The sequence below is a fragment of the Gopherus evgoodei genome, unplaced genomic scaffold (assembly GCF_007399415.2).
Source record: "Gopherus evgoodei ecotype Sinaloan lineage unplaced genomic scaffold, rGopEvg1_v1.p scaffold_58_arrow_ctg1, whole genome shotgun sequence".
NCBI lineage: Eukaryota > Metazoa > Chordata > Testudines > Testudinidae > Gopherus > Gopherus evgoodei.
This window is the reverse complement of record NW_022060079.1, coordinates 893150-1009050: the sequence shown is the minus strand read 5'-3', so window position 1 is coordinate 1009050 and position 115901 is coordinate 893150. Positions and strand designations below refer to the sequence as shown.

The following is a 115901-nucleotide window of genomic DNA, read 5'->3' as shown; positions in this document are numbered from 1 at the left end:
CTGTGTTAATGACTCCTGAACTGGTGGGGGCTATGCCTAATTGCTGCCACTATCTCTTCCTTTGCTGGGCAATTCGATGACAATTAACTTGGAATAGCCCAGAGGGGTCAGAGCAGAGCAGGAGGGAGGAGAGACCTTTAGGTTTCAGTTCTGTGCAAAGCCAGTTAACTTTTCTTTTCAGCTGCCTATAAACAAACCTAATAGAGAAAAGAGTTTCTTCCCCACATCCCCTCCCCCAAAAAATCGGTTATGATTTTAATGGATCCAGAAGCAAAATAATTCTGTAATCAGACAGACAAGTTTCCTGCTTTCCCTTCCGCAAAGATCTATTTCCAACCCAGTAACGTATTATCGATTATCTGCAGTAACTATCTTCTCACGCTGGAATGATACACTGTAGTGGGGTCGGAGTTCTTTGGAAATCCCTCAGCTCTTTTGCGGTGTTGGGAGTCAATGCTAGACCCTCGGTTAATGACTTTTACCTTCCTTCACGTGCGCATCTTTTGGTCATTCATTTTTGAAGTTAAATTAGATTTTCAAAACCCAGCTTTAAAATGATGCTCATGCCGACAATTGCAATTTAATTGTCCAAACGGGGAAATCGATGCCTTGAAATTATGGGATCTAATTTTAAAATTGTATTTAAAATGTGGCATTATAAAGGGGAAATATTTTAAAAGGTTTATCCAGCATCCCCATTACTGTTACCCAGGATTCTGCTTCAAGCAGTAACACAGGAGGGAGGGGGCAATGGACAGATTAGTGTCCCGTGGTACTTCAAACAAAAAGACATTTACTCTTAAATTATCTCCTTGATGCCTAATTGAGGATCTAATAGCATGCATCAAGTACATCAAAACTTCGCTGAATGAGCTCGTTAGCATTTCTAAGGGGGACCCTGACCATTCCAAACAGTGATAAGGTTTCTTATCAGCCATACTTCAACCCTCCCCTCACCCCCCACTATGCCCTGATTGGGCAGGTAGCTCCACGGGAGCTGCCTGCCGCCCCTTCCGAACACCCTGGGCTGCCGGCTGCCGCGGAGGCGCTCTGACCTGGGGTTCCCCTGGGCTGCCGGCTGCCGCGGAGGTGCCCTGACCTGGGGTTCCCCTGGGCTGCCGGCTGCAGTGGAGGCGCCCTGACCTGGGGTTCCCCTGGGCTGCCGGCAGCCGCGGAGGTGCCCTGACCTGGGGTTCCCCTGGGCTGCCGGCTGCCGTGGAGGCGCCCTGACCTGGGGTTCCCCTGGGCTGCCGGCTGCCGTGGAGGCGCCCTGACCTGGGGTTCCCCTGGGCTGCTGGCAGCCGTGGAGGTGCCCTGACCTGGGGTTCCCCTGGGCTGCCGGCTGCCGTGGAGGCGCCCTGACCTGGGGTTCCCCTGGGCTGCCGGCTGCCGTGGAGGTGCCCTGACCTGGGGTTCCCCTGGGCTGCCGGCAGCCGCGGAGGTGCCCTGACCTGGGGTTCCCCTGGGCTGCCGGCTGCCGTGGAGGCGCCCTGACCTGGGGTTCCCCTGGGCTGCCGGCTGCCGTGGAGGCGCCCTGACCTGGGGTTCCCCTGGGCTGCCGGCTGCCGTGGAGGTGCCCTGACCTGGGGTTCCCCTGGGCTGCTGGCTGCCGTGGAGGTGCCCTGACCCAGGGGACCCCCTGGGCTGCTGGCAGCCGCCGGCAGCTCAGACTCCCTCTCTGTCCCAGCAGCAGCGGCTGCTCAACCATTTAAAAAAAATTGGGGGGCGCTTTTTGGCACCCTCAAATCTCGGCGCCCTAGGCAACCGCCTAGTGCACCTAAATGGTTGCACCGGCCCTGCGAGTGGGGGCTGATGTTCCCCTGGCCCAGAGACACACGCTCTCCCTGGTGCTGGAAGGGGGCTCCCAAGTCTGGACAAGACCAGGGGAAAGGCCCAGCGGGGAGAGCGAAAGCGCCTGCAGTCTGGCTGAGGAAGGGTCAGCTCGGCCGGTGCTGGGATCAGGCAGCCATGGCCAGACGCAGCAGCAAGAGGGGACGGCTCAGGGCCGTGAGTATCAGGGTGAGACCCTGAAACTGCAGCTTCCTTCCAGCTTCCTCCCCTGGGCTGGACCACCAGACAGGTCAGTGCATGCGGGTCCCTGGGTGAGACCCGACATCCCCAGCCCCCTGCATGGATATTACAGATCCCACAAGGCGCTTTTCATAGGTGCAGGGCTTTGGCCCACTGTCCTCGGCCAGTGTTTCCACCGAGTGTCTGGCTGATGCGCTCTTCCCCAGAGGTGGCTGCATTTCCGTGGGGCTGCGTGTGCTTTGTGAGGCCTCGTAGGACACAAGAAGCATTAGCAATGGCAGGGGGGCTGCAACCCTGAGTTACTTCTGCTGCTCTAAAGGAGTCGGATTTTCCATTGCAGTGACACCAAAAGGCCAGAGCCCAGCCCAGCCCAGGCCCTGTTGTGCTGGGTGCTGGACAAACACATCGGCCTGACAGCCCCTGCCCTGATGAGCTGACCTAACGAGGATGGGCTGAGCGGCTGCAGCAGTGGGTCGCAGTGTTGCCAAGACTCACAATTTTGTCACAAAGCTTGTGATATTTGGGGGTTTGGCATAAAGTTCCAGCTCCTGGAGTCCTGGGAGTAGGGGAGCATTTCAGTGTGATTATTTGTTTTAAAGCAAGTGTTACCCTGGTGTTTGCAAATAAAAGCTTAAACCCACAAACCTGAAAGATTCAGAAACCAACTCCCCCCCATTTTTGTAAATCTCATGATTTTTTAGTCAATCTCATGATTTTTAGGGGGTGTAATTCATGGTGTTTTAACATTTGGGGCTGGTTATTGTGCGTGTGCCTTATGGAAGTGACTTCTGAAGGGGAAACTGAGAAGGTTGGCAGACTTGCTTGGGAAGTGCTAATAAAATGCAATATTCCCCCCCCACACGCGGTGTAATTAGCTTGTGGAACTCCCTGCCACAGGACATCACTGAGCCCAAGAACTAAGTAAAACTCACACAGGGACAGGCCATTTCTGTGGCTCACAGACTGCCCAGGGCTAGACTGGTTCATGCTGATAATGGGCAGGGACAACAGGCGGGAATCCAGTTCTGTATTGCAGTTGAAATGAATTACTCAAAGGTCTGTACTGATATGCCTAGTAAGGAATCTAGGTGTCAAAAAACCATTTCCTGAACCTTTGTTGTCTGTACTGTTACAGACATACTTGTGACAGGTACTTAGAAATAAATTACAAAAAATCATTGAAACCGGAATTATTATATTGCGTTATTTTGAGAAATAAAACGTGCAGAATTGTAAAATACTGTGTGCCGACTTTTTGATTTTGGGGCACAGCATTCCCCCTGCAGTGATTGCCTTGCCCGGCTGCCAGGGGATTTGCTGGCTACAGACCCAGCAAACAACCCACCCTGATTAGCCACTAGAAGGAGCCCGCAGCTGCTTTATCACCCGCCTGTGAGCCAGGCCCTTTCCGAGAAATCACCCGGGAGAGGAGAAACCTTCCCTGGCTGGGCTCCGGGGTGCTGCCGCCTCGCCATAACCCAGCCTGGGCATCCATCCGGCCGGGCGGGGAGCTGGTGTCTGATGCAGCTGGGACAGAGAAATCCCGTGTGCGTTAAACACTGCCTGTGTGCCCCAGCCTGGGCCTCCTCTCCCGCCTGCCCTGGGGCAGCGCTGGGATGGGAGACCCAGAACGGCCCTAGCTGGGCATGGGGCATCCAGGGGCAAAGACGCAGGCTGAGCTGGAGGGGGTCAGGTCATGCTGGTGCCCGGGATAAAAACTCAGAAACCAAACAAAATGCCCCCATTTTTGTAAATCTCATGGTTTTTTAGCCAATCTCATGATTGTTGGGGGGGCGTAATTCATGTTTTAGCATGTGGGGCTGGTTATTGTACGTGCGCCTTACGGAAGAGGTGACTTCTCAAGAGGGGCCCGACGGAGAAGGTTGGCAGACTTGCTTGGGAAGTGCTGTGACAAAGTGGGGGTGGGGGGTTCTTGGGGTTTTCTGTGTTTTCCCATCATTTGCATGCAGAGGGGGTGGGACTCAGTGTCCCCGGGTGTTACTGGTTTAGCGAGGGGAGGGGAGAGGGAGTTTGTTGGGACACAGGACCGGAGAGGGGACGTGGGACCCTGGCCGATGGCCTGGAGGACGGAGATCCCAGCGACTGGTGACCTGGTGACCCGGAGACCCAGCTCAGGAGTCACAGCCGGTTCTGGCCAGTGGGAGGACAATGGGCTGTGGGGAGAGGACCCCGGTGACCTGACCAGCCGGCTCCAGCCAGAGGGGGGCTGAGAGGGGAGGAGACCCAGGTCACCCTGTTTATGACCGTTTCCCTGGAGAGAAGCCAATGGACAGAGGGGCTTGGAGCCGGGGATATGGGAGGCCCAGCTGGGAAGCAGGGGGTCTGGACTGGAGGGGGAGCAGGCAGAGCCCCCCTGGCTGCAGGGGGGGACTGGGATGTGCTGGGCTGAGGGGGGCCAGGCCTGAGGCCCTGAGAGGTTCCCGTGCTGGATTCAACCATCAATAAACCCTCGTTTTATGCTTGCTGGAAGTCGCTCCGGGCTAGAGAACAGGGCGCTGGGGAGAAGGGGGGGTTAGGAGGCCCAGGGGGCCCAGAGTGAGGGGACTCCCTGAGGGGCCCACGGCAGAGACAGATGTGCTAAGGCTCAGAGAGGTGCGGCTCTAGGAGGTGGAGGGGCCTGACCCCGGGAGAGAGTGGACCCCCGAGAAGGGCTGTCGCACTGAAGGGGGCACCCCCACGGACCGCAAGGGGCCATGAGTGGGCACAATCTGTGAGTCTGTGACAAGTGTTGATGAAATGCAATATTTCCCCCCACACCCTGTGTAATTACCTTGCGGAACTCCCTGCCACAGGATGTCACTGAACCCAAGAACTAAAACTCACAAAGGGACAGGCCATTTCTGTTGCTCACAGACTATCCAGGGCCAGACTGGTTCATGCTGACAATGGACAGGGATCTCAAACCTTGCGGTGCAGGGCCCAAGCCAATCTCTGAGATCACAGACCAGGAGGAGCCCAGAGGTGGGGCAGATGGTCCCCCAGCTGATCCTGCAGGCCCTGGCCCCTGGCTCTGACTCGGCCGGCACTGGTCACTGGCGCGGATGGGAGCCGGGCCCGGAGGCCCCTGGCTCTGCCCTGGCTGGCGCCGGTCACTGGTGCGGACGGGAGCCCGGCCTGGGGGCCCCTGGCTCTGTCCTGGCCGGCGCCGGTCACTGGTGCAGACGGGAGCCTGGGCTAAGTGGACCTGGGGTCTGATCCAGTGCAGCAATCCCTGTGTTCCTCAATAATAATCCCCTTTGCTGCTGTCCCTGCCCCGTGTGTGTCCCTGGGGGGATGCTCTGACCACCCCCCTCCACTCCTCACCCGCTCCAGGAAACAGATTTGTTCCATTCTCCTCCCAGTTAGAAACAAGAGGGATCCCGGAGCCGCGGCTTTGGGGTGCACAGTGACCCCGAACTGGTGTAGGACCTGCACAAACACAACGCCGGGCACGCCCCGAGCCTGGCTGGGACTAGAGACTGTTCTACCAACACTGCGCCCCTCCACACCCCAAATCCGTCTCTCCCGTGCCCCCCTTGGTCAGCACTCGCCGCCACCAGCAAGCTCAGCCTGGGCTGCCTCTCACCGTCTGGGTCTGAGGTGTCTTTAGGTGTCTCAGTAGAAAAGGGGGCTACCCCTCCCCCCCAGAAACCCCCACTGCATGGAGAACTGGGGTGAGGGACCTGCTCCCAGCCCCCTGCCCAGGCCAGAGCAGCCCCAGATATGGGGCGCACAAAAGCGACCCAGGGCTGGGGAACAGAGCTGGGTCCCGTCTATCCCGGTCTGGGGATTGGCAGGTGTTGGGAGGGAGGGGTGATAAGAGGCTGGGGGAGGGATAGGTCAGTGGTTAGAGCATCAGCCTGTTAACTCCAGGGATGTGAGTTCAATCTTTGAGGGGGCCACTCAGGGATCCGGGGTAAAAAACATAGTTGGGGACTGGTCCTGCTTTGAACAGGGGTTGGACTAGATCCCTCCTAGGGTCCCTTCCAACCCAGATTCTATGAAGGCTCCCTGGGAGGGCAGGAGTGGGGAAGCTGGGGTACAAAACTCTAATGCAGGTGTAAATCAGGATAACTCGCCATGGCTCTGAGCTGATCTACGCCCTCCAGGCTCCGGCCCCGTGTATCCGTCCAATGAGTCCCACACGCGGCCTGCACTCGGAGAGGTTTATTGGGTATAAAAGAGGGGCCGGGCCGGAACTCATTCATCGTAGAACTTGGGGATCTCGTCCCCCAGGAACACCTGCTCCATGGCGCCCGACTTGGTGATGGTGACGAGATAAATAACCCCCCCGCTGGAGCCGTCCCGGCTCATTGCCAGGGCAATAGCTGGGGAGAGAGAGACGAGGGGTTAGTGAATCGGTACCACCAGAGGGGACAGGCCCCATTCCCTGCCCCCTGAGCCAGCTGGTCCCCCTGCCCTGGGGCTGGATCACAGACAGCACCCCCCAGAGGGGACAGGCCCCATATCCTGTTCCCTGAGCCAGCCAGTCCCTGCCTGGGGGCCGGATTGGGGCCACCGCGCCCTGGACCTGCCTAACCCCGCCTGGGAGCAGTTACCGTTCTTGGTGAACTGGCGACACTCCTCTGGAGTCATCCTGGGCTTATAGGCTGCATCCACGTAGCCATAAATGTAGCTGCTGCCGGAGCCGCCGATGGCGAAGGGGTGGCGGGTGAGCATCCCCCCCAGCGTCCCATACACCTGTGGGGCGAACACAGGCCAGGTGAGAGCCCCAGGGCGGGCGGGTGGGGGGCAGGGGGGCTGTAGCACCGTGGCCAGGGGGTGACTAACACCGACATGCAAAGCACTAACTGCGGTGATGACCAGCTGTTCCCTCGGCCCCCTGCCAGGTCTCAGGGTGGGTGTCTCTCCTCGCTGCCCTGCATGGCACGGACACGCAGCCAGGCCTTGGGAGCCTACCCAGCCTGTGGCCACCTGAGCACCGATGGGGCAGGAGGTTCTGGGTTCAGACCCCCCGCAGCGGTGCTGGCCTGGCTCCTAGCGGCTGGTGACTCACCCAGCGATGGCCAAGGGAGGGAACGAGGACACCTTAACGGGGCGTTTTTACCAAGCCTGGCCGGGCCGAGGAGCCATGGGGCCCTGCAGGAAAGTGACCGGGACATACCGCAGGGCAGGTCTCCTTGCCTGGTTGGCGGGCGAGATGCGGCGCTCAGCCCTGCCGGGGGCAGTTAATGCTTCGCCCCCTTTCTGTCTGCCCGAGGGGGCCAGGTGCCCTTTGCACCCTGGGCGTAGCTTGTTCTGGAGCATTAACCGGTTTGAATGGGATGCTGCAGGGAGATGGGGATGGGCCGAGGGGAGGGGGTCACAGCACAGACACTGCAGCCAGGCCCTGTGGGCGGCCAGGCCGGTGGATACCGTAGGGGGCAGACGGACCCCCCCCGGCTGCCAGCCGCCCCCAGCCTCACCTGCCCCCCCTTCTTCCGGTCCCATCCCGCCACCATGAGATGCGCCGACAGCTCCTCCTTGTACTTGTAGCTGACGCCTTTCACCAGGCTGGCGGCCGCCAGGACCAGCGGGGCCTCGTCCATGTCCAGGCTGGGGAGAGGCAGAGGGTGTGTGTGTCAGTGAGAACAGGAGGAGCCGCCCCTCACAAGGGGCCCTGTGAGCTCCAGCCCCCCCTGCACCACCAGGGGACCCCCGCCCGGCCTCCCCACCCTACCTGTGCAGCTCCAGCTGGTAATGCACCATGTCCGCGATGGCCTGGGCGTCGGCGGCGGAGCCGGAGAGAGCGCAGTAAATCCACTCGTGCAGCGGGGCCAGCTTATCAAAGACCCGGTTCACCACGGCCTCCCTGGGGAGGAGAATCCGGATCCCAGCGTGAAAACCAGAGCGGAGAGCGCAGAGCCGGAGTCAGACCCGGCGCCCAGGCTCAGAATCCAGGACCTGCCCCGTTCCCAGACCCGTGGTGGGGTGGGGCACGTGCCAACCCCCCTGCTCTAGTGTAAAGCAGGGAAAGGGTTAATGACCTGCAGACCCCAATCCTGCTCCCCCTGCCCAGCAGAGAGAGGCTGCCCCTGGGCTCTGGGCAGGGCCGGGCCTGGCTGTGGGTCACTTTGCAGGAGAACCGGGGCTGGAACCCGGGGTGTGTGTGGACGCTCTGGGAGGCTGCTCCTGGCGGCTGCAGAGAGGTTGGGAGTGGGGTCTGTGCAGGGAGATGGTTGTCAGGAAGGGGGGGGGCTCTAGTGCGGCTGGAGAGCTCGGCTGGGCCCCGGGGGAAGCAGAGAGACTGAGAACAGGACTCAGGTGGATGGGGGTGGGGCTGGCACATGCACCCAGCTAAGGCAGAGTCTCCATCACAAACTCTGGGTGGGAACCAGGCCCCCCAGAGAGCAGCGGCCGGGCAGCCAGGAGACGGGGAGAAGCTCCGACAGCCCCTCACAACGAGGCACAGCCCATCCAGTGTCCCGACCCGGGGGAGTGAGAGAGATTCCTGTATTCACCAGCGACCGGAACAGACATCTCACCGAAAAGCGATGAGGACGATCCGTGCCTGATCCGGGGCGAGCCGGCCCCACTGCAGAGCCCGTCCCAGCGCAGGTCAAACCCCAAACACCGGGCGTGACCCCGGCCCGGAGGAGGTGACAGACACCTGAGGAACAGCCCTGCGCCCTCCCCTGCACCAGGGACACAGGGCGGGGTGAGCAGTGATAATTCCCCCCGTCGCACGGGGGCCTGTCCCCTGGCCGAGTCCCGGCACTTACCCTGCAGACACCCGGGAGTCAGAGCCCACCACGACCCCGCCATCAAACTCCACCGCCATGATGGTCGTCTGGGGAAAGGGAGGAGACGGGTTCAGTGCAGGGACCCTCGGAGCCGGGGGAGACTGAGGGTCACCCCATGCCCTGCAGGGAGCCGGCACAGGGCTCCTGGGGGGTCCAGGGCTCCCCCCCAAACCTTCTCACAAGGGAAATGAGCAGAGCAGACCAGCCATGTTTGCGTCCTGCGGATTCCACACTGACCCCTCCGGGTCAATGGGGCAAGAGGCAGGAATCTCTGCCTGTGAACCCACAGCACAATCCCCAGTGGGGCTGCAGGCAGACAGTGTAACTGGCCCGCACACTGTGACTCTACTGGGGGTGGCTGGGAGCCAGGACTCCTGGGTTCTCTCCTGGCTCTAGGAGGGGAGTGGGGGCTGGTGGGTTAGAGCAGGGGGCTGGGAGCCAGGACTCCTGGGTTCTCTCCCCAGCTCTGGGAGGGCAGTGGGGGCTGGTGGTGAGAGCAGGGGAGCTGGGAGCCAGGACTCCTGGGTTCTCTCCCCAGCTCTGGGAGGGCAGTGGGGGCTGGTGGTGAGAGCAGGGGGACTGGGAGCCAGGACTCCTGGGTTCTCTCCCCAGCTCTGGGTGGGGAACAGGGGCTGGTGGGTTAGAACAGGGGGGCTGGGAGCCAGGACTCCTGGGGTCTCTCCCCAGCTCTGGGCGGGGAACAGGGGCTGGTGGGTTAGAACAGGGGGGCTGGGAGCCAGGACTCCTGGGTTCTCTCCCAGCTCTGCAGGAGTGACAGCCCCCTTTTCACATTCTCTGGCCCAGGTGTCCTGTCCAGCCTGTGGCTCCGTGGGATCAGAGGGAGGTGGCTCTGGGATTTGATTACACATGGCAAAGGGCCTGTTGCGGCCTGTGACAAATTCCTGGCAGCTGGGTACAGAGTCCTGGGGCTTGCAGCGGGGGGTGGATCCTGCACCTGCACCTGCTGCCTGGAATTGGCAGGTGCTAAGGGCGGTGGGTGCATTGCCGGTACAGTGTGTTTACACCAGGCAGTGCCCAGCCAGGGCACCAGGTTTGGGGTGATGGGGGGGCACATGGCACCTCCCAGCCAGAGTCCCCCATTCCCAGACTGCTGGTCTGACCCAGGCCACCTGTTCCACTGGGGAGCAATACAGAAATAGTTATTGGGGGTGGGGTGAAGAGACTATGCCTGTGTGGCCCAGTGATTAGGGCCCCCCCACATGGGAGGGGGTGATCCTGGGTCCTGTCCCCCATTCACTATTTATTCAGAGGGCAACAGCTGCAAAGGAGAGAGGGAGGGAGCCCCCCCACTCCAGAACAGCCTGTAGCCCAGGGGTCAGGCCAGGGGTTCTCAAACCAGGGGTTGGGCGGTTATTACATGGGGGGGGGTGTCATGAGCTGTGAACCTCCACCCCAAACCTTGCTTTGCCTCCAGCATTTACAATAGTGTTAAATATATAAAAAAAATGTGTTTTTAATGTATAAGGGGGTGTGCATATGTTTGCTGTGTGAAAGGGGTCACCCGTACAGAGGTGGGTTAGCGTCACTGGGTTAGAGCCCTCCATGGGGGAGACCCCTGTTCAAAGCCCTCCCCCCCAAACAGAAGGGGGAATGGAACTGGTTTCCCCCACATCCCCGCCTGTGCACGAACTGCCAGGCTGGAAGCTATGGGGGGGGACCCCATGCCCCTGCTCTGGCTGGATTTGGAAAGGGACCTGATCCAATAAGCAGCCTCGGCGCAGGCCCACTGGCTCGGGCCCCACACATCACTTAAGCAGCTGAACGCTGCCCTGCCCGGGTTTGCAGGCAGGCGGGAGCCAGGTGTCCGAGGGGCGCGTGCAGAGTGCAGGCCCAGAGGCAGGACCTCCCGCGCCGAGGGGAAGTTACCCTGAGGAACGTGGGCGCCCAGTGAGTTTAGCGCCGACAGAGTGAGGCGGGAGATCGGTGGATCGCAGAGCAGCTGGGCCGGAGGTGCCCAAGTCGGGGGCTTAGGCAGCCAAGTACTTTGGTGGACCCCCTGGGGAGTCTCTCTCTCCCTCCCCAGCAGATTTTCTAGCCCTTTAATCCCCAGCCTGCAGGCCCCAGACCTGGACTCAGGATCCCAGCCATGGTCACACCAGGGCCAAGTCCTGCAGGAAAATCCCCTCCCTGCCCAGCTCAAGATTCCCCTCGATCTGTTCCACTGGCCACTCTGTCCATAGCGCGGCCCTGGGAGCTGCTGGTCAACTCGGTATCCACCACCACATCTGCTCAAACACCTTCTGTGTTAATCCCCAACTGACCTGCCTCATGGGGAACTGAAACACAGCCAGGGAGAGAACCCAGGAGTCCTGGCGCCCAGCCCCTTGCTCTAACCCACCAGCCTCCACTCCCCTCCCAGAGCTGGGGAGAGAACCCAGGAGTCCTGGCTCCCAGCCCCTTGCTCTAACCCACCAGCCTCCACTCCCCTCCCCTCCCAGAGCTGGGGAGAGAACCCAGGCATCCTGGTTCCCAGCCCCTCCTCTATTCTGACCACTAGCCCCCACTCCCCTCCCAGAGCCGGGGAGAGAACCCAGGTGTCCTGGCTCCCAGCCCCCCCTGTTCTAACCCATCAGCCCCCACTCCCCTCCCAGAGCTGGGGAGAGAACCCAGGAGTCCTGGCTCCCAGCCCCTTGCTCTAACCCACCAGCCTCCACTCCCCTCCCAGAGCTGGGGAGAGAACCCAGGAGTCCTGGCTCCCAGCCCCTTGCTCTAACCCACCAGCCTCCACTCCCCTCCCCTCCCAGAGCTGGGGAGAGAACCCAGGCATCCTGGTTCCCAGCCCCTCCGCTATTCTGACCACTAGCCCCCACTCCCCTCCCAGAGCTGGGGAGAGAACCCAGGTGTCCTGGCTCCCAGCCCCCCCTGTTCTAACCCATCAGCCCCCACTCCCCTCCCAGAGCTGAGAATAGAACCCAGGAGTCCTGGCTTCCAGCCCCCACTGCCCTCCCAGAGCTGGGAATAGAACCCAGGAGTTCTGGCTCTCAGCCCCCTGTGCTCTAACCCACCAGCCTCCACTCCCCTCCCAGAGCCAGGGAGAGAACCCAGAAGTCCTGGCTCCCAGCCCCCACTCTCCTCCCAGAACTGAGAGAGAATTCAGGAGTCCTGGCTCCCAGCCCCCCCCGTTCTAACCCATCAGCCCCCACTCCCCTCCCAGAGCTGAGAATAGAACCCAGGAGTCCTGGCTCCCAGCCCCCCCGCTCTAACTCCCCCCCAGAGCTGGCACCACCAGACTGCATGCGGCTCTTGGCTTCCATTGAAAGAACAAGTAAGTTCCTCGCTCTGGTGGCTTGGGAACATGTGGCCCGGGGGAGCCGGGGGCCCAGAAGACAAACACAATCTCTGTCCATTAGTGTTCAGCAGAACTCAGGGTCTGTGAACGTTCCGGGCTGGCAGTGCTGGACATTGGGGGGGGGCATTTGGGGGTTTCAAGGAGGCACGTATGGGGGTGCAGCAGGGAGACATGGGGAGCTGCAGGGGCACATGGGGAGCTGCAGGGGCACATGGGAGCCAGGACTCCTGGGTTCTATTCCTGATCTCTGGGGCGGGAGAAGGGTCTGCAGTAGAGGCATATGGGGTGCGAGGAAGGGAAGTGGGACAGTGGAGGGAGGGTCCTGTAGGGGGAACAGCAGGGGGGTATGGGGCCAGCAGAGACGGGACGGGGGGATGGAAGGGGCGGCAGGGGGGCACATGGGGAGCACATGGGGGAGACGAGGTTAGCTGGCAGAGATGGAATGGGAGGTGGAGGGGGCACATGGGGGGCAGCAAGGGAAGATGGGGCCGGCAGACACGGGACGGGGAGCTGGAGGAGGGCAGATGGGGGGCAGCGGGGGACATGGGGGTAGCAGTAGAGATGGGACAGCGCAGCGGAGGGATGGAGGGGGGCACATGGGGGCAGCGGGGGGACATAAGGTTAGCAGCAGAGACGAAATAGCGCAGCGGGGGGATGGAGGGGGCACATGGGGGACAGTGGGGGGACATGGGGTTAGCAGTAGATATGGGACAGCAGGGTGGGAGGATGGAGCGGGCGGCAGGTGAGGGCACATGGGGGGCAGTGTGGGGAGATGGAGTTTTCTGGCAGAGACGGGACAGTGGGGGTGGGGGGTGGAAGAGGCACATGGGGGGCAGCGGGGGGATATGGGGTTAGCACCAGAGACGGGACAGCGTAGCGGGGGGATGGAGGGGGCACATGAGGGCAGCAGGGGGAGATGGGGTTAGCAGCAGACATGGGACAGCGGGGTGGGGGGGATGGAGCGGGCGGCAGGTGGGGGTACATGGGGGCAGCAGGCGGGTCCCAGCCGACACCCCCGCCCCGAGCCCCTTTCAGGGTGTAAACGGGCAGGGTTCGCGCCGCCCCGGCACACGGAAAGTGAAAGCGGCTCGGAGCCTGGCCGGTGGGCTGGGAGGAGGCTGAAGCCGCCCGGATCCCGCAGCCCCCGGGGACCCGAGCCGGGCAGTGCCCGGGGGGGCCGATCCAAGCGGGGCAGCCCCTAGGGCAATTCATGGGGCGCCCCCACTTTACCCCTCCCGGGATTCCCCCGCAGCGGATCCCCCCCGGCCCCACTTACCCCCGTGTGGACCTCCCCGTCCGCCCAGCCGGGCCCCCCGCAGCCCGCCATGGTGCAGCGACCCCGGGAGCGATGCACCAGCGCCCGGGACAGCTCCGGGACCAGCCGCTCCCGCGCCGCCCTCCCTGCAGCGCCGCCCAGCGCCGCCAGGGGGCGCCCAGCAGACATCGCCGCTCGGAACCTGTCCCGCCCCGCTCTGCCGGGCAACAGGTGATGCCCGGGCCTGGAGGGCGGGGCTAGGAGTCCCTCCGTCCCTCCCCCGGCGTCCCAGACCGCTTCTCCCATCCATCATCTGCTGGGCTCTGACACCGGGTGAGGGGCGGGTGAGGCCGTGCCTGCCTATCCCGGGCCATACAGGAACCGCCTGGGCGGCTGCACTGGGCAGGGGGGCTGGGCCACGGGCCTGGCAGCTGTGGGGACTCCTATAGCCCTGCGCACCCCCAGCATCTCACTGGCTACAGCAGAGGGTCCTGCACCCCGGGGCTGGGAGGCCCTGGGCGGGGTGCAGAGTGAGCAGTGGGGCTGGCTTGGCTCAGCTCTGGGCTGGCCCCACCTGTACCATGGGGCTTGCTGGGCTGGGCTCTGGGCCCCAAGACCTGGCCCCTGGCCCACGGGGTCTCAGTGCCACTCAGGGTCCATCCACACGGGAATAAAAGCCCCTGGCGCAGGCAGCCGGGTCAGCTGAGTCGGGCTCGGGTTGCTGGCTACACGCCGCAGTGTGGACAATCCGGCTTCCCTGGAGGCCACGGCCTGACATCTCAGGGAGGGCCCCAGAGCCGGGCTCCAGCCCCGGCCCCGACATCCACATGGGATTTCTTGTCCCACCATCCTGAGTCAGCCGGACCGGCCCTGAGACCTGGGGGGGGGGGCATGGGCCTTTAATGCAGTGTGGAGGTCCCCTCAGTCACCGAGACCTGGCCAGGCTGCCCCCCAGCTGCTGGCAGACAGGCCCAGACAGGCGTGTTACACCCACCAGTGTCCAACCAGCCTCCTGAAAGGTCCCAGGGGCCAGGTTGCACGGCCCGGAGCGGGGAGCCGAGCCCAGCCTCTCCCACGGGGCAGGAGCCACTTCAGCCTGGCTGGGGGTGGGGATGGGGGTCAAAGCGGGACAGTCCAGCGAATCCCAGGACCGCTGGGGGCTCTGCACTAGCCGGGGGCTGGAGAGACCTGGGTCCAGCTCCTGGTGCTGCAGGGCTCCCAGCTGTAACCTGGCCGGTAGCCCTGCAGGGGGGGGCAGCAGGGGTGTGACAATAATTCCACAACTGCCTGTGAGGTGCCCAGAGGCCACGGTGACGGGCGCAATGTGAGTCCCACAGCTACAGAGACCTGCCTGGACCCCAGGGCCTGGGCTCAGTCTGAGCCCTCGCTGCGCCGGGCTGGCTGGGAGCAGAAATCCCCCCCGGACACACGTGAGCTTCAATACCCCCCTCCCTCGAGCTGCAGGTGCAGAGAGGGGGATCTGCGCCATGGGGGGGGGGATTTATTGTTTCATGCAACAGTAATTCACACCCAGCCTCTGCCCCAGGGTCCCTGCCCCCGCCGTCAGCGCACAGCCCCCAGCCCGGCTGTAATTGTGCGGAGCCAGGGGGCGTCGCTTGCTATGGGGCGGGGGGGGGCAGCTCCCCCCCGTTATTCATAGGTCAACAGGCTCCATTATCCCCCCCCCCCCAGCCAGGTCCGAGCTCATCCCATGTAACGCGCTATGGCCCCCCCGGGCGGGCTCTGCGCTAATCCGGTTTCACTTTCACTTTCGGGAAGCCGCCTCCTTTCCCAGAAGCGGATCCGGGCAGCCGGGGGCTTCCCAGGGCGGGCGGCGAACCGGGGTCCAGACCAGCCTCTCTCCGCCTCCCCGCCCCCCAGTTCGCGGCCCCTCGCCCAGGCCGGGAGTTGCGGGCGGCGCGTTTCCACGGGGCAGCTGCGGAGCCGGACCAGGACTTGCCCCCGGCGCCTGGGATCCGCTAGTCCCGGAGCAGCCGCATCCAGACCCCGGCCCGCACCGGGAAAGGGGGAGACCCCAAGCGGAGTGGAACTGGATCGGCAGGACAGGTTCTGCGGTCACTCCGGCGCGGCTCTGAGCGCAGTGACCCGAACGGCCGCCAGAGGGCGCCCCCGGCGGGGACCGGCCGCACCGGGACTAGGAGATTTAGACACTCGCTGCTGAGCGCTGGAGGGAACCGGCTGCAGTCGGGACTAGGAGATTTAGACACTTTCTGCTGAGCGTTGCAGGACCGGCCCCTGGCATGAAGCTGGCCATGGCCTGGGTCTCCCTGCCCCTGGCAGTGCTGCTGGATTTCCTCACCCTGCGCCTGGCCCTGCTGCTTTGCCCCCCGCTGCAGGCCTGGGACCCCCTGGCGCTGGCCTGGGGGGTGGCGCTGGCGCGATGGGCGTTGCTGAGCCTGAGCGCCCAGGCTGCCTGCGGCAGGGGACAGGGCCTGCCCGGGGGGCTACGGGACGCGCTGCTGCCGCTGGCTGCCCTGCTCAGCCTGCTGCTGCCCAGCTACGTGACCCTGCAGGCGCTGGCCCAGCCCCGGGCACCCCCCTCGGAGCTGCTGCACGGCTGGGGGCGAGGGGATGTCTTCGGCCTGACCTACGGCGTGGCGGGGCTGGTGGCCGTGCTCTGGCACCAGCTGTTCCCTGCCGGCAAGGGGGATCCGAGGCCCTCGGCCTCGCTGGGCCGTCTGCTGGCCTGCATGAGGCCCGACCTGCTGCGCTTCGTGGCCATCGCGGGGTTCCTGGTGCTGTCCTCACTTGGTGAGTCAGGGGGACCGTGGCTGCGGGCGTGAAGGGGAAAGGCCCCGTGTCCTGTTCCCTGCCCCCCTGAGCCAGCCAGTCCCTGCCCAGGGGCCAGATCGGACAGAAACCAGCTGTGTGTTTATACGCCTCTGTCCTGTTTCTGGGCAGAGACTGTCTCTTCCTCTTTGTTCAGCGCTCGGCGCGACGGGGCCCTGACCCTGACTGAGTCCTGTGTGCATTACTGGGCCCTCTGACGAGGTGTGGGTGGGTGGGTGGGACGGTCACAGGGTCCTGGGCTAGTGTGATTTGTGTCTGCTGGGCTCACTCACAGAACGGAGGCTGCACAAATATAGGAAATGACCCTGAATGGGTGAGAGGTGGCCTCTCTGGACTCTCCCACTGGACCCCACTCCCCTCCCAGAGCTGGGAGAGAACCCAGGAGTCCTGGCTCCCAGCCCCCCTGCTCTAACCCACCAGCCCCCACTGCCCTCCCAGAGCTAGGGAGAGAACTCAGGAGTCCTGGCTCCCAGGCCCCCCTGCTCTAACCACCAGCCCCCACTCCCCTCCCAGAGCTGGGAGAGAACCCAGGAGTCCTGGCTCCTGGCCCCCCCCTGCTCTAACCACCAGCCCCCACTGCCCTCCCAGAGCTAGGGAGAGAACTCAGGAGTCCTGGCTCCCAGGCCCCCCTGCTCTAACCACCAGCCCCCACTCCCCTCCCAGAGCTGGGATAGGACCCAGGAGTCCTGGCTCCTTACTCCCCGTGCTCTAACCCACCAGCCCCCACTTCCCTCCCAGAGCTGGGATAGGACCCAGGAGTCCTGGCTCCCTACCCCCCGTGCTCTAACCCACCAGCCCCCACTCCCCTCCTGGAGAAGCCAGGAGTCCTGACCCCATGTGCTGTTGGGTTGCAGGGGAGATGGCGATCCCCTACTACACGGGGCACATGACCGACTGGATTGTGAGCGAGAACGACCCCTCGGCCTTCGTCCGGGCCATCTGGGCCATGTCCCTCATCACCGTGGGCAGGTAGGGCTGGGGGAGCTGGGCTCACGGGGTGGGGTCAATGTGTATGGAGCGTGGGGAGAAGAGGGGGGTCATGGGGGGTGGAGGGGAGCTGGGGTCATGGGGTGGGGGATGTGTATAACAAGATGCCTACAGGAATTCAGGGGCATGTCTAGGGGGATCGTGGCTATGTTGGGGGGACAGTGAATTGGGAGGTAAGTCTGGGGCGATTCTGGCTGGGTTTGGGGGGATGGGGTTGGGGGGCAGGTCTGGGGGATGGTTGCTGAGTTTGGGGGGATGGATGTTTGGGGACAGGTCTGGGGGATGGTTGCTGAGTTTGGGGGGATGGATGTTTGGGGACAGGTCTGGGGGGACTGTGTTTGGGGAGCAGGGAGTCGGGGGCTGGTCTGGGGGGATGGTGGCTGGGTTTGGGGGAACAGGGAGTTGAGGGGCAGGCAGTAGCCCCAGCACTAACCACTGCCCCCCACCCCCACAGCGCAGTGACAGAGTTCGTGTCCGACTGTCTCTATAACGGCACCATGAACCGGATCCACATGCGAATCCAGAGCCGGGTCTTCAGCTCCGTACTGCGCCAGGAGATCGGCTTCTTCCATGCCAACCGCACTGGTATGGGACCCACCCCTGCCCCACAGACCCCCCTGCCTCTGCCCCACACCAACCCCACAGACACCCCCCCGACTCATCCCCCCCATCCTACGCCAGGAGATCACCTTCTTCCATGCCAACCGCACTGGTATGGGACCCCTCCCCTGCCCCACAGACCCCCCTGCCTCTGCCCCACACCGACCTCACAAACCCCCCTGCCTCTGTCCCACACCGACCCCACAAACCCCCCCTGCCTCTGCCCCACACCGACCCCACAGACACCCCCCCGACACATCCCCCCAATCCTGCGCCAGGAGATCGGCTTCTTCCATGCCAACCGCACTGGTATGGGACCCACCCCTGCCCCACAGACCCCCCTGCCTCTGCCCCACACCAACCCCACAAACCCCCTGCCTCTGCCCCACACCGACCCCACAGACACCCCCCCGACTCATCCCCCCCATCCTGCGCCAGGAGATCACCTTCTTCCATGCCAACCGCACCGGTATGGGACCCACCCCTGCCCCACAGACCCCCCTGCCTCTGCTCCACACCGACCCCACAAACCCCCCTGCCTCTGCCCCACACCGACCCCACAGACACCCCCCCGACACATCCCCCCCATCCTGCGCCAGGAGATCACCTTCTTCCATGCCAACCGCACCGGTATGGGACCCACCCGTGCCCCACAGACCCCCCTGCCTCTGCCCCACACCGACCCCACAGACACCCCCCCGGACTCATCCCCCCCCCATCCTGTGCCGGGAGATCACCTTCTTCCATGCCAACCGCACCGGTATGGGACCCACCCCTGCCCCACAGACCCCCTGCCTCTGCCCCACACCGACCCCACAGACACCCCCCCGGACTCATCCCCCCCATCCTGCACCAGGAGATCGGCTTCTTCCATGCCAACCGCACTGGTATGGGACCCCTCCCCTGCCCCACAGACCCCCCTGCCTCTGCCCCACACCAACCCCACAGACACCCCCCCGGACTCACCCCCCCATCCTGTGCCGGGAGATCAGCTTCTTCCATGCCAACCGCACTGGTCTGGGACCCCTCCCCTGCCCCACAGACCCCCTGCCTCTGCCCCACACTGACCCCACGGACACCCCCCTGCCTCTGCCCCACACCGACCCCACAGACCCCCCTGCCTCTGCCCCACACCCACCCCACAGACCCCCCTGCCTCTGCCCCACACCAACCCCACAGACACCCCCCCGGACTCATCCCCCCATCCTGCACCAGGAGATCACCTTCTTCCATGCCAACCGCACTGGCATGGGACCCACCCCTGCCCTACAGACCCCCCTGCCTCTGCCCCACACCGACCCCACAGACACTCCCCCCGGACTCCCCCCCCCATCCTGCACCAGGAGATCGGCTTCCATGCCAACCGCGATGGTATGGGACCCCCCCCAACCCCACAGACCCCCCACCCCAGGGTTCCCCCCCACCCTGAGCCCCCTGCCCCACACTGACCCCACAGACACCCCCTGGGCTCCTCCCCCTGCCCCAACCCACAGCCAGGCCCTGCCCCATTGTCACAAACTCCCTACTTCCCTGCTAGGGCTCCCCACCCCCACCCCCCAGCTAGCCCCTAAATACATGAGCAGGGCTGGCTGGAGACGTTGTGAATGAGGGAGGGAGGGACAGGAGCAAGGGTGATGTGTGGCTGGACGGCCCAGGCTGGACGGGTCCCTGTGGAATCGCTCCAGGATCCGTCCCCCTCTCCCCCCACTGACGCTCCCCCGCTGCCCTCGCCCAGGGGACATCACGTCGCGGGTGACGGCCGACACGGACGCCGTGAGCGAGGCGCTGAGCGAGAAGCTGAACCTGCTGATGTGGTGCGGGATGCGGGGAGTCTTCCTCTTCGGCCTCATGGTGCAGGGGTCGCTGCGGCTGGCGCTCTTCACCGCCGTGGGGCTGCCCCTCGTCCTGCTGGTGCCCAAGCTCTCCGGGAAATTCCACCAGGTACCGGGCCTCCGCCCCACAGCCTGTCCCCAGCCCCCCGCTGTGCTCAGCCCCCTGCCCCCCAACCTGCCCCCCACTTCCTTCCACGCTGCTCAGCCCCCTGCCCCCCAACCTGCCCCCAGTCCCCCACCCCACAACCTGCCTCCAGCTCCCTGCTCCGCTCAGCCCCCTGCCCACACCCCCCGCTGCCCCTCGTCCTGCTGGTGCCCAAGCTCTCCGGGAAATTCCACCAGGTACCGGGCCTCCGCCCCACAGCCTGTCCCCAGCCCCCCGCCGTGCTCAGCCCCCTGCCCCCCAACCTGCCCCCCACTTCCTTCCACGCTGCTCAGCCCCCTGCCCACACCCCCCGCTGCCCCTTGTCCTGCTGGTGCCCAAGCTCTCCGGGAAATTCCACCAGGTACCGGGCCTCCGCCCCACAGCCTGTCCCCAGCCCCCCGCCGTGCTCAGCCCCCTGCCCCCCAACCTGCCCCCCACTTCCTTCCACGCTGCTCAGCCCCCTGCCCACACCCCCCGCTGCCCCTCGTCCTGCTGGTGCCCAAGCTCTCCGGGAAATTCCACCAGGTACCGCCCCTCCGCCGTGCTCAGCTCCCTGCCCCCAACCTGCCCCCCACTTCCCTCCACGCTGCTCAGCCCCCTGCCCCGCAACCTGCTCCCCACTTCCCTCCATGCTGGTCAGCTCCCCACCCACACACCCCCGCTGCCCCTCGTCCTGCTGGTGCCCGAGCTCTCCGGGAAATTCCACCAGGTACTGCCCCTCCCCACTCCCTAGTATCTCCCCCCTTCCCTCACCCCTACCATCTGCCCCCTCTGCACTGCTCCCCACTGCCCCTCCTTCCCACCCCCCACGGCAGCCTGTGGGTGCCCAGGATCCACACAAAATGGGTTAAAAACTGGCTAACTGATTGGTCTTCAAATGTAACTGTAAATGGGGAATTGTCATTTGGGGTGGGGGTTCTAGTGGGGCCCCCAGGGATCGGTGCTTGGCCCTGTGCTATTAAACGTCTTATCCATGATCTGAAAGAAAACCTACAACCCTCACTGAAAAAAGAACAGGAGACCTTGTGGTACCTCAGAGACTAACACATTTATTTGGGCATAAGCTTTTGTGGGCTAAAACCCCCTTCATCGGATGCATGCAGTGGGAAATACAGTAGAAAGATATACACAGAGAACATGAAATAATGGGTGTTGCCATACTAACTATAACGAGAGTAATCAAGTAAGGTGGGCTATTGTCAGCAGGAGAAAAAAACTTTTGTAGTGATAATCAGGATGGCCCAGTTGATAAGAAGGTGTGAGTAACAGTAGAGGGGGAAATTAGCGTGGGGAAATAGTTTTTACTTGGGTAATGAGCCATCCACTCCCAGTCTTTATTCAAGCCTAATTGAATGGTGTCCAGTTTGCAAATTAATTCCAATTCTGCAGTTTCTCGTTGGAGTCTGTTTTTGAAGTTTTGTTGTTGAATAATTGTGACTTTGAGGTCTGTTACTGAGTGACCAGGGAGGTCGAAGTGTCTCCGACTGGTTTTTGAATGTTATGATTCTTCATGTCAGATTTGTGTCCATTTATCCTTTTGCGTAGAGACTGTCCGGTCTGGCCAATGCACATGGCAGAGGGGCATTGCTGGCACATGATGGCATATATCACGTTGGCAGATGTGCAGGTGAATGAGCCCCTGATGGCTTGGCTGATGTGATTAGGTCCTATGATGGTATCCCCCGAATAGATATGTGGACAGAGTTGGCATCAGGCTTTGTTGCAAGGATAGGTTCCTGGGTTAACGTTTCTGTGGTGTGGTGTGTGGTTGCTGGTGAGTATTTGCTTCAGGTTGGGGCACGGTCTGTAAGTGAGGACTGGCCTGTCTCCCAAGGTCTGGGAGAGTGAGGGATCGTCCTTCAGGATAGGTTGTAGATCCTTGAGCACGCGCTGGAGAGGGTTTAGTTGGGAGCTGAAGGTGATGGCTAGTGGGGTTCTGTTACTTTGCTCAAATAAATGTGTTAGTCTCTGAGGTGCCACAAGGACTCCTGTTCTTTTTGTGGATACAGACTAACGGCTGCTACTCTGACACCAGCCCACACTGAGAGAGTCTGCAAATGACACACAAACTGGGGAGGGGTAGAAAAGAAAGTGTCGGGTCAGTGACACGGGGCAGGTCGCTGGGTAAGCCGGGTGCAGGCGAACGATCTGCGTTTTAATTCGGCTACGTGTACATGTACGGCTAGGAGCGAGGAGTGCTGGCCGGACTCACAGGCTGGGGCTCTACCCTGGGGGCAGCGACTCGGAAACAGATCTGGGGCTGGGCAGGGGGATGGAGGCGGAGGGGTGCCCGAACCCCCTGTTCTGACCCCCCCGCTCCCCCCCAGAGCCTGGCGCAGCGGGTGCAGGAGTCCCTGGCCAAGGCCAACGAGGTGGCAGTGGAGACCTTCCAGGCCATGGCCACGGTGCGCAGCTTCGCCAACGAGGAGGGGGCCGCCCGGCGCTACGGGCAGCGGCTGCAGGAGACCTACTGGCTCAACAAGCAGGAGGCAGCCGCCTACGCCGCCTCCATGTGGACCAACAGCGTAAGGGGGTGTCGTGGGGGCGCCACGGCAACGGGGGGAGGCGCCACGGCAAAGGGGGTTGTAGGGCTGCCATGGCAATGGGGTACAGAGGCAGGGTGCAGCCGGGGAAGGCGCTGGCAGACTGTACCAAGGGGCCAGGGGAGAGTGGTAACCCTGGGGGCAGGGGGCAGAAGACCTATCCCTGGGGCGGGCGGGAGGGGCCTGGTATCCCATGGCCGTGGCAGGAGCACGGGGGGCGTATGCTCAGGGTCAGACAGGAGGGGAATCTCTGGGGGATGGGGAGGTGGCAGAGGGGGCCAGGAAAGGGCAAAGGGGCCCCCCTGGGGGAGTCATGCTGGGCCCCTTCTCCCCATCAGGGTGGGGTCCCCCAGCCTTGACCAAAGCTCCAAGCCTCCATCACTCCCCCATAAGATGGGGACCCCCCAGAGCTCCCTGGGGTGGATGGCAGACCCCCATTAACACTCTGTCCCCCCCAGCTGTCGGGGCTGGCGCTGAAGGTGGGGATCCTGTACTATGGGGGGCGGCTGGTCACCGCTGGGGCCGTCAGCACCGGGGATCTGGTCACCTTCGTCCTTTACGAGATGCAGTTCACCATGGCCGTGGAGGTGAGTGTGGGGGTCCCCTGTTCCCAGGGGCTGCTGGCCACCTGCCTGGGGATGGGGGCTATGGGGGGGTACACCCAGCCCTGACCTTCTGGGCCCCCCAGTGATGGGGGTGAGTGGGGGGCTGTGGAGTGAGCTCACCCAGCCTGTACCCCCCTGTCCCCCAGGTGCTGCTCCCTGTCTGCCCCAGTGATAGGGGGTGAGTGGGGGGCTGTGGGGTGAGCTCACCCAGCCTGTACCCCCGTCCCCCAGGTGCTGCTCTCCGTCTACCCCAGCGTGCAGAAGGCCATGGGCTCCTCGGAGAAGATATTTGAGTACATGGAGCGGACGCCCCAGATCAGCCCCCCCGGGACGCTGGCCCCCCCCAGCCTGCGTGGGCACCTCCAGGTGCAGGACGTCTGGTTCTCCTACCCCGGCCGGGATGATGCCCCTGTGCTCAAGGTACCCGGTGGGGGGACCCAGCACAGAGTTTGGGTCAGGAGTGGGAATTCAGGTGGGATCCAGAGCAGAACCAAGGATTTGGGGGTCAGTAGCTGGAGGGGTTACGGAGGGCAGCAGGGGAGGAGGATCAGGGGGTCAGACGGGGTTGTGGGGGCAGAGCCACCAGGGGAGGAAGGGGGGAATAGGGGAGGGGTGCCGGAGGGCCCAGGGCTGGGGGAAGGTTCCCCATGTCTAACCCCCTCCCCCGCAGGGGGTGTCTCTGGAGCTGCGCCCCGGGGAGGTGACGGCGCTGGTGGGCCCGTCGGGCGCGGGGAAGACGTCGCTGGTGGCCCTGCTGGAACGTTTCTACGAGCCTCAGCGCGGGCGCCTGCTGCTGGACGGGCGGGACCTGCGGGAGTACGAGCATCACTACCTGCACAGCAAGGTACCCACCGTGCCAGCCCCCCACAGCACCCCCCATTGCTACCTGCACAGCAAGGTACCCCCCTGCTGCCCCCCATTGCTCCCCCGGCATCCCCTTCCCCCATTGCTACCTGCACAGCAAGGTACCTCCCCTGCCAGCCCCCCACAGCACCCCCCATTGCTACCTGCACAGCAAAGTACCCCCTGCCACCCCCCCACTGTTCCCCCATTGCTACCTGCACAGCAAGGTACCCCCCTGCCAGCCCCCCACAGCACCCCCCATTGCTACCTGCACAGCAAGGTACCCCCCCTGCCAGCCCCCCACAGCACCCCCCATTGCTACCTGCACAGCAAGGTACCCCCTGCCACCCCCCACTGCTCCCCCCATTGCTACCTGCACAGCAAAGTACCCCCTGCCACCCCCCCCACTGTTCCCCCATTGCTACCTGCACAGCAAGGTACCCCCCTGCCAGCCCCCCACAGCACCCCCCATTGCTACCTGCACAGCAAGGTACCCCCCTGCTGCCCCCCATTGCTTCCCCGGCATCCCCTTCCCCCATTGCTACCTGCACAGCAAGGTACCCCCCCTGCCAGCCCCCCACAGCACCCCCCATTGCTACCTGCACAGCAAGGTACCCCCTGCCACCCCCCACTGCTCCCCCCATTGCTACCTGCACAGCAAAGTACCCCCTGCCACCCCCCCCCCTGTTCCCCCATTGCTACCTGCACAGCAAGGTACCCCCCCTGCCAGCCCCCCACAGCACCCCCCATTGCTACCTGCACAGCAAGGTACCCCCCTGCTGCCCCCCATTGCTCCCCCGGCATCCCCTTCCCCCATTGCTACCTGCACAGCAAGGTACCCCCCTGCTGCCCCCCATTGCTACCTGCACAACAAGGTACCCCCCTGCCGCCCCCCCCACCTCCCCTGGCATCCCCTTCCCCATCGCTACCTACACAGCAAGGAACCCCCCGGTCACCTCTCAGCTGCTCCCCCCATCGCTACCTGCACAGCAAGGAACCCCCCCCGTCACCCCTCAACTGCTCCCCCCATCGCTACCTGCACAGCAAGGTAACCCCCCCGCCGCCCACCCACCTCCCCCGGCATCCCCTCCGCTATCATTACCTGTACAGCATGGTACCCCCCTGCTGCCCCCTCACCTCCCTCCCCAGCATCCACTCCCCCATCACTACCTGCTTCGCAGGGTACCTACCTGCCCTCCCCTTCCCCCAGCATCCCCTCCCCCCATCGCTACCTGCACCGCAAGGTACCCCCCTGCTGCCCCCTATCGCTACCTGCACAACAAGGTACCTCCCTGACGCCCCCCCAGCTCCCCTGGCATCCCCTTCCCCATCGCTACTTGCACAGCAAGGAACCCCCCCGTCAGCCCTCAACTGCTCCCCCCATCGCTACCTGCACAGCAAGGTACCCCCCGCGCCGCCCACCCACCTCCCATGGCATCCCCTCCCCTATCGTTACCTGCACCGCAAGGTACCCCCTGTACCCTCCCACCCCGCTCAGGTGTCTCCACACCCCCTGGCGTGTCAATGTCTGGAGCATCGCCCCACCTCCCTCCGTCACCCCACGTGGGGCAGGGATCCCAGATGTTGGGGAGAGGAACTCCGCAGGAGCAGGATCCTCTCAGGGGGGCCTGATCCAGCCAGCCCCACACTGGGTCCCTGGGGCCCCTCAGCCTGTCAGCCCCCCATTAGGTGGGGTGAGTCTGTGCGTTCTCAGCCCCTCGATCTCCCGGTCCCTCTCCATCTCCCCTCGCCTGCAGGTGGCGCTGGTGAGCCAGAAGCCGGTGCTGTTCGCCCGCTCGCTGCACGAGAACATCGCCTACGGGCTGGGGGGGCGCAGCCGCCAGGAGGTGACGGGGGCTGCCCGGCGCGCCAACGCCCACGGCTTCATCGCCCGGCTGAGCCACGGCTACGACACAGGTACTGAGCCCTATACACCCCCTTGGGACCCTATACCCCTCCCCAGCACCCCGTGACCCCAACGCCTGTGGGACCCCTATACCCCTCCCCAGCACCCCAGTACCCCTGGGACCTCCCACTCCCCTGGGACCCCTATACCCCTCCCCAGCACCCCAGTGCCCCTGGGACCTCCCACTTCCCTGGGACTCCTATACCCCTCCCCAGCACCCCAGTGCCCCTGGGACCTCCCACTCCCCTGGGACTCCTATACCCCTCCCCAGCACCCCAGTGCCCCCCGGCAACCCCCACTCACCTGGGAACCCTATACCCCTCCCCAGCACCCCAGTACCCCCGGGACCTCCCACTATCCTGGGACTCCTGTACCCCTCCCCAGCACCCCAGTGCCCCCCGGCAACCCCCACTCACCTGGGAACCCTATACCCCTCCCCAGCACCCCAGGGACCTTTCACTACCCTGGGACTCCTATACCCCTCCCCAGCACTCCCTGTGACCCCAACCCCCGTGGGACCCCTATACCCCTCCCCAGCACCCCAGTACCCCTGGGACCTCCCACTCCCCTGGGACCCCTATACCCCTCCCCAGCACCCCAGTACCCCCGGGACCTCCCACTATCCTGGGACTCCTATACCCCTCCCCAGCACCCCCTGTGACCCCAACCCCCGTGGGACCCCTATACCCCTCCCCAGCACCCCTGTGACCCCAACCCCCATGGGACCCCTATACCCCTCCCCAGCACCCCAGTACCCCTGGGACCTCCCACTACCCTGGGACCCCTATATCCCTCCCCAGCACCCCAGTACCCCTGGGACCTCCCACTACCCTGGGACTCCTATACCCCTCCCCAGCACCCCAGTACCCCTGGGACCTCCCACTCCCCTGAGACTCCTATACCCCTCCCCCAGTACCCCCCTGTGACCCCAACCCCCGTGGGACCCCAATACCCCTCCCCAGCACCCCAGTACCCCTGGGACCTCCCACTACCCTGGGACTCCTGTACCACTCCCCAGCACCCCAGTGCCCCCCGGCAACCGCCACTCACCTGGGAACCCTATACTCCTCCCCAGCATCCCAGTACCCCTGGGACCTCCCACTCCCCTGGGACCCCTATACCCCTCCCCAGCACCGCAGTACCCCTGGGACCTCCCACTCCCCTGGGACCCCTATACCCCTCCCCAGCACCCCAGTGCCCCTGGGACCTCCCACTACCCTGGGACCCCTATACCCCTCCCCAGCACCCCAGTACTCCTGGGACCTCCCACTCCCCTGGGACCCCTATACCCCTCCCCAGCACCCCAGTACCCCTGGGACCTCCCACTCCCCTGGGAACCCTATACCCCTCCCCAGCACCCCAGTGCCCCCCAGCAACTCCCACTCACCTGGGAACCTTATACCTCTCCCCCAGTACCCCCATGACCCCCAAGACCTCTGGGACCCCATACCCCTCCCCCCAGCACCCCAGTACCTCCTGGTACCCCCCACTCCCCTGGGAACCCTATACCCCTCCCCTAGTACCTCCCTGTGACCCCCAACCCCCCTGGGACCCCAACTGCCCCCTCCTCTTCCCCACTGGCCATAGCACAGGCACCAGCCCATATCCCAACCTGTGACCCCCCAGTAAACTCTCTAGCAACCCCAGAACCCTTCCCCACAGGCCACGACACAGCACCCAGCCCTGTCCCAAGGTGTGTATTAGGGGGGATGGAGTGGGGGGGCGCTACCCACATGCCTCACAGGGCACTGACCTCAGCTCCCCCCCCACAGATGTTGGGGAGATGGGGGGGCAGATCTCGGGGGGGCAGAGGCAGGGGGTGGCCATTGCCCGAGCCCTGCTCCGAGACCCCCGAGTGCTGATCCTGGACGACGCCACCAGCGCCCTGGACACGGAGAGTCAGCTGTGGGTGAGTGATATGGGGGGGGCCGCAGGTTGGGAGTGAGGGGCAGTGGGAGGGTTGGGGGAGAGCCCAGGGATAGCAGGGGGTTGTGGGTCAGGAGTGAGGAGTATTGACAAAGACTCCATTGGCTGGGGCAGGGGTTGGGGTGGGGGGTGGCAGCTGGTGAAGGGGGGTTCCCTACGCAGCCCCCCATGAGGCTGTTTGTAACCCGGGCGTCTGCCATTGCAGGTGGAGAAGGAGATTTACGAGGGGGCCCAGGCCGGGTGCACGGTGCTGCTCATCGCCCATCGCCTGAGCGCCGTGGAGCGAGCCGACCGCATCCTGGTGCTGGAGGAGGGGGAGATCCGGGAGCAGGGCACCCACCAGGAGCTGCTGGCGCGCCGGGGCGGCTACTGGCGCCTGGCGCAGAAACAGCTCAACGGGGACACGGGGGGCGGCTCCGATGGTGGGCTGGGGGCTGGGGGGCCGTGAGGCTGGGGCCGCGGGGATCCTCCGGGGTGGGGGGTTTCAGCTCCTCTTGCATGTGTGGTTCCTCCCCAGGATGGGGGTGTTCTCAGAGCTCCCCCCCCATATGTGGCTCCTTCGCCCTGGGGACCCGGCACAGGACACAGGACCAGAGGGTGCGCAGGGGGCTCCGTCTCTGGACAAACCCCAGCTCTGAGACCCATCGTGCTGCAGAGAGACCGGGGCCCCTCCCCAGCAGGGGGGCTCTGCTGGGGGAGTCGAGGCAGGTGAGTGAGGGGTGGGGCGGCTGGTGTTTGTCTGGCTTGTGTGTAATAAAAAGTGTCTGTTTTCTCACGTGTTTCCTGCCTGATCCTTGGGGTCTGCCGCCCCCCCCCCCCCCGCCCCGCAGCACCAGGTCACTCCAGGGCCCAGCCTCACATCCAGGCGCCTGGAACCCTCTGGGGGCAGGAGCCCCCTTGGAACACACGGCTGTGTTCCTGCCCCCGCCGTCCCCTGTGCCCTTTGGGGTCCCTGCCCGGGGTGGGGGGACCCGAGGGTGCCAAGCAACTGGTGCAGACTCTGCTCTGTCTGAGCTTTGCAACCCCCAGGCTGGGAACAGGGAGGGGCAGTGCTGGGGGCGAGGAGCTGTGAACGCCCCGGTGCAGTGCCGGGGGGCGGAAGGAGAAGCTGCAAACGCCCTGGAGCAGTGCCATTATTCGAACCCCGCCCAAGGGGAGGACTCGCGTCGGCTGTTGCCAGGCAGATCGGGCTGCACCAGGTTAGAGCAGCACCCCTGGGGCCGGATGGGGGCAGCGCAGGGAGGGTCACACACCTCCCCCCCGCTGCTGTAGGGTGTCGGGCGGACCGGCCCGTGGCTGCTGGGAACCCCCCGCGCCCCCCCCCCGTGCCCCGCGTGGGGGGATCCCTGCGCCCTTCGGTGCCACATTCCACGCTGGCTGCCCAGGGCCCCGCCCCAAGGACTTCCCCATAGCAGCCTCTGGACTGTGCCCCCCTGCGCCCCCCCCCGACCTCCCCAGCGCTCTCAGCCCCTCTCCATGCGCCCCTGGACCGTGCTGGCCCCACTTGCCCGCCCATGCCCAGCTGTTCCCTTCCCTAAGAGCCCCCGCACCCCGTGCGCCCCCTCCGCCGGGACACCGCCCTGCGCTCTCAGCCCTGCCCCGTGCGCTCTCCGTCCCCCCCCCGACCCCCCCCTGCGCTCTCAGCCCCTCTCCATGCGCCCCTGGACCGTGCTGGCCCCGCTGCGCCCGCCCATGCCCAGCTGTTCCCTCCCCTAAGAGCCCCCCGCACCCCGTGAACCCGCCAGCCCCTCCCCAGCGCACCCTCCTCCGGGACACCCCCCGCGCTCTCACTCCGCCCCGTGCGCCCCCCCCCAGGACCCCCCTGCGCCCTCAGCCCCTCTCCATGCGCCCCTGGACCGTGCTGGCCCCGCTGCGCCCGCCCATGCCCAGCTGTTCCCTCCCCTAAGAGCCCCCCGCGCCCCAGCCCCCCTCCCCAGCGCCCCATGACACCTCCCTGCGCTCTCACCCCCTCCCCAGGGCGCCCCGTGCGCTCTCCGTGCGCCCCTCCCCAGGGCGCCCCGTGCGCTCTCCGTGCGCCCCTCTCCAGCGCGCCCTTGGCCGGGCCGGTCCCTCCCCAGCTGCCGCTTTCGGTTTCTCTTCCCCCGGCGCTCACAGCAGGCGGGAGGCGCAGCGAGGCGATGGCGCTGGTCGAGGTGTGCGGGCTCCCCCGCGGGGGCTGGGACTGGGCCCCCCCCGGAGCCGCCGCTGCGCCCCGGGGACCCGATGACTACAGCTTCGGCCTGCGGGCGCCCGAGCTGGCCCTGCCCAGGGGGGAGCAGGTCAGTGCGGGGGGGGCAGGGAGAGGGCAGCGCCAATGGGGGGGCTGGGGGTCAGTGCAGTCGGGGGTGGAGGTGGGGAGTGGGGGCAATGCCATGGGCATGGGGGGGGCAGGATGGGGCCAGTGCCCTGGCGGTGGGGCAGAGGAGGAAGTGCCGTGGGGGGGCAGGGAGGGGGGGTACTGCTCTGGGCATGGGGGTCAGTGCAGTCGGGGGTGGAAGTGGGAGGGGGGCAATGCCCTGGGCATGGGGGGTAGGATGAGGCCAGTGCCCTGGCGGTGGGGCAGAGGAGGAAGTGCCGTGGGGGGCAGGGAGGAGGGGTACTGCTCTGGGCAGGGGGGACAGGGCTGGAGAGCCCCCCTCACCATCTCCCCCCCCCCCCAGCCGGCCCAGTTCCTGCAGACCTACTCCGAGGAGGGCCGGGACCGGGTGCGGATCCAGCTGGCCCACGGCACCACCACCCTGGCCTTCAAATTCCAGCACGGGGTCGTCGTGGCTGTTGACTCCCGGGCATCGGCTGGCAGCTACATTGGTGAGATCAAGCCCCCCAGCTCTCCCCTCCTGGGCCACTTTACCCAGCCCTTCCCCCTGCCCCCATCCCTACAGCCCCTTGGGTCTGGCTGGCTCCGTCCGCCCCTCCCTCGTGCAGGGTTGTGTCCAGGAACCTGGCAGGTGAGAGCAGGTGTCTAGAGCTCCAGCTCCTCATCCCTCTGCCCAGCGCCTCCACCCCACCCCTTGGCCTAGAGCTGACCCAGCTCGTGACCCCATATGCACCTGGAGGATCAGACCAGCCCCCCCCGCCCCTCCCCACACACACCACCACCACCACCATGACACCCTCCCCCAGCCATCTGCCCGTGTCACTCAGGGCCTGTCTCTCCTTCCCTACAGCCACCCTGGAGGCCAACAAGGTGATCGAGATCAACCCCTACCTGCTGGGCACCATGTCGGGCAGCGCCGCCGACTGCCAGTACTGGGAGCGGCTCCTCGCCAAGCACTGCAGGTGCCCGCCCAGGGAGGGGGGCAGGGAATGGGTGTGCAGGACAGCGGACTTAGGAGATGGGGGCTCAGGGAGGGTCTGGAGTGTGTGGGGGGGTGGGTACTCAAGGAAGGGACCCCATGGTGGGAAGGGGTTTGAGGTGGAGAGCTCAGGGGTCTGGGATCTGAGACTCACGCCATGTTGGGGTCTGCCTCCCCCCTACTCCAGGCTGTACCAGCTGCGGAACAAGGAGCGGATCAGCGTCTCAGCCGCCTCCAAGCTGCTATCAAACATGATGTGCGAGTATCGGGGCATGGGGCTGTCCATGGGCAGCATGATCTGCGGCTGGGACAAGAAGGTATTGTCTGGGCCACCTGCCCCAAGCCACATGGCAGGGGACTTTGGGGGGGACCCCACAGGCTGCCTCAGTGTCCCATAGCTCAGCCCTCCCGCGTCTCCATCCAACTTCACCTCTACAGGGGATTCCCCTGGCTCAAAGACCCCCTAATATCAGAGTCCACAGTCTCCCTATTGGGGCCCCCCCTTTCCTTTGAGATTCAGGCCCCACAGAGCTTCTCCCCACCTCTGATCTGACCCGGGCAGCTCCAGTCCTTAGACCCACCCCCAATGTCTCACCAGCTGCCCCATCCCCGCAGGGCCCCGGCCTGTACTACGTGGACGATAATGGCACCCGTCTCTCCGGCCCCATGTTCTCTACGGGCTGCGGGAACAGCTACGCTTACGGGGTGATGGACAGCGGGTACCGGCCCGACCTCAGCGTGGAGCAGGCCTACGACCTGGGGCGCCGCGCCATCGCCCAGGCCACCCACCGCGACGCCTACTCCGGGGGCGTCGTCAACAGTAAGGCATCAGGACTGGGGCGGGGCCCCTGGGCGGTGAGCACCAGGACCAGGGCCAGCGCTTCCATTTAGGTGACCTAGGCGCTCGCCTAGGGTGCCAGGATTTGGGAGGGTGGTATTTTGCTGCCCTTGGCGGCAATTCGGCGGCAGAGGGGCGTCCTTCTGCGCTCTGGGTCGTCGTTGGCAATTCTGCGGCGGGTCCTTCACTCGCTCTGGGACCTGCTGCCGAAGTGCCCCGAAGACCTGGAGCGCAGAACGACCCCTCCCCGCCACAGAATTCCCACCAATGACCGGCAGCGCGGAAGTACCCCCGCCTAGGGCGCCAAAGACCCTGGCGCCACTCCTGACCAGGACACTGGGGTCCCATCCCTCTTCAGGGATGAGCATCCTGCACTGCTGTCCCAGACGCCTGGGTCCCATCCCCTCACTCCATGGGGGTTGGGAGCACTGCTGGGCTCACCCTAGGGATGCCCTTCCAGACTCCTGGGTCCCATGTCCTTGGGGGCTGGAAGCGCTGTGGGGTCCCCTGCTGGCTGCCCTTGACCCTCCCACGTCCTTCTCCCCCCAGTGTATCACATGAAGGAGGATGGATGGATCAAGGTGGAGAAGACCGACGTCAGCCAATTGATCCACAAGTACCTGGAGGCCAGGAAGTGAGACGGGCCAGCGACCGGGGGCTCCGGATTCAGGGACGCAGGAGACTCAGGGCCAGAGCGATGGAGGGAGCACGGGATGCGGTTAACGGGTTTCTGTGCGATGCAATAAAGAGAAACAGTGAAAACTCCAACGTGTGGCATCGGTTTAAAGTGTCTCCTGGCGGCTGGGCCGGGAATGGGGGCGAAGGGGATCTGGGTGGTTGATGAGGGGAACTGAATTTTATAATGAAGCAGAGGCAATGGGAGGCAGGCACAGAAATTCCCAGGGGGTTAGTGCAGCGCCAGGAAAACCAGGAACCGTTTGCCCTGTGCTGCTGGTGCCCCCAACGTTGCGCTGCCAGCCCTGGGTTCCCTTCCCGCCCAGTTCTGCCAGCACCTCCCAGTCTGACCCTGCCCCGCTGGTCCAGCCTGGGAGTCCCCCCATACAGCTCTGCCCAAACTCACCCAGCACTGAGGCCTCTCTGCCCACAGCTCCACCAGTGCCCCTCGGTCCTGACACTCAGCCCCCCAACTGATCCAGGCTCTGCACTCGAAGGGCAGCGAAAGGACCCTGGGGAGCCCATCCCCATCCCCCAGGCTGGATCCCACCGGGAGCCGAGGTTTGAAGCAGAATCTCAGACGCCCACCCCAGGTGTCTTTAACCCACGGGGATCTGACCTCGCCGGACCCGGACTCCCTCGGCAGCTCTGGCCCGAGGCTGGGAGTCTCCGGGGCAGCTGGAGGCTGAGCCCAAGCCCGGGACCCCTTCGACTTCCAAGCACCTGTTTGTCCAGAGCCCGCGCCCCTTCCCTGCAGTGACCAGGCCCCTGGCCCCAGCCCTGCAGGTGCGGGCTGCACGGGTCAGCCGGAGCTCATGCGGGGGCGGGGGCAGGTTGGCCCCGGCCCCGGCCCCTCTGCTGGAGGTAGGGGGACCAGATGTCTCGGTTCTAGAGGGACAGTCCTGACTTTTGGGTCTTTTTCTTACATAGGCTCCTATTACCCCCACCCCGTCCCGGTGTTTCACACTTGCTGCCTGGTCACCCAGCTGGAGGATGCTGCTGAGCCGCTGGGGCCGGGGGCCGGGGGCCGGGACAGGTGCATGGGGCCGGGGCGGGGGCCGGGGGCCGGATGGGACCGGGAGCTGGAGCCGAGCGCGGTCGGTGCAGCCCGGGCTCCCCCTGGCGGCCGCAGGCGGCAGCAGCAGCGGGCGGGGCCCGGCCCGGGAATCCCCCGAAAGCGAAACCGGGCGGGCTCGGCGGGGTCCGGGCGCTGCCGCCCCCCGAGAAGGAGCCGGAGCCGGAGCCGGAGCCGGAGCTGGAGCCGCAGGTGCCGGGCCCCGGGGCAGCAGCGGGCGCGTAGGGCATTGCCGGGGATCGGGGGGTGGTTTGTTCCCTCCCCCCGGAGCCCCAGTGTGTGGCTGGGAAGGGCTGGCTTTGCTGGGGTGCGGGCTAGAGGGGCGTTGGGATCTGGGGGGCATATCGGGGTGGGTGGGGACGGGGGGAACCGGGACTGGATCGGGGTAATGAGTGGGAGGTACGTGGGGGTGCTGGGCAGGGGGCAGCTCAGGGGCATAGGGTGGAGATGGAGCTATTGGGGGTAGATTGGGATTGGGATGGGTGGGGAGCAGGGGGTGGGAACTGGAGTCCAAGATAGTGGAGATTCGGGTATGGGGCAGGGTTGGGGGACAGACTGGGGTAAGGCATCGGGGGTCACCCAGTGCTGTGGGCCCCCAGCCCCCCTACCCTGTGTAACTCCCCTCATTCTTTCTGCAGACTGTCTTCCACCATGCCGCTGCCCCTCACCCTGCGTCTGGGCTGCCCCCTGCTGCTCTGCGACCTGGCCCTGCTGGCCCTGCTGGGCTGGGGCGTCCCCTCGCTGGCCCCCCTGGGGCTGCCGGCCACCTGGCTGGAAGCTGCTGTGCGTTTCCTGGGGCTCTGGAGAGCCTGGGGGCTGCTGGCCCCGGATCAGCCCCACCTGTCCCCCCCCAGGGCCCTGACTGCCCTGTGCCTGCTGCCCCCCCTGTACCTCACCCTGCGGAGCTGCCTGCCCCTGCCCGACGTGCCCCCTGCCCTGCTGGCCGGCGCCCCCTGGGCCTGGCTGCTGCTGAGCTATGGGGCAGTGGGGCTGGCCCAGCTCACCTGGGGGGCCCTGGGGCAGGGAGATAGGACCGGGGGGCCCGGCGCAGAGGACACGGAGCGGGAGTCCAGTGCCACCCTGCGCCGGCTGGTGGGGCTATCCCGGCCCGACGTGCCCTTCCTGTCCGGGGCCTTCGTCTTCCTCGCTATAGCTGTGATTGGTGAGTGGGGCCGGGGGGCGGCAGATACATAGGCTTAGGGGGAGGGGGCTTGGGGTGTGAGCGGGGGGCTGTGTTACTAACAGAGCCAGACAAAACCTTCCAACCAGAGCCACGCAAGAGTGGCCCAGCAGCTCAGGTGCCAGCCTGTAAACCAGGAGCCCTGGGTGCAACTCCTGGTTCTGTCACAGAGTCCCTGGGTGACCCTGGCCCTGTCACTTGCTTCTGCTGAGCCAGGGGTTTACATGCAGATGGGCACTGGTAAGATTTACAAAAACACCGTGTCTGCAGTGTTAGGTGCCTAAACCCCTTGGGAAATCTGGCCACTGAGTGGTGAGGCCACTCTTGGAAGTGGGACTCAGCACCTGGCTCATGGGGTGATTTGGGAAATGGTACCGAGCTGGCCGTGGGGTCTGTGCAGATGTGAGCAGGCCCCCTTGCATAGTTCCCTGAGTCCCAGACCCAAGGCAAGTACCGCAGGGAGCTACGGATGGGCGTGGGGGTTGGAGGGAGGTGGAGGGGTGGGCCTGGGAATGGACGGAGGTCGGCCAGCAGTTTGCAAAGGGCTCAGCGTGTGAGTCTCAGTTTCTGGGTGGCAGGGTGGGATGTTGCATGAGAGAATCTCCTGCTGGAGGATTCCTCTCCCTGAGGATCCAAGGAGACTCCCCCGCACAGGGTGGCCCCTCTCTCACCCCCCGTCTCTGTGGCAGGTGAGACGTTCATCCCCTACTACACGGGACGTGTCATCGACATCCTGGGCAGTGCCTATGACCCCGACGCCTTCGCCACCGCCATCGTCCTCATGTCCCTGGCCTCCTTTGGCAGGTGAGACCCCCCAGTGCCCCTGTGGGACCCCCAGCCCCAGGGAGACCCCCCCAGAACCCCAGGAAAGCCCCATCACCTTTCCACTGCCACCCAGGACCCAGCCCTTGGAAGAAACCCTTCAGCCTTTGCTGATCCACAGCCTCTGACCCTCTCCCATGACACCCCAGCCCTGAGGAGACCTCTGCTGCTCCCAAACCCCAATCCTAACACAGGTTTCCCCCCACCTCACATGCTGCTCCCCCCATGGGATCCCAGCCCTGCCCTGGGGTTCCCCAGCCCAATGGGGTGGGGGCCGTGCTAGGCAAGGTGGGAGGATGGTGTATCTGGAACTGGCTCTGTATGAGGTGCTGGTTCCAGCGGTGGGATCAGTCTGCCCCATGTCTGTCTGTCCCCTCCCCCAGCTCCCTGGCTGCCGGCTGCCGCGGGGGGCTCTTCATGTTCACGTTCTCCCGGCTCAACATCCGCACCCGGTGCCAGCTCTTCTCCTCCCTGGTGCGCCAGGACCTGGCCTTCTTCCAGCAGGTCAAAACAGGTGGGTCCTCCCCCAGTGAGGCCCTCCTGCTTCTGCAACCCCAGCATCTACCCTATTGGCACCCCCCCATCCCCACCTCTGCCCCAACCCCCAGCCTCTGCTGCACCCCTACAGCCCAGCTCCCACATCCCCAGTATCGACATCGTCTTCCCCTCAGCATCTTCCTCCAGCCCTGCCCCGGCACCCTCCCAACACCCCCATGGCATCCCCTCTCCCTCAGCCCCCAACATCGCCCTCCCATTCTCCCCAACACTCCTCCCCCCAGCCCTCCCCCTGCCCCTGTCTCCCCCTATCAATGGGGCAGCCTCTCCTCCTCCCAGCACTCTCCTTGCCCCAGTCTCCCTCTATCAATGGGGCAGCCTTCCCTCCCCCCAGCAATCCCCCTGCCCCAGTCTCCCTCTATCAGTGGGGCAGCCTCTCCTCCCCCCAGCACTCCCCCTGCCCCAGTCTCCCTCTATCAGTGGGGCAGCCTCTCCTCCCCCCAGGTCTGGACATTAACAAGGTCCTTGTTGCTGGCTGCAGCATTAAATGGCCCAGTGCAGCCCCACAGTCCCCATTCCTATCCTGCCCCCCCACGAGCTCCAGGCCTCCTGGGGCAGATCCTTCTCTCACTGTGTCCCCTCTCCCCCCCCAGGGGACCTGACCTCGCGCCTCTCCAAGGACACCACCATGATGAGCCGCTCGGTGCCGGCCAACGCCAACATCTTCCTGCGCAGCCTGGTGAAGGCGCTGGGGCTGTACGGCTTCATGCTGGGGCTGTCCTGGCGCCTGACGCTGCTCACGCTCGTTGAGATGCCCCTCACCATGGCTGCTGAGAAGGTCTACGATGCCCGCCACCAGGTACAGGTCTGGGGAGACCACCCCTTACCGTCCTGATCCTGGGGAGACGCCCTCCTCCCAGGATCTGGTGTCCCAGACCCCCGGCGCAGGGGGGCAGTCCCTTTATGAAGTTCCCTTCTCTGATCCCTGAGAGGGTCGCCCTCCAGTGGGGTGTTTCTGGAGGGTCCTGCAGGGCTGTTCTCCCCCCAGTGCTGTCCAGGGTCGTTATCGGATCTGGGGGGCAAGTTAGACCCCCAGCTGGTTAGTCTGCAGGTGACACCGTGATGGGGACGGTCAGTCACACACAGTGAGCAGGGTCCTTGGTGAGCTGGGCCCATTCAAACAGAACTGTGAGCTCCCTGGGGCAGGGCCCATCGTTCTGTTCTGTGTTTGTACAGTGCCTAGCGCAGTGGGCAGCTGGGCCAGGACGGCTGCAGGGCCCTATTGTAATACAGATCACACAGCCAAGTGCCAGGTCAGACACCGCGGAGCCAGTGATGTGGGTCACACTGGGTTGGGCTGGAGGTTCCATCCTAGGAAGCAGTGACTGGACAGGAGAGAGAGAGGTCACGCGGGATGAGCAGCTCTGTGTGATGCTGTGGTTAGAGGGGGGACGTGACCCTGGGCTATACAAAGCTGCCTTGTAGTCTGGAGACTCCAGAAGCTCAGGCTGAGTTGTTTAAAGGTATTTAGGTGTCTCTGCACTCAGCCCTGCAAGGCCTGATTGATTCAGGAGCTTGTCTCATTTTCAAAAGGGGTTTAGGCACTTGGGAGCCCAAATCCCCTTGATTGTGCCTAACCCCCTTTTGAACGTGATACTGGGCTCCTAAATCAATCAGGCCTTGCTACGCTGAGTGCAGCGACGCCTGACCTCTCCAAACCTGGGCCTCCAGCTACATAGTTTATCCACAGGAAGGTTCAGGGGTAATTTGATCCCAGTCTGTCAGGACCCACACGGGGAGCAGATTTCTGGGAGCAGAGGCTCCATTCTCCCCGACAAAGCAGAACGAGAGGCTGCCTCTGGGAGCGGATGTGAGAAGAATTCAGACTGGAAATGAGGGGCAGATGTTTACCAGGGAGGGGATTAGCCACTGCACCGGCTGACCCAGGGACGGATCGAGATTTGAGAATCTCCTCAGAGCTCCCGACCAGGCGGGTTATGGGGCTGGATGCTGGGGGCGATTCACTGGCCGGGGCTATGCAGGACCCCAGGCATGATGGGCGGGCTGTGACATCTCTGACCCCGCGCCCCCAGGCCGTGCTGAGGGCGATCCAGGACTCCATGGCGCGCTCCACCGAGGTCGTGCGCGAGTCGGTTTCCTCCATCGAGACCGTGCGCAGCTTCGCCACCGAGGAGGAGGAGTCGCGGCGCTACGAGGCGGCGCTGGCCGAGACCCACCGGCTGAAGAACCGCCGTGACCTGGAGAGGGCACTCTACCTGCTCTTCCGCCGGGTGAGCCGGGAGGGGGACCCAAGTGTCTTGGGGAGGCACCTGGGGGCGGGGGAAGAGACCTAGGTGTCTGGGGGAGGTAGTTCTGGATCTGAAGGGGGAGCTGGGGAGGAGACCCGGCGAGGGGACCCAGGCATCCGGGTAAAATAGGCATGATTTGACAGGGGAGCCAGTGAGAGGGGACCCAGGCCCCCGGGGGTGGTAGCTGATTATTCAGGGACGGGTGTTCAGGGAATATGCTTTGTGACTCAGTGGGAGAGGGAATCCAGGCATCTGGGCATGGCAGTTCCCGATGCAGTGGATTAGCTGGAGAACAAGGGACCCAGGCGTCCGGGGACAGCAGGTTCACGATCTGACATGAGCTGGGGAGCAGGGCATTTTGCAAGCAGATGGGTGGGGGGAGGGAGACCCAGGCATCTGAGGGAGCTGCTGGTCATGCAGCCAGTTGGCAGGGGGCTGAGGGATGCTGATTTCAGGCTTGGGGCAGCCCCCTGCCCTGCTCCCCACTTGACTCTGTCTCATCTCCCCCCCCCAGCTGCTGCAGCTGGCCGTGCAGGTGCTGATGCTGTACTGCGGGCACCAGCAGATCCGCGCCGGGCTCCTGACCAAGGGCAGCCTGGTCTCCTTCATCCTCTACCAGGGGGACGTGGGCAGCTATGTGCAGGTGAGGAGCCCTGTGCCAGGGACGGGGCCGTACTAGGGTCACAGCGACTGGTCTGTCATCCTCTGCGCATCCATCCATCCTCACTCCCAACCACCCATCCATCTGTCCCCGCATTCCCCCAACATCCATCCATCTACCACTCCACACCCCACCCTTCCATCCCTCCACACAGCTGAGTCTGGCTCTGTGCATCCACCCCTGCCTCATCCATCTGTCTCCCTGTCTCTGGGGATGTCTACACGACAGACTCTGCCAGCGTAACTACGGCAGCGTAGTGATGCCAGTGTAGACACAGCCTGCGCCGATGGAAGGGTTTTCTCCATCGCTGTGGGAACTCCACCTCCCTGAATGCTGGTAGGTACGTTGACAGAACCAACCATCCCTCGGCCTAGCTGGGTCTGCACCGGCGTTTTGTCACCATAGCTACAGTGGCTGGGGAGTTTCACACCCCTGACTGTTAGCTGGCTGTGTTGACCTAACTTTTAAGTGTGGGCCGGTCCTCTGACTCGCTCTCCCCCCGGCCCCAGACCCTGGTGTATATGTACGGGGACCTGCTGAGCAACGTGGGGGCGGCGGAGAAGGTGTTTGAGTACCTGGACCGGGAGCCAGCCGTGTGCACCGACGGGACGCGGGCGCCGGAGTCGCTGCAGGGACACGTCTCCTTCCGCAACGTCTCCTTCTCCTACCCCTCCCGCCCGGACCGCCAGGTCCTAAAGGTACCTACAGCGAGGCAGCTACACCCTACCCCCAGCTCATAGCCCGCGGGGAGGGGATCCACAGCTCCAGCCCCTTCCCCCGGGGCGGGGATCTCCCAGCCCCAGGCCCTTCCCCCAGGGATGGGATCCCCGTGGCTCCCAGCCCCTGTGATCCCCCATGTGACAGGCACTTTGATACTCTCCCCGCTGTCCCAGGCCGTGTCCTTCGAGCTGCGCCCCGGGGAGGTGACGGCGCTGGTGGGACTGAACGGCAGCGGGAAGAGCACGTGTGTGGGGCTGCTGGAGCGGTTCTACGAGCCCCAGGCCGGGGAGATCCTGCTGGACGGGGCCCCTATCCGGGAGTACGAGCACCGGTACCTGCACCGCCAGGTGAGGGCAGTGGGGGGCAGGGGCAGGGCTGCTGCTCACTGGGTGTGACATGTTGGGGGTCTCAGCCCCTAATGCTGCCCCCTCTCGCTGGCAGGTGGCCCTGGTGGGGCAGGAGCCCGTCCTCTTCTCCGGTTCCATCCGGGAGAACATCGCCTACGGGCTGGGGGGCCGCGGGGAGGAGCAGGTCACCAGGGCGGCCAGAGCGGCCCATGCCTCTGGGTTCATTGCGGAGCTGGACAGCGGCTTTGAGACAGGTGAGTCACCACCACCCACGCTGCAAGGGCTTCTGGGAAAGGTCCTCTGCTGTAAGCACTAGGCTCCCCTCCCAGAGCCAAGGAGAGAACCCAGGAGTCCTGGCTCCCAGCCCCCCTGCTCTAACCCACGAGCTCCCACACCCCTCCCAGAGCTGGGGAGAGAACCCAGGAGTCCTGACCCCTCTCTCTCTCTCTAACCCCCTGCAGATGTGGGGGAGAAGGGTGGGCAGCTCTCGGCAGGGCAGAAGCAGCGGATCGCCATCGCCCGGGCGCTGATCCGCCAGCCGGCTGTGCTGATCCTGGATGAAGCCACCAGCGCACTGGATGTGGAGAGCGAATGCGCGGTGAGTGGTGGGGGCAGTGGGATCCGAACTCCGAGCCTGGACAGCCTGAGTGTCTCTGGTCTGCGTTGGATGTGGATGGATCCTAATGCGGCTCTGCTCCTCCCCCTAGATCCGCCAGTCGGTGCTGAGCCGGGGGCCCCGGACGGTGCTGGTAATCGCCCACTGTATGCAGACGGTGGAGGACGCTGACCGGATCGTGGTGCTGGAGGGCGGGGCCGTGGCCGAGGAGGGGACGCACGCCGAGCTGATGGGGCGCAAGGGCCCCTACTACAGACTGGTGCAGAGAGACCTGGCCGAGTAACCCCCGGCCCCGAGGAATAACCCAGCACCAGCCTGATGACCCGTCCCCTCCTCCCCCGGCACAGGGTGACATGGACCATACTGACAGCGTCTGATTAGTGTATGATGTCGGGTCACTGGTTTATCGTCTGCGTTGGGGTGTCAGTTCTGCGCAGGGAGTCCCGGGGGGGCAGGCGTGTTCGACTGGCTGAGTGCGAGAAGAGTGTTTTGTAAAATACATTGATGAGGTGAAACATCCGACCGGTGTCTGTGATGGTCTCTGACTGGAAACGCCGTCGCTGGTCTCCTGGCCCAGCCCAGGGCTGCAGCGTTCGCTCAATGGAACTGTCCGTGGCTGTAACGCCCCACAGAACCAGTCGTGTTTAACGAAGGTCGTGGCCTCCCGGTCAGGGTGGTGCTCTGCGACCCGCCCGGAGCGCTGGGAATTGCGGGTCAGCGTGTGGCTGGGGCTCGGCCTGGGCAGTGCCAGCGCACGGCTGTGGAGAGCCAGCAGGAGGCGCTCCAGGCTCCGAGCGGGTGGGTCTGTCAGCACCGGGGCCGGTGTCACTCCGGTTTCTATCCCAGGCTGGCGGAGCAGAGCTGATCCCGGGAGGCGCTGCAGGCTCCGAGCGGGTGGGTCTGTCAGCACCAGGGTCGGTGTCACTCCGGTTTCTATCCTAGGCTGGCGGAGCAGAGCTGATCCCGGGAGGGGCTGCAGGCTCCGAGCGGGTGGGTCTGTCAGCACCGGGCGGTGTCACTCCGGTTTCTATCCCAGGCTAGTGGAGCAGAGCTGATCCCAGGAGGAGCTGCAGGCTCCGAGCGGGTGGGTCTGTCAGCACTGGGGCCGGTGTCACTCCGGTTTCTATCCCAGGCTGGTGGAGCAGAGCTGATCCTGGGAGGGGCTGCAGGCTCCGAGCGGGTGGGTCTGTCAGCACCGGGGCCGGTGTCACTCCGGTTTCTATCCCAGGCTGGCTGAGCAGAGCTGATCCCGGGAGGGGCTGCAGGCTCCGAGCGGGTGGGTCTGTCAGCACCGGGGCCAGTGTCACTCCGGTTTCTATCCTAGGCTGGTGGAGCAGAGCTGATCCCGGGAGGGGCTGCAGGCTCCGAGCGGGTGGGTCTGTCAGCACCGGGGCCGGTGTCACTCCGGTTTCTATCCCAGGCTGGCGGAGCAGAGCTGATCCCGGGAGGGGCTGCAGGCTCCGAGCGGGTGGGTCTGTCAGCACCGGGGCCGGTGTCACTCCGGTTTCTATCCCAGGCTGGCGGAGCAGAGCTGATCCCAGGAGGGGCTGCAGGCTCCGAGCGGGTGGGTCTGTCAGCACCGGGGCCGGTGTCACTCCGGTTTCTATCCTAGGCTGGTGGAGCAGAGCTGATCCCGGGAGGGGCTGCAGGCTCCGAGCGGGTGGGTCTGTCAGCACTGGGGCCGGTGTCACTCCGGTTTCTATCCCAGGCTGGCGGAGCAGAGCTGATCCCGGGAGGGGCTGCAGGCTCCGAGCGGGTGGGTCTGTCAGCACCGGGGCCAGGTGTCACTCCGGTTTCTATCCCAGGCTGGCAGAGCAGAGCTGATCCAGGAGGGGCTGCAGGCTCCGAGCGGGTGGGTCTGTCAGCACCGGGGCCGGTGTCACTCCGGTTTCTATCCCTAGGCTGGCGGAGCAGAGCTGATCCTGGGAGGGGCTGCAGGCTCGAGCGGGTGGGTCTGTCAGCACCGGGGCCAGTGTCACTCCGGTTTCTATCCCAGGCTGGTGGAGCAGAGCTGATCCCGGGAGGGGCTGCAGGCTCCGAGCGGGTGGGGTCTGTCAGCACGGGGCTGGTGTCACTCGGTTTCTATTCCAGGCTGGCGGAGCAGAGCTGATCCCGGGAGGGGCTGCAGGCTCCGAGCGGGTGGGTCTGTCAGCACCGGGGCCAGTGTCACTCCGGTTTCTATTCCAGGCTGGTGGAGCAGAGCTGATCCCGGGAGGGGCTGCAGGCTCTGAGCGGGTGGGTCTGTCAGCACCGGGGTCGGTGTCACTCCGGTTTCTATCCCAGGCTGGTGGAGCAGAGCTGATCCCGGGAGGGGCTGCAGGCTCCGAGCGGGTGGGTCTGTCAGCACCGGGGTCGGTGTCACTCCGGTTTCTATCCCAGGCTGGCTGAGCAGAGCTGATCCCGGGAGGGGCTGCAGGCTCCGAGCGGGTGGGTCTGTCAGCACCGGGGCCGGTGTCACTCCGGTTTCTATCCCAGGCTGGCTGAGCAGTGCTGATCCCGGGAGGGGCTGCAGGCTCTGAGCGGGTGGGTCTGTCAGCACTGGGGCCGGTGTCACTCCGGTTTCTATCCCAGGCTGGCAGAGCAGAGCTGATCCCGGGAGGGGCTGCAGGCTCCGAGCGGGTGGGTCTGTCAGCACCAGGGCCGGTGTCACTCCGGTTTCTATCCCAGGCTGGTGGAGCAGAGCTGATCCCGGGAGGGGCTGCAGGCTCCGAGCGGGTGGGTCTGTCAGCACCAGGGCCGGTGTCACTCCGGTTTCTATCCCAGGCTGGCTGAGCAGAGCTGATCCTGGGAGGGGCTGCAGGCTCCGAGCGGGTGGGTCTGTCAGCACCGGGGCCGGTGTCACTCCGGTTTCTATCCCAGGCTGGCTGAGCAGAGCTGATCCCGGGAGGGGCTGCAGGCTCCGAGCGGGTGGGTCTGTCAGCACCGGGGCCAGTGTCACTCCGGTTTCTATCCCAGGCTGGCTGAGCAGAGCTGATCCCGGGAGGGGCTGCAGGCTCCGAGCGGGTGGGTCTGTCAGCACTGGGGCCGGTGTCACTCCGGTTTCTATCCCAGGCTGGCGGAGCAGAGCTGATCCCGGGAGGGGCTGCAGGCTCCGAGCGGGTGGGTCTGTCAGCACCGGGGCCGGTGTCACTCCGGTTTCTATCCCAGGCTGGCGGAGCAGAGCTGATCCTGGGAGGGGCTGCAGGCTCCGAGCGGGTGGGTCTGTCAGCACCGGGGCCGGTGTCACTCCGGTTTCTATCCCAGGCTGGCGGAGCAGAGCTGATCCCGGGAGGGGCTGCAGGCTCCGAGCGGGTGGGTCTGTCAGCACCGGGGCCGGTGTCACTCCGGTTTCTATCCCAGGCTGGTGGAGCAGAGCTGATCCCGGGAGGGGCTGCAGGCTCTGAGCGGGTGGGTCTGTCAGCACCGGGGCCGGTGTCACTCCGGTTTCTATCCCAGGCTGGCGGAGCAGAGCTGATCCCGGGAGGGGCTGCAGGCTCCGAGCGGGTGGGTCTGTCAGCACCGGGGCCAGTGTCACTCCGGTTTCTATCCCAGGCTGGTGGAGCAGAGCTGATCCCAGGAGGGGCTGCAGGCTCCGAGCGGGTGGGTCTGTCAGCACCGGGGCCAGTGTCACTCCGGTTTCTATCCCAGGCTGGCTGAGCAGAGCTGATCCCGGGAGGGGCTGCAGGCTCCGAGCGGGTGGGTCTGTCAGCACCGGGGCCGGTGTCACTCCGGTTTCTATCCCAGGCTGGCGGAGCAGAGCTGATCCCGGGAGGGGCTGCAGGCTCCGAGCGGGTGGGTCTGTCAGCACCGGGGCCGGTGTCACTCCGGTTTCTATCCCAGGCTGGTGGAGCAGAGCTGATCCCGGGAGGGGCTGCAGGCTCCGAGCGGGTGGGTCTGTCAGCACCGGGGCCGGTGTCACTCCGGTTTCTATCCCAGGCTGGTGGAGCAGAGCTGATCCCGGGAGGGGCTGCAGGCTCCGAGCGGGTGGGTCTGTCAGCACTGGGGCTGGTGTCACTCCGGTTTCTATCCCAGGCTGGCGGAGCAGAGCTGATCCCGGGAGGGGCTGCAGGCTCCGAGCGGGTGGGTCTGTCAGCACTGGGGCCGGTGTCACTCCGGTTTCTATCCCAGGCTGGTGGAGCAGAGCTGATCCCGGGAGGGGCTGCAGGCTCCGAGCGGGTGGGTCTGTCAGCACCAGGGTCGGTGTCACTCCGGTTTCTATCCCAGGCTGGTGGAGCAGAGCTGATCCCGGGAGGGGCTGCAGGCTCCGAGCGGGTGGGTCTGTCAGCACCGGGGCCGGTGTCACTCCGGTTTCTATCCCAGGCTGGTGGAGCAGAGCTGATCTCGGGAGGGGCTGCAGGCTGGCAGGGGGTGACTGGGTCACAGACACTGAATTGTCAGACAGGCCTGAGCGCCTGGGGGCCGGGGGTGAGACAGGCTGTTAACGAAGGCGGCTGTGGGAACATTGACCGTCTCTGAGCTAAATAAAACTTAACAAGGCGAATGGAAACTCTCCGCTCTCTGGGAAACGGGTCAGTGTCACTGTGATGCAGTAGGGGCTGTCTGTGTGGGGGTGGGAGAGCCGGGCGTGACTTTAGGTGAGGGACAGGACCTAGGCCTGTAACCTGAACCAGGAAGGAGGGTCAGCCCCTTTGCCCGGGAAGCTGGACAGAGGAAGGGGCCGGCTGTAGGGAGTTAGTTCAGTTTCGGTTTTGGGCTGGGTAGTCAGAATTCAGGGAATCCCAAGCTGGGGTCTACGCTCCTTGAACCCCCAGAAGGATTTGATTGAGGGGTCCTGGTTGGGCCTCCAAGCTCTGCTGTAACCTGCGTTCCTGTTGTCCAATAAACCTTCTGTTTTACTGGCTGGCTGAGAGTCACTGTGGGTCCCAGGAAAAGGGGTGCAGGGCTGGACTCCCCCATTTCCCGTGACAGTCACTATCTCCAGGGGGGGAACTGAGGCAAAGTAACAGGGGAGTGATTGTGTCAAAATTAGACAGCAAGTGAGTGGAGTCCCATCTCCCAGCCTTCCCTCCCATAACCCACTAGCCCCCTCTCCCCTCCCAGAGCTGGGGAGAGAACCCAGGAGTCCTGGCTCCCAACCTCCCCCTGCTCTAACCAATAACAATTCTCTCCTGAACCTCTGTGGACTAAGCTGGCAGAACCAGCACTGCCTCCTGCTGCGCTGGGTGAGGTCGCTGAAGGAGGGGGGAGCAGGAGGGACAGATTTGGGGTGTGGGGTGCAGTGTTTGTAGAACTGGCTCTCATACCAGCCCTGCTCTGGAGGACGGGCTTGTTGCTCTGTAACAGCAGTGGGAGGGTGCCGGGGTTCTTCTTCGAGTGATTGCTCAGATCCATTCCAGTTAGGTGTGTGTGCGCCGCGTGCATGTTCGTCGGAGAAACTTTTACCTTAGCAACCCAGGCGGGTCGGCTGGGCACCCCTGGAGTGGCGCCGCTATGGCGCCCAATATATACCCCAGCCGCCCCGGCCACCCTTCAGTTCCTTCTTACCGCCCGTGTCGGTCGTTGGAACTGTGGAGCGCGGCCTCGCTGACCTCCACACTCCCTAGCAGCTCGTTTTGCTATCGTTGTATATAGTAATTATAGTTATTATTGTACATATCTATATATATAGTTGTTAGTTAGTCAGTTATCTAGTGTTGTTAGTGTAGTTTTAGTTGTAGTTGAGGGGATCGGGGGTACCCCCCCTTCCCCGCACCGGGAGCCGGAACTCATGCCCGGCTCATCGGGCTTCAAGCAGTGCTCAGCTTGTCACAAGCCCATGCCAGTTGGAGACCCCCATGACTCCTGCTTGAAGTGCCTCAGGGAGTCGCACTTATCGGCCAAGTGCTCGATCCGTAAGTCCTTTAAGCCGAGAACCAAGAAGGAGCGGGACATTAGATTGAGACAGCTCCTTATGGAAGCGGCCCTGACACCTTCGCCCTCGGCATCGAGCACAAGTCAGCCGGTAAGCAAGGGCACCGCCACGGCACCGAGTGCTACCACCAGATAACCGGCACCGAAACCGGCCCAGAGCCGCTCCCTCTCTCCGAAGCTGAAGGCAGCGAAGGCGCAGATCCTCTTGCCATCAACCGCCCCACAATCAGAGCCTGCGCAAAAAGCGGATCGCCTGGCACCGACACCTGCCGTGGCACCTTCTAAGCCGGTACCATTGATTCCGACCCCGCGAGGGCCGTTGAGTCCGGCACCTGGGAGCTGCCCGGTGCACACCGTGGTAGAGCTGGCTTCACCCTCTACCCTGGAGGCGTTTGCTGCAGCGAGAGAGCTAATCGCCATCACCGAGGCTCCGTTGCCCTTACCCCTGGCACCGCCGGTGCGGGTACTATGCTCTATGGGCAAACCGACCCTGACCAGACCAGCTTCGGTCAGTGTGGCAGACCGGCACTGCTCCAGATCGCGGTCCCGCGAACGCTCGGCATCGAGGCGCCAGTCAGGCTTGCGACGTCGATCTCGATCCTGGCACCGGTCAGACTCCCGGCACCGATTGCCTCGGCACCGGTCAGACTCCCAGCACCGATCACCCCGGCACCGGTCAGGCTCCCGGCAGCGTTCACCTCGGTACCGTTCACACTCTCGGCACCGGTCAGGCTCCCGGCGCCGGTCAACGTCCAGAGCGTCAACCCGGTACTCCCGGCACCGCTCCAGCTCACGGCACAGCAGTGGGCGCCGCACCTCCAGGAGCAGATCTAGACAAAGACACTCGAGATCCCAGTCGACCTCCCGGCACCGAGCCGGTCGCAGGTCCCGGTCTCGCTCCCAACACAGATACTGACACCAGTCACCACTATCCAGAGGTGTGAGGTCTGTCGGTACCTCGGCACCGACTTTCGCCGCTCCACCGTGGCCATCTAGAGGCACGTCGGCATCCTCCCAGGCGGGTAGCTATTATGAACGGGACCAGGACCCCCAAGTACCGCTGGGAGTGTTCCAAGACCCCCACCTGCAGGACGCAGGTGCCCAACAGTGGGGTTTTTGGACACCCTGGGCTTACCATCAGGCCCAGGGTGCCCCCGTGCCTCAGACACGTTCTACCGCCTCAGAACATCGGGTGCCGAAGGCCACCGTTTCCCGCCCCCCCGTGGTTGAGTCAGACAAACAGCCGCCTCCGGACTCCCTGGGTCAACACGAGCAGGAACCAGGCCAAGAACAAGAGACCACGCAGGATACCCTCATCCCCGGAGTATCCTCCTCCTCCTCCTCCCCGGATGAGGCAGTGGCTGGGTTGTCAGCGTCGGGACCCCCGCCTATAGACCTCAAGGCCCACCAGGACCTCCTCCGTAGAGTGGCCCTTAATATCAACCTACCGGTGGAGGAGGTCTCAGAGGTTGAGGACCCGGTAGTGAGCATCCTCTCGGCCGATGCACCTACCCGGGTACCCCTCCCATTCATAAAGACGATCCAGTCTACTGCCGATAACCTGTGGCAGTCACCAGCCTCCATCCCGCTGACAGCTAAGGGAGTGGAAAGGAAGTACATGGTACCCTCTCGAGGGTACGAGTACCTGTATGTCCACCCTCATCCCTCCTCCCTAGTGGCCCAGTCGGTTAATGACAGGGAACGGCATGGCCAGCAGGCACCGGCCCCCAAATCCAAGGAGGCTAGGCGGATGGACCTCATGGGTTGCAAGGTGTACTCAGCTGGAGCCTTGCAACTCCGTGTGGCCAACCAGCAGGCCTTACTGGGGCGTTATAATTACAACATATGGGCGGAGGTGGGTAAGTTCTCCGAACTGCTACCCCAGGACTCACGCCCAGAATTTAACGTGTTCCTGGAAGAGGGTAAGAAGGTGGCCAGGACCTCCCTCCCGGCCTCCCTCGACGCGGCTGACTCGGCAGCCAGAACCCTTGCTTCCGGAATAACCATGAGGCGCATCTCATGGCTTCAAGCCTCCACACTACCCCCGGAACTACAATATACAGTCCAGGACCTACCCTTTGACGGGAAAGGGTTGTTCTCGGACAAGACGGACTCCAAATTACAAAATCTGATGGACAATTGAGTCATCATACGCTCGCTGGGGATGCATACACCTTCCACCCAGCGTAGACCCTTCAGGCCCCAAGCATGACGCCCATACTTCCCACCCCGTCAGAGGCAGGACCTCAATAGACGGCGTGGCCGGGGGGCCACAGACACCAATCCAGCTCCCAGGGAGGTCAAAGCCAAGGGCCTTCCAAGGCACCGCCGGGCCCCAAGTTTGGCTTTTGAAGGTGCGCCCAGGGACGACATACCAGACTCAAGACAGGATCCTTCCCCTACCTTCTCCAACCGCCTCTCCCACTTCCTCCCGGCGTGGTCCCAATTAACATCAGACCGTTGGGTGCTACGCACAGTGAAGCATGGATACCATCTGCAGTTTGCTTCCTTGCCCCCTTCCCGCCCCCCTTCCCGGTCCCTCTTCAGGGACCCCTCTCACGAGCAAACCCTCCTGCAGGAGGTTCGCTCCCTCCTGACGGCGGGAGCTATAGAGGAAGTAGCTCTAGGCAAGAGAGGCAAGGGGTTCTACTCCGATATTTTCTGATCCCCAAATCCAAGAAAGGTCTCAGACCCATCCTAGACCTGTGGGGCCTCAACAAGTGGATGCTCAAGTTGAAGTTCCGCGTGATCTCCCTGGGAACCATTATCCCATCCCTGGATCCTGGAGACTGGTATGCCTCCCTCGACATGAAGGACGCGTACTTCCATATCGCCATCTTTCCACCGCACAGGAAGTACCTTCGCTTCACGGTCAGACATCAGCACTTCCAGTTCGCAGTCCTACCCTTCGGCCTCTCCACGGCCCCGAGGGTGTTTACCAAGTGCATGGCCGTTGTGGCCGCCCACCTCCGTCGGCGGAACATCCACGTCTTCCCGTACCTCGACGACTGGCTCCTGAAAGGGTCCTCCCAGTCGCAGGTGCGGCGACATGTCGAGGCCGTTACGGACCTCTTCTCCCAGCTAGGCCTGCTTCTCAATGCCGAGAAATCCAGCCTGGTCCCCACACAGAGGTTGGACTTCATAGGTGCGACCCTGGACTCTACTCAGGCCAGGGCCTACTTACCTCAACCTCGCTTCCAGACGATCGTTGTGATCATTCGGAGCTTGCAGGCCTCCCCAATCACCTCAGCTCGCACCTGCCTCACACTACTAGGGCATATGACTGCATGCACTTACGTGACAAAGCATGCCAGGCTCCGAATGAGGCCCTTCCAAACGTGGCTTCATTCCGTATTCCACCCAGGCAGGGACCACCTGGATGTGTTGGTGACGGTCCCCTCCGACCCTCTCCGCTCCCTCGACTGGTGGCTGACCCCATCCCTAGTATGCGCGGGAATGCCGTTCCATCCACAGCAACCGTCGATGACTCTAACAACCGATGCATCATCCCTGGGGTGCGGAGCCCACCTAGAACACATGCGTACCCAGGGCCTATGGTCGTCCCAGGAGCTGTCACTCCACATAAATGTCCGGGAGTTGAGGGCAGTCCGCCTCGCCTGTCAGGCGTTTCAACGACGCCTACGCGGCCGTTGTGTTTCCGTACTCACGGACAACACAACGGCCATGTATTATATCAACAAACGGGGGGAACCCGTTCGTCTCCCCTATGTCAGGAAGCCATGCGACTCTGGGACTTCTGCATAGCCCAGTCGATAGATCTGGTGGCATCCTTCCTCCCAGGGGTCAAGAACACACTGGCGGACAGACTCAGCCGATCCTTCCTCTGCCACGAATGGTCGATCAGACCGGATGTCATCCATTCCCTCTTCCAGAGGTGGGGCTTTCCCCGCATAGACCTCTTCGCGACCAAGTCCAACAGAAAGTGCCAGGAGTTTTGCTCCTTTCAGGGTCTCTCTCCCGGGTCGATCACGGACGCATTTCTCCTGCCGTGGACCCACCACCTCCTGTATGCCTTCCCTCCGTTCCCTCTGGTGCACAAAGTCCTGTTGAAACTACGCAGGGACAAAGCGCATCTAATCCTGATTGCACCTGCGTGGCACAGACAGCACTGGTTCACTGCCTTGCTGGACCTATCGGTGGACCCTCCAATCCCCCTTCCTCTCCACCCAGACCTGATTACGCAGGATCACGGCAGGCTCTGTCACCCAGACCTGCAAGCCCTGCACCTCACGGCGTGGCTCCTGCATGGCTGAACACGGCGGAGCTCAGCTGTTCCGCACCAGTCCAGCACATCCTCCTTAACAGCAGGAAGCCTTCCACTCACTCAACGTACAGGGCCAAGTGGAAGCGCTTCTCTTGCTGGTGCGCTACTCGGGGTGAACCCTACGCAGGCCCCGATTCCCACGGTCCTAGACTACCTCTGGTACCTTAAGCAGCAGGGCCTGGCGACATCCTCCTTAAAGGTGCACTTAGCGGCCATATCCGCCTTTCGGCCAGGAGAGGGTGGCCGCCCCTTATTCTCCCACCCCTTAGTCGCCAGATTTGTTAAAGGCCTGGAGCGTCTCTACCCCCCCATACGCTGCCCTGCTCCTACCTGGGACCTTAACTTGGTCCTAAACAGGCTCACGCTCCTGCCATTCGAGCCACTGGCGACTTGCTCGCTCACGCACCTGTCATGGAAGACGGCCTTCTTGGTGGCCATTACATCGGCCAGACGGGTCTCCGAGCTCAGAGCTCTCACAGTCGACCCACCCTACACCGTCTTCCATAAGGACAAAGTACACCTGCGACCCCACCCAGCGTTCCTCCCTAAGGTTGTGTCTGCCTTCCATACCAACCAGGACATCTTCCTCCCCATCTTCTTCCCGAAGCCCCACTCTTCTCGGAGGGAGCAGCAGCTACACTCCTTAGATGTATGCAGAGCGCTCGCTTTCTACATTGAGCAAACAAAGCCGTTCCGGAAGTCCCCTCAGCTGTTTGTGGCGGTCGCAGAACGGATGAGGGGTCAGCCAATCTCCTCTCAGAGGATTTCCTCCTGGGTGACTGCATGCATTGGCGCATGCTACGATCTAGCTCGTGTCCCCTCTGGCCACCTCACGGCACATTCCACGAGGGCTCAGGCGTCGTCGGCAGCCTTCCTGGCGCACGTGCCTATGCAGGAGATATGCCGTGCAGCGACCTGGTCATCGGTCCACACATTCACCGCACACTATGCGCTAGTCAGACAATCAAGAGATGACGCGGCATTTGGCGTAGCAGTTTTAAATACCGCCACATCTCACTCCGACCCCACCGCCTAGGTAAGGCTTGGGAATCACCTACCTGGAATGGATATGAGCAAGCACTCGAAGAAGAAAAGACGGTTACTCACCTTTGTAACTGTTGTTCTTCGAGATGTGTTGCTCACATCCATTCCACACCCGCCCTCCTTCCCCACTGTCGGAGTAGCCGGCAAGAAGGAACTGAGGGGTGGCCGGGTCGGCTGGGATATATATTGGGCGTCATAGCGGCGCCACTCCAGGGGGTGCCCAGCCGACCCGCCTGGGTTACTAGGGTAAAAGTTTCTCCGACGAACGTGCACGCGGCGCGCACACCTAACTGGAATGGATATGAGCAACACATCTCGAAGAACAACAGTTACAAAGGTGAGTAACCGTCTTTTTTTGGGCAGGTCCTACACCAGCTCTGGGTCATCTTCCACCCCCCGAGCTGTGGCTCTGGGATTCTCTGTCGGGGCATGAGCCCGGTGCCGGGTGCCGGGAAGGGCTAAGCCCCCGGCGAAAAAGTATTTTACAACTAATTAACTTAACTATCAACTTAACAAACTATTTAACAACTGTAATGGAACTAGAGAATAACAATGGATAACGATAGATAACTAGGAGAGCTAGGGACGTGGAGGACAGCTATGCCGCGCTCCACAGTTCCAACGACCGACACGGCGGTAAGAAGGAACTGAGGAGCGGGCGGGCCGGCAGGGATATATATTGGGCGCCATAGCGGCGCCACTCCAGGGGGCGACCTGCCGGCCCACTGGAGTTGCTAGGGTAAAAAGTTTCCGACGAACGTGCACGCGCGGCGCGCACACCTAACAGGAATGGATGTGAGCAATCACTCGAAGAAGAACAACAGTTACAAAGGTGAGTAACCGTCTTTTTTTGGGCAGGTCCTACACCAGCTCTGGGTCATCTTCCACCCCCCGAGCTGTGGCTCTGGGATTCTCTGTCGGGGGGTGAATGGAACCAGATCTGCTCCACTGAACGGGTGGGGAAGGGTGTTGTGGCAGCCCCCGAGGGACACCCACCCATGGGAGGGAAGGGGGGTACAAAGGGTAAAGGTACTAACTCCCTCCCTGGGTGTGTCGGCTGCCTGGAAGGAACAGGACCCTGCGGCTGGCCATTGCTCAGGGGTGATCCCCGACTGACCCCCCCCCCCCCCGCCAGTGTAGCCAGCGCTGTCACGGGCAGAGCTGCTCCTGTCCACACAGCTCCTGCCTCTCCCGGAGGTGGAGCACCGACTCCGGTGGGAGACGCTCTCCTGGCTGCATAGGCGATGTGTTCGCTAAGCACCCCAGCAGAGCAGCTGCACCGGTGCCGCCCTGGCAGCGGGCACCAGCCACAGTAACACTGACAGGAGAATGAAGCAGACGCCCAGTCCCCGCTGTCAGGGCTGCCTCCCAGCAGCACCAGCCCCTTGACTAGGTCTGGGGCATGAGCCTGGGGGCTGGTAAATGTGGCTCCTGCTCTAGATCCCCCCGCCCCCCACTCACCTCCACCCATTAAACTGGGCCCCAGCCAGGGCAGCTGGATGGTTCTCAGGTGCCAGACTGGGCCTGGCCCAGCCCCCACAAAGCCTGTGTCTGAGCCCCTGAGCAAGACTCCCAAGGGGAGATTAGCCCCCTCCCCACCTCCTTCCCCTCCCCTGCACCACCCCGTCCACACACACGCTGGTCGCTGCAGCCAGGCCGGTGTAACCAGCGTGGTGCGTCGTTCCGCACGGGGCTGCAGTGAAACACCGCTCGGCCTGTACAGGTGGGGGGGTGGGGGGCCTGCCAGGTGTGAGCACCTTGCTAGCAACACAACCTGTCCCGGTGAGGCACCAACTGACCTACCCCCATCAAAATGTCCCTGCCCTGCCCCCACCCAACCCAGTGACCCTGGTGCAAACCCCACATGAATCAGGCCTTAGCAGGCAAAGGTTTATCCCCCCGCGGGCGAGTGTCCGTGTGAAACCCCCAAGCACCACAGAGCACGTCACACACTGATTTACTGGGGTAAGAGACATGACTGGTAAAGGCGCAGAAACCCCCTAAACCAGCACCCTGATCACCCTCCCCTCGGGCCCTGTCAGTGACAGGGAGGAAAGGCCCCAACTGAGGTGCTGCTCTCTGAAGGATTCATTCTCCCCAGCTGGCACCACTCCTGTAATCCTGCGCTGGGCTGTGAGAGCCCCCAGGCGCCCCCCCGCCAGCCCCATTCCAGGATCTGAACCCATCCTAACCCGGGGGTCACTGTGTACAGTGTCCAGGCTACGTGGCCCCACATGGGGCGTACTGGCACTACAGCCATGGTGACCACAGCCTCCTGCAGCTCAGCCTGGCTCAGCCCCCTTGGTCAAGGGACAGCCAGCCCCGGACCCAGCTTAGCCTCCCCACTCTCCACCCCTCCACATGCTCTCTGCCCCGGACCCAGCTTAGCCCCCCCACTCTCCACATGCTCTCTGCCCCAGCTGGAGGAGGGGTTCATGGACTGGCTGCTCAATGATTCATTTGAACCCGAGTTTAAAGGAAGAGACCTGTGAGGCAGCTTCCCAAAGCACTAAGGGGTTTAGGAACATGAATCCTGGTATGCATGCTCCTAAATCCCTTAGGCACTATTGAAACTCTGCCTGAGTCACAGTCCCTGTCCCGTCATCTCTGCTTTGTATCCGATGAGTGTTCAGCAGGGGCAGCCTGGCCTGGCTCAGACACCCTGTTACTCGGGGCAGGGCAGCTCTGGGCGGCTGTGTCTTATTAGTGTCGCTGGTGCCCAGCCCTGCCCAACACCCATTATTCACCCCCAAACACGTCAGACCACCCCAAACCCAACGTACGCACACCAGCCCCTTCCTGCCAGGCCCCCGCGCTCCCCAGCATTGCCAGGCACCCCCCCATTCCCTGACCCGCCACAGACAGAATCCTCCAAATGGGCTGGAGAGAGATTAAAACCCCAAACCTACATTTATTGTGTCCAACTGAAAATTCCCAAGAGATAGAACGTTACTATTTAAAACTGGTTTTAAAATCTTAAGCAAGAAAAAAAAAATTACATCCATCACACACAAAATCAACCCATTTGGGAGCAGAGTCGGCGCCAGCTTAGGCTTTGTCTACACACAAACGTGCACCAGATCAGCTGGGGACACTGATCCTGGGAGAAGAAGTGGCTTTTTCTGGTGTCACTTAGGTCACTTGGGAATCAGTTTAAATCAAAAGAAGCCCTGTCTTACACCAGACTAAGTGTCCACACAGGGATTTAACTAGGGCACTTCAAAACTCACACCTCTGTAGTTGCACCGGTGCAAATCGCAATGTAGACAAGGCCTGACACTGGGGTGACCAGTGCCCTGACAGCAGGATTTAGCCCATTACACAGGAAGCTCCAGCAGCAAAAAGAACATCATCTTAATCCCTTAATCACGGCAGAAACTGAAATCTGGGTCTGTAATAATCACAGCAGACAGAACAGTGTGTGCTGGGTCCAGCCTTACGCTAACAATTCAGTCCAGCCACCCTGGTTATTTTTCTATACAAAAAAAGATCCTCATAGATTTAAGTTTTAAAACACGACAGTTCTGCAGAAATCAAACAATAAGCGACCCCGACCATCCCTGACAGTCTGCAGCCGGGGAGGTTTCAATTCTAAAGAGAATGTTGCAGTTGCTGTCTCACAGCTGGGCATTTAGCTCGGGTACAATCAAGGCAAAGGCTTTAAGCAGGATGTGGAAGGTGCTGATGAGCTGTTCCATTCCCAGGAGCCTGATCTGCTCCGGTCTCTCCTCGTGTCTGGGATCCCCCCAGCCAGCTGCACAGGGGCCGACGGGCTCCGTTACGCTGCAGAAATGAGACGGACAGTCAGCGCCGGGGTCAGGGTGAGCAGACCCAGCAGTGCCAGCTACGGTACTGGGCTCCCCTGGCGCTCGGGGTAAAGCTCTGACTGGGCGCTACACCCCACGCCGAGTGGGAGGAGACCGTAAAGCCGACAGTGATCACTGCTCCCGGCGCCCAGCGCAGCAGCTGTGACGCATCCCGACCCCTTCCCCTAGAGCCAGGGACACTCCGACCCCCTCCCAGAGTCCCGCTCCTGGAACCCCTCCCTGCAGAGAGGAGATGCAGACCTGCCCCTGCATTCAGCACCCCCACTGCAGGGAGATCAGGGGCAGGGCTCCCTGGGGCCAGCTCGTCAGAGGGGCAGGGCCTGGGTGACTCTTGGGAAGAGGTCTCGCCCCACTGAATCCCCCTGGCTAGTGTCCCCCTCACTTACCCTTGATGCAGGTGTCTGATCCCTGGTTGCTTCCTGGGAGGGGAGAAGGAGAAGGGAGGTGTTAGCATCTCTGGCGCTGACCCCCGGCCCGGCCCCTCGTGTCAGCATTTACCCTGCTGCAGGGTGGGGGTGACGCTGCCCCAGCTGAGCGGCTGCACTTTGCCTGGTGTGAGGGACGGTGCAGGGTGAGCCAGCGGGAGTCAGGGCTGGTCACTGCTCCCCGGGGCTCAGATCCCTGTTCTGTCCCCCCCACCCCACTGGGGACTTGGACCTACAGGGGTGGGACTCTCAGAAGTACCTTAGTGACTCGGGAGCCCAAGCCCCATTGAAATCAGTGGGGCGGAGATTCCTACATCCCCCCTGCTCAGAGTACAACACGTCCTGTCCCAACAGCGCCAAACCCAGCTCCCGGCTGCAGCAGGAGGTTGAGGGGTTAGACCCAGGCCAGACACCACCAGGGCAAAATGCTGCTCCAAGGGATCAGACGCACCCCAGCCCCACGGGAAACACACACGGCTGGTCTGGCACGAGAGGGGCATGCGCCACCCTACTGACGTCACAGGCTGCAGCGGGAATTTCAATGCAGCCGCGGGGAGTTGGGTGCTGACACTCCCCAGACTCCCAGTAACTCCCCTAGGTTCCTCTGAACTCAGCCTAATCAGGGTTTTCTACATGGGGGAATGGGTCAGCGCAGCTGTAGCTGAATAATGTAGCAATTCCGGTTGATCTCCCCATGCAGCCAAACTCCCTGTATCACTGAAACAGCAGGGGACCCCCCACCCCACAGAGGGACCCTGGGGTGTGTTAACACGTCCTGTGCCTCCCCCAGCAGCCTCAGCGAGAGCAGCACGTCCCCTGGGCTAGTGTCACCCTCCCGTCACCTACCGGAGCTGGCAGAGCCTTCGTGAGCTGTGGGGGAGAAGGAAGCTGGGGTCAGTATCTGGCGGAACACAGGGTCCCTGTTCCTCCCACCCCACACTGGTTATACACGTACACACCCCAGTGACTGACCCAGGTGTTGGTGTTTTGCTGTTGTGCCCAGACACCACGGTGATGGGCAACCTACACAGAGCACCCAGGCACAGCCAAGGCATTAGTGTCACTGGCCAGTCCCACTGCTGCAGCTCCCCAGCCGTGTGGGGCTAGGGGAGGTCTCTTGGGACTGGCCCCAGCCTGCCACATACCAGGTCACACAGCGACAGGGACAGGGGAGAGGCTCAGCACTTACCTGGAGCCGCTTTGTAGCCGTCTTTCTTCTTCTCTGCAGAGACAAGGCAGATTGCAGTGAGTGCGGCTGCTCCCGGGGCAGGAACCGGCTCTGATCTGTGCCCATGGCCCAGAACCCAGGGGCCCATCCCATCCCCGGGGCAGGACGACAGGCTCTGTATGAACCATTTTCCTCCCTGGGTTTCAGGCTGGTGGCTCTGGCCCAGTCAGGGCCACATAGAGTTTTGGGGGCCTGGGGCAGAGTCTGAGGCCCCCTCAAAGGTGTAAAAACACAGGGGGAGACCCAGATGATGAGGGGCAGAGAGCAACCCTGCCTCACATTGGTGCTGCCTTGGGGGCTCCTGTCCTGGGGGGCTGGGCCTGGCTCCCCACTCTTGGCCCTGCGACCTGGCGCACGGGGTCACAGCACAGACTCAGGTATGACGCTGCGACCCCACGTGCCAGGTCAGCACCACTCAAGTTCTGCGGCTGGGGGCCCAGAGCAAACTGCCCCTTTGTTCCCCACCGGACAGCCGTGGGCCCAGCAGCAAAGCGGGGCAGCCACACAGCACTGCCGCCGGGGGCTGTAGGGGTGGGTGCAGGGGCCCAGCCAGGCCAGAGCAGGTCAACAATCCCAGCCCAGGCTCTAGGGTGATGGGCATGTCCCAATAGCCTGGCACAGACGGCGCGTCGGTGCCCCACCCGGCACTTACTGAGGCAGACAACGGCTCCAGCGACGACAGCGACCAGCCCGAGAACCCCGATGACGACACCCACGATCAGCATCACGTTGGACTTGGGCACTGAAACGGGAGTGGGCCGGTGAACAGGGGAACCACAAACCCTCTTGCTCTGTTATATGGGTCAGTCACTCCACCCCCCATTGGAGCCCCATACCCCCTGCCAACCCTCTTTCCCCATCCCAGGACCACACACCCCTTACCCCAGGGCACTCTCAGATCCTGCGCCAGGCTGGGGTGCTCCACACAGCAGGTATAATTGGTCTCACTGCTGGGGTCGATCTCGATGGTGGCCCGGGTCTGGTAGGTCCCGTCCCCGCTGGGAACGACCCCCCACTGGATCGTCTCCTGCGGCATGGCCACCCCCTTCTTCAGCCACACGACAGCCACGCTCCGCGGGTAGAAGCCGTGGACCCGGCAAGAGAGGGTGGTGAGCCCGTCCCGGCTCCGTCGGTCGCCCACCTGCACCCGCGGTGGCTCTGGGGGGGGAGGAGAGATGGAGTTAGAGGGAACGCCCTGAGCTGGATCCCCTGGGGCTGCATCAGTCGAAGGGCCTGGCCAGAGGAACAGGAGCTGATTCAGCAGCGCTCTCACATCGGATTCTGATTCATGCGGCCCACAGCCACAGCACAGGCACCCGAGGGGCTCGGCTCGGCTGGGGGGGTGGCGCTGAACAGGGTGGGACGGGACAGGGAGACAAACGGCGGCTCCTGCAGCAACGCTGGGGCCTCGCCCAATGGGGGAACAGAAATGTCCTGCCAGGGACAACGCTCAGTGTGATGGACGTGGGGTGTGATCTCTGCCGTGAGGATACACCCCATTCAGTGACCCCGGGGTCGGATGAACCCCCTCACCTCTCCTCTGCAGCGTCTCCTTCCCGTACTCCAGGTACTTCCCCAGCCACTCGATGCACTCCTGCTCCAGGTAAGCTTTCCGTCTCTGAGCGATGCTCCTGTCAGCATCCCATTTCCCTTTGGTGATCCGAGCCCCGTCATCCGCCGCCACCCAGGTCTCCTGGTCCTTATCCAGGCTGATGAAGTCTCCCCCGTCGTAGGCGTACTGAAAAGACCCCCCTTTGGAGCCATCACCCCGGAGCTCACAGCCGTACATCACTTGGAGAGTGTGGAACCCTGAAACACGGAGCCGGGCCCAGGCTGGGTCAAGGTGGAGCCACAGGGAGCAGCTAGAGATTCTCCGACTCCCCCAGGCCCAGTGACAGGGGCACCCGCCCTGAGACCCCCTGCTGGAGCCCCCCCACCCCCTGCCCCAGGAAAGGAGCAGTAGAGGGGAGTCCCCCCAGCTGCCTAGAGAGACTGCGGAGAGCAGCCAGACAGGGACCAGCAGGACCATAAAAGGAGGAGCTGCTGGGCAGAGCCCCCCCTTAACCCTGCCCTGCCCGGAGCCATGCACAGGGGCCCTCTGCCCCCTCCCCAATCACACCCACCCCGCCCAGCAGCGCCCCCGCCCCACACGTGCCCGACGTTCCCAGCGTCTCCCCGCTCACACCGACCCCACCCAGCAGCGCCCCCGCCCCACATGTGCCCGACGTTCCCAGCGTTTCCCCACTCACACCGACCCCACCCAGCAGCACCCCCGCCCCACATGTGCCCGATGTTCCCAGCGTTTCCCCACTCACACCGACCCCACCCAGCAGCACCCCCGCCCCACACGTGCCCCACGTTCCCAGCATCTCCCCGCTCACACCGACCCCACCCAGCAGCGCCCCCGCCCCACACGTGCCCGACGTTCCCAGCGTCTCCCCGCTCACACCGACCCCACTCAGCAGCACCCCCGCCCCACACGTGCCCCACGTTCCCAGCATCTCCCCGTTCACACCGACCCCACCCAGCAGCGCCTCCGCCCCACACGTGCCCCACGTTCCCAGCGTCTCCCCGCTCACACCGACCCCACCCAGCAGCGCCCCCGCCCCACACGTGCCCAACGTTCCCAGCGTCTCCCCGCTCACACCGACCCCACCCAGCAGCGCCCCCGCCCCACATGTGCCCGACGTTCCCAGCGTTTCCCCACTCACACCGACCCCACCCAGCAGCACCCCCGCCCCACATGTGCCCGACGTTCCCAGCGTTTCCCCACTCACACCGACCCCACCCAGCAGCGCCCCGCCCCACACGTGCCCGATGTTCCCAGCGTCTCCCCACTCACACCGACCCCACCCAGCAGCGCCCCCGCCCCACATGTGCCCGACGTTCCCAGCGTCTCCCCGCTCACACCGACCCCACCCAGCAGCACCCCCGCCCCACACGTGCCCCACGTTCCCAGCGTCTCCCCGCTCACACCGACCCCACCCAGCAGCGCCCCGCCCCACACGTGCCCGACGTTCCCAGCGTCTCCCCGCTCACGCCGACCCCACCCAGCAGCGCCCCCGCCCCACATGTGCCCGACGTTCCCAGCGTCTCCCCGCTCACACCGACCCCACCCAGCAGCGCCCCCGCCCCACACCTGCCCGACGTTCCCAGCGTCTCCCCGCTCACACCGACCCCACCCAGCAGCGCCCCGCCCCACAGGTGCCCGACGTTCCCAGCGTCTCCCCGCTCTCACTGACCCCACTCAGCAGCGCCCCCGCCCCACCCGTGCCTGATGTTCCCAGCGTCTCCCTGCTCACGCCGACCCCGCCCGGCAGCGCCCCCGCCCCACACGTGCCCGACGTTCCCAGCGTCTCCCCGCTCACACCGACCCCACCCAGCAGCACCCCGCCCCACACGTGCCCGACGTTCCCAGCGTCTCCCCGCTCACACAGACCCCGCCTGGCAGCGCCCCCGCCCCACACGTGGCCGACGTTCCCAGCGTCTCCCCATTCACACGGACCCCACCCAGCAGCGCTCCCGCCCCACAGGTGCCCGATGTTCCCAGTATCTCCCTGTTCACACCGACCCCACCCAGCAGCGGCCCCGCCCCACACGTGCCCGATGTTCCCAGTGTCTCTCCGCTCACACCGACCCCACCCAGCAGCGCCCCCGCCCCACACGTGCCCGACGTTCCCAGTGTCTCCCTGTTCCGGTTTGTAGGGCACAGCTCCAGGCGCCGCCCAGCGCCCCGGGGGCGACCATGGCCAAGGAGCAAACCCCGCTGGTTCTGCTCCTCAGCCTGGCCGCCTCTGCCACGGGGCTGGAGCCGCAGGACGCCCTGTGCTAGGATGGCTCCTGTTTCCCTACCAGCGGCAGAGACGCTGCCCCTGGCGAAGGTGGCCCCATGTGCCAGGGAACCCAGAGCAGGGCTGCCCTTGGGACGTGGCTGCACCCTGGGCTGTCAGGAGGTGGGGACGGACATGGGGGCAGGAAAGAGAAGCTAGTGGCAGGGAGGGCAACTGGCTCGGTAAACAGAAGCAGGGAGCCCATGGGTGCAGTGGGGGGAACGGTATGAGAATAGCCCAGGCGGGGACCCAAACACCCTCACATGCCCCCATCCCACACGCAGAAAGCCACAGTCTGGGCTGCGTGTTCACCAGTGACAGGCGATTTTGGGGAGGGGCCTAGCTAGAGACACTGAAAGGGGCCCAATGCTCTCACCTGGAAAGGCGAGCTGGGCACCCCCCCCCTGCGAATCAGGCCCCTGTAGGGCGTGCAGCCAGCCCCCCACCACCACGAGTCACAGCAGGGGGTTCAGGCCAAGCCAGTAACGGCAGCTCAGGGCCTGCTGGGGGCCGGAGCCAACCCCAGTAACCGTCCCCGCAGCCGGCACCGGCCCAAGCTCAGCGCAGGTTGGACACAATTAGCCCCCGTCTGCACACGAACCCCAAAGGTAGCCAGGGCTGGGCAGGCTGCCGGGTTCCACCTGTTCCCCCCAACACGGCACGTCTCACAGCCCTGCCACCACGCTGCTGGGGCCACGGGAGCAGTGAGACTGGCTAGCCAGAACGGCCCCCCTCCAGGCACTGGGGGTCCTTGCCTCGCTCTCCCCATTTCCTGGGTCTCTCCTCCTGACCATCTCCTACCTTTTGGGGTCTGCTCCCGGTTGATTCCGACCCAGGAGAGTCTCCGCTCCAGGCCCTGCACTGTCCTGCCCCCCAAGCTCTGGGCACCCTCCCCCCGATGATGTCCTGTCTCAGCACCCTATGTACTCCCTCCGCACCCGCTGCCACCCTACAACAGCCCCTTCCACCAGCCTGATCCTGCAATTGCTCCCTCTGCCCCGGCCCCTCCACCCCGTACCCCAGCCCCCTCTGTACCCTGCCTGCTCTGTCCCACCCTGCCTCAGCATCAGCCCCCTGCTCCTTTTCTGTGTCCCCACCCCACCTCCTTCTGCACCGTGTACCTGACTGCCACCCTACAATAGCCCCTTCCTCCAGTCTGCTTCTGAAACTGCTCCCTCTCCCCCTCTGCCCCGGCCCCTCTACCCCCTACCCCAGCCCCTCCATCCCCTGCCTGCTCTGTCCCACCCAGTCTCAGCACCAGCCCCTCTGCACCTTCTGTGCCCCCACCCCCCCTCCTTCTGCACCAGCCCCCTCAGTCCCCCCAACCCAGCTCCCCTCAAGATGCTGCCGTCCGTGGTCACCCCCCCCCAAGTTGGGAGTGGAGCCTCCTGCCCTGTCAGGGAACAGCCTGAGCTGGCTGGCTGAGCGCGGCACGGCCAGGACACGCAAGCAGCTGGGAGCATGGGAAGCTCAGTGTAGACAGGACACGGAGGGGCCGGGAGTGGGGGGCACAGAATTAATGGATGAGGACACTGGGTTTGGAGAGAAGCTCAGCCCCCATCCAACAGCCCCCCGAGCCCTGTAGTGGGGCCAGAACCACCCAACTCTGGGCTAGTTCAGGGCTAGGGGAGCCCTGGGGCTGCGTGAGCATTCCTGGTTAGTGTGACCCCCATATGCCCTCACACGCCCTGAGTGGGGGGAGTCCCCCAAACGCCTCAGCCATGAGAAGGCTAAACAAACTATCCCCACATTAGGAAACTGATCCTGACTGACTGAAGCTTCCTCTTGGGGTTATTGGGGCCATTGCTCCGTCCCCCACCCCAGGCCTGCTGCAGCTGCACGGGCAGACCAGACCCGCCAGGCACTGCTTGGGGAGGGCCTGGCCAGCTACCCGCAGAGCCTGCCTGCGGAGACAGCTCCCCGCATGGCCCAGGACACACGTCCCTGTGGGCAGACAGTCGGGAATGAGCCTCTAGGTGTTACAGAAATAAACGGTGAATTCCTGCTGCAGAGGAACCGGGGCATGGACCCACTGGGCTTTTTATCAACTCAGAGAAATGCTCCAAAGAGGGGAGTTGGTCATGGACCTTGTGACTCGAAGGAAGTGGTCAGTCTGCCAGGCCATATTTTCCTTTTCTCTCCCTGCCACACGGGCAGAGACCCGTACCCCAGAGGATTCCCACAATGGGGAGCCATGAGGGGTGGGTCTAACAGAATGACAAGCCAGGGTGCTCAGCTCCTTCTCTGCTACCGGCAGACCCAGCGCTGGGCCCTCTCCCACTGACAGCAGCGTGGGCTGGTGCCAGCATGTCCAGCTGTGACAGTGTGGGAAGGTCTGAACCGGGCCAGGCAGATCTCACCACACAGGGCAGTACGGATCCTGCAGCCCCGTGGGCTGTTGCTGCCACTCTAAGCGAGGGGGGTGGAGGGGGGGTGGAGGCAGGGTGCCGGGGCGGCTCTGACTTGTAGGCTGCGGGCTGCACCATCTCAGCCATCCTGGCATGGCAGATTTTGACAGTTTGTCCTTTAGCTGTGGGATGGCAGAGAACAAACCGAGCCCTGGCCATGCACAAACACCGTGTGCAGCGTATGTGGATCTTGAGGGCTCCATGAACACCCAGAGTTCCCAGAGCTCCTCCCTCGGTGAGATGGTGCTGGACAAAAGGAGGGGAGGTGCCATTCCTTGGGCCCCAGGACAAACAGGGGTCATCTCTGAGATTAAAGCTGAGTTTCTGTCTAAACAACCCCCTGATCACTGGGGGAAAATGGCCACTAACCTTTCTGTAACCGTTGTCCGTCGAGATGTGCTACACACGTCCGTTCCCATGTAGGGGTGCGAGCTCCCCGAGCATCACTGCTGGAATATTTCCCCTAGTGCTACCTGTCGGGTCGGCTCTGGAGCCCCCTGGTGCCATGTGCTCATAGTGCTGGTATAAGGGGCCCTGCCGAGCCCGCACCCCTCAGTCCCGTCTTACCAACAACTCCGAGAGCGGGGCCGGGGGGTGGGTGTCTCATCTCGAAGAACAACAGTCACAGAAAGGTCAGTAACCATCATTCCTTCTTCGAGCACTTGCTTGTGTCCATTCCGATGTTGGTGACTCACACCGGAGGGGGGCCCGGAGCTCAAGGACAAGCTGACTGCTGTAGCCCTAAGGATTAATCTGCTGGTCTGTGTAAATATATCTCTTATAAATTTGAGTATTTGATGTAATAATAGGCTTATAGATTTATATTAAGAATAAGTTTGGCTGTAATGCAAGAGACCTACAGGCCAAAACCCTGTATGTTAAGCTAATGCGAAGTTAACACATTTTGGGACCCTTACCCAGATATCAGTAAAATTAGACAAAAACACCCATGCACATGTCTAGAGACCTTTGCCTGAACCAACAGTAAAGGGTAGAAAAGCGGGATTTTTGCCCACAAATCTAACAAGTACACCACAAATGCATACATACCTGTCATTCATACGCACATACATATTAGCCTATGGGGTAAGTGTACCCTAACATTTCCATAGGGGAAGGATGAAATTTGGGCATAAGAGGAACGATTTCTGACTAATGCCCTATAAAAAGGCGAGGCAGCTCACCATCAGGCAGGCAATCTACCCACCTATCTGCTCCCGTCTACTCTTCATTGCCTCCACCTTCAACAACGTGTCGATGCTACCCATCTATGACAGTTATTAATATTAACAGGCCATAGTTTATTTCTCTCAAACTGTAAGCGTACAGGGATTTAATTTCCCTTGTGTTTTATTTTAGGCTCACAGGGTTAAGTTAGAGAGCAAACCGCTTTAACAGCCCTGCATTTAGCTTCCTCTGCAAGAGGTGTGAAAACAGAAATTGCCACAGGCGTGGTCTGTATCTTCCAACACCAGGTTATTAAAACAGAGCGTATTAACCACGTTTGCAGCTTATAATATTGTATTGTCATCTGTATCTCTCAAATAACAGTAATTCTAACTGTTTTACCATTTTCTTACTATTTCATTGATTTTAATAAAAGGTTTTTATAACTATACCTGTCTCTGTGTAAGCTTCCTGTCATAGCCCCGAAGCTCCTTTTATAAACTCTGTGAGGCCTGATTCAGGACAAACGTTATCTTCTGATCAAACAAATTGGAGAGCCAAAACCCATACTAATTAATATACATAGTAATAATTATAAAAATTATTTATTAATTAAAAATTAAATACAATTAAATTAAGCGGATAAATTAAATCAACACTACTAACACACCCCAAGTCAGGCTACGCTGCAGCACAGCACGGCCAGAGCATGCATTGTCCCTGGCCTGCTGAGTGACGGCTCAGCGTGCTGAGAACGTGTGCGCCGAGGAGCAGGTCGCAGCGCTGCAGATATACTGAGTAGGGACTTGCGCTAGAAAGGCCACTGAAGAGAACTGAGACCTTGTGACGTGAGCAGTGACCTTCGGCAGATGGGGAATGTCCATGAGGTCAGAAGACACCTGGACCCACGATGTAACCCAAGACGAAATCCTCAGAGCAGAGATGGGGAGCCCCCTTGTTCTTCCCGCTAGCACTGTGGAAAGCTGCAGGGATTTACGGGAAGGGTTTAGTCCCCGAATGTCAAATGCCAGCACCCATCTAGCATCCAGCGAGTGCAGGCCTTGTCCTGCTCGGTCTGCGTGCAGCTCAGGGTACAGGACCGGGAGAAAAATCAGCTAGTTCACGTGGAACTGGGGAGCCCACTTTTGCGAGGAACTCTGGATGTGGGCGTAGCTGGACTGTCTCTAAAGGAGATTGTGTCTGGGGGCTCCACGGTGAGGGCTCGGATCTCTGACACTCGTCTAGCCGACATGATGGGAATCGGAAAGGCGACCTTCCCACAGGGGTGCAGCAGTGTGCATGGTGCTAGCGGCTCCAAGGCTGGGCCCGTCGGCTTTGTGAGGACAAGGTTCAGGTCTTGGGGGGGATCGGTTCCTTCATCTGAGGGAAATACCCTCTCCAGGCCTCAAGCTGGTACAGTGAGAGCTGTGCCCAGATGATATCCGGAAGGGGAGTGTACCGCAGCCAGTCAGGCTGGAAAAGTCTGAGTCTCAGCCTCACGTGTCAAACCATGTACACGCCTGATGCCATGTGGCTGAGGAGTCGTGACGGATGTGTCTGCAGGGGGGTTATCAGGGCCCAGGCTGTACAGAAGCGGTGCGCCAGAAGGGCCTTCGCCTCCACCGAGTCAAGAACTGACTCAGTGAACTCGATTCTTTGCACAGGAATAAGTGTCGACTTCTGTACGTTTCTCAGCAGACCCAACGCCTGGAAGGTGGATTGTATGAGGTCGATGTCGGGCTCCACCTGAGATCGGGACCAACCTCATCAACCAATCGTTGAGATATGGGAAAAAACAGATTCCTTCTCAGAAAGGCCCCTACTACTGCCACACACTGGGTGAAGGCTGCCGGGGCGGCCGACAGACCGAATGGCAGGGCTGCGACTTGCTAATGGGTCTGGTTTACCACAAATTTTAGACACCTTCCGTGGCCCTGGAAAATTAATACGTGGAAGTATGGACCTTTCAAGTCGAGGGCATCAGACCAGTCCCCTGGATTCAGCCACAGGATGATGGAGGCCAAGGAGACCATGCAGAACTTTCACTTTCTGAGACAGTGGTTGAGCCGAGGCAGGGCTAGGACTGGTCTGAGATCTCCCTTGGCTTTGGAGATGAGGAAGTTAATGGGAATAGAGACCCTTCCCCCTTAGTGAGTGCGGAACCTCTCCCACGACTCCCATCCAAAGGAGGATTGTATCTCCTGCTCCAACCAATGCTTGTGAGAAGGGTCCCTGAAGAGGGACGGGGAGAGTGGGTGGGTGGGAAGAAGTAGACAAAATTTGGAGGCTATACCCAGATTCCACTGTGTTTAGGACCCTGCGCTCCGAGGTAAATGTGTTCCCAGGCACTGAGGAATAGGACGGTTGGAAGATACAGGGGTGACTGGATCCTGGTGTGGAGGGACTGGTATGTCGTTCTCAAGCACCATGTCGAAACGAAGGCTTTGAGATGCTGAAACAACGAGGAGCCGACTGGGATGGCCCCGTGGAGGAGGAGGGTGGAAGGGGCCTATACGCAAACCCCTTGTTCTGTCTCCTCCACTGCTGGTGTCTGGGCAGTGGAGAACAGCATTGTCTGTATTGCTGGGGCCTATAGTGCCTTCTAGCTCATGCGGGCGAGTGCAGGCCCAGGGATTTCAGTGCTGCCCTAGAGTCTGGTGTCTGTCTGCTCTGAACAGAGCGAGGAACCTTCAAATGGGAGGTCCTGGGTCATCTGCTGCATATCCTGTGGAAATCCCAGAGTTTGTAACCCCGAGCTCCTGCGCGTGGTGACAACCGTGGCCACTGACCTGGCCGCAGAACCCATGACATCCAGGGCTGCCTACAGAGAGGCCCAGGCCACTGCTCTCCCTTCCTGCACAAGGGCAGGGAACTCCAACTGGGCGCCCTAAGGGAGCAGGTCCTGCCATTTCTGCATCGCTTCCCACTTGCAAAAATCACAGCGACCCAGCCAGGCCTGCTGGGTCGCCACGTGGAGCTGCAATCCCCCCAGCAAGGGGGTTTCCTCCAGAACAAGGCCAACTTTGGGGATCCTTTGCATTTCCTGTGGGCCCCGTTTGAACTTGATGGTCCCTTTCTTCAGCAGCTGCCACGACTAGGGATGCGTGATTGTGAGAGAGAGAATAAAAATTCTCAGCCCTTGGCAGGTACAAAATATTCCTGCTCCGTTCGCTTAGCAGGGAGGGAGGCTGGGTTCTGCCAGAGCCTCAGTGGGCTCTGGGATCGCCTCACGTAGGGGAAGAGTGATGAGGGGCCTGCTGCCACACAGCTAGCCGGGAAGGCCTGAGTGACTCTTTCACCACCTCTGCCTGGACACCAGTTTTGTGCCACTCGCTTCGATAAGTCCTGGTGGGCTTTGTGCTCACCCTGGGGTGGGGCACCTCTGAGGCCACCAGCGCCTCATCTGGCAAAGAGGAGGAGGTGGGTAAAGCTGTTAAGGTCTCTGCTCTCTCCTCTGAGTGGGGAACCTGCTTCAGCTGCTCGGTGCTGAGAGGCGTACTGGGATTCGGGTCTGGTGTGTCTCGGTGCAGTACTGGAGGGGCTCTGCTCTGAGGCCACTGAGTCAGAGTGCCTGGAGCCGGTGCCCTGAGGTGGCGGAAACCCCCACAAGTTCCAGAAAGGCCCCTGCATGGGTGTCAGCCCCCGGTCCCAGTGTTCGGGACCCCATCGCACTAGATGTCCCTGTTGTGTAAGATGGCCATGGAGAACAGTGTGGATGGTCCTGACGATATGAAGCGAGGAGACCATGGCAGTGCCGACCCTCCCGGTGTCGGTGTCATGGGGACTCCCTGGGCAAAGTGACCAGAGGGGGTTTCCCTTGGAGAGTGGTCTTGGAGCCGTTCTATAGCCGGGTAGGGTCTCTTGCCGACGATGCCAAGTCCTGGACGTCCAGGGACCATGGTACCGGCAGTGTAAGCAGGTCCATAGTTGCCGCGTACGCCCCTGGGGTGGTTGGTACCGTGAAGTGTCTGGTACGCTGACAGCAGGAGGGTGGTGCATCCCGTGGTGAGGTACGAGGGACCCGCGTGGGTGTCTTTAACAGCGGCTGCAGTGATGCCGGTGAGGGAGAGCAGCCTGGCGTGGGTCACGCACTGTCCCGGTCTCCTTGCCTGTCCCCTTTCGGTGTCGGGGAGCGGCTCATGTCTTAGTGCCCGCGGTTCCTGTCCTTGGGCACCGGCGAAGAGAAGTGGTGCCGCGAGCCCCAACTGGCAGAAGGATGAAGCCAGGATGCAGCTGGGAGCAAACGCTGGATATCCCAGTACAGAGACCCTCTGCCTGCCCAGGGAGAGCAGCCACTCGAAGTGACACAGACGGCCAAGCCCTGGGTCCGACCCTCCTGCAGGAATTCCAAGACCTACATTAGAGCCGGTGAAGAAGCAGAGAAGCTCCGTCTCCTGCAGCAGGGCTTGAACTGCCCCCGGCTCTAAATCAGGCAGACCCGGTGCAAGGTTTCCTGGATGCCAGTGGGATCCCTTCCAGCCGGGAAAGGAGGGACCCTGCAGCGTGGGTGAGACACAAATGGGTCTCTCAGTGAGACTGGAAATTCCCTCACTAGGAACAGAAGCACGTCTGAGCGCAGGCTCCCAAACACCTGAGCCAGCTCTTCCCTGCGTCGCTCGTCACACCTCATTCCTCGACCACGCTGGGGGCTTCGCTCCACACAGGACATCAGAGGGTCGGCTTCCTCCTGCTGGTGTGACGACCTCGTCCCACCCTGTTCGCTGACACAGGGCACTGCGCTGGTGTCAGGTCAGAGTAGGAGGAGGGAGCTGTTCAACCCTGGGGACAGGGCCAGAGCCCGCAGCCAATCACCTCGAGCTGCACCCACTTCATGCCAGGTTCCCTCCCCTGCTCTGTACTGAGCTGAACTCCACGCAAGCGCCCAGCCCCACAGGCTGGCACTGCCCATAGCACTCTCCTGTCCGGCCCGGCTACAGGAAACGACAGGTGCTGAGCCCCATCCGAGAGATGCTGAGGCTCCGGGGAAGCCAGATTCTCCTGTCCGGCCCGGCTACAGGAAACGACAGGTGCTGAGCCCCATCCGAGAGGTGCTGAGGCTCTGGGGAAGCCAGACTCTCCTGTCCGGCCTGGCTACAGGAAACGACAGGTGCTGAGCCCCATCTGAGAGGTGCTGAGGCTCTGGGGAAGCCAGACTCTCCTGGTTGGACACACCAAGGTGTGAGCAGGCAGGGACAGCAGAAACGACTGGAGCTCTTGTGTGCACTCACCCCAGTGTGTCCACACACAACACACCCAGCAGTGACACTGGGGCAGGCTGCGACCTCCTGCAGGCTGCTGGCCGTCCTGAGCAAAGCAGGGAATTGTCCCTTCTCTCCTGAGCAATAACCCGAGAGACGGTGGGTCATTCCCAGCCCCAGGCGAGCTCTCCGTGGGGTGGGGCCCAGGCGTCTCTCTTCCCGGCGCAGAATGAACCCGCGGTCCCGGGATCCGGAGTGCCTGGGAAGTGGTTTGTGGGGCTCACCCTCTGGCTGGAGCGTCGCTGAGGATGGCCAGAGGTGACCCCTTCCTGTCTGAGGGCAGTGACCCTGACAATGAACCCGTGGCAGGAACCGGGGGCTGCGGCGAGGCTGACGGGCGAGGAGCTGAACCGGACGCGCTGGGATGCAGGGGTGACACCGAGCTCTGAGGTGACGCTGACGAAGGGGGGTGGGCAGGGCTGTGTCTCAGCTCCATGGAGCACAGACAGGCCCTTTGCGGATCACCGCCAGGGTGGGACTTAAACATCTGTCTTGAATTGGGGCTGCCCAGGGCTCTCCCAGAGATGTTCCAGACCGAGCACGGTCCTATTACCCAAATTTCTCCTTGCGCAGGGCCAGGATGAAGTACAGACCCTGTCCCCTCTCTGGGACTGGTCCTATGGCCCCCGTCTGCAGGAGATGGGGGACAGCCGCCTGCACCCCTCCCCCGAGGGGCCGGGGGAGAGGGAGAAGGGGCCAATCTGGGGAGAACCAGCGCCCACGCTCTCTGGACAGCACAGAACTCACCTGGTGCGGAGATCAGAGAAGAAGGATCTGCACACTGGAGAAGACGACCCCCTGTGCTGCTCCATCCCCCTCTGCTCTGGCATCGAGTCACACCAGCTCCTCCCCCCTTCCAGCCCCTCGGGGTCCTTCTTCACACTGATATCCCGCCAACACTCACCCCCAATTACGTCTGTCCCCTCGCCCCATTCATACCACCCTCCCCCCACGGGAACCCGGGGTTCACATCGACCACCGTGACGTTAACCCCCTCGTGAACCCTCCCACACTGAGCCCCCAGCCCCCACTCTCCTGTGAGTCCCTTTGTCCCTTCCACCTCAATTTCCACCGACCCCCGCCATGGGTCCCCCTCCTCTGTTCCCCCACACCGACCCCTCAGCCCCCCCTACTGTGAGTCCCCCTGTCCCCTCCCCCCAATTCACACTGATCCCCCCCACAGGTCCCCCTCCTCCGCTCCCCCACGCTGACCTCCCAGCCCCACCCTGCTGTGTCCCTCTGTCCCTTCCCTCAATTCACACTGACACCCCCCATGAGTCCCCCTCCTCTGTTCCCACACACTGACCCCTGAGCCCCACCCTCCTGTGAGTCCCTTTGTTCCTTCCCCTTCAATTCACAATGACCCCCCCACGGGTCCCCCTCCGCTCCCCCCCCCCGCTGTGAGTCCCCGTCCCCCCCGCGCAGCCCGAGCCCCGTGTCCGGCCGGGGCAGTGACCGGCCCGCACTCACCCCCGCTCTGGTTGTAGCGCCCGCGCAGGGTGTCCAGGCCCGCTCGGAACCCGGCCTGATCGCCCTGTGCGATCTGCGTCTGCCGCTCCCAGTACTGCGGCCCCTCGCGCCGCGCCATCCACTCCGCGCGTGGCTCCGCGCTCCGCCGCTCGCTGCTGTAGTCCACGAACAGCTGATCGTCCACGTACCCGACGATGCTGAACGTGGGCAGCCCCGGGCCGGGCTCCGACACCGCCGTGTAGAAATAGCGCAGCGAGTCCGGGTCTGCGGGGACACCGGGGGGGGGGGCGGGGGTCAGAGCCGGCACCAGGCACCGCGGGGGGGGGTGTCAGGACTCGGCTGTAAGAGCCACGTGGGAGCGAGGGGGGACCACGCAGCGGCAGCAGGGAAGGGACGGACAGCAGGGGGGAGAGGCAGGGGCTGGACACCCCCCTGGAAGGAAGGGGGCCGATCACATGGGACCGAGGGGTGGGGCTAGTCCGGGAGGAGGGTGCGGGGCGGGGGGCCGGACATTCCCCTGGGAGGAGGGGGCAGCAGGGGAGTGTGAGGAAGGAAAGGGAGCCAGGAAGGGGGCAGGCAGAGGTGAGGGGGAGCAGGGCTGGATGGGGCATGAGGGGGAGGGGGGCAGAGATAGGTGGGGGAGACAACACTGCATGGGAGGGGGAGGCGCAGGAGGCAGTGAGGAGGGGGAGGTCAGCACATTTTCCCAGGAGCTGCCCCCGGGGGTGGGGTGCGGCACAAGAAGGGGGGCCCAAAGCTTGGCAGGGCTGCGAGGGTGGGGGCGAGGGCAATGCTGGATGGCCCAAGAGCAGCAGGAAGAGAGCAGGGCTGCAGGGGCTGTGAGGAGGGGGAGGTGCTTATGGGGGGAACAGCTGGTGGGAGGAGGATGAGGTTATGGGGGAGGGCAGCATTGTCCCAGGAGCCCCCAGGAGAGGGTGGAGCAGCAGGAGATGGGGGGAGGGAGGTAGCAGATGCAGGTGATGAAGCATGGGTGGGTCTATGGGGGTGGGGTGTCCAAGCTGCAGGGGGACAGGACCCAGGGCCCTGGCTGTGCACACCATTGATCACTGATTCAGACTGTGGCTGCCCCCCCAGGCTCCCTGTAAGGATTGGGGTCCCTGTTGTGCCAGGCACTGCATGAGCCCTGCCCCATGGAGCTCACAGGCTGATGCCCCGTCCCTCTCATCGGGTTCACCCCATGGGCCAGGGCAGGGCCAAAGGGACGGGGGCTGCAGCTCCCAGACAAAGGGTCTGGTGCTGCAGACACTGAACCCGAGTCTCTTCACCCCTGAGTGTCCCTCCAATGTCAGACTCTGCTCAGGGGGTTGGGGACTGGGGGTCAGGCTGACGCAGCTTGTTTGATCCCATTAGTTCCTCAGCGTGTCAGGGGGATCAGACCCTGCAGTTGCCATGTGGACCCTCCCTCACCCAAACAGCCCCACTGGAGCCTGCCTCACCTGAGTAACGTTGCACACAGTGTTTGCAGGATCAGGGCCTTGTTCGCTAGTTAGACAAGAGCCCCCCTGCGCTGGGCACTGGACACACACCAGGGACAGCCCTGCCCTGGCTTAGCTCTGTCTGGTCTCCCAGCTCAGACATAACCAGAGACAGACACCCCCTTTTCTCCCCTCTGCTCCCCTGGCTGCTGATTACCCTGTCCCCCCCTTAACGCCAGCCACTTTCCCTCTTACTCGCCTTTGTTCAGCGCCCATGGGCCTAATCCAGCGAGCAGGGCTGCTGCTGCTGCTCCTCTCTGGCTGACTAGTTATCAAATCAGTGGACCAGGGGGACTGGCCCCACCGTCTCTCACCTCCTCGGTGAGGTCTCCAACCACGCAAGAACGGCCACACTGGGTCAGACCAAAGTTCCACCTAGCCCAGTATCCTGTCTGCTGCCAGAGGCCAATGCCAGGTGCCCCAGAGGGAATGAGCAGAACAGGGAATCATCCAGTGATCCATCCTGTCACCCATTCCTGCTTCTGGCAAAAGAGGCCAGGGACACCATCCTTGCCCAGCCTGGCTAATAGCCACTGATGGACCTGTCCTCCATGGACTTAAGCAGTTCTTTTCTGAACCTTGTTAGGGCCTTGGCCTTCACAACATCCTCTGGCAAGGAGTTCCACAGGTTGACTGTGTTGCGTGAAGAAATACTTAAACCTGCTGCCTATTAATTTCATTTGGTGACCCCTAGTTCTTATGTTATGAGGGGTAAATAACACTTTGTTTTCCCCACTCCCATCATGATGTTATAGACCGCTATCATATTCCCCCTTAGTCGTCTCTTTTCCAAGCTGAAAAGTCCCAGTTTTATTAATCTTTTCTCATATAACAGCCATTCCACAAAGGGGGAACAAAAATGATGAGGGGTTTGGAACTTTTTCTAATTCCAATACACCTCTACCGTGATATAACGCTATCCTTGGGAGCCAAAAATCTTACTGCGTTATAGGTGAAACTGCATTACATTGAACTTGCTTTGATCTGCTGGAGTGCGCAGCCCCCCTCCGAGCACTGCTTTACCATGTTATATCAAATTAGTGTTATATCGGGGTAGAGGTGTATATATATTTTTTGAGATTGGGCGACCACAGCTGCAGGCAGTATTCAAGACGTGGGCGTGCCATGGATTTATATAGAGGCAATAGAATATTTTCTGTCTTATCTATTCCCTTCTAAATGATTCCCAACATTGTTTGCTTTTTTGGCTGCTGCTGCACATTGAGTGGATGTTTTTAGAGAACTATCCACAATGACTCCAAGATCTTTCTGGAGTGGTAAGAGCTAATTTAGATCCCATCATTGTATGTATAGTTGTGAGGATGTTTTCCAATGTGCATTACCTTTATCAGCACTGAACTTCATCTGCCATTTTGTTGCCCAGTTACCCAGTTTTGTGAGATCCCTTTGTAGCTCTTCGCAGTCTGCCTGGGACTTAACTATCTTGAGTAGTTTTGTATCATCTGCAAATTTTGCCACCTCAGTTTACTCCTTTTTCCAGATCATTTATGAAAATGTGGAATAGGACTGGTCCCAGTACAGAGCCCTGGGGGACACCACTATTTGCCTCTCTCCATTCTGAAAACAGCCCATTTACTCCTACTCTTTGTTTCCTCTTTTAACCAGTTACCGATCCACGAGAGGACCTTCCCCTCTTATCCCATGACAACTTTGCTGAAGAGCCTTTGGTGAGGGACCTTGTCAGGGGCTTTCTGAAAATCTAAGTCCACTATATCTACCGGATCCCCTTTGTCTACATGCTTGTTGACCCCCTCAAAGAATTCTAGATGATTGGTGAGGCATGATTTTGTTTTACAAAAACCATGTTGACTCTTCCCCAATAAATTGTGTTAAGCTCTGTATCTGATAATTCTGTTCTTCACTGTAGTTTCAACCAATTTTCCTGGTACTAAAGGCAGGCTTACAGGCTGTAATTGCCGGGATCATCTCTGGAGCTTTTTTTAAAAAAAAATCATCACATTAGCTGTCATCCAGTACAAAAGGGGATTTAAATGATAGGCTACATACCACAGTTAGTAGTTCTGCAATTTAATATTTGAGTTCCTCCAGAACTCTTGGGTGAATGCCATCTGGTCCCAGTGACTTACTACTGTTTAATCAATTTGTTCCAAAACCTCCTCTAATGACACCTCAATCTGGGACAGTTCCTCAGATTTGTCACATAAAAAGAATGGGTCAGTGTGATGTTATTGATATAAACTGGGACCATATAGAACATGGGTTGCAACCAAGGTCATGTAGTGGCACCAAATCCTAGGTAAAGGGGGTCATATAAGGCATCTAAGACCAGGTTACGGATTACTGGTTATAATTATGCTGTCTGTATGTCTGTATCATTTTGGTTGTTGAAGTTATGAATATTGGCTGTATGCTGTCTGTATTTCAAACTTGTGTTGTGTTACTGGGAAAGATCCCAGACAAGTTGGTGTCAGCTCTGTTTAGCCGCTTGATGGCCCATCACCTACACAATTGTCCCATCGAGAGAAGGCTGTTACGCCCTGTGACTCAGCAGGGTGTGCAGAAACTGGCCCATGTGACTGCAAACTCCATTTTGCTGTAACTTTCCACAGCAGGAACAAAGGAGTGTTCTTACATCTGGAAAAGCCTATATAAGGCAGAGGCCTCATCTCCATTTTGTCTTCAATCCTGCTTCTTACTTCTGCAGGGATTTTGCTACAAACTGAAGCTCTGCACAAAGGACTGAATGACCCATCCCAGCTGGGGATGTTCTCCAGAGACTTGATTTGAACCTGCAATTTACTCCATCACTGCTACAAGCCTGAACGAAGAACTTTGCCATCACTGTATGTAATTGATTCCATTTAACCAGTTCTAGCTCTCATCTCTATCTTTTTCCCTTTATGAATAAAGCTTTAGATTCTAAAGGATTGGCCACAGCGTGATTTGTGGGTAAGATCTGATGTGTATATTGACCTGGGTCTGGGGCTTGGTCCTTTGGGATCGAGAGAACCTTTTTCTTTTACTGGGGTGTTGGTTTTCATAACCATTCATCCCCAGGACGGGTGGCACCGGTGGTGATACTGGGAGACTGGAGTGTCTAAGGAAATTGCTTGTGTGACTTGTGGTTAGCCAGTGGGGTGAAACCGAAGTCCTTTTTGTCCGGCTGGTTTAGTTTGCCTTAGAGGTGGAAAAACCCAAGCCTAGGACTGTAACTGTCCTGTTTAAGCAATTGGTCGTGAATTGGCACTTTCAGTTGGGTCCCGCCGGAACCGCATTGTCACAGTCACGTTTGGCAATCTCCTTCTCCTCCTCAGCCATAAAGACCAATGCAAAACAATTCATTTAGTTTCTCTGCAATAGCCTTATCCTTCAGTGTTCCTTTAGCACCTCCATCGTCCAGTGGCCCCACTAGCTGTTCAGCAAGCTTCCTGCTTCTGATGAACTTAAATGTTTTGCTATTACTTTTTGATTCTTTGGCTAGCTGTTCTTCACATTTTTTTTTGGCCCTCCTAATTATATTTTCACACTTCACTTACCAGAGTTAATGCTCCTTTCTATTTCCCCAACAGGATTTAACTTGTACTTTCTAAAGGATGCCTGTGTCTCTCAGTGCTTTTTACTGTGTTGTTTAGCCAGAGTAGCAGTTTTTCTGTTCTCTTACTGTGTTTTTTTAATTTGGGGTATACATTTAAGTTAAGTCTCTATTACGGCATCTTTAAAAGATTTTCCTGCAGCTTGCAGGGATTTCACTTTTGGGACTGTACCTTTTAATTTCTGTTTAACGAGCTTCCTCATTTTTGTGTAGTTCCACTTTCTGAAATTAAATGCTACTGTGGTGACTGTTGTGGTGTTTTCCTCGTTACATGGATGTTTAATTATATTATGGTCACTATTACCAAGCAATCCAGCTATATTCACCTCTCGGATCAGATCTTGTGCTCCACTTAGGACTAAATCAAGAATTGTCTCTGTCCTTGTAGGTTCCAGGACTAGCTGCTCCAAGAAGCAGTCATTTAAGGTCTCAAGAAACTTTCTCTCTGCATCCCATCCTGAGGAGACATGTACCCAGTCAATATGGGGATAGTTGAAATCCACCATCATTATTGCATTTTTTAAAAATCTTATAGCTTCTCTGATCTCCCTGTGCATTTCACAGTCACTATCACGATCCTGGTTAAGTGGTCGGTAATCAGGGTGGATAAAAAAAATCTAGGATTAAAAAAATAAAAAAAATCAGAATTTTTTTTGATAAAAATGCTTTTTTAGGAAAAACCTATCTAAAGATACATTATGGAATAGGGATTATAAATTCTAATTCTATAGTATGAGATGATATAGTCATGTCATGTTTAGAAAAAGTTTTGTAAATTGAGTTCCAATAGGTCATGGATTAGCAGCCCAATGTTAAGGGGTTCAAGGGACTTCAGCATATATTTAGGTTAATCTTTCGGTCTACCCACTGGGACTCAGTGCTCAGTCTAGAAGATACCAGCAGAGATGCTTAGTTTTGCACTTCTCACACTGTGGATTTGTGTCTCCAGATATAACATGCTTGTTTATATTTAAAAACTTTTTTGCTATTTTGAGAGAGGTGAGAAATAAGACCTCAACCCTATTGTCTCTCTGCAAATTTGTGTACACAGCATCAATCTCTTACCTCTCTCTAAAAGTGCCAAGTTTCAAAAAGTTCAATGAATAGAAGATTGCTGGGGGTGGAATAGATCTGGACAAGGAGAAGTCTGGAGAGAAACGTGAAAAGGGAGGGACAGGCCCTAGAAACAGAAGTGAAACTGTTTGAGCAGCATATTCCAGAAGTCTTGAGATCTTTCTGAGTGTAGCCTTCATTGATTTGACATCTTCCATACCATTCTCTCACTAGAAGGGAAAACCTCTAATGGCAGCAGGCCATAAAAGAGATCCAGTTTGGGAATATTTTAATGAAGTTCCTCTACCTGTAGGTAAGACAGGCATATGTCCAAAATGCAAACAGGGCAACAAATAAATGCAAGGCCTGTTTGCCTGAATGAAACAACATCATGAGACGTTTCAGAGTAGCAGCCGTATTAGTCTGTATCCGCAAAAAGAACAGGAGTACTTGTGGCACCTTAGAGACTAACAAATTTATTTCAGCGTGAGCTTTCGTGAGCTACAGCTCACTTCTTCGGATGCACAGAATGGAACACACAGACAGGAGATATTTATACATCCAGAGAACATGAAAAGGTGGAAGTATGCATACAAACAGGAAGAATCTAATCAATTGAGATGAGCTGTCGACAACAGGAGAAAAAAACTTTCGAAGTGATAATTAAGATGACCCATAGAAGGTGTGAGGAGAACTTAACATAGGGAAATAGATTCAATTAGTGTAATGACCCAACCAGCCATTCCCAGTCTCTGTTAAGGCCTGAGTTAATTGTGTCTAATTTGCATATTAATTCGAGTTCAGCAGTCTCTCTTTGGAGTCTGTTTTTGAAGTTGTTTTGTTGCAAAACTGCCACCTTCAAGTGGTTAGACAGTCTCGTCGCAGAAGAATGGACACAAATCTGACATCAGGAATCATAAGATTCAAAAACCAGTGGGAGAACACTTCAACCTCTCTAACCACTCAGTGACAGACTTGAAGGTGGCAGTTTTGCAACCAAAAAAAACTTCAAAAACAGACTCCAAAGAGAGTTCTCCTCACACCTTCTATGGGTCATCTTAATTATCACTTCGAAAGTTTTTTTTCTCCTGTTGTCAACAGCTCATCTCAATTGATTAGATTCTTCCTGTTGGTATGCACACTTCCACCTTTTCATGTTCTCTATATGTATAAATATCTCCTGTCTGTGTGTTCCATTCTGTGCATCTGAAGAAGTGAGCTGTAGCTCACAAAAGCTCATGCTGAAATAAATTTCCTATCATGAGAAGTGTTCCTTCTCAGGAGAAAGCTGCGTTGAAGATGATGAAAGGAACATGTCTGAACATAAAAGGATCTTCAGGTTGGTAAACTTTTTAATTTCATACTTCATTCTTAAGGACTGCCTGTCTTCAGGACTATTGTTGAATTCTTGTGTTTGAGCAAAAAAAAAAATATATATATATACACACATACACACATCCCCACCATAGAGTAGCAACTATCATCTTAGATGCAGTTCTGATAAAAAATAAATAGCTGAAATAGGCAGATCTTCCTTTACAATTTCACCTTTAAAGTAGTACTGAGTGTCAGTGAATGCAATGAGTAACACTAAATGAGCAGTGTGGTAATAATAATTAAATAAACTGCATTGACTTATTTTGTGTAGGAGAATCCATCCTCAACATGCAGGATTCTGAAGACTATCCACCTTCAAGATCACCATCATTTTCTATAGTTTCAAAGTTATCTGCCAGTAATAGTGTTTCAGTCACATCATGTATGTCACATAGCCACAGTATATCACCTGTAGCAAAAAGAAAAAAATCTCCATCATCCAAAACCAACCACGGATAAGTCTGTGATAAGAACCAGAGTACAAAAAGAGGGAATTGATGAAAAAAATTCTCCAGTTTGTTTATGCAAACAACTCTCCTTTCCGTATGACAGAGACCTCACACATCAACATGGTTCAGTTATTAAGACCAGGATACAGTCCACCCAACAGAGCAGATGTCGCAGGCAAATTGCTGGATAAAGTGTACGAAAGAGAAATTGAGCAGTATGCAAAAGGTCTAGAGGGTGAAATTGTTAACCTGAGTCTTGATGGGCGGAGCAATGTCCACAATGATCCTGTTGTATGTGCTTGTGTGACAACGGAAAAACAACTGATACAGCAGGAAATGCACACGCAGCAGAATACTTACAAGAAGGTGCAGTAAAAGCTATAACAAACTGTGGGGAAAAAAATTCAAATGTCTAGTACACAGCTTGGCCACAAACAATGCTGCAAATGTATCCAAGATCAGAAGAAATTTAGAAGAGAGTCCCAAGCTAATAACATACAGTTGCAGTGCCCATTTGATGCACCTCCTAGCCAAAGACTTCGGTGTTCCAAAAATAAAGGCTAACGTTCTTGGAATTGCAAAATACTTCTGTTACAACCACTTTGCAGCAGTTGCTCTGAAAAAAGTGGGAGGAACCAAGCTAACTCTCCCACAAGACGTGCGATGGAACTCAGCAGTGGACTGTTTGAGCACTATATCAAGAACTGGCCTAATCTGATGACAGTTTGTGAACAAAATTGTGATAAAATAGATGGCACCGTCACAGCCACAGTTCTCAACACTGGGTTTAGGAGAAATGTTGAACACATGCTGAGTACCCTGAAGCCTATTTCTGTAGCCTTGAACAAAATGCAGGGAAACAGCTGTTCTATTGCTGATGCTGTTGAAATTTGGAAGGAACTGAGTGAGATGTTAAAAAGAGAAATATGCAATGACAGAGTTAAATTACAAGTATTAAAAAAACGAATGGGACAAGCACTATCTCCAGCTCATCTTCCTGCAAATATTCTCAACAGTTGGTAGCAGAGTCAAACTTTAACTGCTGAAGAGGAGGAATTGGCTCTGACATGGACATCCAGCAATCATCCCTCCATAGTGCCAACTGTAATAAACTTCAGAGCTAGGGTGACCATTCAAGAAATACATGTTTGCTGCTGCTGTTTTAAAGAAAGGCACACCAGTGACCTGGTGGAAGTCACTTAAGCACTTGGATTCAGTGACTGTTGAAGTGATAATCTCACTTTTAACAGCAGTAGCTTCTTCCAGCGTAGAAAGAATATTTTCTTCCTTTGCACTAATTCATTCCAAACTGAGAAATCATTTGGAACCTGAACAGCACGAACGCTTGTTTTTCTTTTCCAGATTATGAACAAAGAGGAAAACAAAAGTGCACACGACTGAGTTAGCTGCAGAAGCCAATATTTTAAATTTCTCATGTTGACCTGGCTGACAGTCAATTTATTTTTTTTAAACTATTTAAACTATTTTAGTTAAACAATTTTAACAAACCTGATTTTAAAAAACTTGAATGTTTAACTAAATTAAAAATTTATGCTTGTTTTGTTAAATATTATGTTTGCTGTTGAAGAAAAAAATCCAGAATAAATAACGTTGTTTAAGTTCAGGGGCAGGCAACCTATGGCATGTGTGCTGAAGGCAGCACACAAGGTGATTTTCAGTGGCACTCACACTGCCCGAGTCCTGGCCACCGGTCCGGGAGGCTCTGCATTTTAACGTCATTTAAAATGAAGCTTCTAAAACATTTTTAAAGCCTTATTTACTTTACATACAACGATAGTTTAGTTATATATTACAGACTTATAGAAAGAGACCTTCTAAAATGTATCACTGGCACGCAAAACCTTCAATTAGAGTGAATAAATGAAGACTCAGCACACCACTTCTGAAAGGTTACCAACCTCTGTTTTAGTTAAATAAAACAGCTTAAGCGTCTGTCTGGTGATAAGTATCAGAGGGGTAGACGTGTTAGTCTGGATCTGTTCTCCTCCTAATACAGCACAGCAAGAAAATCCTCCAAATATTAATGATTAACCTGTTGAATTGGAGAGATTTATTAAGTCATTGAGAGGTGAACTGTCTGCTTCAATTATCTTTGGTAAATGAAATAACTAAACAATCATTCATTTTCTGATATAGCTGTAAACCTAATCTGAAAAGTTTTCAAAATAAATCAATCACTTCAAAAAATGTATAGTGTGTACCTTCTAAAAATGAAACCGACATCTATCTGAGTTGTGAAGTATATTAAAAGTGCATTCTTGTTGGTTATAACCTTATTTGAAGTCTTCCTGACTAGTAATTTAAATTATGATTTAAACCATGATTTAAATCCAATCCACTCTGTCAGTAATATATCCCTACTGCTATATTCTTATTATTATTCAAGTATAGAATTACTATCCATGGAGACTCTATGGTACAGTTTGGTTAATTTAAGGTTTTTACTTTATTTGAAGCTACGCTTTCTTTCACACCTAGTGCCACTCCCCCACCAGCACGACCTGTTCTGTCCTTCCAATATATATTGTACCCTGGTATTACTGTGTCCCATTGATTATCCTCATTCCACCAAGTGTCTGTGATGCCTGTTATATCAATATCCTTATTTAATATGAGGCACTCTAGTTCACCCAGCTTAGTATTTAGACTTCTAACATTGGTATATAAGCACTTTAAAAACATTACCATTTTCTTAGCTGTCTGCATTACGTTATGTAATTGAATGGGACTCTTTCCATTTGATTGTTTCTCATCAGATCCTACCTGTATTTTGTCATCTTCCATCCTTTCCTCCTTACTAGCACATGGAGAATTTCCATTAACAGATCCTCCCCAGGGATGTCTCTGTCCGAACCACGTGCTCCTCCACAACTGTCGGCTTTCCCCAGCCCTTAGTTTAAAGGCTGCTAAACAACCTTTTTAACGTTAAGTGCCAGCAGTCTGGTTCCATTTCGGTTTAGGTGGAGCCCATCCTTCCTGTACAGGTTCTGCCCTTCTCAAAAGTTTCCCCAGTTCTTAATAAATCTAAACCCCTCCTCCTTACACCATACTCCCTATACAATTGTCTCATCCACGCATTGAGACCCTGCAGCTCTCCCCTCTCTAACTGGCCCTGTGTATGGAACTGAGTGCATTTCAGATAATGCTACCATGGGGGTCCTGGACTTCAATCTGTTACCTAGCAGCCTAAATTTGGCCTCCAGGACCTCTCTCCTACCCTTCCCTAGGTCACTGGTACCTACATGTACCACAACCACCGGCTCCTCCCCAGCACAGCACATATGTCTGTCTAGATGTCTCGAGAAATCCACAACCTTTTGACCAGGAAGGCAAGTCACCATGCACTTCTCCCGATCATCACAAACCCAGCGATCTCTGTTTCTAATGATCGAATCTCAACTGGAGTTCCCTGCCCCGAAGAGATGCCCTCAGTGCAAGGGGACACCACAGCATTGTCTGGAAGGAGGTTGTTGAGATTCATTCTCCCCTATCCTCAATACTCTTGCACCTCTGTCCCAAGGCAAGGTTGGCCCCGCTAGCCCCCCATCGCAGCTCACTCCCAACATCTGCTTCCTCCATTCCTGTCGCGCATTGCAGAGAGTCTCTGGCAGAAATCTCACGGCCAGGCTGACATCCTCATAGACTCTAGGACTGGAAGAGACCTCGAGAGGTCATCAAGTCCAGTCCCCTGCCCTCATGGCAGGACCAAATACTGTCTAGACCATCCCTAATAGACATTTATCTAACCTACTCTTAAATATCTCCAGAGATGGAGATTCCACAACTTCCCTAGGCAATCTATTCCAGTGTTTAACTACCCTGACAGTCAGGAACTTTTTCCTAATGTCCAACCTAAATCTCCCTTGCTGCAGTTTAAGCCCATTGCTTCTTGTTCTATCATTGGAGGCTAAGGTGAACAAGTTTTCTCCCTCCTCCTGATGACACCCTTTTAGATACCTGAAAACTGCTATCATGTCCCCTCTCAGTCTTCTCTTTTCCAAACTAAACAAACCCAATTCCTTCAGCCTTCCTTCATAGGTCATGTTCTCAAGACCTTTAATCATTCTCGTTGCTCTTCTCTGGACCCTCTCCAGTTTCTCCACATCTTTCTTGAAATGCGGTGCCCAGAACTGGACACAATACTCCAGTTGAGGCCTAACCAGCGCAGAATAAAGCGGAAAAGACGGTTACTCACCTTTGTAACTGTTGTTCTTCGAGATGTGTTGCTCATATCCATTCCAGTTAGGTGTACGCGCCGCGCGTGCACATTCGTTGGAAAACTTTTACCCTAGCCACTCAGTGGGCCGGCAGGTCGCCCCCTAGAGTGGCGCCACCATGGCGCTCCATATATACTCCTGCCGGCCCACCCGCTCCTCAGTTCCTTCTTGCCGGCTACTCCGACAGTGGGGAAGGAGGGCGGGTGCGGAATGGATATGAGCAACACATCTCGAAGAACAACAGTTACAAAGGTGAGTAACCGTCTTTTCTTCTTCGAGTGATTGCTCATATCCATTCCAGTTAGGTGAATCCCAAGCCTTACAAAGGCGGTGGGGTCGGAGTGAAATATGGCAGAATAAAACTGCCGAGCCAGAGGCTACAGCCTCCCTTGACTGCTGAACCAGGGCATACTGCGAAGCAAAGGTAAGGACCGAGGACCAATGGAGCTTCGCGACAGGTCTCGTGGGTAGAAACACGAGCCAGCAAGGCGGCAGATGAAGCCTGAGCCCTGGCAGAACGCACGGTGATGTGGCTTGGTGAAATATGAGCCAAATCAGAACAAGTGGGGATGTCCGCCATCACCCAAGATGAGATCCTCTGAGAGGAAAACAAGCAAGCCCTCCCTTTGGCCCGCTACCGGGGCAGAGCTGGGGCACCTTAGGAAATGATTCTGTCAGCACAAGATAATGCGAGCACTCCACAGATGTCCAAGGAGTGCAAAGGTTATGCCCATTGCGTTGAGCTGTGGGTAACATGAAAGGCCAAAACACCTTAGGGAGGAAAGCCGGGTGCGGTCACAACTGCACCTTGTCTTTGTGGAACCTTCGTAAGAGCTCTGATCTCAGAGACCCGTCTGGCCAAGACTAGGTTGAGGCCCCAGGGCGGGGCTGGGCGGCGCACCCGAGGGTGCAAGCGCTCCAAGCCCTTGAGGGACCTCGAACCCATAGAGCGTGGGACACTGAATGTCCATCTTAGCCTGCTGGAAGGTAGGGACGGCTGCTGAGCGTATCCTCAGCGATGATACCGCCAGATCCTGCCGCTAAAGGCCAGAGGCAGGCCAGAAAGAGGGGATCGAGACCTCAGCAGGAGCAAGATCGAGCGTACTGCAGCTGTAAAGGAAACGCTTCCACCTGGCTCGGTACGTTGACCAGGTGGAAGGCTGCCTGTCACCCCAACTCAGGTACGCAGGAGCCACCGTGAGGCGAAGAGGCTGCAGGTCCGAGTGACGAAGCCTGTCATTGCCCTGAGTGATGAGGTCTGGGCTGACAGGCCGAGCAACGTGGTATGTCAGTGCTGCCTGGACCACTCTGGAGTGATCATGATGACGCACGCTCCGCCCCTGCGGAATTTGAGCAGGACGTAACGAACCAGTGGGAACAGCGGGAAGGCATAATGCAGTTGGCCGTTCCACGGTATCAGGAATGCGTCCAAGATCGATTCCGAGGAGAGACCTTGGAAGGAGCAGGACACCTGGCATTTCCTGCACTCGCGGTGAGCGAACAGGTCTGTGTGAGGAACCATTTCCACTTCCGGAAAGCGGGACGCCTCACATGGGGCAGAGTGATGACTCGTAAGACAGGAAAGACCTGCTGAGTCAAAGAGATAAGACGTTCCGAACGCCTGGGAGAAAGGACGTCGCCAGCTCCATCGAGCGGGCCATGCAAAAGACCCGGAAATGGATGGCCTCCTGACAAAAAAGGGGGGAGGACTATGTCCCCCCTGAATGCTTATGAAGCACCTGGCCATTGTGTTGGCTGTAAACACCGAGATACAACGGCCTCGCAGCTGCCGCTGGAACCCCTGGCACGCCAGGCGGACTACTCTGATTTTTGGGGCATTAATGAGGAATGCCAGCTCTCTAGAAGACCGAAGGCCTTAAGCTCGGAGGTGACCATGAGCACTCGAGCAGAGAGATGATGCGTCCGCCGTCAGGGGCAGTGAGGGCTGGGGCGGATGAAACCGCATCCTGTCCACACCAAGGAGGGGGTTAGCCACCACTCTAGGGAGCCTAAGGCGTTCGAGGGAACGGTGACTACCATGACCATTGGCTCCCTGTCCAAGCGGTACGCCGAGGTGGGCCAGACTTGGAGAGGACGGAGGCGGAGCTTGGCGTGTTTGGTTACAAACTTGCGGGCAACCATGGACCCAGGAGACTGAGACAAGAACGAGCTGAGGTCGTTGGGAAAGCCTTCAGACCTCAGATGATTGATGCCATCGCCTAAAACCGCAGTTGCGATAAGCAGGCTCCGGCTAGGTAGGAGACCAAGATAGCCCCTAGGAAGCCCAACCTCTGCGTGGGAACCAGAGTGGATTGCTCTATAGTAATCATCAGGCCTTGATCTGTGAATAAGACCGTGACGATGCCCACGGCTGAGTGGGTTGTGTGTCAGAGTCTCCTCGGATAAGCGAATCGTCCCAATACGGAAAAACGCATATCCGACATAGCTACGGTAGGCGGCGACTATGGCCGTAAACCGGGAGTATTCACCGCTGGCTATAAAGCGGAGGCATCTCCCATGCGGAGGGAAGATGGCATTGCAAAAGTACGCGTCCTTCCTATCCAGGGCGGCATAGTAGCCCCCCGGAGGCAAGGATGGAATAATGGTTCCCAGGGATACCATGCAGAACTTCAACCTTATCCCAAACCGGTTGAGTCCATGCAGGACCAGGAAGGTCTGACCTGTGGTCGAGTGGGGGACTAGGGCATAACGGGAGTAAAACCGCTAGCCCCTTTTGTCCGCTGAAGGGGGACAGGGCTGGAGCAATTTTAAGGTGGTACCAATGCTCCATCGTGCGCAGGACCCAGCGACCTAAAAGTAACTGGGGCCATGCCAGGAGAAAGCGGGATCAGGATCCCGTCCTGCGACTGGTACACCGCCCTCCGGTGAACCTTGGAAGGTCCGTCTTTGGTCCCAGTGGTAATTGCGAGGGACCTCGACTTTGGCTTTTTAGGGGGCCTGACGTTTGTCTGCGACCACCTTGGCCTTGCCGTTTTCCAGAGTTCTGCCTCTGGCTAGGCACAGAGTATGGCGGCTGGGGCCATAAAGGCCTGCGTTTGGTCGCAGGCGTATACATGCTGAGACGCATTAGGACCCTATTGTCCAGCAGGCTTCGCAGTCTGGGGCTGTCTCTGCCGCGAAGATGCCTTTACCAACGAAGGGTAAATCCTTTCCCCCGTCCTCCAAGACGGCAGCGAACTCTAGGTGGGAGGTTCGAGGGAGAAACTCCTCCACCCAGGTGCTATAAGTATCGCAGCTAAGCAAGGCTTGTTGCTTCGCACCCCAGAGGTGCAGGGCCCCTGCAGAATACACCTTGCATTCGCCAAGGCTCTTTCCGCTTCGGGGCTGGCGCCCGCTGGCCATGATATCAGGATCGTGGTCCTGAGCATAAAATCCGCGCATATGGGGTGACACGGATGCGTGTCCGGACGGCCATGGAGGTACTAAAAGAGGGCACGGGCCGAGTCCCTGACTCACTCGGACCTTGCCCAACTCGGCACCGGGGACCGGCATCGGGAGGCGTATCGGTACCTGGAACGAGAACCAGACCCGCAACCAGAACGGTGTCGGGAGGTCGACCGAGATCTCGAGGCTCGGAGAAGAGCTACAGGAGTCAAGGTACCTGCCCCGGTGCCAGATGTCGGAACGGTGCCGATAGCGGGTCGGCGAACGGGATACCGACCGGTGCAGTGAGTGTGACCCGTACCGAGGAAAACAGTACCGGGACTGCCAGTGGTGTCCGGTGTGCCGACAGGACTTGGCGCGTCTGCGGGACCGTGATCATAGACGGTGCCGCTCTGCTGTACTGACAGGGGACAGTCCCTTGAAGAGACTGTATTACCCGTACCGGCGGTGCCCGGGTCAGGCAGCACTGACTCCGTCATGGCACTGAGAGCCCTCGCCGTTGGTAACATCTCCGGCGCGCAGGGAACAGCAGGCTCAACCACAGTGCGTACTGGGGAGCTGTCAGGCACCGGATTCGACGGCCCTCGTGGGGCCGGGATCCATGGTACCGAGGTCATCAGAGCTTCGGTAGGTGCCGGTGCCGGGAGAACCGAGTTAGATAAGCCGTCTGGCTGGGGTGCCGTCAGCACTGAAGCAGCGGGAGTAATACGCTCAACCACGGCGCGTGCCGGGGAGCCGTCGGACACCGGATTCTACGGCCCTTGCGGGACCGGGATCGACGGTGCCGAAGCAGGTGTCGGTGCCGGGCGATCCGACTTAGACTAGCCCTCTGGCCGCGGTTCCGTGGGCACGGAAGCAGCCGGAGAAGTAGCTCGACCACGGCGCGCGCCGGGGAGCTGTCAGGCACCGGATACTATGGCCCTTGCGGGACCGGGATCGACGGTGCCGACGTCATCGGTGCCGTAGCAGGTGTCGGTGCCGGGCGATCCAACGTAGACGAGCTCTGGCTGCGGTGCCGTTGGCACGGAAGCAGCCGGAGCAATACGCTCAACCACGGCGCGTGCCGGGGAGCCGTCAGGCACCGGATTCTACGGCCCGTGTGGGACCGGGATCGACGGTGCCGACGCCATCGGTGCCGCAGCAGGTGTCGGTGCCGGGCGATCCGACGTAGACGAGCCCTCAGGCTGCGGTGCCGTTGGCACGGAAGCAGCCGGAGCAAACGCTCAACCACGGCGCGTGCCAGGGAGCCGTCAGGCACCGGATTCCACGGCCCTTGTGGGACCGGGATCGACGGTGACGACGTCATCGGTGCCGTAGCAGGCGTCGGCGCCGGGCGATCCGACTAGACGAGCTCTCTGGCTGCGGTGCCGCTGGCACGGAAGCAGCAGGAGCAATACGCTCAACCACGGCGCGTGCCGGGGAGCCGTCAGGCACCGGATTCTACGGCCCTTATGGGACCGGGATCGACGGTGACGACGTCATCGGTGCCGTAGTAGGTGTCAGCGCATGGCGATCCGACTAGACGAGCTCTCTGGCTGCGGTGCCGCTGGCACGGAAGCAGCAGGAGCAATACGCTCAACCACGGCGCGTGCCGGGGAGCCGTCAGGCACCGGATTCTACGGCCCTCGTGGGACCGGAATCGACGGTGCCGACGTCGTCGGCGCCGGGCGAGCCATCTTAGACGAGCTGTCTAGCTATGGTGCAGCTGACACAGAAGCAGCAGGAGCAGTAAGCTCTACCACGGCGTGAGCCGGGGAGCTGCCAGGCACCGGATTCCCTGGTCCTGGGGGACTGGAATCGACGGAGCCGAAGTCATCGGTGCCTCTGCAGGCCGGATAACGCAACTGAGGCGAGCTCTCTGGCTGCGATGCAGGTGGCACGGAAGTAGCGGGAGCAGGGGGCTCAACCACGGCGCGTGCCGGGGAGCCGCCAGGCACCAGCAGGAATCGTAGACTCTCTCGACCTCGGAAGAAGGGAACGGTGCCGAGTCGACATCGGTGCCGGCGACGGTCGGTGCCGGAAGCCTTGGTGGTACCGGCGGGGTCCGGTGCCGAGGAGGCGCTTCTGCCCGCCGCTTGAACATCGCTCCGCGCCCAAGGTGGAGGGGCAAGTGAAAGTCCCGCACCTTTTTGTTCTCGGCTTAAAAGCCTTGCAAATGGGGCACTTATCTGTCAAGTGTGATTCTTCAAACAGGAGTCATGTAGATCTCTCTTCGGCCGCGGCTTCTGGTAAGCCGGGCCCCTTTTGAAAATCTGGTGAGCCATGCATGGCTCCGGCACTGGGCTCATGGAAGGGCTACTTCCTGAACCCCGCTAACTAAACTAACCATGTTAGCAAAGGAAAAACGTATAACCATACAAATATATATATATAAAGTGTTATAACTGCATAATTATATACGAGAAAACGAGTAGCTAGGGAAGTGGAGGTCAGCTAAGCCGCGCTCCACTGTTCCAACGACCGACACGGGCGGTAAGAAGGAACTGAGGAGCGGGTGGGCCGGCAGGAGTATATATGGAGCGCCATGGTGGCGCCACTCTAGGGGGCGACCTGCCGGCCCACTGAGTGGCTAGGGTAAAAGTTTTCCGACGAATGTGCACGCGCGGCGCGTACACCTAACTGGAATGGATATGAGCAATCACTCGAAGAAGAAGAATGACTTCTCGCGTCTTGTTTACAACACTCCTGTTAATGCATCCCAGAATCACATTTGCTTTTTTGCAACAGTATCACACTGTTGACTCATATTAAGCTTGTGGTCCACTATGACCCCTAGATCTCTTTCTGCCATACTCCTTCCTAGACAGTCTCCCCCTAGATCTCTTTCTGCCATACTCCTTCCTAGACAGTCTCTTCCCATTCTGTATGTGTGAAACTGATTGTTCCTTCCTAAGTGGAGCACTTTGCATTTATCTTTATTGAACTTCATCCTGTTTACCTCAGACCATTTCTCCAATTTGTCCAGATCGTTTTGAGTTTTGACCCTGTCCTCCAAAGCAGTTGCAATCCCTCCCAGTGTGGTATCGTCCGCAAACTTAATAAGTGTACTTTCTATGCCAACATCTAAATTGTTGATGAAGATATTGAACAGAACCGGTCCCAAAACAGACCCCTGCGGAACCCCACTTGTTATACCTTTCCAGCAGGATTGGGAGCCATTAACAACTACTCTCTGAGTACGGTTATCCAGCCAGTTATGCACCCACATTATAGTAGCCCCAACTAAATTGTACTTTCCTAGTTTATCTATAAGAATATCATGCGAGACCGTATCAAATGCCTTACTAAAGTCTAGGTATATCACATCCACCGCTTCTCCCTTATCCACAAGGCTCGTTATCCTATCAAAGAACGCTATCAGATTAGTTTGACATGATTTGTTCTTTACAAATCCATGCTGGCTATTCCCTATCACCTTACCACCTTCCAAGTGTTTGCAGATGATTTCCTTAAATACTTGCTCCATTATCTTCCCTGGCACAGAAGTTAAACTAACTGGTCTGTAGTTTCCTGGGTTGTTTTTATTTCCCTTTTTATAGATGGGCACTATATTTGCCCCCTTCCAGTCTTCTGGAATCTCCCCCGTCTCCCATGATTTCCCAAAGATAATAGCTAGAGGCTCAGATACCTCCTCTATTAACTCCTTGAGTATTCTAGGATGCATTTCATCAGGCCCTGGTGACTTGCAGGCATCTAACTTTTCTAAGGCCATGTCTACATCTAAAATTTTGCAGCGCTGGTTGTTTCAGCTGTATTAGTACAGCTGTATAGGGCCAGCGCTGCAGAGTGGCCACACTTACAGCAACCAGCGCTGCAAGTGGTGTTAGATGTGGCCACACTGCAGCGCTGTTGGGCGGCTTCAAGGGGGGTTCGGGGAACGCGAGAGCAACCCGGGAAAGGAGACCAGCTTCGCCGCGGTTTGCTCTCGTGTTCCCCGAACCACCCTGCAAACCGCAGGGAAGGAGACCTGCTTGTTCGGGGAACGCGAGAGCAAACCGCGGCGAAGCTGGTCTCCTTTCCCGGTTTGCTCTCTCGTTCCCCGAACCCCCGAGCAAGCAGGTCTCCTTCCCTGCGGTTTGCTGGGTGGTTCGGGGAACGCGAGAGCAAACCGGGAAAGGAGACCAGCTTCGCCGCGGTTTGCTCTCGCGTTCCCCAAACCACCCTGCAAACCGTAGGGAAGGAGACCTGCTTGTTCGGGGAACGCGAGAGCAAACCGGGGAAGGAGACCAGCTTCGCCGCGGTTTGCTCTCGCGTTCCCCGAACCACCCTGCAAACCGTAGGGAAGGAGACCTGCTTGTTTGGGGAACGCGATAGCAAACCGGGGAAGGAGACCAGCTTCGCCGCGGTTTGCTCTCGCGTTCCCGGAACCACCCAGCAAGCCTCAGGGAAGGAGACCTGCTTGCTCGGGGTTCGGGGAACGCGAGAGCAAGCTGGGGAAGGAGACCAGTTTGATTACCAGAGGCTTCCTCAGGTATGCTGGGATACCTGCTTATTCCACGGAGGTCAAGAAAAGCGCTGGTAAGTGTCTATACTTGATTACCAGCGCTGGATCACCAGCGCTGGATCCTCTACACCCGAGACAAAACGGGAGTACGGCCAGCGCTGCAAACAGGGAGTTGCAGCGCTGGTGGTGCCCTGCAGATGTGTACACCTCCTAAGTTGCAGCGCTGTAACTCCCTCACCCGCGCTGCAACTTTCTGATGTAGACAAGCCCTACGTGATTTTTTACTTGCTCTTTTTTTATTTTATCTTCTAAACCTACCCTCTTCCCGTAAGCATTCACTATACTAGACATTCCTTCAGACTTCTCAGTGAAGACCGAAACAAAGAAGTCATTAAGCATCTCTGCCATTTCCAAGTCTCCTGTTACTGTTTCCCCCTCCTCACTGAGCAGTGGGCCTACCCTGTCCTTGGTCTTCCTCTTGCTTCTAATGTATTGATAAAAAGTCTTCTTGTTTCCCTTTATTCCCATAGCTAGTTTGAGCTCATTCTGTGCCTTTGCCTTTCTAATCTTGCCTCTGCATTCCTGTGTTATTTGCCTATATTCGTCCTTTGTAATGTGACCTAGTTTCCATTTTTTATATGACGCCTTTTTATTTTGCAGGTCACGCAAGATCTCGTGGTTAAGCCAAGGTGGTCTTTTGCCACATTTTCTATCTTTCCTAACCATCGGAATAGCTTGCTTTTAGGCCCTTAATAGCGTCCCTTTGAAAGACTGCCAACTCTCCTCAGTTGTTTTTCCCCTCAGTCTTGATTCCCATGGGACCTTACCTATCAGCTCTCTGAGCTTACCAAAATCCACCTTCCTGAAATCCATTGTCTCTATTTTGCTGTACTCCCTTCTACCCTTCCTTAGAATTGCAAACTCTATTATTTCATGATCACTTTCACCCAAGCTTCCTTCTACTTTCAAATTCTCAACAAGTTCTTCCCTATTTGTTAAAATCAAGTCTAGAACAGCTTCCCCCCAGTAGCTTTTTCAACTTTCTGAAATAAAAAGTTGTCTGCAATGCATTCCAGGAACTTATTGGATAGTCTGTGCCTCGCGGTGTTATTTTCCCAACATATATCTGGATAGTTGAAGTCCCCCATCACCACCAAATCTTGGTCTTTGGATGATTTTGTTAGTTGTTTGAAACTCCACTACAGATTCGTTCTCTTGTCCCTCAGTTCTGACATTTTCCTTGTGACACACCTTGACTTCTCCAGCCTCGCTGTATCCCCTACCCACAGTCCCAGCTGCCTCTTCTCCAACTTCATCTCACCCCTCAAACCCTCCCCACCTCCTGCCCCCACTGTGCTCCGGATAGGATCTCTTCCCCGAAAAATTTACACAATAACCCCTCCCCTCAGCTCCCCTTCCTGCCTCCTTCTCCTTCCTCGCAGAGGCAGATGTTTCTCATCTGCTCTCCACCAAACCCCTCCGCTGACCCCATCCCATCTCCTGATGTCCTCACCACACACCCCTCCAGCTCTTCCCCCTCACAACACAAACACGTTAGTGTCTTCCATCGTAAAGTCCCTTGGCTCCATTTGCCTCTCCAGTGACCTTCCCTTCATCTCTCGGCTCACTGAACGTGGCTCTGCAATCGCTGTCTGGAGTTCGTCCTCCACTTCCATCCTAATCCCTCCCCACCCCGGCTTCCACCTCTTGTGCTCCAGGGAAAATTGCTCCTGCAAAGTCTGTAATGACTTTTCCTAGTTAACACTCGCACCCAGTGCTCCTCCTCACCCTGCTTGGCCTGCCAGCTGCTCTGACACCGATCACCAGGCTAACCTAGAAATCTTCTTCTCCTTGGCTTCCTTAGCACTGTCCCCTCCTACCCCTCTAACCACTCCTTCACCATGTCCACCACAGCATCTTCCCCACCTCCCCTCCAGCTGTCTGTGGGGCTCTGTCCCGGGTCCCCTCCTCTTCTCCCTCGACAACTTATCTCCGGGCAAAGTCATCCACAAATTCAGCTACCGTCTCCATGCTAACAACTCATAGCTCTGCCTTTGTACTCCAGGCCGGTCTCCTTCTGTCCAAGCAACAACCTTGGCCTGTCTCTGAGGTCTCCTTGTGGAGGTCCCGTCATCAGATCAAGCTCAGTGTGGTTAAAATAGAGTTCCCAATCTTCCCCCCACAGCCTCCCTGCTACCTCCGTTCTCAATCGCTGTGGATAACGCCAGCATCCTGCCCGTCACTCAGGCCCAGAACCTGGCGTCATCTTGGACTCACAACCTCTCTCTAGGTCCTCATAACCAGATTATGTCCAAGTCTTGCTCACTTGTCCTGCAGAACATGTCTAAGATACAGCCCTTCCTCTCCACCCCCACAGCTAAAACTCTCATCCAGGCTCTCAGCATCTCGTGTCTCGACTGCTGCAACAGCCTTTTCTCTGGCCTAGACACACGCAGTCTCACCCCGCTGAGGTCCATTCAGAACATGCTGAAAAGATCGATCAGCGAGCTAGAAAAATGAGGTCACCTCTCTTTGCATCCTGCCACTGGCTCCCTTCTCCATCACATCAAACAGACATCACCTGCCTGTTTTCAACTGTGAGGCCTTTCGTGGCCTATCCTCACCCCCTCTCTCTCGCTACTGAAATGTCACCCCTCACCTCCAATCGGCCCATGATTGCAGCCTCCATCAGGCACTTGTTATATTTGCAATCAAGCCCCTTTGTCCTGTGTCCCACACTGCCCCTCATGCCTGCGAGGAGCTCCCCATAAACATCCGCAAAACAACGTTGTTACCATGCAAACCCTCCTCAATGTTCTCCTCTGCCAGGCTGCCTCAAAACCAGATAACGGTGAGGCCACTGGTGCATCGAGCCCCGGCTGTCAGGCTGGCCTGTGCTGTCTCCTTGTTCCCTAGTATTTCCCCACTGGTCTATATTCATCTCTTTTCTGATACTCAGATGGGACAGTCTGTGTATTCAGCATCTGTGCAGCACCTGGCACAACAGGGGCCTGGACAATGACTGAGGTTCCCGGCACAAGACAATAACAAATAATGAGGATGATGATGGCAGAGCAGGGAGCTTTACTTTTAAATTGGCTTATTTTTCCCATTAGAAAGGCCAGTTCTATTGACCCTGTTTTTCCTGAAAGACCCTGCGGGCAGTTGGAGAACTGGAGGGGAGGATGTGAAAAGAAAATGAGAGGGGAAGGAATTATTATTTCAGGTTGTGGTAGCACAGATCAGCTTTAATCATGCTGGGACTCCACTGTGCTGGGCGTTGTCCAGACACTGCACATGACAGTCCCTGCCCCAAGCAGCTCACTCTCTGCAGCCAGAGCCACAGGTGGTTTTTGTTCTGATTTAACTATTTCAGTCGGGGATGTGATTTGTTTGTTTCTCTCTCTTTACCGAAATAGTTAAATCAGTACGACCCCTCGTGCGAATGCAGTTACACTGGTACAGCCAGGCTTTATGCCAGAATGGCTTATTGCTGTAAATGTAGGAGAATCATCTGCCCCAGTGCAACTGTGTCCACACTGAACGGTTGTACTGACTTAACTATGATAGTTTCAAACTGTGTGAAAGTGATACAAACACTGCATGTAGACCAGCCCTAAAAAGTTTATTCCAACTGTTTAAACTTTGTTGTTAACATCTTGGTCTTGTCTACACACAACTGTACAGTACTAGTCTAAGTTAAGGTGTCAGTTAAAATTGATTTAGTTAAACGAGTGCTAAAGGCTGTCTGGACACACCTATTCCCATTTAAGAGTGGCTTTTTTCAGTTTAGCTGAACTTGGTTGGGCCCTGTCCACAGGAAGAGTTGCACTAGTATAATTAAATGTAAACTGGTTCAGTTAAACTGGTGCAAAGCCCTATGTAGACACTCTTATTCCGATATAAGAGGAGCTTTTTTCAGTTAAGCCACTATTATACCAAAATAAGAAGGTCCACAACGGGGCATGCACTGATTTCTCTGAACCAGTTTAAAGTGTAGCAAAGGTCCTACTTAACCAAAGCGCCTGTCAAGTAGTACGAAGAAAACCATCCTTGGTGAAGATTCAACACCCTATGGCCCTTCAGCGGAGGACTGAGAATTTCTACCCCAGGTCTCTGGTGCTCCAAGGAGACCTCCAACAAAACAGGGCAGACAAGAGCTAGAATAAAACAAGCTGAGGAAAAAACCCTTTGGGGCCTTCACTATTCATTAGGAAGCAGCAGAAATTGGCACAAACCCTATTTTCCCCCCTTATCAGGTCACCTCTGTCACTCAGGTATGAAGACAAAAAACCCACCCTCCTGACTGACAAAAGTTTTAATGGTGAAAAGTGCCGGCACGGACAGTGCTTTGTTAGGGGGAAGATGCTCTCCTGGCAACAGAGCTACTGCTCCTCACTGGGGTAGCTTTCTTTTGTTGGGGTGGCTTTCTTTTGTCGTGAGGAGAGCTCTACCGACAGCAGAGAGCAGCTACTCTGCGTGCCTTACAACAGCAGGGCTCTGCCACTGAAAGGCTGCCTAGAGTGACCAGATAGCAAGTGTAAAAAATCAGGATGGGGGTAGGGGGCGCCTATATAAGACAGTCTTGAATATTGGACTGTCCCTATAAAATCCGGACCTCAGTGAAGAGGGCCTGGCCAGGCATGGATGGGAGTTGGTGCTGGATTCAATGTCATTAAACAAAACCAGACACACACTGATCTTCATTAACATCCTTCTCTGCACACACACCCAGCCCTACAGGCCCCGGGCCAAAGCTCTGTGCAGCTGGAGTTGCATTGGTACTAGGTGTGACTCCCCGAAGGGCCTCCTGTCTCTTTGCCCCAGGGGCACCCAACGTACAGACCCCCACTTCCATTCCCAGCCCCTAATGTGACTCGACCCGTGGGGCCAGGCTGCACTGGGGCCTAACCCTGGTTACATCAAGCCAACCTGTAAGTCACTGAGTGATAGGAGAGCAACAATGCACTTGAAACCACTTCAAACAAACCCCCAAACCCACCCCACAGCCTCACCCAGCTGGCTACGGGCTGTGGAGCTCCCTGGGTCTGAGCTGCTCCCGCCTGGGGAACTCTGGGGCCAGGCTCGGGCCCTGGGAGAGTCACGTCCGTGCCAGGAAAAGCAGGACGTGCCCCTGCCCCTCTCCCCGCACACCCCATGGGGATCCCGAAGCTCCTACCCAGCAATCCCAGGAGATCCCAACAGCACAAAGGCAGCAGCTGCTCTGTGCTCTGCAGCGGGCGCTCGCCCCCAAACTGAGCCCTGATTAACGCAGATCCTGGAGCTCCAGCTCTCCCCTGCCCTGGGCACACGGCCAGAGACGGGGGGTGGGGGTGACACATCCCCCCCCCAGGGTGACACCTCTAAAGCCTCGTCCCCACTTACAGACCCATCGCTGCCCGTGGGGGCGGCTGGCCTGGTGTGGACACAGCTCAGCCTAGCCCGGGCCAAGCCCCGCTCAGGTCTAGACACGGGTTAAACCCGGGGTCGGGGGGGGGGGGGATTTACCCCTGTGACTGACCCCCCGGGCTCTGCAGACGGGGGTGGGGGGGCAGGGGAAGCCCCATCTGCCGGGAAGGACCCAGCCTGGCAGCGCAGCACGGCGGGGCCCCAGCCCCCAAATCCTGTTCGTCACCGATCGGCGTTATCGTTATCACTGGGCCGGGATGGTCCCTGGAGTCCGGACCTTGCCCAAGAAACGTGACCCCGGACCGAACCGAACTGCCCCCCGCCTGTGAGCCGCACGGGCCGCTCGGGGTGCGCAGCGCCGAGCATAGCGGGGCCACGTGATGGCTGGGCGCGAACCCGCGACACGCGACAACCAGCCCCCGCGGGGGAGGGTATCCCGGCCGGGCACCGACCGGACCGACACCCGCAGCTCTGGTCGAACCGCCGGCACCCCCCGCCCCCCGTGTCCGATCGGACCCCCCCGCCCGGTCCGGACGCAGAGCCCCGCCCCGCCCCGCCCCGCGCTGCTGACCCCCCCGTACTCACTGCAGTGCCCCCCCTGCATGGCCGCCGCCCCCAGCAGCACCAGCAGCCGCAGCATCGCCATGGCCGCCCGGTCCGCGCCCCGCTCGGTCCCGCCGCCAGCCGAACCCCGAGCCGGGCCGCTGTGAGCCCGGCCACCCGCCGCCCGCTACTTATACCGCGCACCGCCCGCCGCCACCGATTGGCCGGGAGGGGAACGCGCCCGCCAATAGCCGCGCGCAGGCCCGTCTGCGTCACCGGTCACTGGGCAGAACCCGGCCGGGCAGGTTGGAGCCGGGAAAGCGAAAGTCTGAGCAGGGATGAGCGTAGCGGGGAATCCCGGGCAGCGCCCCGCCCCCGCCCTGAGGCCCCGCCCCTGGGCTGCGAATCCCTGGCAGCGCCCCGCCCCCTCCCTGAGGCCCCGCCCCCTGGGCTGCGAATCCCTGGCAGCGCCCCGCCCCCGCCCTGAGGCCCCGCCCCCTGGGCTGCGAATCTCGGGCAGCGCCCCGCCCCCACCCTCAGGCCCCGCCCCCTGGTCTGTGAATCTCGGGCAGCGCCCCGCCCCCACCCTCAGGCCCCGCCCCTGGGCTGCGAATCTCGGGCAGCGCCCCGCCCCCACCCTCAGGCCCCGCCCCCTGGTCTGTGAACCCCGGGTGGCGCCCAGCCCCCACCCGCAGGCCCCGCCCCATAGTCAGAGCACCCTCGACAGCGCCCCGCCCCCACCCCGAGGCCCCGCCCCTTGGGCCCACCCCCCTCTGCCTTTCCCAGCCATCAGAGCGCGCTTGGGTCAGGAGTTGAAACTGTTCTCCACAGCCCCAAGAGCTGGAAACCTCCCTTTGACTAACTCCGGCGAGAGTCTCCCCCGCTCACCTGACTCCAGGAGCTGGGGCTTTACAGCAACACCAACAATACCGAGACCCACACTAGAGTCACAAGCGGGGGCAGCCCTGGCAGGGGGACACTGGCACCCGCCTGGGAACCCCCAGGGCCCAGCCTCCTACTTGCTATGGTCACTGGACGGGAGTTTGGTCCAGCTGAGAACTTGGCCCCAGGGCTTCAGTTACCAGAACAGCAATTAACTAACAAAGAATTAATTCTTTGCCCATCACCAGTGCCACCTCTAGAGATTTTTTTCTTTAAATTTATTCTAAGACCAGAAGGCACCATTGGCTCCTCTTGTCTGACCTCCTGCAGCACCCAGGCCAGAGAACTTCCAGGTACCTCGGTCTGGAGCCCAAGAACCTGTCTGTCTTGCTGGGAACGTCAAGCACTTTATTAATGTAATAAACTAAACGCCATAGCTGCCGTGTGGTGAGTGACAACACAACAATCCCCAGTGCATCTAGAGCATCACTGCCCCCATTGCATGGGTGGGAAGGGGCACAAAGATGACATCGTCATCATCTGGATCCACCAGGATTTCAACAATTTCCATCCTACCACCAACCTCAGCCTGGACCAGTCCACACAAGAGATCCACTTCCTGGATACTACAGTGCTAATAAGCGATGGTCACATAAACATCAACCTATACCGGAAACCCACTGACCGCTATACTTACCTACATGCCTCCAGCCTTCATGCAGGACACACCACATGATCCACTGTCTACATCCAAGCTCTAAGATACAACCACATTTGCTCCAGCCCCTCAGACAGAGACAAACACCTACAAGATCTCTATCAAGCGTTCTTACAGTTACAACACCCACCTGATTAAGTGAAAAAACAGATTGACAGAGGCAGAAGAGTACCCAGAAGTCACCTACTACAGAACAGGCCCAACAAAGAAAGTAACAGAACGCTACTAGCCATCACATTCAGCCCCCAACTAAACCCTCTCCAGCGCATCATCAAGGATCTACAACCTATCATGAAGGACGATCCCTCACTGTCACAGATCTTGGGAGACAGGCCAGACCTCACTTACAGACCGTGCCCCAACCTGAAGCAAATACTCACCAGCAACCATACACCACACCACAGAAACGTTAACCCAGGAACCTATCCTTGCAACAAAGCCTGATGCCAATGCTGTCCACATATCTATTCGGGGGATACCATCATAGGCCCTAATCACATCAGCCATGCCATCAGGGGCTCGTTCACCTGCACATCTACCAATGTGACCTTTGCCATCATATGCCAGAAATGCCCCTGTGCCATGTACATTGGCCAGACCGGACAGTCTCTACGGAAAAGAATACATGGACACAAATCAGACATCAAGAATTATAATATTCAAAAACCAGTTGGAGAACACTTCAACCTCCCTGGTCACTCGATTACAGATCTAAATGTCGCAATACTCCAACAAAATCTTCAAAAAGAGACTCCAACGAGAAACTGCAGACGTGGAATTAATTTGCAAACTGGACACCATTAAATTAGGCTTGAATAAGACTGGGAGTGAATGGCTCATTACACAAAGTGAAAACTATTTCCCCACGCTAATTTCCCCCTCTACTGTTACTCACACCTTCTTATCAACTAGACCATCCTGATTCACTACAAAATTTTTTTTCTCCTGCTGATAACTATCCACCTTAATTGATTACTCTGGTTATAGTTAGTATGGCAACACCCATTTTTTCATGTCCTCTGTGTATATATATCTTCCTACTGTATTTTCCATTGCATGCACCCGATGAAGTGGGCTGTACCCCACGAAACTTATGCTCAAATAAATTTGTTAGTCTCTAAGGTGCCACAAGTACTCCTGTTCTTTTTACAAAGAGGAAAGTGACTGATTTGCTATGTGACAACAGCAAAGATGGGAACAAAATCTAGGAGTCCTGGCTCCCAGCTCAAACCTCCTGGACCCTACTCCCCTCCCAGAGCTGGGATAGAACACAGGAGTACTGGCTCCCACTCCCCTCCCAGAGCTGGGAGAGAATCCAGGAGTCCTGGCTCCCAGCCCCCCTGCTCTAACCACCAACACGTGTGTTGTAAACAGGACATGAGAAGTCATTCTTCCGCTCTACTCTGCGCTGGTTAGGCCTCAACTGAAGTATTGTGTCCAGTTCTGGACTCCGCATTTCAAGAAAGATGTGGAGAAATTGGAGAGGGTCCAAAGAAGAGCAACAAGAATGATTAAAGGTCTTGAGAACATGACCTATGAAGGAAGGCTGAAGGAATTGGGTTTGTTTAGTTTGGAAAAGAGAAGACTGAGAGGGGACATGATAGCAGTTTTCAGGTATCTAAAAGGGTGTCATCAGGAGGAGGGAGAAAACTTGTTCACCTTAGCCTCCAATGATAGAACAAGCAATGGGCTTAAACTGCAGCAAGGGAGATTTAGGTTGGACATTAGGAAAAAGTTCCTAACTGTCAGGGTAGTTAAACACTGGAATAGATTGCCTAGGGAAGTTGTGGAATCTCCATCGCTGGAGATATTTAAGAGTAGGTTAGATAAATGTCTATCAGGGATGGTCTAGACAGTATTTGGTCCTGCTATGAGGGCAGGGGACTGGACTCGATGACCTCTTGAGGTCCCTTCCAGTCCTAGAGTCTATGAATCTATAACCACCAGCTCCCACTCCCCTCCCAGAGCTGGGAGAGAACCCAGAAGTCCTGGCTCCCAGCCCCCGCTGCTCCAACCACCAGCCTCCACTCCCCTCCCAGAGCTGCGATAGAACCCAGGAGTCCTGGATCCCAGCCCCCCCCCCCCCCCGCTCTAACCACCAACTCCCACTCCCCTCCCAGAGCTGGCAGAGAACCCAGGAGTCCTGGCTCCCAGTCCCTGCTCTCAGCGCGGGCAGATAACAATGACCCAGCCCCTGGGTTTTCTATGTCTTTACAAGCCACTCAGCTGTTTATATCATTTCTGGGAACTATTCTGGGTCCGTCTCCTCCCCTTGGGCGGGCAGCTCTGGGCCGTGTGAAGTTTGCCCCGTGCTGCAGCACAGTCACTGTGGGCGTTGGTATTGGTGGGGATCGGATCCTGCCCTGGGCTGGTCTCTCCTGGGCTGGGGAGCCAGGCTAAGGGGAGCTGCCCCCATCTGGGACCTCACCCCACTTGGGCAGGTCAGTGGGGGGTGTTCACAGGGGTCGAGCCCCAATGCAGCTTCTTGTTTCCCAGCTCCCACAGCTATCGGTGGATCCCCCACTTGCTTTTGGTTTCTGCTCTATCACAGCAGGGCAGTTTGGACAGAGACCAGCATCACCCCCGTGCCATGCACTGCGCGCCTCTCGCCCCCCGCCATGTACACCTCTCGGTCTCTCCACAGCCCCGCTCAGAGCCTCCCCCACACTGGCTGGGGGTGACGGTCTCTCACAAGCCAGTGACTCCCACACTTTCTGTCTCCCAGGGGTGGCTCTGACTCTACACACAGGACATTTCTGGCCCCGTTCTGGGTCAGGTAGACATTTTGTGTGTCTGACGTGTGTGAGCGAACACAAGATGGCTGCCCCGATGGGGCTCCCCCTTTCGTCTGACGATCGCCCCAATCAGTCTGTCCCAGGCTGTGGATTAGCAGCTCAGGGCTGTGGGTGGGGCAGCCCCCCCAGTGCCGTTTCAGAGCCTTGCCCTACGGCCAATGTTTTCAAAATGGCCTCCATGGCTAGACGGTTACATTTTTAGGTTCTCAGCTGGAGACACCTGGGCCCTGACTCTTGAGGGGCGGCGCACCCCCGGCAGCCTGGGATTTCCCCCAGCATTGTGGGTGCCCAGCACCCTGCAACATCAGCCTTGAAGGGGCTCAAATTGTGCACCCAGAATAGGAGGCACCCAGAATTAGGGGCCACTTTTGAGAGTGTGGCCTTAAATCCCTCACCCCAGGGGCCTCTTGGCACAGAAAGGGGCTCAGCACCCCGCCCTGCTCTCCAAGAGGCCCCCACCGCCATTGGGGAACTAGGAGGCTGGGGAAGCGCTGGATCGGGTTCCCTAGGGAGGTGGTGGAATCTCCTTCCTTAGAGGTTGTTAAGGTCAGGCTTGACAAAGCCCTGGCTGGGATGATTTAGTTGGGGTTGGTCCTGCTTTGAGCAGGGGGTTGGACTAGATACCTCCTGAGGTCCCTTCCAACCCTGAGATTGTATGAGTCTGTGACCTCGTCTCCCTCCCCCTGCTCCAGAGACTCAGAGCTCAGAGGACAGGACGTGCCTGGGTGGGTTTCTTTGGGAAATTGGAGTTGGAAAAAACCCTCCCTGAGACTGAGACGTGGGCTAAGGGGGTGGGGGTGGATCCAGGACAGTCCCAGGTTCCCTCAGCCAGGCCAGTAATTCATAGCTACCAAGCTGGGAAAGTGGGCTCCTTACCGGCCTCTGAGCTGGGGTGGGGACTGTGATCACCCTCAGAGCAGTGCAGAGAGCACCAGAGCCCTCCAGGGAGGGGGTGTGCTGTATTCCCAGCCCCATGTCAGGAGGGAGAGCTCCCTCCACTCTGGGGTTCACTGCTTTCCTGCTATTTCTGTAGTTACTGTCATCCCCAAGGGCTTGCAGACTGTACACAGCACATGCAGCCCCATGGAGATGCAGCCACCTCTGGGGAAGAGTGCATCAGCTGGACACACAGGGGAAATGTCGGCCAAGGGCTGTGGGGCAAACTCCTGCTCTGATGGAAAGTGCCACACAAGGCCTTGGGGTTTAAGGGCTCCCCCAAGGCCCCCCACATGATGACCTGGCAGGAGCTCAGTCCGAGGGGGAGGAAGCTGGGATTCCCCCCTGCAGTGCCCGTGTGTCACCCTGATACTCTCAGCCCCGAATCGTCCCCCCCAGCTGCTGTGAATACACATCACTGCCTGAGCCCAGCAGGGACCCAGCACTCATTTAAACAGCCGACCCCGACTTCAGCGTGGCTGTTCCCCCCCGTGTCTGTGAGGCTGATACGGGGAGCCCAGGAGCAAAGATACAGGCTGAGCTGGGGGGATTTCATCCCAGTTCCTCTCTCTGGCTCACCTGCCGGGCCTTTTCTCCTTCTCCGTCGGTCTGGGCTCAGGTCCCCCTTCCCCTGTAATGCAGTGGGGAGAACACGTCTGGCTCTGGGCCGGGGGTCCTGTCCTCCATTCACCAGGGACACTCTGTGTTTGTGGGGAACTTTAGCCTGGGCACCATACTGACCCCCCGGCTCAGCTCAGCCTCTCTCTTTGCTCTTGGGCTCCCCGTACCCGGCTAGGGGGGGTCTCCCCTGGGTGCCGTTAATTATCCCGGGACCAGCACGGCTCCAGCACTGCCCACATCAGTGATCCTGTCCCACGGCCAGGTCCCCCGCGCTCCCAGGGGACAGAGGGTCGCAGGCTGGGTCACACACTCAGGGGATTTCCCAGCCAGGGGATTTCCACTCCCTGCCACCCCCGATCCCAGCTCCTCCCCAGCTGCAGCTGAGTCTGTGCTGAGCCTGCAGTGCCCCTGCAGCCCAGGGAGGGAACATTTCTGCCTCCTCACATGATTTCCCAGAAGCGGCAGCATCTGACTCACTGGGGCTGGGATTAGACAGTGCAGCGTTTCCTTGTTCTCTGCCAGCGCGGGGCATTCCCTGCACCCAGCCAAAGAGCTCAGCTGGCAGCCAGGCTGGAGCAGGACACAGGCAGCCGCAGGGCTGGGGCTGAACGGCCGATCGGGCCAGTCCCAAGAGGAGTTTGCAGAGTGACCCACCCCTGCCCTAACCAGTTCCAGGCTGTGCCAGAGCCATGCAGCATCAGTGTGAGACACACACACCCTGCTGGGGTCACTGCCCCGTGTGAGCTGGGGTTAGCCACGGAGAATGGCCTACACATGGCCTGGCACGAGCCCCAGTAACCAAACGGGGTTGCTTGTCCCTAGTCTAACTGGGATTAGCAACTCAGATGCAATCGGATTAGGATTAGCTGGGATATCTGTGAAACTGGGTTCAGCCCAGCTCTAATTCTCAGATATGGGTCCAGTGCTGCCAGCTCTGGCTATATTATTGCAAATCTCACAGTATTTGGCATTTTCCCAAGAGCCCCAGCTCCTGGAGTCATGGGATGACGTGAGAATTTCACCTTTAAAAAAATGTAGATCTCTGGCCCCCACAGTTGAGAGGGAAAGCTTGGAAATGTGACAGCCAGAGGTTCCAAACCCAGAAGGCAAATAAACGCCCAACTTCTGTTATTCAAATGCTCGTGATTCTTTGAGCCAATGCTGTAACTTTTGGAGGGCATAAGGGGCACCTGCCATCTGCACACGCCCCTGACCACCAAGTGCAGCTCTGCAAGTGCCCCTGCCCCAGCTGAGCCCTCAGGATGGTGACCGTGGCTTTTACACACTGAACAGCCCCGCCCCACAGAGCTGAGCCCGCCCTTCCCCCAGCCCCTTGGCGTGGGGCAGACTCTATGTGAGTGTCTCAGCCCCACGGCCAGGCCCTTCGCCCCCAGGGCACGGCCACCCTCCATTGCCTCCTTGCAGCCAGGCCCTCACCAGCCCACTGCAGCGCCTCTCCCATCCGCACACAGCTCCTGGCCGGCTGGGAAACCCCCCCAGCTCCCTCCCCTGGAGCTCTCCTGCTTTGTTCCCTCGGCCTGTTCGCTCCTACTCCCCTCCGGGAGCCTGTTCTCAGGGCCAGGGGCTCGTTAGCTGATTAGCTGTGACCCAGCCACCCAGAGTCAGGCCCAGCTCCACCAAGGGATTTAGGCTCCTCCCTTCCATTGCAGTCCTTGGGGGAGCCGAGCCGTGGTCCCTGACAGCTGGCTACAGGGGGCTGGTTCTCCCTAGAGAAGCCGTCACAGATAGACCAGGCCCTGACTCCCCTAATGGCTCAGCGAGCCCGTGAACGGCGCCTGACCGGGATCTGGGAATGATCTGGAGCTGGCCAGGCTCTGAGCTAAAATCCCCTCTGGTGTCGCCCTTTCCCTTCCAATGCAACACTACGAACAGACAATCCCCCCCGATCTCGGGCCTCCTGCAGGTTTTAACCCCAGCCCCTTTCATAGACTCAAGACTTTAAGGTCAGAAGGGACCATTATGATCGTCTAGTCTGACCTCCTGCACAATGCAGGCCACAGAATCTCACCCACCCACTCCTGCATCAAACCTGTGTCTGAGCCATTGAAGTCCACTACTCATGGTTTGAAGACCTCAAGGTGCAGAGAATCTTCCAGCAAGTGACCCATGCCCCATGCTGCAGAGGAAGGCAAAAAACCTCCAGGGCCTCTGCCAATCTCCCCCGGAGGAAAATTCCTTCCCGACCCCAAATATGGTGATCAGCTAAACCCTGAGCACATGGGCAAGACTCACCAGCCAGGACTCAGGAAAGAATTCTCTACAGTAACTCAGATCTCACCCCATCTAACATCCCATCACAGACCATTGGGCATATTTACCTGCTAATAATCAAAGATCAATTAATTGCCAAAATTAGGCTATCCCATTGTACCATCCCCTCCATAAACTTATCAAGCTTAGTCTTGTAGCCAGATGTGTCTTTTGCCCCCACTGCTCCCCTTGGGAGGCTGTTCCAGAACTTCACTCCTCTAATGGTTAGAAACCTTCGTCTAATTTCAAGTCTAAACTTCCTGATGGCCAGTTTTTCAACGCTTCTAGGTCTACTGAATTTAGAATTCCTGTTTCTGTTCCTATGCCTCCTAATAAAGTATCTGTTATACCTCGTTGCTGACGAGGGAAGGGATGTTTTGGCTGTAAGGATTTGAACCATGCTTCAAATAGGGGGGAGCTATAGTGTGCACATTCTGGCTGAGTTAGAGTCAAATTATTCCTGGTCCAGTTTGTTGAAAGGTGAAGGGTTACGATTAGTGGTGCCACTTGTACCTCTATGGAAGGCTGCATCTTAAGCAAATGAGGACGAGATACTTTTGTGGGTTGTGGACCATTTAAAAACAGCACTGTTGCATTTCCTGCCAATTTGGTTTCATTCACCCAGACTGCTATTGTCTGAGTCTCTAGGGGTCCTGGTTTAAAGGGTGGGAAAGTCTGGTATGCAGGAAGGACAGGGTGATAATGATGAGTGTAATCTATTATAGGCTGGGTAGGTGAGCTAACCTCGAATATACAATCATGACCAGTGGGTGTGATGTTTACCAGACGTGTAGCGTGAGTAACTCAAAGGGCTCATGTAACCTATGGTTAGATATTGGCGACATCTGAATCTGGTTCCAAGCAGTGAAATTAAACCACTGGATCCCCCAATGCACATTGGATGTTCCCAAAGTGAATAATTGTGCCAGGAATCCCCCAAACTGTAACATTTTTGTTGTGTCCTTCAGTCAGCTTCCCCAGTGTTCCCCTGTCAACACTTCCGTGGGTTGTGAGAGGGAAATAAATTGTTAATTAGTTTGATACCAATATTCCAGTTGGAGATAATCAGCTGAAGCTCTTCAGATTCCTTATACGGGATCTGATGACAGCAGCACCTAAAAGGATGAAGCACATGCTGTTAAGAAAACAGTTTGATCTGAGATACATGGACCCGTTTACGTTTCCCATCGTATCAGTTGGGTTCTGCTTCCTTTGGGAAGGGATATTGTTTTTGAGGGGGTACCAATTCCCTACAATTTTAACACAGGCATTGATCTTTCCACAGTCTGTTTTTCTTTGTGTCCAGACCGTGGGGAATTTTGAGTGTCACTTCTGGCCTTGCTCTGTAGTGAGGACAGCAACAAGTTAACCTCTCCCTTTGGTCACAATAATATTCTGCTTCCCCTGTTCAGAGCAGTCAGAGGGGATTCCTAGTTTCCATAATATGCCCCCAGGTAAATCAATTGTGATGTTATTATGATTCAGCCAATCTGCTCCTAAAATAGTTTGGTCAGTCATGTCAGGGGTCTGAATTAAATTCCCTTTTGTTTCAAAGCCTTGTACTGAAAATGGGACCTGTGCCCATTCCCAGCTCGTACTTGGCTTTCCCTGAAAAGATTTCAGAATGACTCGCTTCACTTTCTCCCCGGCCTGGGGAGCAGCTTTAATCAAAGAGACAGCGGCTCCGGGATCAATGAAAGCTAGCGTAGGAGCGGGATTCTCCTGCTGGACAGAAATGTAGTTGCCCTCCACAATCCCATGACGTAGTACCAATGAGCACCCCACATAATATAGGAGCACAGAAATGGGGCTCATGTCCAGCAGGCCTCCCTAGTTCCGATTGCTGGGGTGGGGGCGCCACTTGTTACACACCCCTGATTCTTTTGTGTTTTCAGGGCTTCCTGGACTAAATCTCAGGTTGTGGCTCCATCCTAGTGCCATCAATGGCTATTAGCCGGGATGGGCAGGGATGGTGCCTGTAGCCTGTTTGCCAGAAGCTGGGAATGGGCGGCAGGGGATGGATCACTTGGTGATTCCCTGTCCCGTTCATTCCCTCTGGGGCACCTGGCATTGGCCACTGTCAGTAGACAGGAGACTGGGCTAGATGGACCTTTGCTCTGACCCATTATGGCCATTCCTATGTTATGTTCTTATGTTACCGGGAACCCTGGACTGTGGCCCTGTAGTGCTGGGCGCTGCCCAGACCCCGACTGAGATCAGGGCCCCATCGGGCCGGGCGCTGCACTGACCCTCCCCTGCCCATTGAGCCGTGTGCTGTATGCACAAATGGGGAAACTGAGGCACTGAGGTTCCGTGCCCTGCCCAAGGTCGCACACAGAGTCTGTGGCAGAGCCAGGCAGTGAACTCAGGAGCCCTGAGCCCCAGGCCTGTAGCTTCACCACAGATCATCCCGTTCCTGGGCCACATTTGCAGAAAGGCTCCTGTAGCCTAGCGGGGAGGCGCCGTAGAACCAAAAGCCTCCAGGGCCTGTGCATGGCTGGGCTGAGGGGAGCCGGGGTCTGAGCCCAGACAGCAGGTCCCATCCAGCAGCTGAGTCTGACCATCCAAGGGAGAATGTTCCTGCTAAGCACAGAGGTGCTGCTGGGGCAGTTGCCCCCGGGGCAGGCGCTGCGGGCGAGGGGTACCAGGGTGACCCAGGCCAATGGCTCCCTATCCCCATCAGCCTGGTTCCCCCCTGCCCGGCATCTTGTACTGCCAGTGGTACCCCTGCAGCCTGGGCATCGACACCTCCCGACAGCATTTCCCCCCGCTCTGCCCTGGCCAGCAGCAGGGCGACGGTGGGTGAACCAGGCCCCGTGCGAGGCTGGGCAGGGTCAGAGACACCAGGTTCCCCCATCTCCCTGGGAGTCCAGCCAGAGACCCCCGCCCCGGGAACGGCGGGACGGCCGGGAGGCTGCAGCTTGGCCTGAAAGCAGCGACTGAGGCAGGAACAGCGCCGTGGGGGGAGGGGAGGTTTGTGACCATATGATTCGTGTCAGCAGCTACAGAGTGGGGCCTAGTGGGTCAGAGTGCGGGGGGGGGGGGGGGCCTGGGAGCCAGGACTCCTGGGTTCTGTCCCCAGGTTTGCTGCTGAGTCAGCGTGTGACCATCGAGTCAGCTCCCTTTCCCATCTGTGCACTGGGGACAAAGCTCCCCCCACCCTGGGCTGGGACCCCCAATGCTGACTGTGCACCCAGCACCTCTGGAGGAGGCGGTGCCAAGTGGGCAGAGGCCAGAGCAGCCCCCTGTGAACAGAGCCGGCTGCGTTTGCGATGCCTCCCCGGCCACAACAATCCGCTCCCAGGCTGGGCCCTTCGCCCGCTGCGGGATGTTCAGTAGCGATCCCTGCCCTGGCTGTCAATCATTGGGCTGTCAGTGTCATGGCATCGGGGGGGTGGGAGAGAGTGCCAGGGAAACAGCCCCCTCCCCCCCAGTCCATAGCACCCCACAGGCCCGTTGGCGTTTCCATCCCAGCCATCACGTGCGCCCCAGGACCTTGGCTGTGTCAGCCCTGCCCTGTGTTACCCTGGCACAAGCAGAGTCTGGTCTCTGCACCTGGCCCCCTTCCAGCCGAGCGGTGACCCCGCACAGGGCTGGATTGTGGTGCCGGTGCTAACGGTCTGTGCCTGGGGCCTGGCCCTGTGTTACCCTGGCACAAGCAGAGTCTGGTCTCTGCAACTGGCCCCCTTCCAGCCGGGTGGTGACCCCACACAGGGCCGGATCGCAATGCCGGTGCTGACAGTCTGTGCCTGGGTCCTGGTCCTGTGTTACACTGGCACAAGCAGATTCTGGTCTCTGCACACCTGGCCCCCTTCCAGCCGAGCAGTGACCCCGCACAGGGCCGGATTGCGGTGCCAGTGCTGACTGCCTGTGCCTGGGGCCTGGCCCTGCACTTGGAGCTGGCAGCGAGTAAAGCCGGCAGCGTCTAGCCTGGGCTGGCTGCACAGAGGCACTGAGAACATGACTCCAGCAGTGACACTGCCTGAATATGCAGAGAGCCTGACCCCGTCGCTGGCGGAGGGAGCTGCCCTGAGTGTGACGGACTCAGCGACGCTGCCTGGGTCTGCACAGAGCCTGAATCCATCGCTCCAAGAGGGAGGAGCTGCCTTGAGGGTGACCAATGATGCCTGAGCATGCAGAGAGCCTGAGCCAATTGCTATGGGAAGGGACAGTTGCCCAGAGTGTGATCGATGCAGTGACGCTGCCTGGGTCTGCAGAGAGCCTGAGCCCAATGCTGAGCAGGGGCGGGGGGAGCTGCCCTGAGTGTAACTGGGGTAGGCAGGTGAAGGAAGGATTTTCCCATTTTACAGAGGGGGGCCTGAGGCCCACAGGTTGGGATTGTCAGAGGAGCCCAAGGGGCTTAGGCACCCCCTGCTCACTGAGTTTCTCTCAGCCAGATAAATTCAATGACCGGCCCAGGCAGGAACTGAACCCAGCTCTCCTGAGCCATAACCATACACCTGCCAGCCAGGCCTGCATGCCCCATGGTAGTGCCGCTCAGCTGCTCCCTGTGGGGTGCAGACACAGCAGCCCTGGGCTGGGGCAAAAACTGGGGAGGCCTGTCCCCTGGGAACAGTTGTGGGGGTGAGGGGCTTTGCCTGCGTTTGGAGGTCCCTATCCCACCCTTACTGGGCAGATGCTGCAGCTCCCGTTGGCAGGTCCGAGTGAGCTGCAGGGTAACCTCAGCTCCCCGCTGGCCAATACGCAGGAGAGAGCCAGGAATGTGGCCCAGTGTGTGCGTGTGAGATCCAGGCGTGGGGCTGGGTGGGGCCAGCTGGAAAGTCCCATCTCATGGCAGAGTCAGGGCTCAGCTCAGAGCAGGGAACATCCTTATGGAGTGTGGGGCACCCCACACATCAGCTGTGCCCCTCAGTGCAACAAAAACCTGATGGCAACTCTGGGAGCAATGGGGCAGGAGCTGGGACCACAGAGATTCCCAGCCTGGACGGAGGGGAGATCAGAGAGGCACCAAGCCAGGAGAGAACCCAGGAGTCCTGGCTCCCAGCCCCCCCACCGCTCTAACCATCAGTCCCCACTCCCCTCCCAGAGCTGGGGAGAGAACCCAGGAGTCCTGGTTCCCAGCCCCCCCTACTCTAACCACCAGTCCCCACTCCCCTCTCAGAGCTGGGGAGAGAACCCAGGAGTCCTGGTTCCCAGCCCCCCCCGCTCTAACCACCAGACCCCACTCCCCTCCCAGAGCCGGGAGAGAACCCAGGAGTCCTGGTTCCCAGGCCAGGCTCTCAGAAAGGCTGGCAGGGCTCCGGGTACCCAGCTCCGTGGGTAGTGCCCAAATCCCTAGCGAGGTCTTTGCCCTGCGCACGTCGTGCTGCCCTATGCCCGGTTCCATGGCCGCTCTCTGGCTGCTGGGTGAGTCACGGGAAAGTCCCTCCGTGCCCGGGCTGGAGCTGGCACTGCGCCCGGCTTGCTGCCCGAGGCTCCACCGCCCCCTGCTGGCCACACACACACACACACATCGCCCCTCCAGCCCCCAGTCGGGCCCTCAGCTGGTTTCTGAGAAATCACCCGGGCGTGGGGGGACGGTTAGAGCTGGTCACGAGGGCGGAAGTAGCGTGACCGGGGGGCAAATAGCCCAAGTTTGTAGGGCCTGGCGCACGATTTGGGGCTTTGTCTGACCCTATCACCCCGCCTCCAGCCCGAGGTTTCACATTTGCTGTCTGGTCACCTGCCCCTGTCTGCCAAGGGCCTACATGACCCACAGCGGGGCGATCCTATGGGAGCCGCTGGAAGAGAGACAGAGCGCCCCCCACTGCTCAGTGTGGGCCACGCAGCAATCTCAGGCCCTCAGCCCCACGGCACAGACCCCACCCTGACCCCTAGTGTGTTAACCACCCACAGGGCCCCCGGGCCCCCACCCCACCCACATGTCTGGCTAGAGCCGGCTCTAGCCATTTTGCTGCCCCAAGCATGGCAGCACGCCGCTGGGGGCGCTCTGCCGCTCGCTGGTCCCGTGGCTCTGGTGGACCTCCCACAGGCGTGCCTATGGATGCTCCACCGGAGCCACGGGACCAGCAAACTCTCCGGAGGCACGGCTGCGGGAGGTCCACCGGAGCCTCCTGCCGCCCTCCTGGCGACCGGCAGAGCACCTCCTGCGGCATGCCGCCCCAAGCATGCGCTTGGCGTGCTGGGGTCTGGAGCCAGCCCTGCATCTGGCCCATTCCCTGGGCCATGCACCCTACTTATCCCTGCTGTAAATCCACCCGCCAGCTGTGGGGCCCTGGGGAGGTGAGCACCTGGCTGGACGGGCCTGGTTATTGGGTCTGCAGGGGTGGGGGGTACCAGGGTAGATGGGCCCCTGGCTCTGACCCAGGGCAGCAGGGCAGGTGCGGGGACACAGAGGCAGATGGGCCTCTGGGGCAGACCTGGCACAGCCAGTGCCCTGCCCTGCCGGCAGGGAGCGACAAGGGGGCAGCAGCATCTCAGGGGGTCTATGACGGCGAAGAGGGTTTTCCCGTCAGTCGATGCACCGTGGCTGGGCCTGGGCCTGGTCCTGGGCAGGGCCGGCTCCAAGTTTTTTCCACCCCAAGCAAAATAATTTTCCCATGTCCCCCTGACCCCGCCCCAACTCCGCTCCATCCCTGCCCCATTCCAACCCCTTTCCCAAATCGCCGGCCCTGCCTCCTCCCCCATACGCACTGCATTTCCCCTGCTACCCCTCCCTTTCTCCCAGGGAAGCATGAGAGGGAAGGGGGAGAAGTGGAGAGGGGGTGCACCCTGGGGAGCGGAGGTGAGCTGGGGGTGGCGGTTCTTCAGCCCCTGCAGGGTTACACCCTGCGGCTCTCCCCGTGCCCCCCACTGCCGCAGCTCGCCTCCACTCAGGGCCAGCTCCAGGATTTTTGTGCCCCAAGCGAACAAGAGAGCCGGAGTTCTGCCCCTTGGAAAGTGCTGCCCCAAGCACATGCCTTGAGTGCTGGTGCCTAGAGCCGGCCCTGGTCCCGGGACAGGATCCGGACACGCAGGGGGAGGTCAGAGCTTTTCCTGGCCCCACGTCGGCTGGGGGAAGGGAGGCGCCCGTGGGCGGCAGCACTTGGCATCAAGGGTCAGGCTCAGAGCAGCAGAGCCAGGGTCCGGACCGCTCAGCACCCAGAGTTAACGCGCCGGGAGTGACCGACAGTGACAGCCACGGGCAGGACAGCAGGTTCTCGACATCTTTCCCCTCGCTGGGAGCTCGCCAAGAGCTTGGCTTTCCTTACACCCCAACCAGTGACCGGTACCAGCTGCAGCTGGGAACCCCCCTCTCTGCGGGCTGGGGAGGGTGGGGGCTCCCAGCGCCTGGGGGCTGCTCCAAACCAGCATTGAGATTTACTGTCGCTGTATGGTGTGTCCCATGGTAACGTGCCCCAGTGCTCCCTGAGACTGACCCAGCGAGAGGCCCTGCGGCTGGCTAGACTACCCCCACCCCAGGGCCCCGCCCCCTAACCAGTGCATCCCTGGCAGTGCCCCACCCCTGAGGCCATGCCCCGTGGCCAATAAACGGCAGGCAGCGCCCCACCCCAGCCCTGGGGCCCCACCCACTGGCCAGTGCACCCCAGGCAGCACCCCACCCCTTGGCCCCACCCCCCATCTGCCTTTCCCAGCCCTCAGGGTACTCTTGGGTCAAGATTTCAAACTTTTCTGCACAACCCCAAAGGCTGGAAACGTCCCTTTGACTAATACTGACCAAGAGTCTCCCTCACTCACGTGACTCCAGGAGCTGGGGCTTTACAGAAACACCAACAATAGTGAGACCCACACTAGAGTCACGAGAGAGGGCAGCCCTGGCAGGGGGATGCTGGCACTCGCAGCAGCTGGGCAGAGATGGGCTCACTACGGACAGATGGGGGAACAGAGCTCCCTGCCCCTCGGGTCCTGCCCCTGTCAGGCCATGAGTCCCCCTTTACCCAACAGCGTCACTCCCAGAGCAGCCCAGCAGGGGCAGTCCCAGGGCAGCCGGGCCCTGTGCTGCTCCCAGGGGGCTCTGACCTTCGGGGAGATTGTCCACAGCTTCTAGCCTGGTGCAAGGTAACGAGGCAGCAGCCTTTGCGGACTGAGAGCTGGGTCTCCCCAGGAGCAGGTGCAGCAACGGGACTCAGGGGGCCTCCTCTGACGCGGGGGGGGGGGAGGCCTCACTGCCCATTTGCTCTTTGGCAGGACACCAGAGAGGCCAGTGCAAGGACCAGCTGGTGCCGGTAGGGACAGACATGTAACCCTTCTGCCCCTCTGAGTTGGCAGCAACAAGGGCCGGGTTCAGTATCCAGGGGTTCCGTTTCAGTAACACAATGCATAACCGGCTTGAGTCCCCACCCAGTGACCTGGCACACTCACATACCACACCCCCCTGGGCGCCTCTAGGAGGCAATACTTCCCCTCTCGCAAGCACGGAGTCTGAGTGTAGCAAAATCCTTTTAATAAAGGAGGGAAACAATGTGGCATCATATTGGGGAAACACCACAAACAGGGTTATAACACAAACCATGAGCAAAAGGTCCACCTCCAAGTAAGTTTTGGCAATGTCCTTTTCCCCTCAGGGTCTTAAGTCCAATCACCTCAAAGTCTCTGTCCGTGGTCAGTGCCACCCCAGAGTTCAAAGTTCATCTGCAGAGTTTTACCCCCACCGCCAGCCTGGGTGGAAATGGGAGGGCACACAGGGTGTAAAGGGGAACCTTACATGGGCCAGGGCCAACTGCCCTGCTTCTCCGTGGAGTTCTGCTGCAGCCTTCACCACCAGTCACTCCGCTCCGCTCTGCCAGCCAGCCCGTGAGCAAATCGCACCGCTCCACTCGCTGTTTTGTGGGCTGCTCCAATCGACCTGCAAACTGCTCAGCTCTGCCAGCTGCTTAGCAATAGATCCTCAGGCTCCCCCTAGTTAACACAGCACTCAGGGGTCTCAGCTGAGTAATTTTAGCTGTTTTAGTGATTTCAGCCTGTAGCAGGGGAGCCCCAGGGTTGGTGCACCATTGGCCCAAAGGGAGTTCAGCTCAGCAGCCTCTAGCTAGACTCCTACTGGAATCAGAATTAGCTGCTATTCAACAGTGAAGACAGAAAGCAGTGCAAGTGGTGTGCCAGGCCCTCAAAAGGCACCTGTGCGTGCGTGCGTGCGTGCAAACCAATCCTCCTCCAACCTCCCTCCATTCACTAGGGGGGTTGGAACCCATGTCCCTTGTCTAGCGAGTGCTACTTAGTTGATGGTGAGACCCTCTATCATAAAGCAGTTTCATAGTTCCTCATTCACATAATCAGGGTAATAACACTTTATTCCTCCTGCCCCACTAACAAAGAAATTGGGGATCCCACAGCTGTCAAAGACCATTTTAGGCTGCCGTGGGCTATGCTAGGCAGGGTGGGTGTGCCTCTGCAAACAAGCTCAGCCCCTGAAATTCTTTTCCACACTGGCCATAATTCACCACCAGATGCCAGGTTAGAGCTCAGCCTGGCCCTGCTTATAGACATAAGCAGCCTTTACAGTGTGGGCACTTGGGGACAGATGGTTTCAGGTCTGCCCCTGCTCCCTGCAGACGAGGAGCTGGTGCCCTTGGGACTCCGCACCCCGTCCCCATGGGGCAGAATGGGGGACACACCTGCCAGGATGGGGGAAGGGGAGGAGAGATTCCCATATGGATCCCACCCCTCTGGGATCACACCGCCCCTGAGTAGAGCAGCCACCACCAGTCTCCTGCAGGAGAAGCCGCAGCTCTGTACTGTGCTGTCTAGACGAGAAAGCTGTGCTGGTTTAACCTGAAGTGTGGGATTAAAACAGTTTAGTTAAGAGCACAAACCCATGTGGACGCTCTGGATTCGGTTTAAGAGCAGCCCACTGCATAAGTCAGTAAGGAGTCAAACTAAACTAGGGCACCAGAGTGGGTATGTAACCTTTGGGTGGGCGAGTTTGCTAAATTGCCCTTCTTCAGTGCCCCAAGAAACCCCCCCTAACACCAATATAAAAGCAACTGGAGCCCCAGAGTTCAGTCTCAAAGGATTTTCAGCAAGGATTGCACAGGGTCAACTTCTCCACATTCAAGTCCCAAGAGGAATTAATTTAATTAAGTAACAACAATTTAACATTCATTATAAAGAAACAACAAAAATGATTATAAAGAAATATAAATTATAATTTATTTTTAAAACATAACATGGCTCTTTGATAATTATCTTCACAGTTCATGGAATCATAGATTAGGGTTGGAAGAGACCTCAGGAGGCATCTAGTCCAACCCCCTGCTCAAAGCAGGACCAACCCCAACTAAATCATCCCAGCCAGGGCTTTGTCAAGCCTGACCTTAAAAACCTCTAAGGAAGGAGATTCCACCACTGTCATAACCTTAGTCCCAAA

At 59.3% G+C, this 115901-nt stretch overlaps 4 protein-coding genes and 1 long non-coding RNA gene across 8 annotated transcripts; 2 read left to right on the top strand and 3 right to left on the bottom strand.

Annotated features, from left to right (window-relative positions):
• Nucleotides 1-6180: 6180 nt before the first annotated feature.
• On the bottom strand, nt 6181-13493 carry PSMB9 (proteasome subunit beta 9). Its single transcript, XM_030547397.1, has 6 exons — nt 13361-13493; nt 8754-8821; nt 7712-7843; nt 7458-7587; nt 6591-6732; nt 6181-6359 (listed from the first exon to the last, which is right to left on the bottom strand). Exons 1-6 carry the CDS (start codon nt 13409-13411, stop codon nt 6232-6234), a joined length of 651 nt encoding a protein of 216 aa, XP_030403257.1. The 5' UTR covers nt 13412-13493; the 3' UTR covers nt 6181-6231.
• A 1600-nt stretch (nt 13494-15093) lies between these two features.
• On the top strand, nt 15094-41091 carry LOC115643390. Its single transcript, XM_030547380.1, has 29 exons — nt 15094-16111; nt 17005-17119; nt 17592-17722; nt 19473-19678; nt 22042-22239; nt 22716-22844; nt 23094-23282; nt 23533-23706; nt 25463-25622; nt 27384-27520; nt 27743-27982; nt 29550-29795; nt 30198-30345; nt 30705-30816; nt 31021-31150; nt 31449-31653; nt 32221-32305; nt 33479-33613; nt 34060-34583; nt 35291-35405; nt 35807-35937; nt 36572-36777; nt 38012-38209; nt 38742-38870; nt 39398-39586; nt 39782-39955; nt 40050-40209; nt 40417-40553; nt 40663-41091. Exons 1-29 carry the CDS (start codon nt 15601-15603, stop codon nt 40852-40854), a joined length of 5406 nt encoding a protein of 1801 aa, XP_030403240.1. The 5' UTR covers nt 15094-15600; the 3' UTR covers nt 40855-41091.
• Nucleotides 29656-32439, top strand: PSMB8 (proteasome subunit beta 8). The gene is made up of 6 exons (XM_030547424.1): nt 29656-29816; nt 30198-30345; nt 30705-30816; nt 31021-31150; nt 31449-31653; nt 32221-32439. The coding sequence occupies exons 1-6, from the start codon at nt 29676-29678 to the stop codon at nt 32307-32309; spliced, it is 825 nt and encodes a 274-aa protein (XP_030403284.1). The 5' UTR covers nt 29656-29675; the 3' UTR covers nt 32310-32439.
• Nucleotides 41092-55439: 14348 nt separating the features above from the next.
• On the bottom strand, nt 55440-97515 carry LOC115643406 (H-2 class I histocompatibility antigen, Q9 alpha chain-like). Of its 4 annotated transcripts, XM_030547410.1 has the most exons (11): nt 94139-94212; nt 84656-84660; nt 75815-75820; nt 71364-71627; nt 58764-59039; nt 58113-58388; nt 57883-57972; nt 57192-57224; nt 56849-56872; nt 55964-55996; nt 55440-55533 (listed from the first exon to the last, which is right to left on the bottom strand). In XM_030547410.1, the coding sequence occupies exons 1-11, from the start codon at nt 94195-94197 to the stop codon at nt 55529-55531; spliced, it is 1071 nt and encodes a 356-aa protein (XP_030403270.1). In that variant the 5' UTR covers nt 94198-94212; the 3' UTR covers nt 55440-55528. The 4 variants fall into 4 exon arrangements, with proteins under 4 accessions (XP_030403270.1, XP_030403272.1, XP_030403273.1 ...); XM_030547412.1 differs by lacking the exons at nt 84656-84660; nt 94139-94212 and adding an exon at nt 97394-97515; XM_030547413.1 differs by lacking the exon at nt 75815-75820.
• LOC115643420 lies at nt 65225-70733 on the bottom strand. Its single transcript, XR_003998314.1, has 2 exons — nt 70689-70733; nt 65225-70635 (listed from the first exon to the last, which is right to left on the bottom strand). It is a non-coding gene; the product is annotated as an uncharacterized LOC115643420 (long non-coding RNA).
• Nucleotides 97516-115901: the final 18386 nt, after the last annotated feature.

Coding starts and splice junctions, on each gene's coding strand:
- PSMB9 (XM_030547397.1), bottom strand. CDS start 13,411: ATGGCGGGCTGCGGGGGGCCCGGCTGGGCGGACGGGGAGGTCCACACG. Junction 7,588..7,711: donor TACCAGCTGGAGCTGCACAG/GTAGGGTGGGGA, acceptor GCCTCTCCCCAG/CCTGGACATGGACGAGGCCC. Junction 6,733..7,457: donor ACCGGAAGAAGGGGGGGCAG/GTGAGGCTGGGG, acceptor TTCGCCCCACAG/GTGTATGGGACGCTGGGGGG.
- LOC115643390 (XM_030547380.1), top strand. CDS start 15,601: ATGAAGCTGGCCATGGCCTGGGTCTCCCTGCCCCTGGCAGTGCTGCTG. Junction 27,983..29,549: donor GGCTGGGGGCTGGGGGGCCG/TGAGGCTGGGGC, acceptor GCCCCTCCCCAG/GGCGCCCCGTGCGCTCTCCG. Junction 40,554..40,662: donor ATGTGGAGAGCGAATGCGCG/GTGAGTGGTGGG, acceptor TCCTCCCCCTAG/ATCCGCCAGTCGGTGCTGAG.
- PSMB8 (XM_030547424.1), top strand. CDS start 29,676: ATGGCGCTGGTCGAGGTGTGCGGGCTCCCCCGCGGGGGCTGGGACTGG. Junction 30,817..31,020: donor CTCCTCGCCAAGCACTGCAG/GTGCCCGCCCAG, acceptor CCCCTACTCCAG/GCTGTACCAGCTGCGGAACA. Junction 31,151..31,448: donor TCTGCGGCTGGGACAAGAAG/GTATTGTCTGGG, acceptor CCATCCCCGCAG/GGCCCCGGCCTGTACTACGT.
- LOC115643406 (XM_030547410.1), bottom strand. CDS start 94,197: ATGGTAACAACGTTGTTTTGCGGATGTTTATGGGGAGCTCCTCGCAGG. Junction 57,973..58,112: donor GGATCTGAGAGTGCCCTGGG/GTAAGGGGTGTG, acceptor CTCCCGTTTCAG/TGCCCAAGTCCAACGTGATG. Junction 55,997..56,848: donor CGAAGGCTCTGCCAGCTCCG/GTAGGTGACGGG, acceptor CTCCCCTCCCAG/GAAGCAACCAGGGATCAGAC.